The following is a 144179-nucleotide window of genomic DNA, read 5'->3' as shown; positions in this document are numbered from 1 at the left end:
CCCGAGGTAATTTTGTATCGAAATGTGGTCCGAGAGTCGCGATAACGTAATACCGAGCAACAATTACTCTGAATGTGGCTCTCTACCAACTCCCGCTTTCTCTGTTGCCAGTCGGTAGTAGTTGCGCGACTCCATAGCCTTGGACCTACGGCGAAACTACTTCTTAGGACGAAACTTTTTAGAAAAAAAAAAGCTCGTATGAATGCCTCAAATGAAGAAAATGCACAAACTTTCTAGTGAAATACAGATTAACAAAGTTGAAATCAATAAAGTTAAGTAGTTGGATTTGCTCGCCCCCCTTAGCCACCGGTGCAATAGTGGAGAGAGAGAGAACACACTTAAAAATGCACCATGTCCTAGTCGGCACCCTTGGAGCGCACTGCCGTGGGCCGGTTACGTCCCCTCGGTAATCAGCAAATAGCACGAATCGGCATGGTTAAACCGTTTTACCCCGCCTCGAAATATCATTGTCTGCTTATCATTATTACCACCTCTTGGCTTTCCGCGAGCTTCGGTTTACCTCTGGCCTCCTGAAATAGTAACCCTGTTTCCTAAATCTGCTACTTAAAATACTAATAAAAACATGTGGTACAAATTGCTATTTTTGGAGTGCTCCTAACGGCGCATCGGCAATGGCCTAGTTTGGTGATTGACGATTGTGATTGATAATGGAAGGCGAATGCCTTGGATTCCTTATCGAACGAGAAAAGTAACAGTCGCCATCTTTCTACTAGTATAAAACGTATCGAAATTGCCGCCTCTGTTAGGAGAAAAAATAAATTAATCGAACCGCATTTGGGTTTGTGTGAAATTTAAACCCGGCTTTCCAAAAGAGCTGGAGACAATTGCGTCATCATTGCGCTAACGCGGCACCCTGATGCGTGCCCCGTAACGAACGAACGTGATGGCAATTGAGCCCAACACTTGCAGGTGGAGAAAAGCTCGGACTCCAGAAAAGCTGCGGCGTAAGGTTCGGACATCCTGTCTGTCGTAGTGACTCGCAACAAAAGACAAAAACTAAAACGAAAAAGAATAAAGGAGGCTCAAACTAACGCGTAAGACGTGAAGGTAGAGAAGCTCCACGCAACCTTCATGCCCATCAGGACGATGTCAATCCACGATTGGAAACGATTGGCTTCTTCTTATTTGCTGCACAAACGACCAAGAATCAATCATTTTTGCTATAAACGTGGGATTCTTTAATTTTTGGAAGCGATAATCAGTGGACATCACTTTTGAGAGGCCTACGCTATGACGGATTTTTGTAGTTTCGAGCAAGTGTTACCACAATTACGCAGAACGGTGGAGTCTTGCGATCTGAGCAAGTGTGTCCACGATTGCAGCGAACGCTGGAGTTTTTTTTTAGGGGGGGGGGGGGGGGGGAGATCTTATCCAATCTGTTTAGGTTGGTATGCTTGGTTTATAAACGTGTGCCGGGGACTATGCGCGGTCACCACAATAAACGCACGCAAGACCGCTCGGCATTTTCTTGGTATACGTTGAACTGCGGACACAAAAAATTACCATTTGCACAAAATTTTCGCTATTGCAGGAGGCAAACACGATGAAGCGATAAAAATTGATAATCGGCAAACTTTTCCTTTCAAAGTAGGTAAGCAGAGTTAGGTCCCGGGAGGCTTTCAATATCATGATTATTGATCTGGTCACGACAATACGACGAAGATGGCAGCAGAGCGTACCGCTGCCTGCCCAACCATTGACGAAGACACTGTCGGAGGGCATAGCCAGCGCAGAATCTGTCATGGCTGCCTCGAGAGAGAGAGAGACAAAAACGATGACCTATACAGGCCTAGTCCGTGCTGTTGTGTCACAGTCGCTTCATTAGGAGACGGCCGGTCCGTAACACTTCATTATCATCCGCTGCATCACCAATTTCAATGGTTATTCACATATCAGCTCCTCCTTAATGCACCTGAACATTCATTGTGGCCTCGACCTTAGGCAGTGCGGCAATTCTCTCATAGCCACAATGAAAAGATTTGTAAACATATCGTCACACCTTTCATTCTTTGTGCTCTACAACCACTTCAGAATATTAACACGATGCTTTCTTTGACGCAGTATTATGGAGACTGTATGCAAAGAAAAAAACTGCAGAAAAGCCAAATTTACACAATGTGATGGCATATGATAAAGATGGGTTTCCGCAAAAAATCGCAAAGCGCCTCATACGAAAAGAAACATAAGTCCCTCGCGATATATAACCGACGCCTTGACGATTGCGTCATTCGGACATGGTCGAAGCGGATTCTAATCTAGACTTCCACTTTCATGTTGCATGGAAGGAAGCTCCGCGTCTCAACAATCTTTATCTTAACAAATGCGCGTTGATTTTTATTATTATTCCTACCCAGATATCGTCATTATACTGCAAAATTCTTCTCCCCTCCGTGCCAGGGCGCACCCAAAAATCCTCAGCTGTTATGTACTGAGGTTCACGGTCAAAAATTTAGAAATCTATAAATGCTGACTCAACTTGTTATCAAGCGTCAACTCACGGCCGCACGATGGAAGCAAAGTCTTGTTTGCATCGAGCGGCCGTGGTCATTTTATCAGTGTGGGACATCACGGAATCCTTCAAGTTGAGTGCTGAATCCGTAACCATTTTCAATGCTACCTTGGTTTCGTTGCATTTCATTTTTTTAAGCCTTAAATGGCCGGAGGAATTACATAAGGCGATATGTAAGGCGAGAACATAAATATGAGTTCTTAGCAGTTCGTTCCTGGTAAGTTAATGGCATGCACGAGGAGTTTTCGACTAGGGTTAATGTTATGTAAATAGTTAAATATATACGCTTGATTGTTGGATTTTACAAGGGCTCACTTTTGTAATGTGCCCCCCGCGGTCGCTCCGTGGGTATGGTTGTGTGCTGCTGAGCCCAAAGTCGCGGGATCACTCCCGGCCGCAGTTGCTGCTTTTCGGTTGTCGGCGAAAAGCGACAACACCCGTGTGTCAAACATTGGGCGCAAATCAAAGATCCCCAGGCGGTCAAAATTAATTCGCACCTCTCCTTTACGGCGAGTCGCGTAGTCAAGGTGTCGCTTCAGTGCGTTATACCGCATAATCATTTATGTATTGCGCCCATTTTCCTGGATAAGCCATATAAATTGCGCTTCTGAAAAAGCATATATAAGGTGTGAAGAGTTCGTTGATTATGAGGATTTATGTGCCGACACAGGCGATGAGGCGCGACGTAGTGGAGGGCTCCTGATTAATTTTGACCTCCTGGGGATATCTAACGGGCGTCGAACTCTCAAACGCAAGAGCGTTTTCGCTTTTCGCCTAGCTCAAAAACCGGGTGCCGCGGCCCGGAGTACAGAGAGAAGTATTTTGAGGACATATTTAGGTGGAAACACTTAACTGCCATATCTGCGAAAAAGCCCATTTTTGTTGTTTTCCAGTCGAAAAATCACCGCGGCTCTAAAAAGTAAATAAATCAAACAATCGTGTGATCAACTGGAATTTTCACACAGGTATCGACAGCAGCAGCCCAATACGTTAACAACTGTGCTATAGATTTCTTTATTCTGTGCTAGTAGAGCACATTACGAGCAGTTACAGGATAAATGTTGATTTCGTCGCTGCTTTTTCTCAGTAGCTCATGCCCGCTTGGGGTTTTCGCCCGCAACTGGGAGGTTCGAGGGCCTGATATGCCCAATTCCCAAAATTCACAAAACTGATTTTTTTTAGTTACATTCCAAAACTGCCGCTTGACATGCAACTACTCAAAGGAAACGCTACGTTTAGCTTCGCACGCGTATCCGACTATCCCTGCTGTTAGAGTAGCAGAGTGTTGTCACCCACACAGCAGTATTGCGCTCAGCTATTAAGCACGCATGCTGCCTTCATGCTATATTTCCTAGTTGGCGCCGCCAAACCATGACCTATTTATTGTTCCCTTGACATGCTCTCGTCTGAGTCACAGCACAGATGTTCATTAGCGTTTCGTACCAACGATTTCTCTTTCCACCTGCAAATCGTGTCTTCTCCTCCATGCGCACTAGCATCACTCGTTTCCATTCTTGGTGATGCACCGGTCTTCACGAGCACTACCCCGTAACACCGTAACAATGTTAACAGTCACAAAACCGCCATTAACACAGACGCAAAATATGTAAACATGATTATTTAAGCAGCCATCATGACTCACGCAAAGCGGTATATAGTTTGCTTGAAGCTGATGTCGTGGTATTGTCCACCGAATTGCTTACTTGTGCGCTCTGAAGCGCCGGCAAGTGCTATTTTTGGCAGGAATAGGACTGAAGGGGATCTATTCAGTAGTTTATTCTACCTATAACTATCCATGATATTTCTTTAAAAGGACAGTTCCCAGGCGTTTTAAATTATGGATTTACGAAAACGCAGAGCTAGCTAAATAAAACTTAGGCATTACGCCCCAAAGACAACAGAAGTGGTGCTCAGTTCCAAAACGAACATGGCTTCTGCAACCACATGGCGTGGTTCACGGAACACTGGAAGGCCCTTGCGAACAGCGCAGAGTTCCTGAGCACCGTGTTCACAAGAGCGTCAGCGTCGCGCTCTCCGCAGTGTCCAAGCGCCCAGAGTACGAAGAAGACCTGGGCGTTGCTGTAGTCGCTGTGTAGCCGGACTCCCCTGCCCAGTACTTCAAGCAGCCGCCTCTTGTAGAGCATCAGCAGTGGCTCCAGTGCGCCAAACTCGAGGGCAGTTTTAGTGGACAGGTCGCGCACGTCTGCACCATTAAATGCGCACAGCCAACACCTCAGAATGTTATCCATGCATTAGAGTGGTTTCAAGATGCCGGTTCCACTGTGCTGACGACATAGTGTGTGCCGTATGTCAAAATAAAATTAGTATTCGACTGTAGCCACATCACGAACTGTACACCGCTTGAGCATGTCTTAAGACGGGCGTGTCCACGAGCCAACCATTATTTCTAAAGCACTTAGGTGTGTTCTTAGCATGTGCACTGGTACCGTTGCTTCATGAGCTTGCACATGGTACAAGAACAGGGCCAGTTACAAATTCTCACACACGTACGTCACGCTCCTTTGGCCATTGATGATCCTGAATGGCAGTGACATTTACAGCTCTTAAGTGTTTCAACATAGGGAGTGAAGATCGGCAAACGCACATCGGACAATTCTCAAGTTGCTGCCGCTCAAGAACGTTCCCTGTTATGCCTGCTAGCTTAACTGGTACAGTTCATAACTAATACATACAGTATTATTTACACTGTCCATTAGGCAATTTTTGCAAAGCCTTGCAGATCGTAGCGCAGTATGCACCCCGTGTTACATTTTATTTTCACAAAGCGCCCACAAACTGACAAACTTGTGCACTGAGTTAGAACCCTAAACAAGAAAATCTTTCTGACAACGAATACATTTCCTTAAGTTTCGCGAAATTTTTTCGCAAACTTGTTGGTCAGCTTTCCAGACAAGCCCCCTTATTCACGACAATTTTCTGCCTAAGAAAAGTAGCAAAATGCAATGGTATCTCTTTCATTGAAGTGCGGGTTTGAGCCAACAGATAAAGGTGACTTGTTCTAATCAGCTCCTATGTTCCCTTTGCTGATAGTAGTAACGAGCTATGAAAGTTCATTTGTTCAACTTGTGTTGTTTCTACTGACTACTAATTATTCTAACTCTTTTTGTATGTTTGTTTCCCCAGCTAAATGTCATATAATTTTGCACTTAATTAATTCAACAAAGATTCCGACTATAACAGCCAATTTTACGACAAAAAATTTACATTGATGGGTTAGACGATATCCTCAAAAGATTTGATATAGCACTGTTATGAAGCTTTATGAATGCCAGTTTTCCAACGGCGCAAGTTCGTCTCTCTTTGCTTAAGTGAAGGGTTGGCCCGCCTACGGCTTCAGCATTTCGTCGGATAGTCTGGTGGAACGTGCAAATTTCCTCGAAAACTATATGCTCCCCTAATGAATAAGCCAGTGAACACACCAACAGTGTGCAGGACCGGGCTACTGTACCATATCGTTCTTCCCTTCGCCATTCATTGTCTTGTGTAATACACACCTCGTTCAGTACCAGCGACGTTGAGATCCGATACAAGGCAGTCCACGACCTTGTCGAAGCGGAGCTGGTGTCGCCCGCTCCAAGCGTAAAGACCGCGGCGTTTCGGCATCATCTCGCGGATGACGACCCTGCCTAGTATCGGCACCAATACGGGATCGAGGATGGATGACGAGACGTTGATCAGCAGCCCCAATAAACCCGGGGGCACGAACAGGGTCTTCCCATCCTCCATGTACCGCATCTGTATGCAACACACCGTCATTTGTATCTGTATTGCACGTCACTACGTCATCAAAAAATGAACGGCCGGTTTAATTTCTGGCTACGTTCTCGTTCTCCTGATGACTGCACTGGTGGGAAATGTAATTAACGGGAACTATACAAGCCGCTGTGTATACTCCCCTTTAAAGTTTTTACGCTGTTATTGCCAAAAACGATGTAAAATAGCTGCGAATACGGGGATGTTGGTAATATTACACCTTTTTTGTTAGGTTCCAACACCTTTACTGCAAAACCCTCGGTTTTCCGTGGGGTTCTTTAAGGCTCACAACATACTTTTTACGCCCTTATCACCCAACAGTTGTAGTATAGGTGTAATAAGGGTGTTGGGAAGTCGATACACCGTTTTGGTCAGGCTCGAGCACTGTAATTTGTAGTATTACACCATTTTGCGTGGCAAAAAAGGGGTTTGGCTGACTGCAACACCCTCTGTTTCTTCAGGGTGTGGAAAGGGTGTGAAATGAGTGTTTCTTATTTGATTAGACCGGAGAATATTGAGCCCGTATGCCTGTTTTAAACACTCCCACATCACCGACTGTGGAAGAAATTCAAGTTCACAACCACCGCTTTTCCCTTCGAGGCGGTACAGCCCCTTTCATATTTAAACAAAATTATTGTGACACATTTCTGTTTTCTTTGACTATTTTCTCTTATCTGTTGCATGTATGCGAGATTGGCACTGGCATTTGAGGCCCATTGATTTTTTTTTGTCATCTCCTAATATCATTTTTTCTTGTCAAAGTTCTCTCCCACTTTTTTAGTCTCGTTTTCGAAATCACCAATTGGGTACTTTGGGTATCGAAATCACCTCTGGGTACCAGACAACGATGTCTACGTTTACTTTAAATATGCTAACTTTCGTCAGTGTGTGTTCATTGTCACCTTAGTAGTAAAATTGTAACCGACCATGTTTCATGTCCTACTGCTAAATATTGTGTTCCCTCTTACGTAAATTGTGTATGTATGCGTAAATAAAGTTACCGTGCAAAATAAAGTGAGAATTGTGTGAGCTGAACTTGTCTATGTTGTGCTGCACGCTCTCCGATCCACATGGTCGCGGGTAACTGTGCAGCCCACACGCTTAATTTAGGGTGTGGGCTGTTTACACCTTTACACCGTTATTGCAGTGCGTTGACAAGCACACGCTTTATTCATCCTTACACCTTTTTTAGTAAAAACATTTGGTAATGATGTTTGCTTTGCGACGAGATTTTTACGCCCTTTTCTGCCAAAAAGAGGGTCACAAAGTTTAAAGTTCAGTGGGCTGTGGAATGGGCGTGTTTTGTTTGATTCCAGTCAGGATTATTCAAGCCATATACTACCTAGTTTTTAACACTCCCCCCTCACCGATTGTGGAAGGTGTTCAAGTCCACCGCTGCAGCTTCTCCTTTCAAATCAGTACGGCCACATCTATATTTGGGTAAAGAACTGTTATGGTATTAACAGTTATTCCGCAACAATTAAACAGCACACCAATCAGTGGTCGTCTCTGAAAATTTGTTTCTTGTTTGCACTTGTGAAACAAAAATTGTGTGTAAGAAACAGAAAGAAAACACAATCTTCGTATATTGTAGATGTGGTTTCTTACAATTAATACGAATGAGTTTCGTTTGAAAGGTAATAAAAGTAAAGCCACAATGCACGAACTAAACCCTGTGTAGGCTCCAATCCTCCTCAAAAGCTGGGGAAAGTGTTGAATGGTAGTTACATTTGTGGCGGCGCCCCAGCGGCTCGGGTCGTCTGCTGCCGCAGCTGGCGCTGCAAGAGCGATGGCGCTGGGGCTGAGGAGCAAGCAATTATTGCGGGCCACGCGCCGCCGTTGCGCAAGCAGCCACGAACGGTACGAGCATGGAATTAAACGGAGCCCCAGTTTTTGGGTGCGCGGCATAGCGCTCAGGCGTGGCTCGGCTCATCTCTTCGTCGCGTTCCCTACAGATTCTTTTTGTTTGCTTGATTTTGCTTGACTCCGCCTTAACTCTAACTGCAATCTATTCCAAAATATTAGCCGCTTTTCGAACGGCACCTCCCCTTATTTACCCTCACACCACCGTTTTTTTCTCGCATCATGCCCCTGCGAAGTTAGGTTGGTTACCTTCAGCTCTCCCATGGTGATGGAAAAGAAGTCGCCTCATGGATGGCACATCGAAACATCAATGTGTGTCTAGATAAATTCGTCTCTTCGAGGCAAAGGTAATAGTCCGAAGGCAATTTCTCCCCTCGTCACCATGACCACTGCTTGAGACAAAGAATAGGTTCGTTCATTTGTTCAACATTACGTGTCACCCCAGTTTCACGGGCCATCCTCCTTCATAGAGAAGAATGTATCACGATTGTTTTCACGAAAAAACACTGCCTGCTCGCAACAATTGTTCTTCTCTCCTAAGGATCAGTAAAACTCGCTAATGTTAGAACATCGAAACACGTACGGGATGATTTTATGAGCACAAGCGGCGTGGATAACCAAGTGCAATGTGGTTTTCAAATGAAACGTGCTTCGAGGAAAGAACACAGATTAGCAGAATCACGCAGGCAGGCCCCGCCCCGTTTGACGAAGGGAGACGGGCACAAACGGGCTCTATTCCGTTATGGGTGGCATAAGGTGCTCTGGATCAATGTGGTATGTAATATCCCGAGAAGCGGTTCCTACAGAGACATAAAAAATCACTATCGACTGGAACGGGCCCGTTTTCCCACGCTCACATGTCACTCAATAAGAGGCAACTCGTCTCATGGGGACTGCTTCGGACGACATCTCATTCAAACCCGGTTACGTACAGCTACTGCTATCCACGGAAATGTTGAGACAACTGCCAGAAATATGAGCAAAGGGCAGACCTAGCACATATGCAATGCGCTTGCATGCAGACGGCTAACGGCTACACCGGCACGCAGAATCACCCATGCGGAGCAATAGGAGACCGTGTCGCTCAGATCCGACCCAGTCGGGCAAGTCTTGGTCATCCAGCTCCGCGAGGATGCTGCAAGACCCCAAAGGCTCTTTTCTGACGCCTAGGACCACCAGGTTTTCCCAATAAAATTATTTCCCTCACTCTCTGTCTCGTGCGAAATGGTTTGCAAGTTGCGCCATAAAAACCGTATAATTCGCTCAACAAGATTTTTAACTTCGAGCTTTGCCACAAGAATGCCCCGTTGTTTCGTACGCCCCAAAAAGCAGACAACCAAACGAAGGCGTAGAGCCTGCGTCGGCTACGTATTTCTCTGGTTGTCGCCCTTTTCGGCCTATACTAATCTATGAATCACAGGCAGCTAGCCCTAACCAAACTCCACACTACACTTTGCGAAACTTGGGTGTTACAACTGATTCCAGCCATGTTCCAGAGTTTCGAATCCCTTAAGACCACCATTCCCAAAGACACTTGCAGTCTACATTTGTGGTCACATTTGTGGCATTTGTCACATTTGTCGCATTTGTCGCATTGGTCACATTTGTCACATTTGTGGCCATCTACATTTGTGGTCACGCGAGCAGTCCTAGAGACACACACTACACCGTATTCTGCCCTAGGGATCGTGAATTATAGCGCCAGCAAAAAGGCCTCCAGGGGATTTATTCGCTAGAGCGGCGGGCATCCTTTTGAAGCGCCGCGTTGTTGGCATGCAAATACATCGAGTCTTGGGTCGGGGCGGTGCTTGGGGAAGCGGGAAAGTAGAAAACGGACGCCGTGCCCCTCACGCAAATCGACGTGCAAACGCGCGCGTCGGTTTCCACGAGGAGCACGTCGTGTACCAGAGGGACGCGCCATGTTTTTTTACACTTTCCTGCGTCTTCAAGCGACGCTCACACAGGACTCCACACTAACACCACGTCGCTTTAAAACGACACCCGCTGCTTTCGAGAATTGCGCCCCTAGTCTTGCTCGGTTCGGTACACCTGGAAAACAACTAGGTACTTGCCTGCCACGAGTAGAGGCTAACGTGAGGATGAGTGATGTTTGATCCTGTCCCGATGACCGCATCGAGCGTGGCCAGCTGCTCGGATGCCAGCTCGCCTGCCGGCCAACTCGTCTTCTTCGGTGCATCGTCGCCGGTATCGTTGACGCCATCTGCTCGCTCCATCCAGACAGGCACCTTCAAACGCATAACCTGTGGAACAGCGCAGAGGTTGTAAGCGAAAAGATCTGCCCTGTGCAAATGTACAAAATTCGTCCTTCAAGCACACGTTAGATACCACGCGAAGAATCCGCCAGGTTTCCTCCACAGTCAAGAGCGAACAAAATTAAGCCAAAGCTTCGAAGTGATGCCCAAGGAGAACGTATACGAGCCCTTCCATGAAGGCACAATCTGCAGTATCGCCCCGAGGTGCGTTTCAGGCATATCGTGGTGAGGCGGTGTCAAAAAAGTAGGGGTTAACTTTTACTGCATTGCTATGAAAGGGCCGATTCATCATATTCATCATTGTTGGGGACATGATGATTAGCCCTCAATATGAGAAATACGGAGGGCGTCTAGTGATCTTAGTCAAAGATTCTTACAGCGATGATGTTTACATTTGGGCACTATATGCATTTTCCTCACGCGCTTGTATGGGGGAGGGGGTACCTTTGCCTGCAAATGTATGCAAAACAAAATCACTATAGGCAGAAAGGGCAACAGGCTCCAGCTGCCCCAGTGCGGGAGAGTATTGAGAGAGTTTCGCGTTCTAGGTGCGGAAAGGGGGAGAGGGCGCGACGCAGCATCGCGGAAATGAGAGTAGAGGGAGACAAATACAGGCGTAGAACGCTACGCAGCCACTCCCATCTTCCATCACATGTACATCACCAGCGGGCAGGCTCCGGCAGTTTGGGCACTGCTTTCTGCTGCTCTTCGCTTAAACTTGGTTTGTTTCGCCAATTTCAGTAGCCAAGGGAAACAAACAGATTTACTGTGTTATTCGCCACTATTTGTGCGGTTTGGTGCGTGTTGTTTCCACATTTTTTGTTAACGGTGGAGCTTTTGTAGCTCGAGCCTTTTCTAAACTCTACTGAATGTCGTACGTCACGCAGGGTTAGGAGCAGGTTCCACTCGGCAGCAGTGGCGTGTGCGGCTTTGGCGCATTGCACAAGCTCGCAAGTATTTCTTTGCCACAGGCCTGCCAACCGAAAGTTTTCATCGAGCCAGGACTGCCCACTGCTTGACAGCCTGATGACAAGTCGGTGCTATCATATAGTTTCGTACTAATATATACTAGAGGGAAATCTGTCGCTGCAGTCATGGCCACCGTGGGCGGCGCCATTGCCGCTAGCAACGTTCCTCGCCTACTTGGCTTAGATAGATCCTGGCTGGGTTGGCTTAGACAAATAGCTTAGATCCTGGCAAGTGAAGTACAACAATCCAAAGACTATTACTTTAAAACGTTAATGCCAAACTTTATTAAAAGTGACCCAACAAAGTTCTGGAGTTATCTATCCGATAACAAAAAGCCAGTGATGTCAATTTCTGTCAAAGGGCGCACGGTTACAAATCGCAGTGACATCGCAAATCACTTCAACATTTATTTTCAGAGCGTGTTTGCAAATTCAGCAATATGTGTGCCAGAAACGTTTTTGTTTGAACCGTGTGAAGCAAATTTCATTTCTTATTCTGGTTTGGTTTCAATGCTTTTAAACTTGAAAGCAAAAGAATGCTGCGGTCCTGATGACCTTCTGAATGAGTTTCTTCGGCGTTATGCCGAATGCATCGCCAAATTTCTTGTTCTAATATTCCAAGCGTCCTTGTTAACTGCAACACTACCACGTGACTGGAGGATAGCTAGAGTCATCCCTATCTTTAAGAAGGGGGATCGATTAATTCCGGATAACTACCGTCCTGTATCTTTAACTTCAACCCGCTGTAAATAATTGAACATATCATAGTCAACCGTATTCTTGAATTCCTTGAAAGACACTCGATTCTAACAAGCTTCCAACATGGTTTTAGGAAGGGCTATTCGACTGTGACTCAACTGGTCAGCGTCACACACGAGTTTACAAAGGCCCGTAATTGTAATATTCCGGTAGACACAATTTTTCTTGATCTTAGCAAAGCATTTGACAAAGTTCCTCATGACAAATTAATTCAAAAATTAAAAAATATAAATCTTCCTGAAATTTTAGTAGCGTGGGTGTCTAGGTATTTAATGAATAGAGAGCAGTATGTTTTGATTGATGGTCATGCCTCGAGCTATCTTGTCGTCACATCCGGAGTGCCTCAAGGTAGTATCCTGGGACCATTCCTTTTTCTTTTATACATCAATGATATAGTCACGGTAGTTACACCCACCACTCATATCCGGCTGTTTGCAGATGACTGTATTTTATACTGTGAAATCTCAAGCATGCACAATCAAATAGAACTTAACACAAACCTGGACAATATATACAGTTGGTGCAAGGAATGGGGCATGGTTGTCAACGCAGACGAAACTGTTTCCCTCCCCATAACGCGTTAAAAATCTCCATTCGAATTTCAGTACATACTAGGATCGTGCGTGATGAACCAAGTCAACAGCTTCAAATACTTAGGCGTAACGTTTACTAATAATCTTTTTTTCGAAAACTCTGCTTCTTGAGACACAAACTTCGTAATTCTCCTCCAAGTGTTAAACTTCTTTGCTACCATTCGTACGTTAGACCAAAACTTGAGTATGCTGCTGTAGTATAGGATCCTCATACCAAAAATAACATCGATAAATTGGAAAAGATTCAGAGGAAAGCTGTTAGGTTCATTTTTTCAAAATTTCGTCGCACGGATTCCCCCTCTGCATTAATGATTGCCAATAACATTCCCAAGCTTCAATTAAGCAGACAGGAATTTCGTCTCGATTTCCTCTGCTCACTTACTAACCATGAATTGGTTATCGACATCCGCCCTGACTACAAGACACACGCGGCACCATCACCCTAGATCACTAACACCATACAAAGCGCATACTGATACTTTCAAGTTTTCATTCTTCCCAGGTAGCGTGGCTGAATGGAATTCCATTACTGAGCCATACTCATTAGATACTGTATAGCCCCGTTTTTTGTTATTGTTGTTGTTGCTTGTGTCTTGGATTGACAATGCAATGTCCGCGGTTTCATTTTTTGTCTCTTTTGCTCTTTTTGTAATATTGTGCTACTCAAGTGCTCGTCCTGCCGGGGCCCCAACTGTGGTCTGCAGTATGTACTAAATAAATAAATAATAGCCATATGGCTTCTTCTTTTTCTCGAAGCCAAAATCAACAAAAAAGGGAAATATTTTTTTCTTGTTAATCGTGCAGGAAGCTTGTACTTAATCACTGACAAATTATTCTTTCTGGAGTTTCAGTTTTATGATACTAAAACAAATTTGATTAATTTTCTACAGTAATATTGTTGCTTTTTGCAGCCAGAGCCATCGTTTCAGCCTGTTCATGAGCCATGCCAAGGACAAGTGGAACGTGCCTGCCCGGTACATTACGGAACGCTCGCCGAAGCGCGGCTCCTGTAGACAGTGGCACCAGATTTCCCTCTAGTGTATATTAGTTTGAAACTCTATGGGAGCTGAACACGTGGAGCATCGCACTCCGATCCCGTGGAAGATAGCAGCCATCGGGGGGTCAGCTGGGTTTTCCTAACATCGTCATCGGAGCGGCTACATCAGCTGAGGCACCGACAAGGATCCCTCACTCGGCAGCAGTAGCGCGTGCGGATTTCGCTGGTACCACAAGCTCACAAGTACAGTAAAAGCTCGTTAATTCGGATCTCACGGGACAGGGAAAAATGTCCGAATAATCCGAATGCCGAATTAATGAATGAACAGGAAAAACAATATTAAAATCACGTTGGAAAAGCGTACCTCTATTTGCTGAAGTATTTTGTAAAAGTCGTCTGCTTTTTCGCGCAGATTCCGGCTGACGTTACAATTTTTCTTAACTCTTCCAATTGACCAACAGCACACAAACTGTCGGAATTGCTCAGGCAAACGTCCTCCAATATCAAAAGCGCCTCCGAGACTTCTCGTGAGGTGCGATGAGGTCCCGGCTGCACCTCCTCGCATGGCTCTTCGTCAGAATCGTGGTTGATGACGATGGCGATGCCCCTCAGGTTTCTGTTTCACTCCAGTGGTTCCAGTGCTGCTAATTTACCACACTTTTGTGCAGCGGCAGCCGTCAGCATTTGTCCGAATTAAGCGGTGCGGAGCCGAATTCTGACGAAATAACGAAGGTTTGGTCCCATAGACTAACATGCGCTTTGGCCGGGACCAATAGAGCCGTCCGAATTTTCCGAATTTCCGAATTAACGGGTGTCGAATTAACGAGATTTTACTGTATTTCTTTGCCACAGGTCAGTTTCTAGCATATTTGCCATCGACATAAATGTGCTCTCGCCTGCCACGCCACTTCTACCGTTACGTCTAGGGTTCCTTCCGCATCTTTTTTTCGTACCACCATGACCCAATTAAGCACGGAACGGTCCAGTGCACTTGACGAACTCAAAAGTGAAATTAAAGCTGATATGGAGGTCTGTCGACATCCGATAGACCGGGTCTTTCGAACACACAAACGGAAAATAAAAGGCAGCCTGAAATTCATTGGTGAGAAGTATGATGAAATGAGGGTCGACCTAAAATCAGTACTGGAGCAAAATAAGCAGTTGCGTGCAAAAAATGTCACCTTAAAGGAGCGCTGCGATAAACAAGAAAATTAATTAAAGGACATCGAGTCACGGCTTGTAGACTGTGACTCAAGAAATGCGAACGTTGAAATTAAGAAATATCAGTGCGCGACAAAGAAAAATTCCCCGCATTTCCCCGAGGGGAAGAATGTGAAAGTGCGAATGCACGAGTTGAATTTGCGCGGTTCGGTAATGTTCGCGAAAGAGAGATCACACACACACACACACACAACTACAAAGAAAGAAAGATGCATTTATTCACAGACACCTATTTGTGTTGTCGTTGTACTTGATTGCTAGAGCGGATCTCAGCTTTGAAATTTCGTGTCAGTACTCCTTTAAGCGGGTGCATTAGCCCTTCTCACGCCCGATTCCTGGCCAATCCCCCACGTGGGTATGTGCCATGTCAGCGGCCAGGCAGCGCGCGGCCATCTCCCCCCGTTGCCAAGGAAGACGAGGAGATTCCTGGCCAATCCCCCACGTGGGTATGTGCCATGTCAGCGGCCAGGCTGCGCGCGCCCATCTCCACGTGCGCGGACATCGCCGGTGGACGCAGGTTCAGGGTCGCTTAAGAAGTGCATTCGCACTTAAAAACCTGTTTGATATCCTAACTGATATGAGGGACTGCACTGAAGAGTCCATGTCACCCTGCGACGCCGATGTATTTAGGACCTGGATTTAGAAACTGGTTTTAGGACCAGTGGTAAAGCCCTTCCAAGACCATCGGCTCAGCCTAGTACAAGCCGACAAAAAAGGTGGGTTCGTCGTACTGCCATCTGCTTCATGTTCTCATATAGCCGCTCAGGCGATGCGAAAACATTTCATGTCTGTCAGTGTGAAACTGCAGACGGAAAAAGCACGAGCCCTCAAACTTTTAAACAAACAGAACCTATCCAACTTCGAGAAAGAAGTTGGGAAAAGCCAGGAAAACGTCTTTCAAGCGTTCTTTGCTGGCAAGACTCACAAACCGGGTTGCCCGTTCGCGGCAATTGTGATAGAAGAAGGGTTCTGGCAGAAGCTGATAGGGAAGTTACTGCAACTCTCACTTGGACTACTGGAGCCGGTGGACCCTTTTTCAGTGAAGAGCTCGTTGAGAGTGGTTGAATATTTAAATGATGAACTTGCTTCAGGGAACGCAGCATTCTCGGTCGATATCGAAGACCTGTTTTACTCAATTCCCCAGAACGAACATTTCGTGGCAGTGCGTGAACTTAGATACCTGTGGGTCGGTTGCTTTCAAAAATGGCTGCGGCTTATCAACAGACACATTTCTTGAGCTTTTAAACACATATCTCTCATCTACATTAGTTAAATACGGTGATTCCTTGTGTGTAATAGAGAAAGGCATCTTTATAGGTTCCTGCCTTGCTTTGGTTTTATATCACGTCTTTTTAGCCAAGTTTGACGGCATGCTCAAGGACGCCCTTGACGAAACACGTGTGATTAGACTTTTTGGATATGTTGACGATTTCTTGATCATTTTAAAATTGAGTACTAAGGACTTGCGTTTACCTGTGGCTGATAGCATCATGACCATTTTTAAATACTGGTCGAAGCACGTAAATCTCACGCAAGAGATATCCCCGGACAACACCATTAGGTTTCTGGATTTGAGACTAACTTTTTGCAAAGACGAACATCTGTGTTGCGTGTATGAACCCCGCTCAAAGCAAGGTATTTTACCATTTGCCTCCGCTCATTCGAAATTGGCAAAACGCAGCATTGAGAACATGTTCTTTTCCAACGCGTTGAGAAAGAGCGGTTTTCCCACCATAGAACTAAGCTTTCGCCAGAAAGTGGAACACCTTTTTAGCGTAGGGTTCCCTGAGACACTTTTGCATGGGGTGGCCGAAACCTTGTCTAGAAAGTATAACCAGCCCCCCGCAAATCCTGAATCACCGGAAAATGAACGCTGCAACTTGCAAGTAATGCCCTATTTCTACGAAATTTCTCACAAAATGAAAAGTGTAGCCAAAAAACATGGTTTAAAAACGGTATTTTCCCCGCGCAAGCTCTCTCGCTTGTGTGCTCGTATACACAACAAGCAGCCCAAGCAAAAGTCCGGCCAAACGCAGCATCGAACAAGATTCGTTGACTGCGCAGACCGTGTTATGTATTCAATTCCTTTGTCCTGCAAAAAAGTGTACATCGGCCATACGGGCCGATGTATTAATGAAAGAATTCGCGAACACCGCACGTGCCTCCACAATGGTAGGGGAGGCAACTTGGCAGAACATGCGCGCCAAAGCCGTTGGAGCCCGGATGTAAACATTGTGTTCACAGTGGGACGTGGTGCGACGAAGCAGGAGCGGGAGATTATCGAGGCCTTCTTCATATGTAAACACGGTGAAAATGTGTCAGTTAACCCTCTGTGGTAGTCACCACAAAAAAGTAGCTTTTCATAGCGAACCGCAACACGTGTAAGATTTCTGCCTTGATTTCTGCCTTGCTTGCATCCTTTTTGAGTAGGGTGTGGCTTTACTGCGCACGCGAAAGCGAAGGAAATTTGTATTTAGCCAGGGAAGTCTGTTTCTAATAAATGGGTTGCAAGTCCAGTGTCGTCCGTGTCTGTATTCGCCCTCGTGTAGCATCTTAACTAAGGTTCCCAGTACAAAAATCATGCGCAGACTAGTGGCAGGTTTCTAGCGGTCCGATCAAGTGTGTGCTCCGTCGTTTGTCTGTAAAATGACTCTGGATGCAGGCGTGACATAGAAGGATTTTCTTTTGCGAGGGTCCGTGCCGCAGACCTGCTGACTCCGTCCGATGTGGTATCGCAGTACTCGGTGAGGGCGCTTGTCGACACGTTGTTCTTGCTTACGCCGTTTTGATGTTCCCCCCGAAGCTCCGTAAACGCTCCCGACTCTCTAGTGTATACGTACTGGCAATCTGCACAAAGAATGGCGCCTATAATTTCCGGATACCTCTCTTTTTTGCAGTTTCTTGTTCACGTTCACAAGTTCATATGCGGGACGGCACATGCGCTGTTTGCCCGTTGTACGAGCGGAGTACAAAATTGCCGCGAATCCTTGACGTCCAATGACGAACAATGTCAACGAAGGCTGCAGGGTAAACGCACGATGAAAGATCGTGGCGCACTCGCCTATTGTCCACCACCGGCAGACCCGGCTGTACCGAAGCTGCACAAACCTGGTGTAACTTTGGATCCAGTGCTGGATTTCGCCCGTTCACCGTAACACAGGCTCTCCGGTACCCTGCATCCCGTTGTCACCCCACTGATTGGAAGAAGCCCAGCCAATGCCCACCACAAGGAGGATTTCATTGAAAAGGTTCGAAACCTGCAGCTCGACGTCTCCGGTCTGATTGTGTCATTTGACATAAAATACAATTTTCCTAGTCTTCGCAATCACTTGGCTGTGAATGTTTCGTGTACTTAGTACGGTCCCCCAGCTACCAAAGAGGAGCCAAGTCGAAGTACATCACTTCTGGGGGTTGCTGAATTTCTGTTTGTCGAACACATACCTCAGGTTCCACGAGAAATTCTTCATGCAAGTTCATGGAGCGGCGATGGGTGCACCTATTTCCATGACAGTCGCAAACTTGACGATGAAGGCACTCCATGGACATGGACGTGCCTCTTTTTGCACCGCAACCGAGGACACTCCTCCGCTGCATCGTTGACTGCTTCTGCGTGCTGCCGAAAGTGTCGCTTCAATCGTTCACAGCTCGCTTTAATGAACGGAACCGGTGATCCTCACCACGGTTGTGGAAGAGTCCCACGGACGCATGGTATTACCAGACATCCTGGTGAATCGTAGCGGTGCGAAGCTTTCCTTAACGGTGTTCAGGAAAAAGACTCCCACGGGAAACCTGCGCTTTCTTTAAGCGCACAATGGAGCAGAAGCGGTGTGTGGTGGCCTACCTTCACCGCTGAGCTGAGACGATCTGCGGTCAGCAGAAGACTGGGTGGTGGACAATAGATGAGTGCGCCACGAGCTTTCATTGTGCACTTAACCTGAGCCTTTCGTCGGCTCTGATAAACGGCAGCGCACTCGCCCTACGCATGTTGTCGACACCGAGCGTCTGGGAAACGCGGCAATTCCGCACGTGCACAACATAAGCGGGGCGCTGCTGCGCATACTCCGCTCGTGCAACCCCCAAACAGTGCATGTGGCGTTCCGCAAACTCAGGCATGAACTTGTGAATTTGAAGGAAAAACGGCAAAAACAGAGGTACCCGGGAATTGTCGACGCCATTCCTTGCGCAGATTGCCAGTTCATGTACATTGGAGAATCGGAAAACATTACGAAGTTGATTGTAGGGTTTAACGCGCCGACGCAACGCAGGCGATGAGGCGCGCCGTAGTGGAGGGCTCCGGATTAATTTTGACCACCTGGGGATCTTTAACGTGCGCCGAAATCTCGTACACACGGGCGTTTTTGCTTTTCGCCTCCATCAGAAAAGCGGCCGCCGCGGCCGGGAATCGAACCCGCGACCTCGTGCTCAGCAGCGCAACGCCTTAGCCACTGAGCCACCGCGGCGGGTAACATTACGAAGTGCCTGCAGCAGCATCCAAACGATGTAAACATTAACCGCGTCTCGACAATCTCCCTCGCCGATCACTGTGACACCACATCCCACACAATGAACTGCTCTACTGTACGTGCCCTCGCAAAAGAAAGAAATACTACCTCTTGCATCTATCTACAGTGACTCCCCATACAAAGGGCGGAGCACACACTTCATCGCAACGCCGGAAACCTGCCACCAGTCTATGCAAGGTACCTGAGTAGAGAAGTGAATCTCGCATTAGGCGAACATATCCGCTCACGCTTTTACTCCGACCAAGGCAACGGTGTATGATCCCAAGCGTAAATTGTTATAAAACCAACTAACTTTTAGATCGGTGCCGTCACGTCTTTCTGACACATCCTTCCACCACATCCTTGACTTCAACTAATATAGGTTGTACTAGCATCGTTCCACTCCTTTACGAAAGAAGCAAATCGGATCCAATACTTGTGGCCAGCACCCCACGTCTAATATCTTCTACACTCCGTGTCTTGTCTTAGCAAAGTGGCCAGCCCTTTAAGCAAATTTTTAGCCACTGCAATGTCTACCTGCCGTATAGGAATTCATCTAGGTGGTATTCATATACTGCTTTAAACGTAAATAACACCTAGCCTGTGACATCCTACTCGTCTATATCACTGTAGTATCATTTGACCACCCCTGAAGTCGCAAGCAGCGAATAGGCTGTCACAAGAGCCACTGAATAGCAGCTCCGCCCTTCTACTGACTGTTGCCACTGCATCAAAGCTTCATGTTTTATGTCTAGTGCAAAGACTATTCAACTTCTCTAATAGAGAAAGATTTTGCACCTTAAAACGAAGCTCTTGATTCTGGACATGTTTTCTGAAAGCTTACATTGCTGTTTTTTTTCGACGAAATGAAACTACATTCTCCAGTCGAGGTATCACTACCTTGTCTTTACGCTCGTTTAAGCCCGGCTTCTATGGTCGCCGCGGAGGTGTATCAATGATTTCCACAATCTCAATATATTTATGTTATTGGAGGTTCTCCAGGCAATCATGAAATTCGCAAAAAATGCAGAGTATTTAAATTTGCGACCGTTCTAGGACTGTTGCAGAGAACGTGCGGTGTTAAGTACAGAACTTGCCTCTCGTGCTTCCCATATGAAGTTAAGCACCCGGTCCTTCACGCTTGGAACAGCTTCCGCGAGCACCGCCCGGACCACCTCAACCGTTTCCCTCCTGAACATATCCTCGCCGATGCGCAGGCAGGCCTGAAGGCGAGCATCGGGTGGCTGCTTGTACGCCAGCACCATAAGCTCGCCAAACTGCATTGAAAACAAGATAACGCCAGTCTAAGAGACAGGCAGCGCTGATGTTCGGAAATAAAGGTACAGCAATAACACTTGCGCGGTGGTCAGGATGGACACCGTGGCCACAGGTGACAGTTACATTTCCCATCAGGCACTCATGACAGATGGGAAATGTAAATGCGTGCGAGTGCATTTTCCTGCTATCCTGCTAACTTCTTCGATCTATTCTTGGTAACCTCCATAGCCATCCCCATGGGCCCGAGTTCTTGTTAAGAAACTGTTCACAACACAGGGATAACTTCCAGAGCAGAGAGGGAAAATACAACTCTATCGAACTGAGAAAACTCCTGTGGTTGGAGGCGTCCGCCAGGAGCGCCAGTGGAGCACGCTTCCGTCGTAGCCCGTTAGATCAGTCGCACCTGTCTGCCGGGGCAAGAGCTGACCAGCTCCCTCTCCCACCGCTCTTGGGAATGGTTTGGCATAGGGTCGATGTCGGAGTAATATTGTCATCCCATAACATAGCGTCGACCCTTAAAGCTGATGTCCGCGTGTGTTCCAATAGAGTATGCCAGTTAGGTGTGGCGTTGCAGTGGTTCCAATGGTGCGAGTATCTGGGTGTGGAAATGCTGTATCTGAGTCATGGTCAGCGGATTTTCGAAAGACAGGGGTAATTATTTCAGATTGGTATAACTAAAATTGGTCCATTAACATGACAGTGTGTCTACAATGCCTTACGGTATTTTCTTTTGTACTGTATGTATCTAGTTTACTATATAGTGTACTTGAAGACAAAATAATCAATTTTAGTCTGTTTGGATAAACTGATAGCGAAAGCAAAGCGACATTGTTGTTTGTATGGCTTGTACCAATGGGGCTGCAGAAAATACCAGTTTCGATACCAAAACTCGCTGGGAATAACTGAAAGAAAAGTCAGTACAGCGTTTTCAACGAACTGAGGTCGTTTTCAGCGAACTGAGAAAGAAAAAGGGCAACTACGTGTCGTTCTTGCGAGATTTCCAACACTAGTAAATGAATTTAGCACCCTGACATCTCTAATGGAAGAATAAGGTAAACCACGCTGCTCAAGAACTCACCTCTTTTCCCAAAAGTGGCGCAAAGTAGAGCAACTTCCAAATGAGCAGGTAAAGGTCAAGCTCAGCTGAGTTCTTCAGCCGCCGATTCTGCTGGAAGTGGCAGCGCGCTGACTGCACCACGAGGCGGCAGGCGCTGGCCAGGGGACTTCCGGAGGACGCGTTGGGCACACCAGCGGCATCCAGGTGGGTAACTTGATTCAAGTGTACGTTGGGAACGATCCTGTGAAAGCATTGATATTGTACGCTTTAGCACTCTTTTTTTGCGCACTTTATGCTGTATTTTCGAAAGCTTGACTACCCCAGCCTCATTTATAAACGAGGCGAGTGAGAACACTTTATTGCTTACAAAGTGTATTTTCAGGTTACTGTACACAGAGTGCTGACAGAATAGTTGAGCGTTTCTTGTTGGTGGTGCACCGAAAACAATGATATTCAAGCACACAGGAGCACGTCTGGCAGAAAGATGTCAAAACTCGTATTGCGAATCGAAAGCGGAACCTGGTAAGCCTTATGGGTGTTAACGCATCGGGTGAAGTGGCGGCAGCCCTCGAGTTGGCCATTCTGAACCTTGTTTTGTATTGTCGCGTCATATCTGCATTATAAAATTCAGTGAAGCTTGTACTCACACGCAAGGCTTGAATGGCAAAGCTATTTTCGGCGATCATTGCCAGACACATTGTTCAGTTTCACCACCGTTGTCTATCTGCATAGTTGCGGTGATAGCAATCATCACCATATCCATCAGAGGTCGTCGTCTTCTTCAACTCGAGTGGTGGACGCAAACTCATCCTCAGCATTGTGGACTTCCGCAACCTCAACTAGCAGAGTTTGTACGAAGCCACGCAATGCTTCAACCATAGCGAAAATGCAGGATTTCTCTATACGTCAGCAATGATGGACAAATTCCCGAGCACATGTACAAGTGCTAAACTATTTATTACATGTTCGGTATTTTTGCCCTGTGCTAGTAGCACTCATCGTCATATGCAGCGATATGGTCTTGTTCCTCATGCCAAGCATTAATTATGGGGTAGCGCTTGATGACAATGCTGGAGTCCTTTCTTTTTTTGCTGAAGCCACTCCATGAGCCGGGACCTCTGGGGTCTCAGCGAGGCACCCGCTCACGAGTGCCCCGCATTTCGGCAGTATCTTTTCCTGCAGCATCGAACTTACGGCTTGTACAATAGATCCGCTGTTAATATCTAGGTGGAGAATTTCATTCGTTTGGGGTTTTCTGGAGCTGCTGCATGCCACCGCAGATTGATTTTGTGATTCTTAGAGTTATAGGTACAAAACCCTGTGGGTAGCTTCATGCTTAATTTACTAGACACTTCGTGTTCTCACCTTTCTATAAAGGAAGCATAGTCAGTAACGCTTGCATAAGGGTTCTCCCGGAAGTAGTCTTCGGTAATTCGCAGTGGGACATCTGGTAGCGACTTGGGGCAGGTGCCATCATCGGTGTCTATGCAAGCCCTGGAGAAGAGTTTTTTATGCATTGTTAACACCTTCCCAAAACATCGACTACTTGCAGCTTGCTCGAAAAAAAATCAAACCACAGTTATGTGTAACATTTGGCTAAGACAGAACGTAGGCAACAACCGCCGGTACCTTCGTCGTGAAAATACCTCCTACCCCCCGTCCTAGTGCTAGAGGTATGTCCACGGTGTATCTGACAAACAGTATGTCATAAATATTGTTCAAAGAAAGATGCATTCGCTGCTTGCCGCCATCAACGGAGAGTCTTCCGAAGGCCTCTACATGCATGCTGCGAACATATTCCCGTATTGAAGCGATCTACATTTATTTATTTCACACTGATTACCCCTTAGAGCCGGGTGGCCACCAGAAAGCGTACTCCCAGGCACACGAAGAACCCGAGCAACTCGCCTGCTAGCAGCCATCAAGAAGTACATATTGATTTCCACAATTTTAGGATGGGAGAGTGTCAGATGTTTTGCATTAGGGAATGCTCTATCAAGCCTCAGTGCGACACTATTGCTGGGTATGAAAATAAACGTCTGAATCGTGACGTACCCTACCAGTCGATGGCATTGCGTGTCCCATCGGCATATGCAAACCATGCCCCTAGCTTGACCAAGGTGGGCATTGCGACGCATACAAGACACTTCCCTATGTTCGGCGGTATTTTCAAACCGATTTGGGATGAAGGGACAGGACCGGTTTAAGCCACACCTAAACCCATCCTGTTAGAAGTTTTACATAACAAGCGGTGATACCATCCCCCCACTGTACATTTGACGATGTTTCAAAAGCAACTCAGTCTTATCCATAAAAGGCAAAGAGCTATGTTTAAGGCATAATAAACTATGTTTCATGTCAATATGGTCGTGGCAACTGCACCGTTTTGTAGCCCCAAACTGTGATTTTTGTCATTTTGTGCACATGGGGTCGCGCTATTTTTAGTGCCAGTTTTGGTGCCCACGACTCATGCTACGCCGCCCTCACCAATTGATCTTTCGGCAAATAAAACTAAAGCTCTTGAGCTTGTCCAGGGCTTTTCCTTTCAACGTTAACCCGAAATATTAGACATGCAGACAACGATTGTCCCATTGAATTTCAACTTTCCTGATCCTTTCAAATTGATTCAATTAGAACCGAACAGTTGTTGGAGCACGCTCGAAATATCGTCCTTGCGCTTACGTGGGTGCATCACTGATTAGAGGAAGATTGGCTTCCCTGACGGCCATAGGGGCCCTTGGAACGCAACGTTTAGAAGAACGAGAATCTCGACATCGCTGTTGACCACTCTGACTGAATCAGGCTTCCAAAGAAAGATTACGCAAGGATACAGACACAGTAAATCATCGTTATCAAGCCATCCGGGTGGTGGTGTACAGTTGTAGTAGCGAGTAATCGGCGAACAAGGCGGAGAAGCGCAGCAAACGCGACACCTTATTTCATCCTGAAACAATCTGTGTAATCCCATCCGCAGTCCCGCATGTTTTCTAGGCATCTTATAAGCAAAGAAACCGCTTAGGTTCAGCTCGACTAACAGTGGGTGAGTCGGGCTTTGATAGATCATTCAATAAAGGTGCGGGAAAAACCGGCGCAAAGAAGCGCATCACCCAGTGTATCTTCTATTCTGCGTGCTAGCCTTTTTCCGCGTGTTCTGTTTCATAAAACCTGTTACAGTGCGAAGAATATTGTGTGAGTTTGGCCTCTGGTGTGATTTGGACGACGATCCTCCGGGATACAACATGTGCAGTAAACCCTTAAACCACCTCAGATTCATTGATTCAGAGGACTAAAAGAGAACATATCCAAAGGGTTGTGGCCTTAGACTAGGAAACGAGTGTTAGAGACATGTGCTCAGTACCACACGAATATTTTGGACGTGGTGTTCAGGCAAACAGGAACTAATTCAGTGCAAAGCGCGTTCCGCAAAAAGCCCACATGAGGAAAACAAGGACGATTGGCCCCACTGTTAGTCCCGGCCACGAAAGGAAGAGAACGTGCCAGAGGATAATGATAATAATAAGAATGAGATGACAACAGTGTCCTACCTGACGCGTCCGCTGTATGCACTATTTCACTTCAGTGCATAAAATGAGCACGCTGAATATTTCTTCGAACTTGTTATAAAAATTGTATTGGTGCGGAGTATGTGGTCTGTATTTCTGAACATTCTCCATGAAGAGCAGCCGTGAAATATGCCTTGGATAACTGCGTAAATTGTTTTTAAACCCAACGATAACGTTGTATCCCGCAGTCTTTTTAGGGCGCTCGCAACTACAACATCACCTCGTTCACTTCCCTAGCTTCCCCGAACATGACAGAACTAACGCAACCAACACCGCCGACTGAGAAAAAAAGTTTTCTCATTTTTTATCGCCTGCGTGCCTGTGACTGCGTTTGTTGGTTGGTTCGTTCTTTGGAACTTACTCTCACGGACCTCGTTTGTGTTAACCAGTACAACCTTTTCCTCCTGGCACTCGCTACAGCGATACCAACCAAAAAAATATATACCACCACAGAAGTGAGCTGCTAAGAAACCCCGCGATCAAACCATACGATCAGTTATGTTGCATTCCCAAAGCACCCTCACCGTAATACATCGTCCATCATGACCACGGCTTCGCCCTTGAGGCAACGCTTCAGTACTCCCCCGTAGTTGAGCTTCGACTCCTGCTCCACGTTGCTTCCTCGCCCAGTCGATTCCTGTCCGCCTCTGGTCACGTGGCCATCTTCGGACTGACCTGCGACTTTGACTTTCACGGCATTCATAAGGCGGGTCACGCCGTCCCTGTAAACCGAGTGGCGCTGTTTTCCGCACACGTGCTCGTGGAAGTCGTCGCAAGGACCCGCTGCCCTCACACTGCGGTAGAGACCCTCGCCGTCGACCGATCCTAGGGGGCCCAGGTAGCCCTGGAGCCACACGCAACCCGAGGTGTTGCACAGAGTTTCCGGCTGGAGTCGGAACGTGGTGTTTAGTGGAGACGGAGAGACGTCCTCCTGCATGCGTTGTAGGAGTAAGGGATGAACACGTCGCCACGAGTTGACTATAATCTCAGATCCATTCTCAAAAACTCCGCCGTTCAGCCTGGGAATAGTCTGCGATAAAACCGCGAGAACTCTTGCTCACTACAACCGCATTCCACTGGTCTGTGTTGCCAAAGCGATATCTCTGATTGCAAACTATCAACTATTGTGGGTGAGACGGACGTGACGCAGGCTCGGAAGAAGCCTCAAGCGGGCAGGAGCATTCTAAACAAGCGTATGCGCGATGGAGTGAAAATAGAAACCCGGGGTTCGCGTTTGCAATTAAACAAATCTGGAACGACGACAGCCTAATGAGAGTGTCACTGTAAAATTATTCGCATGGGACGTGATACCGGGAGGTTTTGTCATACAATATTACGTATGCCTAGCTCGATGCAAGCATATTTTAAGTAATGTCTTGCGAGCATTTTATAGGCCGTCGCACAAATTTTATGCTTTCAAATATTTCAAGAAACTTTTGATGTTGAAGTCTGAACAAACTGTCTTTTGACTGTGAGAAACGAAGGTGCACTCGCCAGTTTTCCTTCTTAAATCAGTTCTGTTACAAGTTACAAGACAACGTGTTATTCAAATTCAAGTACCTTTCAGCCTAACAATTTTTAGCATGGGGCAAAATCCTTTTAAAATGTTTCAGGCGTCGCGACGCACGGCCGTCATAATTATTACCCTCTCCAGACTAACCTGAGTGTCGTCAATGAGTTAGAGGTGATTCTTTGTCTAAACAAATCTTGCCGGGCCATCCGCCTCCTCAAGCAAGCAAGGAAGAAAGGGACCTAAGGAAGCATAGTCCTCAGCAATCTAAAGGCACTTGTAGAACTCACCAGAAGAAAGTAGGCCTCGTCGTCGTCTGCCCGGTTCACGACTCCCACGGTGTGCCGCAGCCGCCGCCGCGCCGCGGCCATCGTGGCCTTCCCGTCGTTCTTGGACTTTGCCGTGAAGAACAAAACGAGCAGGATGATGTCGATGATTAGCAGGAGGACAATCAGCCCGAGGCCCACGTGGACGATCAAACGCTTGCGACCGCGATTCGCCCCACGGCCGTCCACCACCGACATCTGCTCCAGCCCCGACATTCCCTGCACAAAATCGTCGTAGCATTCGACCGCCTGGCAATCAACGTCCGTAGCAGGCAAGCGGCCGCTAAACCTTCCATGGCTGCGACGCGGATCTAGCAAAGCCGCACCGGCAAACGCAAAACCCCCGATTCTTGGTTTGTTGCAGGAACTGGCCGTGGTGGCTCAGTTGCAAATGCGTTGTGCTGCTGAGCCCGGGGACGCGGGTTTGCGCGCGGCATCGGTGGCTGCCTTTCAGCTGAAGGCGAAAATCTCTCCTTTGAGGAGATTTAGCCTCGCACAAAAAAACCCCAGGGGGTAGAAATTTTTCCAGAGCCCTACACTACGGAGCGCCAGAAACCTCAGGTGCAGCTCCGCCGCGTCGTAGCCCACAATCAACCAATCAATCTCTTTTAAATCTGTATGCTCAGGTTATGGTTCGACTGTACCACCACTGTTCTCCAATGAAATTAAAGCCTAAATCTGGCGCTCCACAATGCCACGCCAGTGTACTTCAGTTCCTTGACGGGTTCGGCCACGAATGGATGGACTTTTGGGTGAGCAGCATGTTTTGTGTGGACAAGCAACTTCAGGCGCAATGAGCACACTCCGCCTTGAGATAAGCACTCACACACTCACGTGGAAAGCAACAGGACTTCTTTGAAGAAGAAATATGCTATTTTTTGTGACGACCAACTTTCCGTGCGTACTACCTGCCAGGCGTTAATGAGCTTGCTTGCAGGTTTACGTCGTATGGTAGTGGTAGGCGAAAATATCAAAGAATTGTTTTTATGCAAAGCATTCGCTACCTATGTTGATCAAAATTTTGGTATCAATGGCCCGGAAAATGGCGGAAGCATGCAACAAATATTATGGCCGAATGCCTAAAGGCTCGACGTTGAATTCGTGTTCAAGGGCTCCGGAATCAAGCGACCTTTATGGAGGTGTGATCCGGTGCAGGTGTGCGTCCATGAACGCACATTAGAGGCGAAAGGAAGAACTTGCCGAGTGAGTTGTTCAGAAAGTAGATGGTGGTGCGCGGCCGAGGCGCTAAAAGACTATTCACCCTTCACAATATTTGCAGTGCAGACAGCAGGATCGCGACCAAGGTTTTCGTCTTTTTAGCTTCCTGATCGAGTCGAGTAAAGATTTCATAGTTCGAAGTAATAAAATAAGGTTCAGTACAATTGGAATCAGGCATGCTCACCGGAATATCAACATGTGTTGCTAGTACTGCAACTTTACCCACAGACATGAGAACGGCTGCGGAAGGGGGCCATGCAGACAATATGCAAGTTTGGTCCATTCGAAAGGTTGCTTCGTTACAATAGGACTAATACCAATTTTTGCGCAACATTCCCTCACGTCAGCTCTACAATTCGGAAATATAGAATGGCCCCCCACTTCAATAGATATTTTCCCGCACTAGACCCTATGACGTATAATGGCCAGCTGTGCGATTGCTTGAGGCAGGCAAAAGCAAACGTAAACTGGGCAGGGCTTATTAGCTTGCCGAAGAAGCTATTCCCGATTGCAGTAATGAATATGCTTTGTATAACAGTAACAGTGGCGTGGTAAACAATGAAAGTTACGAACGCACACGTAAACATACAGGTAACAGTGCGTATGGCGCGCACTATACCGGTTATAGCTGCAGGTCCGTCCGAAGCTTTGGAGTAGTATCACGCGACACTGGCCAATTGGCATAAGCGAGTAAAGCTTGTTGTTGGGCTACTTGGTTCTTTACACTTAGACGTAAAACTGCGCATCAGCACTGGATAACAAGAAGAGACAGGACGACCGCGATTGCTTGACGACTTTGTCTTACGCGATCTGTTTGTAGAGCGTATCCAATGTTTCAAAAAACAATTACTATCAACCGTAACAAAGATTGGACAGTTGCAAATTCGGTCCAAAACAAAGCTAGTGCGGACAGCGACGTTGACCGGCATTGTGGCACGATCTAGAGGAAGGATGGTACCTGAAGCAACGATGGACGTTTCGTAGCTCGCTGCAGCCCTGGTCAACAAACTTGACATTCGTATCAAATGCCTCCTATAGATACGTTATTGCTGACGTCCCGAAACACGTGTTTTAGTAGAAATAAAATTTTGGCTTAAAATGAGTAATTTCTCAGGGGATAATCCGTGGTCTGTTGCCAGACAAGCGCTAAGGGCAGAATAAAAACCTAATCTTTGGAATAAAGAAACACAGAGTTTGCTTTGTGGCCTCTTTAACTATAGGTAATTTCTATTATCCCGGCAGCCATGAGAATTACCGTCAGACATTTCTCACGGCAGTCGCCTCTCATTACCCAAGCACGCCACGGGGAGGTTCTATGGGATAAATTTTCCGTACAAAGTCGTGTTAGCAGCTGCCCGTGTAACGCTGGAGTATAGTACTTGGTTTTAAGAAAAAAGGCTCAGGTTCAAACCCTGTTTTTTTGTAAGCTTTCAGAATTTTTCAGTCATCGTGATTTTGTTATTATTTTTTTACTCTGGTTTGGATTATATCAAGAGATCTGCGCACAGGACTTCTAGAATGGGTTGAATTATATTTATTATAGGCTATGTTCTGTGTCGGTCGGCTGGGTTAGACTAGGTTTGTTGGAGTTGGGCTGGATTCTGTTAGGGTATAACGCGGTTAGTTAGGTTACGCCAGGTTCGATGAGGTTATATTTTGTTAGGTTACCTTGGGGCGTAATAAAGAGTTTTAGAATAACGTACGCAACCGTACGCAAACAGTTAGCGAACGCTATTTCTTTGCGTCGTTCTCACTGCGCATGCGCCGTATGTTAAGCCGCTTCTCCGTTTAGCGGACGTAAGCCGAACGCACGCTATTTCAGCGAATTAGCGTGCGCACGTGAGGCCGCTTGCGTTTCCAACATGGCCGCAAGTAGCCCGACAAGTATCCACGATTCCGCTTTTCTGTCGACAGTAATTTGCTTCTGACGAACGAATTTCTTTGCCCCTGTACGCCAAGTGCTTAGCACATCGCCCCTCACGCAGCTCCGTATCGTCGTGACATCGGTGACTGCCCGAACGAAGATTTGTAGCCAGGCCAGCGACCGAAGTAGTGTGTGTGTGTGTGTTGTGTTGTGGCGCGTTCGCGATGAAATGCGACGTTGTTTCTGCGGGTGGACAGTGCTTCCCATGCTCTGGATTATCTTTCTCGAGAGACGTACGACTCAACCTCGCATCGGGTATGTACAGCCCTCTCTGCTTGAGCGCCAGAGTTAAGTGACTTGCTCCACCCCGCAAACCTCGCGCGAGGTGGGTGCCGAATTTACGACGGGCAGAAGGAGGCAACCGATCGCCGGTCGATAGCAGTTCAGACTTGCAACGCATGTCGTGACGTTGCGTTTGTTCGCAACGCCTTTCTGGATTGTTTTGAAGTTGAATAAAATGTATGTCACTCCCGGGCATTCGGCTCAGGGCGTTCTGTGCTAAGCGGGACTTCAACGGTGTCTTTATGGAACGTACTCAGGTAAGAGAATATTCATGCCGTGCTGTGGACGTGTTGCCTCAATACTAACGGGAAAGCGTTTGTTTACAATTGTTTGGATAGTCGTAAAATCTCCAAAAACTCCGGCACTCCGCTCGCAGATCAGCCGGCGAGTCATTTCGCAAAACATTAGACAGATGGCGCCGTATGCATTAGCGTGCCGCTACGTAAAACTGATGAGACGCTCTACTAAAACTCCGCTCGCGGTGTTTACGTAGCGGGACGCAAAAATTTAGCGTTTAGCGTACGCAAACGCAACAAACGCTGTACTAAAACTCTCTAATATTTTTCAGCAAATTTTGGGCCAGCCAGCTTTAACTGAGACTGCCGTGAGAATTCCTTCGAGGTAATTCTCACTGCTGTCGTGAGATTGGACGCATCCTCATAATTACGTTACGAGGAAGCTGATCCTCTTGCGGAACTCTCGCATGAGCAAATACCACTCGCCGCCGAGATATTTAGCGCCCAACGTGTAAAGTGTATTATTCGAAGCATCAGAAATGCGGCGGTCGCTCCGGAACACAACTCGTGGGAAATGACAGCTGTAACTAGGGCTCTTTTTACGAGCGGCGTGCCACAGTATGGAGGCCCCACTTCTCTAAACCAATACACCCGAACAGCGCGGCTACCTCACCTTGCCGTTACACGGAAGGTGGCTGAAGAAAGCGATGATTGGCGGAGTTAGGACCATATAGGGACACTACGGTACCCCTGCTGTGCTGATGGGACCGCATCACGGTGCCTCGTAACATGATTTCTCTTCTTGCAAGGGGGAAATGAACGATAGCCCCTCGTTCTCTAGCATACTCTAGCACTTACCATTATCTCGCTCATTTCGCCAGTGATAGGTCGTCCAGTAATGCGATGCGCGTCGAAGATTCCCTGAACGTGATGCTTTTCTTCTTCACGATTACGATGACGATCGTTTTCTCTTAAATACCAAGATGATGTCCTCTTCTTAAAGTCCACAACACGAGAGTTTTTCAGTTGCCTAAATAGTTCCACGTTAAAAGATCTCGCTCATGATCTCACCTAACTATATGACGTGTAAGAACTATTCAGATGAATTTGCTATGGAATGAATATCCACGGTTGGTCAGCCTTTTGCCTTGTACACAAATTAGCGCCATCTTGCACCCATTTTGTGCGTTGGCATGAGGTAGACTAGTGCGTATCCATGAACAATATTGTTCTTACCCTTTAACAATTTTTTTTTCGAACATATCACAGCGAAGCTCTGTTCTTTTGATATTGGCTATCCTGAATCTGTGCTCATTATTTCGATAGTAATTCGTTTTTTTTTAAATAGAGGGAGACTATTATTGTTTACATTCTAATAGGCGAAAGTTTTACACTTGCTGATACCTGTCCTGTGTGCTTTGTCCCCCGTGTTGTCTTAGATGTGCACTCACGCCATCGGCGTTTAGGCTCACCCATGCCTATACTCGGTGACAACTTAAGAACGGCACCGAAAGTTGCCGCTGTGCCTTATCACGTAACCGGATGTTTCTCCGCGTGCCGCAAGTAGGGCGTTACTGAGAATATTTTGAACATGGCGTGAGCCGTTCCAGTGATTTTTTGAACTTAATATAAACGACTCCAGTGATGACAAACAAACTGCGTGAGACAAGGCAGACGATATCACGCATTCATAGCAAACCCCTTTCAAAACGCACGCGCACTGACGTCACGAGTCCGGCGCTTTGGCGGAGTGATACACTACATGAGGTGGTGCCGTTCTTGAGTTGTAACCGAGTATAGTCTTGATTCGTTGTTGTGCACGTGTGCACGTTGTTGTGCACCTGCGTGGTTTTCCTTTGCCCTCGTCCTAGTTGTGATGGTTGTGGGGTTAGGTGCAGCCAGCGCCTACTTCTAGGTTCGTTGTGCGGGATTGTTGTGTTTCGCTATTCTCTGCAAGCGTTCTTACATTGGTGGGGCCGTTTCCAATGTTCCGGTGAGGTAGAACTGTCCATCTTACACAAGTAGAAAGTGAGAGGAGGGAGGCAATGCTCTTTCGATTTGTCGTGGGTGTGTCCACGTCACAGCCAAACGGGAATTGCTTGAGCGAGCTGTCTCCCAGGGTGCCGTGTTAAGCCCGATACTGTTCAACAATCTGATGGCTGACCTTCCCAGTGTTCCTCGCGAGGTTCCGTGGCTAAGAACTTATATTTATGCCGATGACGTGAGAGTGTGGAGGACAAAGGTGTTATTATAACACAAAAACGAACCATCCACCAAGGTATTGACGTCACAGTGGAATTTATTCGCAATCATGGTCCTGAACTCTCACCAGAAAAAACAACTTACATGGTATGTACACGTATAACCCTTTCTTGCCCGACGAAAAGATTTTAGAAAAAATGGCCGCGAGCAATTATAATTTGTGCATTTGCCCCTTCCTAATGATGCTTCGACAAGTGAAAATAGAAAGCTCAGAGTATTTCACACAGAAAACAAACCCACAGATATGTGTGGGCTGGGCTGACTGGCGTGCAATAAGGATACCTTAAAAACGGCATCAACCGCAGAAAAACTGCATTTTTACGGATTATTTATGTTTCATATTGTTTTTAGGGGTACTTCTACTATAAATATGATTTTGTGAAAATACATAACAATAAAGTTGTAATTACTATAATTAATACTTATAATAATATTATTGTCACAACTAACTACTAACCTAGCTCAAGGTTAAGGCGCAAGAAAACATTAAGAACGAGCCAGCACAAAACCGCGAATAAATGAGACACCAAGAAATCAAAAAAAAAATATTTTTCGCTAGCGCTGCAGTGCACGAGCCCGCCACCCTGTAACGCCCAGCAAAGTTTTCGTGACGACGAAAGCCCAGCCCACAGATATGTGTGGGTGCGTTTTTTCAAGTGTGCAGACGGAACGCACACGAAGGGAAAGAGGTGTATTTTTTAGCCGATCGTGTTTTTCCAGGTGCTGCAAGTTGTATCTTACATTTGCTATTTAGAAAATACGAGAATACCAAAAAAAATATCTGTTTTGATCTTGAAGGCGGCTAGCGTTATCGCGTTGGCTGGGGCGCCGTTTTTAATGTTCGATTTGTCGCCCCGTGGTGGAACAACGAATTAAATACCGAAATTCATAAAGTCTCTGAAGCGTTCGCAGCGACTACCCAGGGCTGTGAAACCGAAACAGAAACAGGTGCCACTTCCTATACCAATCGGTTGACCCACATGTTTGTGTAGGCTTGGCCGTAAATGGATAAAGGAATCCCCCGGACATCCAACGCCACCTTCATGACCAAGCTGTGCACATAGTTTTTAAAGCCCACATACTGGGCATCATAGCCAACACAAGCCAACACAACCAAAGTCAAGTTGGCAAACTAAGAGATACCTGCCTACGACTTCTGGAAATACCCAAACGGTGCGCAGGTTATGAGTGGGGTTGTCCTACCAAGACGCTGCTTCGCCTACACCGAGGCCTCATTTCGTCTAGGATACTATACGTCCTACCGTACCTCTGCCCTACCAAGACCCGAGCTAATAAGCTAGAGGTTTTGAAAAGGCGGGGCATGAAAATAGCACTAGGCCTTTCACCAAAGACTCCCAGCTTGGCCCTCTACACAGAGGCTGGCTTAAACACTTTTGCCGACCTCACCTTGCCGAAAGGCATCTACCGCAGCATTATCCCCTAGCTGTGACATCTGCCAGACGTTGCGTCATAAAGCAAGTTATCAAACAACAACCGCAAGGACCGAGAAGCCAGTTTCCGCAAGCGCCGTGCTCCAGTCCCTGGACACCACACCGGCCTTTATGGCTGGTGCGCCGAACAACGAAAATTCGACCGAGAATACTTGGCACTTAAGCGGCTAGATGAGGATTACGACACTGCTTTCAGGACTTTCACCGACGGCTTGTTTGACCCCGTCACTGGGTGGGCGGGTGCTGCCTTCGTGTGTCCAGAATGTCGACAACACGACCGCTGAGATGGGCGAGAGAGAGAGAGAGAAAACTTTATTCCCTAAACAGCCATAGATCGGGTCATCGGGCCAGTCTGTTCATTAGAAGACCGATGGTCCGTCGAACGAGCTGATAGCCATTCAGCGAGTTGTTCAATGGCTACAAGCGCAAGAACATTTCAAAGAATCGGTGGATCTTGCAGACGCGATCAACGTCGTACGCCCTATAAAACAACCAGAAGAAACCTCCGAAGTCATTTTGGATACCTGGCAACCAGTCAGCACGCTCCGGACGCGCGGACGTCTTGTGACCTTTTTCCGGATACCGGCACACGCGGGAATCTCAGGCAGTGACAAGGCCAACGCACTTGCGCAACAAGCTGCAAACTGCTCCTTGAAATATTTTCACGCTCAGAGTGTCGTATGCAAGAAGCGACGACACAATTGAACGTTCCATTATGAGCGATATCTTTACCCGAAGCGGTGGCACGTGCTCCGCGCGCGCGCGAGAGAGAGAGAGAGACAAAACTTTATTAAACTGAGCTTGTCTTTAGCGTGAGAAGTTGGTGGTCGTTGTTACCAGCCCAACGACGACCGAGGCGGCCCTTGCGATCAGGGAGGTCTGTACCTCCCTGTCGTGGGATGCCAGTGCTTCTCTCCACTGCTCAGCTGTGGTGATTCGGGGATAGGGGTTTTGGGGGCAGGCCCACAGAATGTGGGGTAGGGTGGCTGGGGCTGTGCAGAGGGTGCAGTTCGGGGATGGGGCTTGTGTTGGGTGGATTAGGTGCAGGCGGGTTGGGTGTGGGTATGTGTTTGTTTGTATGAACCTCCAGTCTTGCTCTTGGGCTGTTGTGAGTTCCGGGTGCGGGGGTGCTAGCTTTCGGCGGCAGAGGCGGTAATGTTCCGTTATATCGGTATAGTTAAGGAGACTGTCTCTGGATGACCTTGCCCCGTGGGATGGGTCGGGAGCCACTCCAGCTCGGAGGGTAAGATCTCGAGCCTGAGAGTGTGCGGTTTCGTTCCCTTCCTGTCCCGCGTGGGCCAGTGTCCAGAGTATTGGGGTGAGGGGGGTTTGTTCTCAAGAATTTGAGTGCCAGGGATGAAATGTCGCCCTGGGCGAAATTTTGAATAGCGGTTTTGGAATCTTAGATAATTGTGGGGGGCGTGGGGCGTTGCGTCAATGCTACGGCTATTGCTGCCTCTTCCGCCTCTGCTGGGTTTTTCGGGCGGATGGTTATTGCATGCACTGGTGGTTCGTCTGGGCCTTTCGTTACGACAATGGCGAATGCTGTTTTATGTCGGTATTCGGCGGCATCCACAAAGAGGGTGTTTTGACCTGGAGGGTATCTTTTTTGTAGGTATTGTTCCCTAAGTTCTCGTCTGTATTGGTGATGTGTTGGGTGCATATGCTTCGGCAGTGGTTTTATGATTAGGTTGCAGAAGAAGGTGGGCTCGCGTCCGCTTGCTGCCCTTGGCTGTGGCCTGGTGAATTCTTCTGCCAAATCCTGCCGACTGCGCCAGTAACGATTGTTGATGTTCGTTTCCCCGAAGTCCGGTAGCGATCAGGAGCCCAACCGTCCGGGCTCCGGTTGATTTGGCAGGAGGCTCGCAGGGCGCTGGTGTTGGAGTTCTCAGAGGTGGTGGCCGAATCGATGAACTCGAGGCGTTTGTAGTTTATGAAGCGAAACGAAGATTCAAATAGAACTACTTACATTAGGATAACTGAGTACATAAGGAATGAAAAGGGAAAAAACTTCAAACTCCAGCTAGACGCTAGCTCTAAGTGCGTACAAGTCACTTCAGCTTCTCAACTCCCTCTAACTCTCCTATGCTCGGAGCATACACAAACCACTCGAGAAACGACGGCCGGAACTGTGTTCCCGCCGCAGGATCCGTCTTGTTGCCCGGTACACAGCTGTACCCTAAACTTTCGACGCGATCCTCCAGTCTATCTCTCGATTAGGGGCTCACAAATCCCAACCTAGCTTTTGCGGTCGAGACTCCTTGTCTCGCCGGGAACCTGCCTAGCTGAGAGCTCAGAAAAGAACGCTGTTTTGCGGCCAAGTTCGGCCTTATAACACTTCGGTATTACTCTCTCTCGGGCACGCCTTTAGCCTTCGTACGCGCGTTAGGGAGGGCCCAAATTCGCCTAGACAGATGTCACTCCACCATCTTCGGAATATTCAATAAGGCGCCACCACCTACGGGTCAAAAGCCGGTCCGCGGGCGAGAAAGCATGCGCCGGCGAGGGGTGGGGGATGAAAAGCTGCGGCTATACGCCGCGCCGACGTGGGTATGGTGGACGCGTAACATAACGTGGGGGCGTAACAATGGCGTCCCGCCGCGCTGTGCGGTCAGGCGACGATCACCCCCCTCCATTGTCCGATATGTCAACCATTCTGGGAACTTAGCGGGGCCATCTGCATTCCCAAAGGGGGACTATCCCCACGGCATTCCTCCGTCCAGACAAGCCGGCGCCCGAACGCGCCGCGTCGAATTCTCGTCGACCACGGCGCAGTGTCGGCAGTGCTCCGCCGCTAGACCGAGCGGCGGGGATCTTTCCTTTCACACGCGCTGACGGGGCGCCTGGCCGCTGACCTCATGAGGGGACCTACAGCACCTTAGCAGTATGAACCGGCGAATTGAATTGAATTATGCAAACATCAATTTTATTCCTCATCGGAGTAGCGAGAGGGGAGGGCGAACGGGTGAGGAGTGGGACGGGAGCAGAGAATAGGGTGTTACGTGGCTGGGTGGCAAATTACCGTCGCCGTTCGACGGTATTTGCAACTGAGTGAACATAGAGGCGCCCAATTTTTCTTCCAGTGCGGTTTGTTCGTGTCGAGGTCAGTTGCATCATAACGAGCTTTGCGGGAAAACCAAAGTTTTCCGGATTGCTTTACAGTTTTGATCTAACATCGATATCTAGAAAAAAAGTTGCCTGACGATTACGATAGTCACTAACGCGAGTTTTGGGCGCAGTGCGAACTGCAGTCTTTTCGGTGACGGCGCATAGCTGCTGTGTCTCAGGCAGTGATCGTGTCATCAGCGAACGAACGATGGCCCGCGCAACTCAGCTGTTATGTCACAGCGAGTCACCCCTCCACGCATAGGTCGGCAAACTCACTCATGAGTGCACTCACACACACCCCACTCACCACTCACTCGTGAGTGAGCCTCACCATCGTTTTGGCCTGGTGAGTGCGAGTGAGTGCGAGCGCCACTCACGGTGAGCCCCGTTGACCACTCGCGAGTGCAAGTTCCCCTCGCGGAGAGCCACGCTCAGCACTCGCGAGTGCGAAAGCCACTCGCGGTGAACCACACTCACCACTCGCGAGTGCGGCGGGTTACACTCGCGGTGAACCCCACTCATCGCGGTGAGCCCCACTCACCACTCGCGAGTGCGAGTTCCACTCGCGGCGAGCCCCGTTCACCACTCGCGAGTGCGAGTTCGTTCACCACTCGCGAGTGCGTTCACCACTCGCGAGTGAGAGCTTCACTCGCGGCGAGCCCCGCTCACCACTCATGAGTGGTGAGTGAACGCGCGCTTCTTGCGCGATGTGCGGGGCTTACCGCGTTGAGCATCACTCGCTGTTGGCATTCGTCGCAGGAGCCGCTTGCTGTGGTAATTGCTGCTGGCGATATCCACTCGTACGCACAGCCACTAGTTAATGGAACGACTGTCTTTGCTTCAAGAATATGTGGCTACTCCCCTTTATAATTAAGGCACCGTGGAACCAACTCTCTAGTCATCTGTTGATTTAGGAATGCGATTTGGATGAACGTCTGACGCCATAATGCGCTGATGCTCTCACTTGCATGACTCATTGAGGCCTAGGGGCTGTTGCGCGCACTCTCGCCGAATGATGTTTCTGGCTCGCAGCGTTTTGTGTTGGAATTAGTGTCGGTAACGTCGTCGAAATTAAGCGGTTGCACTCCCCTACCGCTGAGCGCTGCGATGGAGGCATTAGGAAGAACCGTGATCTAGTGCCGTAGCACTTGGTGTACATAACTGGCCGGCTTGCTCCAGCTGTCAAATGGCCGGCTGTTCTGAAGCGCAAATTGTGAGTGCCCGTAATTGTTTGAAAAGGTATCGCAGATTTTCACAGATCCGCGTATCAGGATGGCGAAATGGTTTGGATGGGCGAGTTGCGTGTTGTGGAAGCAGTAGCTCATTTTCGGGGCCTTGGCGTATTAAACGTATCAGTATTGGTCATTACTTGTTACGGCGGCGCTCTGTTATGATACTCGCTTTCACGCGGACTTGGCTTCACCCATCCTTCTACGGCAGTTACGGTGTGTGCCTTGAGGCATGTGATTTGCTCCGGGTGTTTGACACACCTGAAAATTTCACCGCTGCTGTTTTATTGCAAACTTCACTCAAATGTTTACGTTTCGTTATATTGCGTGAATGTTGCATTGACTCATATACACCGATGTGCGTACATTTCGCAAGCAAACGAAGTAAGCTCGCCTTAGCATCGCCTCACATAGTATTTGTCATGGTGACTCACCGACTGCACCCATTCGTTTAGTTCCCTGTCGCCCTCTGAAGTTTGTGTATCCGTTCCTGCAGATTCACAAGAATCGTACGTTATGTCTCACCCCTCATTCGCCTTACCGAATCGCGGAGTTCGAATCGTTACTGTTGCAGGCATTTTGTGAAATATGTATTTCACATCTTCAATCGCGAAAGGTAAGATACTCGCTGTTCGCGCTGCTCTGTTGTCGTCGACGGTCATTTACCATTACACTTGTGAATTTGCCTGCCCAAGTTGAAATTGGGACCTGGGCTCCGGCATTTTGCTTTTTTCATTCTGTCCGTTCACGGTCGCCAACCAGCTAGTTATGAAGGCGAAATTGCTTCTGCTGCTTTATTTTCGTATATAGCGTTGTGGTCAGCCCAAACACTGTAGTCCCCATCATGATTGCTGCCCTGATTCGCTGAAGAGGGCTTCGCAGTCTAGTGTTCCTCATATTTTGTGCCCCGTATGTAGATCGTCATCCGCGTGCCGATGGCATAGGGGCACTGTGACCCCTGAGTGGTGTGATGAATAGTAAGCGTTCTCGGCAGTCGGATAGCGTAATTTGTGAGTGGGTGAGTGAGTGAATGAGTGCGCGCGTGCGTGCGTGAGTGCGTGCGTGTGCGTGTTCACGTGAATGAGTCAGTGAATGAAACACTTTATTAAGGACGAGAGGCCATGAGGCCATGTGGGGAAGTGAGAATGGCGGAGGGGGAGGAGAAAAAGAGAGGTCACAATTCATCACAATTCACACAGTGTACACAGCTCTAGTTTTAAGGTCCTATTCACAAGATGCATATTTCACTCTGTCAGTGGCACCAAAATGCACAGTTTTCACTGTTGACATTGGTCGTGGATGGGTATGGCCAGTCCGGGAAAGTCTGTCAGACCGGGAAAGTCTGTCAGACCGCTACACCAGCTTGTACAGACCGTTTTCAAGCGCGTGCTGGGTAATTATTTCTAGAGTAGCGGGGTCTTCACGGACACGACTGACGTGCTCCAGTTCAGTCGTGGGTGCAGGACCCACAGTTAGCAGTTGACGGCAGTTACCGGTGAATATAGGACAGATCCAAATTAAGTGGAATAGATTTGGTATGGCATCACTATTGCATTGGGGGCATCGGTGCAATTGAGAGCATGCCGGGGCTGACCACTTATGTACAATGTGTGGTGTGCACGCTGCATTTGCATGCACTTTATTGGCGAATACCTCGCCCGAACGTGAAATGGGCTTGAGAGGTGCAAGGATGCCAACCGGAGTTTCAGCTTGCAAACGCTTACTGCTTTCTTTTTTGAGGAGACGTAGCAGAATCCCATATCTTTTTTGACTACGTTTTACCGGTCCCATCATTATCGGGGGAGACTTTAACGCTCGCCACACTCTTTGGGGCTACTCCTCACATTAGCTACTCCTGGGGCGGTGAAGAGCTGGAACACGTTAAACAGCACCTGGGGTAGTGACCATTACCCAATCATGCTCCAAATTAACAGCAAAAAGGTACGCACTACACGTGCCCATCGTCAGATAAACTTGACGTCATATCGCTCGCAGTTCGCAATCTCTTCTCAATCTACGCTCGACGAATTCATCGCCTCCATAACACAAGCACAGTCGCTCGCATCTGAAGAAGTCACCAGTACGGCAGATGTGGACTGTCCTGATTACCACATGTTCCAACTTCTTCGCAGAGCAGAACGGCTAACCAAACGATATCGTACACAAGGAAAACGACATCATCACCTGATGCAGCTGAAACGCTGTTATCGAATTATTCGCGAGTATCAGGTCACATTACAAAATGAGAATTAGCAGAGTTTCTGTAAGGATCTTGGACATGAACCTGGTCTCTCTTGTCTTTGGGGTGTCTTCCGCGGCATAAACAGCCGTGCGAAGGTGCGTCTCTCGATCCTGGAATATGTGCCTTCAAATGAGCTACACACAAGTGGAAGATACCATCATTCACGCGTTGTTCCCTCACGCCGCTACCGATCCCTCAACCCTCCCAGCTCTACCGATCATCCACATTGATCACCCCCTGTCTGAACTCGACTCCTCTTTCACCCTGGGCGAACTGCAAGTAGCCATTTCTCAAAGCAAGCCCAAGTCTGCTCCTGTTCATGACCAAGTTAGATTGCAAGATCTCCGGAACCTTCCCCCCCACGGCATCGATGCTCTACTACATCTGGCCAACCACTCCTGGGACTCAGGCGAGATACCTGACTCCCTGAAGGTAACGGTTATTTATCCAATACCCAAACACAGCAAAGATACTCGTCATCCTCAGAATATTCGCCCCATCGCTCTTACCCCTGTAATATGTAAGCTTTTCGAGCGTATGCTTAACAATCGGCTCGTACACCACTTGGAGGGTACAAATTGATTTCATCCCGCTCTTACGGGCTTCCGCCCCCACCATGCTACCCACGATTATTTGTGGATGCTGCGGAACGGAGGGTAATTAATCGGACCTCGCGCAAATCCTTGCCGGACTACGTACTCGCTTTAGACATGGACAAGGCCTTTGATAATGTAAGCCAATCAGGAATCCTTCAGGAACTTGCCCTCGCCTTCCCTAGCCAAAAAGCTCAGGCCTGGATACGCAGCTTTCTTCAACACCGACCTATCCGTCTTAACCCTCGAACCCACCAGCCCATGGCTTTCTACCTGGACAGAGGAGTTCCACAAGGGTCCATTTTGCTTCCTCTCCTCTTCAATCTGGCCATGAACCGCGTCGCTCGAACTCTTGAACAGGACACTGCCACCCGGTTCGCTTTTTATGCGGACGACATTGTCGTATGGACAGAAGCCACCGATTATGGCACAAAAGAAGCTATGCAAACAGAGTTGCAAGCAGCAGTCCTGAGCTTGGAACATACGCTGTCCCAATTTCAGCTACAGCTATCCCCGACAAAGTCAGCACTGCTCAGCGTCGATGGTAAACGTCGTACAAGTAAGGAACAGATTATCTCCCTTCAAGTGGGGGATACACTCCTTGAATCTTGCAACGTAACAATTCGACTGCTGGGTGTTCCAGTCAGCAGCTGTAATAGCCCAAAACAGTGGATAGCGTCACTTAAGAAAACCTGGCATTCCACCTTACACCTCGTTATACGGATATATAATAAATATGGAAGGGCGCACCAAGCAGCCTGTACCATGCTCGCGCGTGCCGTGGCACATGGACGTTTCACTTACGGCTTCCCGGTTTATGAGCTACGACAGTCACATGTTAATGCTCTTCACAAGAGGAATCAGCACCTTCTCCGTGTGATTAGCGGCCCCCCCCCCCTCATTCACCCGGGTAGATACTCTCCACGAAGCAGTTCCTCTTCCGCCTCTCACTAATCTCATTGAAGAGACCAAACTACGTTTCCAATATCATCTGGACCATTCGCCACAGGGAAAAAGACTTCAGAAATGGGACCGCCTAAATAGCGACTCTGACAGCACGGATTCGCCGCCAGCAATTCCTCCGTGGGAACGCCCCTCCATCGGTATTCCACGTCTTCACCCGATCCGGCGCCATAACCGAATAGTACGCGAACAATACGTTCGCACGCTCGCAGATGACAAGGCAGGTGACGAAATTGACATTTACACCGACGCGTATTTGAATGGGATGATGGCGGCCATTGCCTGGACATCTACAGACTTGCCATATTTGAATGGATCCCGCCAAATTTCCAACACATACGGCCTCGTAGTAGAAGTAGAACTTGTGGGCATTCTGGCAGCCACCCGGCAAATTTATGACCATTCCGCCCATCTTACCGCGAAGAAATTTCACATTATCACGGATTCTTATGTTGCTGTCCGAGAATTGAACCGTCCATTTTCCCCGAACACCACGCCGACAAATATCCTGACCACGATAGGAGACCTACAAATTTAAGGATTCAAAATTCGCATTGTTTGGACTCCGGGACATACTTCCGGCGCACAAGGCAACCGCATGGCTCACGACGCTGCCAGGGCGAGGCTACAATCACTTCCCACGGTGCCCACCACGCCCGTCCCCTCTCTCCAAGCAGATTGGCAACTCCAGGTACGTCTCCTTCACGTGAGTGCGTGTGCATGCGTGCGCGCGTGCGTGCGAGTTCGTATGTGTGTGCGTGCGCGCGCGTGTTCAAGTGCGTTGGTGTGTGTGTGCGTGCATGTGCGTTTGTGTGCGTGTGCACGTGTATGTGTTCGTGTGTGTTGCGTGCGTCTTCGTGCTTCTGTGCGTGCGCGCGTGTGCATGCGTGCGCTTGTGCGCGTGCGAGCGTGCGTACGTGTGCGTGTGTGTGTCCGATGACTTATTCTTTCCGTTCTTTCGTATAAACTTTCGACATGAACTTGTCTCAGTGGCCGGTTGGGGCGCATGGCGGTGTAGTTAAGGGTCAAGCTGCGGTTTTGCTCTGAGGCAGGCTGGGAGGGGGACAGGGAGGGAGGCGGGCGCCAGGCAACTCGTCGCCATGAGGACACCCGCGCTAAAGTCAGACGGCGCCGATTTGGCGCGGCCACACAGCGCCGCCTGTCTCCCTCGCCTTGCCTCTGCCAAGCGCTCAAGGCCAAGCGCTCCAATAGCCTTCCTCCACCTTGCATGCCGTTTTCAATCTTTTCATGGCGGTGTTTTGCTGGACACTCTCGCTATGCGCCTTTTTCACCTAGGATTACTCTTGAAAGGAGCCATGAAGAGAAAACAAAAGTTTGTTTTATTCGAAAGATTAGGTGTCTCATAGTACCCCAATCGCTTTCCCGGAAGCAAATGGTGCTTTATTCACTGAGAAATAAGGCAATTTAAGTCAAAATTTTAAATCTCCCGCTAAAATTGCACATTTCGTCACGTGAACAATGGCGTCATACGACCCGGTCCATGAAACAGATACTTAGTATGTCGACTCCTTATAGCACCCACACGCGGGAGTCGACCGAGACGGCGGCCATTTTAAAAATACTAGTAAAACCTAGTGCACCCGCAGCCCTAGTCATGGAATCGCCTGATCCGGAGAACAAAACTCTCGCCGAGGAGCTCGGGCTTGCATTTAACAACCTCACACCACTTGAACGCTCAATGCTTCTAAGTGCACGATAGGCAAGAGTTGTGTGATACGCGGTGGACGGGAAAGCGACCATTCCGCGATAGCCACAACAGACGAACGCCCAGCCGTCGCGACGCACGAATACAGACTGGTACGTATGTGCCGTATTTTCAATTTCAGTAGCAGTATCGCTTATGCCAGTTGGCCGGTGTCGTGTATGGAAAGCCGTTCGCTCGAGCTTTCTGCTCCGACCAGAAAGATTCGAGCGTCAATGCGCGGTGTGTACGGCAATTTTTTTCCCCAAGGTCAGAGCGCTTTGAAAGGCGATTTGACGAAGTCGGCGATGAGCGCCAGCATGTCCGGGTCCCTGCCGTAACCACTTCCTCGGAAATGAAGCGAGCACACTCGTACTTCCTTTAGCTCTTTTTCTCCTCCGTTTGCAAAGTTCACAAAACGTAGCCACTTGCTTCGCCGAGGTTCGTCGTTGGGCAGCACATGAAAGGAGATCTCACCGGCGGGGATGTCGCACTCCCTCGACGATTTGCCCGTACTACATGGGCATTTCAAGACACAGCAACGAAATTTCATTGTAAAGTACTCGAGCAAACTGAAGTTTTCAGTGGTTGTAAACTGTAAACGAGCTCGTAACGAAAGCAGCAAGCCAACACGACCTCCATACCGAAACCTGTGCGACGAGTGGCACTATCTCGTTGCTGCTCTGTGTTCCTTACTCCCCTTGTTTCTATTTTTACCTTTGCTGGTTGGCGATATGACGGCCAACCTCCTGTGAAGGGATTACGATACCAAGCAAGGTCGCGGCTGTGCGTGCTGGGACGGTTCGTTGGCCCCGAAGAGCCAAGCTTGAACCCGAAAATTCGTCTGCGCGACGGTGGCGACGGCGAAATGTCGAGTTCGGCTTGGCGGTAGTTTCGTACGCATTGACATGCACGCTTACGTGTTCGTTCGGAACTTCAACCGTTTACTCCACCGTTCTTTGTCATAAAAAGAATGTGCAGTATGTTTCACGGGCATTTAGCTCGCTATGCAAACTGTAAGCCCTGCCTAACATGCGTTTGCTTTTGCCGGCCTCCGCCAATCGCAGAGCATTCCCAAGTGACATCATAGGTTCTGTTGCGGAAAATGAGCTGCTGGGTCGCATGGTCATTTCCTTTTTTCCTAATTATGTAGCTTATTTGAGCGAAGTTTGCGTTATAAGTGGTGTCGTTATGGTTCTAACGAGGCAATCTTTCGAATGAGCCAAACTTGTGTTTTCTCTTCATGGCTCCTTGAAATGAACCGTTTGGAGGGTTATCCAGAGAACATTGACTGCGCAACTTTAGTATACAGCGCGGATAGCGCGCTTCGATATAGGAATATTTGCACGCGCTAGCCAGTATTTTTACAGATGGGAACAGCTTTTCTAAGCTTTTCTTCCGCACTGGACTATTTCTTTTGTTTGCCACCGCTGTCAAAATTTTGAGTGTTTCTTTTCTTTTGTAGAATCTGAGCGAAATAGCATATAGACGATGATACAAAGTTATAAATGGCTTCAGGCAAATTTGCGAGAATTTTTTAATTTCGTAAAAGAGTCCAGCGACGATTACCGCTTTGAAAGTAACATATCAAGACATGTGCTTATAAAAACCGAATACATACTTAGGAAAAAGGGAGACCCCATTCCTTGGAAAGGTAAATTTTAGCTCGAATCAGTAAGTACTTCATGCCCGAAAATATTTGTACGTGCGTGTGAGTGGAGGAAGCGAGTGAGTGTGAGTGGCCATTGCAAGTGGTGAGTGCGAGTGCGAGGGAGTGTAAGCGGCGAATGCGAGTGGTGAGCGTGAGCGTGGATGAGTGCGAGTGGTGAGCGTGAGCGCAAGCGAGTGTGAGTGGTGGGGGCGAGTGGTGAGCGTGAGTGAGTGCGAGTGGTGAGGACGAGTGGTGAGGGCGGAGTGGCGAGCGTGAGTGCGAGTGAGTGCGAATGGTGACGACGAGTGGTGAGCGTGAACGGGAGTGAGTGCGAGTAGTGAGGCCCGAGGGACGAGCGTGAGTGCGAGTGAGTGCGAGTGGTGAGGCGGAGGGGTGAGCGTGAGCGCGAGTGAGTGCGAGTGGTGCGGACGAGTGGAGAGCGTGAGCCGGAATGAGTGCGAGTGGTGAGGTTGGAGGGGTGGGCGTGAGTGCGAGTGAGTGCGCGTGGTGAGGGCGGAGTGGCGTGTGCGAGTGCGAGTGAGTGCGTTAGGATAAAATATTTTTTTTACTGAGTGTGAGTGAGTGGCATCCAGTTTTGTCGAGCTATGGAGTTTAAGCACTCTAGTATCGGTACAGAGAATGACCCAAAATTGTTATGGCTAGCAAAACGATGATTAAAGATAGAGATAAACTTTTTCTGGACACTTTCAATATGCATACATAGTGTTTTGCATGTGCTATTCTATACCAATGAAGCATACTCGAGCTGCGGATGACAAATAGTCGTGTACAGCTTCAGAAAAGAGCCCGGCTCCTTGAACTTCTTCGATAGGCGACAAATAACGCCAAGAGATCGGAGGGCCCGCCGAGTGACCTCCCGGATGTGCGGGGAGAAGCTCAATTTACTGTCGAAATTAGCACCAAGATCCTTAACCTCCCCAACACGTGGTAGGGCTTCTCCGTTAATGTTATAGGATAACAATATGCTGTCAATTTTTTAAGTGTAGGTCATTACCTTAGTTTTCGATGTATTAATAAGGAGTTTGTTGCGTGAGCACCAATCTGAAAAAGACGTGATCGCTCGCTGCAGAGCGGAACAGCTTGCGGTGTTTGAAACTGCCTTAAATATTTTGACATCATCAGCATATAAGAGAAAGTGGCAATCATGAATTACTGAGGAAACATCATTTCTAAAAATTGAAAAAAGAAGTGGCCCCAGAACAGATCCCTGAGGGACACCACTTGTGGCCTCGTAGGAGAGGGAAGACTTCCCGTTTGCATGCACGAAGCATGACCTATCCGATAAATAATTACATAAAAGGGATGTGATGGATGGTTGTAAATCGAGTTGACACAGCTTTCTAAATAATATATCGTGGCACATCAAAAGCCTTGCTCAGATTGAAGTACAGGACATCGAGTTGTCCTCTTCCCTGCACAGCTTCGGAAGCATGCAGCATAAAATTTACAAGATTAGTGGTGGTTGATCTCCCAGCGAGAAAGCCGTGTTGCTGAGGTAATAATATAGTTTTTACGCTGAAAATTAGTAGTGTATGTAGTGCAGTCTCAAAGAGTTTTGAAGCAGCGCAGAGAATAGAAATCGGGCGGTAGTTTGTGGGGTCCATCTTTGACCCTGACTTAAATATAGGAACAACCCGCGCAATCTTCAACGAGTGGGGAACTTACCGGTATTGAGTGACGTTCGAACTATACGCGCCAAGACCGGAACAAGAAGATCCCCAAACGCCTTCAGTACTGCCGAAGGAATGCCATCAGGGCCGCACGAAAATGTCGGCTTAACTCGCTTTAGAGCTCTTGATACAATACTTTCCGAAAGAAAACATTCTGAGCTTTTATCGTACCCCGGAAACACTTGAGGGGGGCAGGCTGCACGTTTCTTGCCGAATACTGAAAGGAATTGTTGAGCAAAGGCATTAGGAACGTCATGAATGCTGTCACCCCTCTTGTCAATTAGGTTAATATCTCCTGGGTTGTTTTTGGAAGTTTGTGCACGGACATGACCCCACAAAGCTTTAGCATTGCGCGGCGCATCAGCTTCAACCGCGGCAATGTAACTGGACCTGTCGCGCTTATGCAGATTTTTACAATGTGACTTGAGTTGACGAAAGTCGCTCTGCCACCCCTCTCGGCCAGTTTTCTCTGCTTGTTTGTGAGCTCGAGTCTCTCTACCAAGGGCCTTTCTTAGTTCAGATGAAAACCAGTACGGATAATTGCTACTTTTTTTAGTTTTTTTAGGTACAAATCGGCTTAAGCCATCGTGAAGAACTACGGTGAAAAAATCAGTCATTTCGTCAGCGTCATTCAGTGTATCCAATGGTGACCAATCCGTCTCAGCAAGGAAGTGAAACAAGCCAATATAGTCCCCACGAGCGAAGTTGTAACCACAGACACCTGGTGTGTTGACGGGATCAAACAAGGCGATCAAACGTTTCCGTGTCATCGGCCATGAAGTGAAAGAACAATTCAGCAGGACACATCAAGTTTGACGCCTAGCATATCTTATCAAGGTCGGCTTCGGTCTCGATACGAATGGCACGCTGACCGTCTGCCTTGCGGGCAAACAGCTTTCCCTCAACTTGCCACGCATACTGGTACTGCTTTTCTGCGCATCTTTCTCTCATCATCCAAACCAGCTTTTTGTTCAGCGCAGTCAAATTGTCCAAGAAATATACAACAGAATTAGTAGCCTTCAAGTGACTCCGTTGCTCCATCCATTTGTCCCGAGTGATGCGTGACGAAAAATGGAGGATCACAGCTGGAATCTTATTTGGCTTAGACGGCAGCCTGTGGAGGCCTTCAATGTCGCTTCAGTTAACGGAGCCAGTTTCAGTTCTGTGGGGAGATCATTTACTTTGCTCATCAAGTCTTCGTTGGCAGTTAGTGGCAGACCATGTATCTCAATGTTTTGTCTCCTGCTGTATTGCTCAAGGCTGTTAGCCTGCTGCTGTAATTTCAGCAGATCATTCCTTGTGTTGTCAGCGGCCATCCGTTCGACTTTAGTTTTCAAGGTGGTTATTTCAGTCGTTTGTTCATTCATTCCTTCTAACACGTCATCGTACTTGACGGATAACAACTGCATCCGATTTTTCCATATTTTCAACTGTGTTCTTCATTTTCATTAGAGAATCGACCTTGCTTCTAATCTGTGGTAGGTACGAAAGCTTTCTATTTATATCTAACAGAACTGCTTCCAGAGAGGACTTATTCTGGTGTTGTGGAACACCATCGGTAGTACGGTTTGCTGAAACAAGGCACGCATGGCATGTCCAGTTTTTGTTGCTCTTAGAAAGGTCAGAGAATACAAGATGATAGACACAGTCGCACTTGATGCAAATCACGTTAGAGCCCTTATCGGGAAGTGGCTCGTTACAGAGAAAACATGGAACGTTATTTGCCATTACGCCACGTACACTAAATAGCTAAACAAAAGCAATTTCGCTGACAGTGGCAGTGGAAGTGGTGACAATATTTAGAAAAGGTACAGAGGGGCAGTCTAATTTACACGAACCTGCAAAGTTAAGAGGCAGCGGTTACTTCGGCGTCGATACTACTGTTACCACCGCCACTGTGCAAATGCGTCGGGTCCGGCTGGGTGTAGTCGATTTATCCTGTTTGCGCTGGCGACGTCATTTTGCAGATGGGCGTACGGACGAACTATCGATTATTCCTGTGTGGCGGCGATATCACCCGGATCAACTTTACGGCTGGGCTTGCTTCGCTGGAAACTGCAAAGTTGAGAGGCAGCGGTTACTTCGGCGTCGATACTCCTGTCACCACCGCCACTCGGTGGTGACTCGCCTATTCCTCGGTGATTTGTGCGCCGTTGTAATGCTGGCTGAGGACATGCTGCTTTGCCGGGTGATAGCTGTTCTCCAGAAGTGCTCACAGCGGTTGTTCTATCTTCAGCATCAAGCCTGTCGTTCCGGGTTAGCTGTGGATTCGATGTGTCCAGGGCTAATGGCATCCGTAAAGAAGACGGCTGACCTGGGTACTCCATCCGCCTTACGCGTAAATGGTTCAGGTGTCTGTGAACCGGTCCAGTAGACGTCTGTACTAACCACGAGCGAAGGCCTTTCTTCTCGAGGAGCACGCCAGGAATCCACCGAGGCCCATTGCCGAAGTTCCTTGTGAAAACTTGCTGCTGTGGCTGCCAATCCTTTTTCAAAGTTTCGGAGTGTTCTGGATGGAGGTTGGGCCTAGTAGGCACTAGTAGCTGTAGATTTGTCCGAAACTCCCGACCAAGCATCAGTTGTGCTGGGCTTCTCCCTGTTGACGCACTAACACTGGAGTGTTCTTTAAAAAAATTACACCATCTTCCCGTGGGGAACCCTGATGAGGATGAAGCATCGTGGCGGTTCCGTGTGGTTCCATTGTGCTGCCGTTATGTTGAGTGATCTGGTTTTTACTAGCGCCAGAAGGAATTCCGCGTCCGGGTCCACACCGGTGGCAAAGGCACGCAAGTGCTGTTGTGTTACGGTGAGTAGGCGATGGTTCTCGAGGCACCGAAACTCGTCCATCATGTTCTTCTCGATGTTGTCTCTGGGGTAGAATCGGTAGTCTCCGTCAGCTTTGGTGAGGTAAAGGTTGTTGACATTGGTGCACCGGTGGGTGGTGGTGATGATTTATTAACAAAGGAGGGAAGAGAAAAGGCCTGGGGATATTGTTGAACTCAACGGGGAGTTCACCCTCATACGACCCAGTCCAGGGATGGGGATTGGGGCTTCAAAGGATAGGAAGAGAGAAGGGGGAAGAGAAGAGCGGTAGGAGAGTGGGAGATAGTCTATATCGCGTTCGTTTAGTCCATGACTCAATGTCTACAAACGCAGCGCTAGTCCTGTTGTAACCAGGAAGTTGACTACGCGCTGGAAGACCTCCCGTCGGATGGCGTCCGGTCCCGTGGGGAACAGGAAGTCTTCTAGCTTGTGGCTTGGGGCACCGAGTCGCTGGAGTTCGGCCCGGAGTTGTGCCCTTGCGGTGTCGTGCTGCGGGCAAGAGCACAGCAAGTGCTCTAGCGTCTCGGGTTCTGGGCAGTCGGCGCAGGTGGGGGATGCTCGGCGGCCTTGGTGGTGCAAGCGCGCTCCCACGTTGCAGCAATTGAGCCGCAGGCGAAGAAGGAGCGACCGGGCGTCTCTGCTAATGCGTCCGGGCAAGACCCGTGGGGCCTGGCCACTGACTACTCGGACATCTGGATGCATGGACTCCACCACTCGTGCCAGGATAGTCCTTGCAGCGTCAAATGACACCACATCCCGGGAGGCTGGAACCCCTTCCTGGCGAGCAGCACCTTTGGCCAAGGCGTCTGAAACCTCGTTGCCCGTGATGTTCACGTGCGATGGCAGCCAGTGAAGTCGCAGTGGACACCCCTGCGCTTCCACCACATGAAGCTTGGCCGCCAGCGACCGCTCAACGTAGCCGCTAGAGCTGGCTGGCTGGTCGGCGGCACGCAGACGGAGGAGGGCAGACCGTGAGTCAGTCAGGATGATGGCCCCCCGGGCCTGGGTGCCCTGCTTGAGAAGAAGATCTGCAGCCAAGTGGAGTCCAGCCAGCTCTGCGTGGGTGGATGAGGCAGGGAAGGGCAGGCTGCACACCTGGCTGGTGCCGAGTTCTAGGGCCGTGCAGGCGGCTCCGGCTCTGCCCATCGACTGTTGTACAGATCCATCCGTGTACACTTGCCGATGTCCGGCAGCGTCGCCCTGCAGCAGGGCAGCCACCTCTTGGTGGACGGCCTGGGGTGGAGTCGACCTCTTACTACGGACCCCCGGCAATGTGGTGACAATGCGTAGAGCCTGCCCCGTGCCTGCGGGTGGTGGCTCCAGGCGTGGCCACTGCGGCAACGCGATGTGGCTCTCGTACGTACTGAGCAGCATGCCCATCCGACAGTTGGGCCGGCTGCGGTAGCGCTCAAGGAGTGCCACGCCGTCAGGTGTGCCCTGCAGGCGGTGGATGTGGTGGAGACCCACCTGCAGGGCCCGCTTCTGGATGGGCCAGAAGCCTCCCTCCGTGTATGTCGCCGCCACCGGAGATGTGCTCGGAAGGCCCAAGCAGAGGCGGATAGCCCGGCGCTGATCCACCTCCAGCTCCTCCCACCGGCGCGGCTTGAGTTGCACTAAAGGCAGAGAATAGAGGACGGCGGACGATGCCATCCCGTGGAACACCTTCAGGGCCACGGTGCACCGGCTGAGAGCAATGTACACGCCCTCCTCTTCGCAGCTTTGTCTTCTCGTTCTTCTTCTTCGGCGGTTCCCCTACGGGAAGATGACGACGGTGGTTGAACGCGAACCTATCTCGTGATGGATTCTTTGGTTGGCCACTCCCTAGGGGCATCCTGCCACAATCAGCATCAGAGGCGCTGTGGACGGGGCTGGTTGAGCTGCAAGGCGCGTGGCGCTTCCCGCCACAGCTTTCCCACGGGAAATTCAGCATCCCCCTCTAAAGTTTTCAGTTCGTCGTTTCCGTTGACGTTCAGCTTCGCGTGCCTTCGTTGTATCGGTAGCTTCTTGACGTAGTTTGAATGAGTCAAGGACATAAGGCGCGTTCGTAGCACTTGCTCCTGTCCCGGATTTGTAGCGTAGTGGGAAGAGCACCGCGTACCTCCAGTTGCGGCCAGAGAGTCGTGGGGTCGAAACCGGGCGCCGCTAACTATTTCTTTTTTATAGTGTAGTATCGCGGAGCTGTGGGTGTAAGGAGGAGAGTTGCGCATGCGCAGTGAGCGTGTGGACGGCGCCGCCATCAACGACGCAGGACCAGGCGAGCGTAAGAAATGCTCCGCATTTAAAAGGAACCTGGCCAAGCGAAGGTGGATGTCCGTACTCTTCTCTCGCGCCAGCGCCAGTTTAAAGGGGGCCTGAGATGGATTTTAAAGTGTTTTTGTTTGTGTCAGAAATCTACTCTGTAGTTCTTGTAGAAACAAGTCCAAAAATAGTAAGCATATTCGCTCACGCTAACAAAAGTTATTACCCCGACGAGACAGAACTATTTGTTGGCTCGGCGGCTTGCGATGACGACATAGTCCGACCTCGTCCGAGGCGAAGCACTCATTTCATGGTTGGCCGCTGGAATGTCCGCGATTTTTGACGGCGGCGGTTTGGTTTAGAGCGTCGTCGTTACCATGGTTACTTCAGCGAGTGGGTCGCGCATGAGACGACGACGTCCTCTTTTTTTTTAAGCTACGTTTTCAGTCTTTACGGACTTTGAGCAGGAGATACTGGTGATCGCGGAAGTCGACCTTGCATGCGCGAGAGTTTCCGTGAACGGTAACTTATTTTTACCGTCGCTACATAGCGATACAGAGGCTAGAATTTCTACCGACTGTAGTAGCGAGCCCCCTTCGCCGGCGAAATGTACGCTCGCGTTTTGATTAGATTACCGGAAAGTTCCGAGTGAGCGCCCTCCCCCGAAACATCGCCCACCCCCTTTTATGGGTGAAATATTCAATTTACTGAAAGACGCGCGCCCACCCCGTAAAATCCATGGCTTTAGCGCCGATGAGTGAACATAACAAACCCGAATCATCTCTTCATGTGTAGATGCGGTCACTTATTCGTCCTTTCCGCGCTTGTACCGAAATTTCGCCCATCTCGTATTTTTCACTTGATATCACTGTACTTAAATTTGGGTGGGCGTTCTTCCGGAACTTTACGGCACAGCAAATGCGCTGTGCTCTGCGCTTCATGCAAGCAATCTTAGTTGATGTTGTTTACTACATTCTTGCTAAATGATGATCAGGAGCACGATAAATGACATTTTTTAGAATGAGCGAGCAAAATTTCCGTCCCTACTCCAGCTTCCCACGCTTCCAATGGTTCAGACAGTTCAGATGCCTTTATGAACTAGCATAGCTCTTTTATGCTTTCAAAATCGTCTTGAGCAAGGTAATATAGGTAACTGCGGAATCATTACAATATATCTTACTCATTTTATATCGAAATGTTTAGCGGTGGCCTGAATTCTGGTTAATGCCATGTTAATGCAATACTTGGTCCTAATTGTTCCCACTAGATGGCGGCGTCAACGTCATGTTTTCGATTTTTTAAGCTCTACAGTAGAAGTATACGGCTCTTTTAAAAAAAATTATTGTATTGTGAGAGTTCAATCTAAGACGTCTAAGATTCAAGCCATTTCAAGCGTAAGCGAACAGTTCTGGGCAACAAACGTTTGTCATTTGCTTTGCGACAAATTCGCCAGATGTCGCTACTCGGCAGAGCCGGTATATCTCTATGAGCCGGTAAGCCGGAATGCAGAAACCGCAGAGTACAATCCTTTCGTTTTCAGCGGCAAACGGCTACTCTTGCTTCATTTACCACGGTAAACGGTAAAGCGCGCTAAGGACACTAGGCAACAGGTTCATTCAGAAGGCCGGTGCAGCAAACCACACTTTCCTGCGATCATGACTTGATGGGAAGCAATGAAATGAAACTCTTTGGCAGTTGTCGTTACGGGATGAGCATGCTCTTGCCCTTCTCGCGACCGCCGCAGAGAATCAGCTGCGACAGCGTTTGGGCTTGAACTGATTTATTCAGCCCGCGTGAGCGCACTTGAGCGTGCGCCTCGTGATCACGAGCAGTGCCCGGCGTCGTCCAAGCGCTGCGTGCGGAGTTCCTCCTTCGTCGTCGGCGCGGCGCTCCCTTGGCGCGCCGTTCGTTACCACCTCTGAAAGAACGTCGAGGCTACGCTCGAAACACAGATGGTGCAAAGAATCATTTCGGGTACAGCGTCCAAGAAAGCAAATGCAAAGAAAACTGATGATACTCTAACACCAGACACGGAGCGCTGAGTGATCACGCTGGCTGCAAGCGTCGTTGCTCCTGCGCTCACTGTATCCTTCCGCCGAGAACGGAGGAGCGTCAAGCCCGGTTTGGCCCGGTGTGTAAGTGCTTTACACTCCGGTATAAAACAAATATGTGTGACTGTGTAAAAGCACCCACACACAAAATATGTTTTTTGTAGCTTTCTGATGTTTTTACGCTCGTAAAAAATTGATTAAATCAAGAGCGCACAAACACGTCACGATTAGTTCAAGAAATAGCCGTTGCGCTCCGATACCATCGACCCCCCAAAAACCCCCATCTCAGGGGCCCTTTAAGTTCGTGCAACATGCGTTCCACTTAGACGTTAGTTGCCGGATGGTAGGGAGCACCTGTGATTTTCCGATTTCCGTTCCTATGACAAAAGGTGGTCATCTCGGCTGAAACGAACGCAGTACCGTTGTCAGTGACAAGCTTCTCCGGAATTCAGAAAGTAGAAAACAGTCGACGAAGCTCCAGAATGACCATTGCCGAAGTAGCGTTTGGGACGCACCACACTTCCACCCATTGGGTGTACGCGTCTACGATGACCAACCAAGAACATTCGGCCTTCGGGCGGTCCAGCGAAGTCCAAATGTAGCGTCTGCCAAGGGCGCGATGGGTGTTCCCAAGTAGGCAAAGGATTTCTAGCGCCGTCTTTCCGGGACTGTTGGCACTGAATACATTCAGCCACCGTTCGCTCGATGTTTCGGTCTATAGCAGGCCACCACACGTAACTGCGTGCGACCGCCTTCATCGCCACCACACCTCTGTGACCGGCATAGGTAAGCTTCAAAACTTCAGGTCGAACCACCGTTGGTATCAGAACCCGTGAGCCCGAAAGCAGGCAACCACGCAGTGTCGACAACTCGGCGTCCTTTTTACAAAAAGTTTTGAAGGTGCCCGCAGTTAGGTCACGAATCCTGCCCTTTTGGACCGCATTGTAGACTTGACGAAGCGTCGGGTCTTCCTGCGTCAATGAGGCTATCTTTTAGTGGAGAATTCGGAAGTGCTTCCGTCATGAGCACGTCAGTGGGAGGCCATGGTTCATCATCGGTGGATGACAGACGAACCCGACCAAGGACATCAGCATTTTGATGGGACTTGCCGGGCCGGTACGCCAGCTCATAGTCGTACGCAGCTAGCTTGATGCACCAGCGCTTCATGTGCGGAGACACACCCGCCGGTACCGGTTTCCCGGGCTTCAGAAGCCCAAGTAGAGGCTGAGTGTCCGTGTAGATAGTCACGTGCCGGCCTGCCAGGTACTGGTGGAAGTGAATGGCCCCAAAAACGACAGCAAGACCTTGTCTGTCCAGTGGCGAATAGTTCCTGTCGGCTGGCCCTGGAGTTCTGCACGCAAAAGCAATGGGGGCTTCCCGGCCTTGACTGTCTTTCTGGGCAAGGACTGCGCCAATGCCATACGGAGAAGCGTCGCAGGAGAGGATCGACGGTTTCGACGAATCGTAATGAGCCAGCGCAGTTTTCTGCAGCACAAGCTGTTTGAGCCGCTTGTGCTAAGCTGTTTGTGCGTTATTGCTACGGTGCTAAATGCTACCGTAGCAATAATGTCAACCTTTTGCTGCTGCCTTGCCTCCAGAGCCTAAAGTGTGCTTGCGACGCGTTTTTGTCGGTTTTTGTTGATTTACTGGGTCTGTGCGGTGACATAGAAGAAAATACAGGGCCCGATAAAACTGTTTCCAAGGAAGTGCAGCCCGATGGAGCAGTTGGAGCAGTATCAGTAGCTGACTTGAGTGACCGTGACCTTATTCTTACGGCATTGTCCCGCCAAGAAGAAATGCTGAAATGCATGAATGATTTTGGCGCTGTGCAGAAAAATATAACTGGCACACTTTCTGAATTCAAGACTAGGCTTGACTCGTCAGAATCCTCTTTTGAGCACCTTAGCAGTTCGCATGATAAAGTTTGCGCCATAGAAGATCAAATGTACACAATCGAAAAACACATGGCATTCTTAGCCGATAAGGTAGAAGACTTAGAAAATCGCAGCCGCCGCAACAACATTATCATACACGGCTTTGAAGAACCTTCAGATGAAACACCGATTACGCTAAGCGAAAGTATATCCGAAATTTTTTTTCAAGAGCAAACTAAATCTGAGTGTAACTGGAATAGAAAGGTGCCACAGGCTAGGCAGTAAACGCCCTAACAAAATCAGGCCGGTAATGATTAAATTGATCTATTTCCGAGAGAAGCTACAGATACTAACAAACTGCACCAAACTTAAAGGTTCTACTTTATATGTTACCGAAGACTACTCTTTGAAGGTCCGCCAAACAAGGAAGAAGTTATGGGACAGCACAGCTAGCCACAGGGAACAAAAGAAGAGTGTCAAACTTGTGTTTGATAAGATTTTGGTGGGAAAAAAGCTTTACGCTAGGAATGATCAAACTAATGATAGAGTGCGTATTCCGAAGCATGCGCACACGTGACCTCAAGGGTACGGCGATTCCCTGAAGCTGCTAAATGTTAACTGCCGGAAAGTCGTAAAAAAAGGACTGGATATCGAACACTTGATAGCAATTCATGACCCCGACGTTATAGCACTCACAGAAACTTGGCTCCATGATAGTGTTTTTGACAATGAATTTGTGCCGCCAGCGTACTGTGACACTTGCGACGAGGGAAGAAGCCCCAGAACGGCCGAGGCCACCAAGAGCGCCGCCACCGAGAACGCCGAGACACCGCCCCCTCAAGCCAGCCGCCATTATGCCATGTCGCTGTACGGAAGGCTCGAGCCGTTCGAGGGTGAAGGCTCCGCCTGGCCGGTCTACGAGGAACAAGTCGGCGTGTTTTACCGGGCGAACGACACACCCGAGGCAAAACAGCGCGACATCTTCCTGGCCGGGACCCGCGTCTTCGCTCTCTTGCTCGACCTGCTCAAGCAGGCCACGCCGCACGACAAGTCGCTGCTCGCCACGCTGCGCTCACACTTCAGCCCGGCTCCGTCGACGTTAATGGAGCGTTTTCGCTTCAACAACCAGAGCCGCCGAGACGTAGAGACGCTCGAGCAGTTCGTCGCAGCGCTGCGAGGGTTGGCGAGCGGCTGCGCCTTCGGGGAGCAGCTCGACTCGCTGCTCCGGGACCGTTTCGTCTGCGGCATCAACGACCCCGCCATGCAGACGTGACTCCTGGAGCTTCTTGACCCCTCGCTGGACGACGCCGTGAAGGCAGCGCTGGCGGTGGAGGCTGCGGCCAAGGACGCGGGCGAGATAGCGCGTGCGGCCAGCTCACCGTCGGCAGAGTGGGCCGCTCCCATCGTGCCAGTCCTGAAGCAAGACGGCAGTGTAAGGATCTGCGGGGACTTCACGGTCACCATCAACCCCGTCGCTATGGTTCACCAAGCTAGACCTCAGAGATGCGTACCAGCAGCTCGTGCTCCAGGAGTCGTCCCGGAAGTATGTCACCATATCGACAACGCTGGGACTCTTCCAGTACACGCGCCTACCGTTCGGCGTGGCCTCAGCACCTGCCATTTTCCAGAGGGAGATGGACAACCTGTTCAGGGGCATGAGGCACGTGGCGGTGTACTTGGACGACATCCTGGTGACCGGTACAGACGACGAGGACCACCTGCATAACCTACACAACGTCCTGATACCATTGCAGGATGCGGGGCTGAAGCTCAAGCTGGAGAAGTGCATTTTCTTGGCTCCCAGCGTTGAGTACCTGGGCCACGTCATTTCCAAGGCAGGCCTGCCCCCGGCACCCCGCAAGGTTGAGGCTGTGCTCAAGGCGCCCAAGCCCCAGAACAAGAAAGAGCTGCACAGCTACCTCGGCCTCATCAATTTCTACAGGAGCTTCCTGCCGAACCTGTCGTCGCATCTGCAGCCGCTGCATCTTCTGCTTCGAGATGGACAGCGGTGGGCCTGGAAGAAGGAGCAGGACTTGGCCTTCCAGCGCAGCAAGGAGCTGATCACCAAGGCTCCGGTGCTGGTGCACTTCGATCCGGCCAAGCCTGTGGTCCTGACCATAGATGCGTCGCCGTACGGCGTGGGAGCCGTCCTGGCCCACCGGGAGAAGAATGGCCAGGAACACCCTGTATCGTTTGCATCCCGTCGGCTTCATGCGGCAGAGCAGCGGTACAGCCATCTGGACAAGGAAGGCCTGGCCCTCATGTTCGGGGTTGAGGGCTTCCAGCAGTACTTGTGAAGCCGAAAGTTCGAGATGGTCATGGACCACAAGCCGCTGCTGGGACTACCGGGGCCTGACAAAGCGGTCCCAGTGCAGGCATCGCCTCGAGTGGTGCGCTGGGCCTTGAGGCTCGCGGCCTACAGCTACCGGCTGGTCTACCATACGGGAAAGGACCTGGCACCTACTGATGCCCTGAGCCGACTGCCCCTGCCGGAGGTACCTGCTGCTGTTCCTGAACCTGCCGAAGTGTTCATGCTGGAGCATGCTCACCCGGAGGTGCTGTCCAGATCGGCAGTGTCGCAGGCGACCAGCCGGGACCAAGTCCTGTCGCAGGTGGTCAAGGCGGTGTCCCGAGGGGAGGAGTTGGCTGAGCGGACGTACAGCCACAAGGCCGCCGAGCTGAGCCTGAAACAAGGCTGTTTGCTGTGGGGTTCCAGGGTGGCGATTCCACAGATCCTGTGGTCCAGGGTCCTGCAGTAGCTGCACGCGGGTCATCCAGACGTGGAAAAGACCAAGATGGTGGCCCGGTCCCACGTTTGATGGCCTGGCCTGGACCAGGACATTGCTCGCATGGTGCAGAGCTGCCAAGTCGGCCAGGAGAACCAGCGAGCCTCGCACGATGTGGAGATCACCCCTGGCCGTTCCCGGAGAGACCCTGGTCCCGCCTGCACGTGGATTTCGGGGTGCCCTTCAAGGGCCACTACTTCCTGTTGGTGGTGGACGCCTTCTCCAACTGGGTGGAGGTACTGCCGGTCACCACTCTCTCGGCAGGAGCAACCATTGCGGCGCTGCGGCAAGTCTTCACGGCCCAGGGGTTGGCGGACGTCATCGTGTCCGACAACGGTCACGCATTCGCCAGTGAGGAGTACCTGGCCTGGCTGACGGAGAACGGAATCCGTCGAATGATGGTTCCGCCGTACCACCCTGCGTCGAATGGTGCTGCTGAGCGGGTGGTGCAAACTGTCAATGACAAGCTCAAGAAGAGCAAGGCTGGGGGTTTCCGGACACAGGTTGCCCGAGTCCTGTTCCAATACCGGACCACACCCCACGACGTCACAGGCCGTGCCCCCTGCGAGCTCCTGTTGGGCAAGATGGTGAAGACAGCGTTGGACGTGTTGCACCCAGACCTCCGGTACACGGCGCTCCTGAAGCAGCTCAAGCAGAAGCTGGCGGCTGACCGAGGTTGCCGTCCTGGGCCCTTGCCAGAGTCTGGGGCTCCGGTCTTCGCCAGGAACTTCCGGCCTGATCCACCCTGGTCTGCCGGGCACGTGGTCACTCCTGCCAGTGCGTCGTCACTGCTCGTCCGCATGTCGGTCGGGACCACATGGCACCGGCACGCCGACCATGTGAGGCCTCGCCTGGCGACCTTAGCCGCTCCTTCAGGAAGCCAGCAGGCAGGGGAGCAAGCTACACCGACCGCTGCCAGCACAGCTCCAGGGGTTGGTGCTACTCGTGCCTCTGCGGTGCCACCTGCAAGTCCGGTGCCACCTGCAAGGCTGAAGGACGGTGCGAGAGTGGCACAGGCATCACCCCATGCTGCCACACCGACATCGGCACCTGTGCTCAGGCGGAGTGAAAGACAGCGTAGACCGCCGAACCGTTACTCGCCGGGGTGACAGGTGTTTTGTGGTTGTGCTGTACAAACAAACTTGGGGGTGAGGGGTGTGACAAGTGTGTGGCGCCCCCCAACCCTGATATTCGTTGGCCGCTAGGTCCAGTGGCCCCACCAGGCTCGGTGGGCAACATTGTGTGTGGCTGGCGAATAAACACCGCCGAGCACAGCAGCTCGTGGTCAGTCACCGTCACCACCAGCACGCTGCATGTCGTCTCTCGGCTGGAGGGTAACCCTACCCTCCCAGGTTCACGAACGCGGGGCTAATTCGTGACAACTGTTGTAAGGTAAGACTCAATCCGACGTAAAAGAGCTATAGAAATATTAAGTGCAAACAGTTCTGCCTGTAATACATTGTGTACTAGGTTACTTGAAAATTGGTATCATTTTTATGTGGAGAAGACAGTCTTTTTAATGAAACATTTTTTAGGTGGAGGCGCCTGACTTCGCCATTTCATGATTAAAATACCCAGGCGTTTGGTGACCATCTGAGCCCTGCATGCGGCGTGCCTTATAGCTCAGGCAACGCTTATCTGAGAGCCAACTGAGAAGCTCGCTAAAGCCTCACAATGTGATCTTGTATGTTTCATTTCTCATTTCACGGGTTCGCTGTTCAGCCGAGAAAAAATCGACATGGCGCTGGAGATTATTTTCGAAAGTAGGCAGGGGAGTGTACCTTGGGTGAGCTGGAAATGTTGGTCCTTCCTGTATACGCACCACACGGTGCTTACGGACTGAAGTAGGTTGCCGGGAGGATTAGCATTAGCGCCTAACAAATTGAGCGCGTCATAGGGACACCGCTGGATGAGCCGACGGAGTCAACGAAAAAAGAGCGCAAATGGCGTGGTGTCGACCGTGCACATAAATCTGTGAAGCGTGCAAGTCGGGCAGTAATAAGTAGCGGGAGTCCCGCTACATATTGCCGCGAAGGAATCTTTCTCACAAGGCGCCTCCATCGGCTTTGGGAGCACGCTCTCATGGCGCCGTTTCACGAAGACCAAGCCGTCGGCAGAGACAAGCTCTGCATATGTGGCTTGCCTCGGCACAATGGGAACATAGGGGTCGGTGATCCGGCGTGCGCCACTCGTCGCTCTCGCAAGGCCGCCATCAACAGGCAGCATGGCGCGGGGTCTGAGGCCCATGTCGCTTGCGGTGTAGAGGCGGTAATTTTTGGGGCTATATGCGACTATATGCGATTGCCTTAAAGCAGCCGCATATGAGGCAACCTAGGTCTTGTTGCGGAACTCCGCACGGCTCCTGCGGCACACCACACTGCCCCTGTGGTGCTTCATACGGCCCGGGCGCTCTAGCAGCTTGCCTCACTTCGCGTCGTATAGCCTCCGCGAGGGGCACGAAGGTTTGAAACACTTGGAGTCGCCGCTTGGTGATCGTACATAGAGAGGCCCAGCGAAGTCCACTCCTACTACTTCAAAGGCGTTTGCAGACGATAGGCGGTCGTTCTAGAAGGGGGCAGCTGGAGCATCTCCGAGCCTGACTTGGAACCGCTTGCACAGATGGCAGCCGTTGGCCACCCACTTCACCAAGGATCTTGCTCGGCAAATCCAGTATTTCTCTCTGAGTTGTGTCATCGTGTCTCTCACGCCGCCGTCTAGGACTTGAGTGTGGGCTGTAGCTGCCAGCAGAGACGAAAATGGGTGATTTGCAGACAATATGAGTGGGTGTTTCTGCATGTCCGAAGCTTTCAAATGTGGTAAGCGCCTACCGACCCGAAGGATACGGTCCGCATCCAAGAAAGGGTTGAGACCGGTTAGACTTGAAGCATCAAGAGCCCCAGCACGGGTCACATGGTTGATTTCTGTCGCGAAACTTTCGAATTGTACGTGCTTTATCCACTACTTCTCAGCATTCCAGAGTTCTTCTGCCTTTATAGAACCGGTGCGACTTCCATCATGTCGGCAGTTGTTGATGAACCTTATCACCCATGTCGTCACTCTGAGGAGCTTCTGCAGATTACTGTAGCGCTGTATACACTCATTACCAGACTCGTGGTTTCTGCTGTCGCCGTGACAGGTACCACGATCATTTTGGTCTTCAGGTCTTCCTGAGCTTCTAATAAGTCCTGGCTTGTTGGCCACAATTGCCTCCGCTGACGGATACAGTCAGGTTCATTCCACAATAATGAGTGATCTGCAATAATCTGTTCAATGGATGCGCCACGAGTTAGAACATCTGCTCGATTGTTCGAGCCGGCGCTGTCATGGGCGTCCGGAAGGGGGGACAAGGGGGGGGCAACTACCCCCCCCCCCCTTGGAAATTCGGATATTTTTATGCACTACAAAAAAGCTGCACAGCTTGGCCGGCCCATAATTAAAATAAATTTGCCCTGAAGGACGGAAGAGAGGAGAGAACGACACCGACGTTCTCTCCTTTGTCCCGTCGTTTAGCGAAAAGTTTTTTTAATTATGTACGTGAACCAACTAGCGCAACAATCCATGCTACTAAAATGATTAGCACACTCAGGTCCTGTGTATCCGTATGGAACGCCCTTCAGGACTGCGGTAAACATTGCACTTTAGACACTGACTAACATTGCCGGTCATGTGACGGCAGTGAAACAGACTGCCTGTGTTGGCTATTAAAGACAGCGAACAATTCTGACAGGTTGGACTTTTTTTGTGTGTTTTTTTTTCTAAACTCTAGATTGATGCTGTCTTGCCGCAAGAACTTCAGTTTTCGGACACAGTTTCAACTATATCAGAGTCCTTCAATGCTAAAACATTGAAGGACTCTGGCTATATCTAGCAAAAAATCTTCACCGCTACACCTAGTAGGGAGAGTGTAACATTCTCCCATGCCGTCCGATCACCTTGTACACCCTTTCCTTCGAAATTGCGAAATGTCGGCACCACCCAAGCCCCGAAACAAAACCTATAAATCAGCCCCTCAAAACGCTTTTACGCCTGTACTGCATTGAAAGACAGCGAGGCGAGTAGTATCTTTATTGCGTGAGCCATTTCAACAGACTTCATCACACATGTCATCTTGCAATTTGCCCACAAAAACCCGAGCCGTCTGCAGCTGCTATTCAAGGAAGACTGACGGAGTGCAGTTCTATCTATGTGAATGTATTGTACTGTGTGCTGGTGATCAGTTGGCGTGAGTCGAGAACTCTCACGCAGCGAGACTGGCTACTCTTTACAAAGTGACAGTAACTCTTCGCATTTTCTTTATTAACTTTATTTCTTTGTTCGGTAATAAAATCTAATGTATATAGTCTGGTTCTAATTCGCTGTTTGTACTTTTTGTAACCACAAATAGCGCCTTTTTGATGCTATCCAACCGTACACCCCCCCCCCCCCCCTACCGCTAATGGATGCCCCCCCCCCCCCTTGCAAAAAGTTCTGCGGACGCCTGAGCGCTGTACCGCCAGCATGACGGCTCTGTCCTTTCTGTAATTTCGATGACCCGATTTGACACAAATTGCTTCCACTTGGACACATCACCTTGTATCCATGACAAAGTGGCTCTCGCGTCTGTCCACATCGTGTACTCTACTTGCACGTTCGTGAAGCTGGTAGTCACATAGCTCATAAGTGTTGCGCCAATTAAAGCTCCTAGAAGCTCCAACCGCGGAAAGGTGATTTTCTTGAGTGGGGCCACACTTCCTGTTATTCTCCCTAAGTACGTAAAGCGCTGCTCCACAGGCTTGCGGGCTTGCATCGCAAAAGACGTGCACTTCCAGCATGTAGGGAAATTTATCTTCTAGGGTTATCCATCGTTGAACCGCGATTTCATGCAGGTTGGGCAGCTGGAGTACACACTGGTCCGCTTGTTTCTGTAGATCTTGAGGAAGCTGCTCGTCCCAGCCTATTCCTCGAGACCAAAGCTTTTGGAACAGCAGCCTTGCTGACATGGTGTACGGTCCAATAAAACCTACAGTGGATCAAATATCCTTGAGGTCGCTCGGAAAACGAATCTCTTTGTGTGACTTTTTGCTTTTAGGAAGGGTAGAAGATTAGGCATCTGGAACCGAACATGTCTCTTTCAGGGTCCCAAGCAATGCCTAGCACTTTCACCGTGGATTCGTGAAGTACGACCACTTATTTGCAGACTCCATGATCTTCATGTTCCAGATGATGTCTTAACGTCTGAGTTTGAGGTCCATTTTCTCAGGGACATACCTGCGTCCTTCATGATTCCGCGTAATTCGTCGCACAACCTTGTAGCTTCTTCTACGCAGTCGGCACCCGCGACAAGGTCGTCGACATAGAACGACTCGCTCAGAAGTTCAGCCGTGTGAGCTTTTTCTTCAGCCACCGATTTCTAGTGATGAAGTATCGTCGCGGTTAGTAGAAAGGGGCTACAAGTAGCTCCGAAGGGCGCGTGTCATTCTCCATTCCTGTAGTTGGCTTACAGAGAACTCCAGAGGGTTTCCTTCTTTGAACCAAAGAAAACGAATAGCCTCTCTGTCTTCTTCCGGGAGATTTGGAGGAACGCTTTCTCGATGTCTGCCAACATGGCAATACGATGCGTCCTAAAATGAAGCTTCTTTCCTAGGTCCTGGTACAAATTGTCGCCCTTTTCCAGACATTCGTTGAGACTTTCGCGTGTGAAGAAGCGTCAACGACAATCCTCACTTTTGTTGTCAGGGCTTGTTCTCGTATGCCTTCTTTGTGAGGCATATGGTATTGTTTCCTTGGATTGGACAGTGGTTCTTCTATTATTTCGGCATGCCCTGCTCGCAGATATTCTTGGATTGTGGTGTCATAGGTGCGCAGCAGTTCTTTCTTTGCCAGTGGACGAAGTTTCTGAAGCCTTGTAATGGCTACGTCCTTGTTGCCTGAAACCTCAACATTAGCTTTCCATGGTAGCGCCACTTTGTATCGTCCATGTTGGAAGGAGATGTTCTCGAAGATCACATCCTGTACCGTCAATACCACAGCGATTGATACTGCCGAAGAAGCCGCGATAGCCCAAGCCATCATCACTGCCCAATACCCAATCACCATACTTACCGACTCTCAGGCAGCGTGCAGAAATTACTTACAAGGTCGAATTTCTGAAACGGCACTTCGTCTTCTTTTAACAAGACAGAGCATTCCCGAAGTTTATATAGTTTGGGTGCCAGGACACGAATCCCTTGAGGGGAATGAGGCGGCTCACGCCGCTGCCCGCGATTACATACACCGGGCCATTTCTCTCACGGGGCAGTCACCACCTCATCCACTTAATCCGCAACCTCTCTTGCGCTACACAGATATATTGGCGGACTACCGACTCAAACGGCAAATTTTCCCCATTCCACACCACCAACTCACAAGGGATGAAGCAACAACGTTCAGACGACTTCAAACTAACACGTATCCACACCGTACCCTTCTTCATGCCATTTATCCGACAGATTATCCAGCCACCTGCCACTACTGCCCAGCGCCCGGTACCCTATACCATCAGGTGTGGGAGTGCCAAAAGACACCGGACCTGCACCCAATCCCCAACCCCTCTATACAACAGTGGACGGCGCGGTTGACCAGCAAGGACCCTACGTTCCAGCTTGACCTGGTGCAAAGGGCCCGCGCAGCCAGCCGCAGCCAGGGGATCCCGGACTAGGGATCCCCTCCACCGGGCGGGTGCCCTAACAACTGCACCTGTTGTTTTAATAAAGATTTGTTTCATTCATTCATTCTCGAAGTGCTCTAACGCTGCGCTCTTTGAGGTGCCATTTCTCGCCGGATCCAAAATGCCTATGCTTTCAACTTTCGAAGGATATCGTCGCATTGGGTTACGTTGGCACTCAGAACGCGGACCATCGTGCGCAAAGTATTTGCTGTCCCTGTCACCTCGGTGCTGCTACATTGAAACGTCCATCCAAGTTTCGTGTTTACAGCAATCAGACACTGCTTTTCGTGGGACCTCGCCAATTCTTTAGACATTATATATGGTCCACATCTGTCTGATCCAATGAGAATGCTTATGCCACCGCAAGTGATGACGTCAGGGTGAAGCAGCTCATCAGCAATGTCCTTTCCCCATGTTTTGCAAGCTACAACGAAGGATGAATCCATCGTCGCGCCGTCAATGTCCTGGCAGATGTGCGGTGTTTCGACACCGAAGGACGGTGTTTCGACTTCGGTGTCGGGAAATTGGCTTTTCAGTCGAAGCTCTATGATCCGACGTCTCGCGGCCGGTTGACTTTTGGCGTTGGCGAACGTGTTCAGAGCAATATCGGTGAATCCGATGCATTCCAACTTGAGGTGCTTGAAAAGTTCTTCGGTCACGAATGTCCTCTAGTTGCCACCGTCAATTATGCCTCGGGGACGTAGCGGCAGGCGTTGTGACTCACTGCTCAGGCTCGAAAAGTTTGGAAGAGGACGCAGCCACTCCTATTCTCAACTCGTGACTTTTTGCCGACTGATGAGCAGACCGTTGTGCGTGGGTTCTGACTTCCTTCAGTACGAAAATCCCGTGCATTGCTTTTTCTGGGGCTGCACAGGCTTGATGCATGTCTACCAGCTCACGTATTGCAAGTAATCTTCCGGCGACAGTCACGTGCTCGGCGTCCTTTCAGTGCGCCGCGAAAGCATCGCATCCCTTTCGGCAAAATTTGCTTTTTCTTCTCCAAGGGTATATCCAGTGGCGTTGCTGGGTAAACTTGCACCCGGGGCCCAGAAAATTAGTCACCCCTTTCCATATACAAAACAATTATTAAGAATAAAACTAGTGTTGTTGTTATTATTAATAATATTAATGTATTCCATTGTTACCAGGCTGGTTCACACTTGCGACTGGAGCTAGTACCAAAAGCGATTTCTGTCGCTCTTGTCGTTTGACATCGCTCTCGTCGCGCGATAAGAGAGATTGGTCTCGACAAATTTTCCACCTTTCATTTGGATACCAACGTAAAAAAAAAAACTTTTCACACATACTGAATGCGTGGGCTTCGAAATGTCAATGCAAGCATGCACAATATGCAACATGCGATGCGAAACGAAGCCACAGGATAATTGATGTGTAGATATTTATAAATAACGGGCAATATATCAGAAAAGTGAGCAGAAAGATAAGAATCCGTGTGTTATTTATGCAAACTAAACCATAATAACTGCACGAGCTTGGTTTAGAGAACCACAGACGCTGACTCGGGTGCAGATCTCAAATACACACCACCGACCTTTTCAGTGAATTAGGCATCGATAAAAATCCTAACGATAAGGAGCATCGTGGTGTGTCGCTCGTGAGCACGAAAACATCGTTAGCAGCCGATAAAGAAGTGGCCAAGAGATACTTGCGGCATCAAAGGGTGTAAATGACACAGAAAATGACACAAAGGCGTTCGGAAAGCTTTGCAGCCCGCTGAGCCGACTAAATCGTGCAGATGTCACGCGGGCCTGGAGGAGGGTGGCCAGCAATGATAGGGCTGTTAAAAGCAACACATGCAAGACAAATAGTCGCTTCATTCACATCGACTTTCGTTTGTCTAGGAACACACTTTAAACAAATGACGCTTGAAGGACCACACGCGGAGCCTGGTGAAGGAAGGTTGGGGGAGAAATAGAAGTTGTCCCAGCAAATAAACAAAAGTCGGACGGGCTTTAAAAAAATTCATTTCCAAGTATTGTGCAGGAGAAGTAGTATAAAATGTGAAAGAAAATGACCGCCCCAGAAATTCGGAAAAACCGCCTGCGCCTACCGGGTTGTCACAAAGGCAGCCTCTGTGGCAGCAACTGCATGCTGGAAATTTTTCTAGGTGAGCATTTCAGTACGTTTCAAATAGATACATTGTCGGGTCTCTTTATTTCAATGGTTATCTGGTTACTGAGAATGAAATCAGACAGAAAGGGGGCATTTAGCGGGTAAAGAGACGACTGGCCGTACACGAGCCGTCTATGAAGCCAGTGCACGGCTGGTCGTGTGAATGTTAGTCGGCGACGATGTCGTCGTTTCCTTTCGTACGTTGTAAAAAATATTCCATATCACATTTGCAAATAAGTTATTTGACATTGGCGTCTTGAGAAAATGAACACAGTATAAAATGTAAGGTTCGGGCTTGCCATCCACCAGCCAATGGAAGAAATCCGAATCGAAGGAGGTTACGAAGCGATAAAGAAGGAACTCTTGAGTAAAATATCAGATTCGTACGGGACTGAGTGCATCGGCGCCACACGCTGGATCACTACCATTCGGTCGCACCCATCCCGATATGTTGGTGACAACGGTTTCATTGACGTCGTTCTGCAGTCGACTAGCTGAAGACGACTCCTAGATGAATCAACTTTTTCCCTGTAGCTGTGGAACTAATATCGCCCTCTCCAACCAAAAGTAATAACCAAGAACAAGACGTTTGGGAACCAGCTCGATTCCCTCTTCAGGGGTGACTGGGGTCACGTTGTAGCGCCAGTCACTCACAAAGCGCCTCGCTGTGGAGCGCGGTGCCCGCGTGTACGGATTTATGTTATGGTAAGGATTTATGTTCTTTGCATCTTTTGCTCCAGTTGGTCACGCTTCCGGAACGTTTCACCGAAGTCTGTTTTGAGGTCGGATCTTTCACAGTACTCGGCGACGGTTTTGCAGCCGGACGTCGTTTTTGTGCTGCCTGACTCGTTCCAGTAGATTTTTCCTCTCCCCAGTGCATAGGGAGGGGCACTACTTCAAAAATCTTGTAAACGACACCGGGTGTCCTGTCCTTTGTCGCACAGCCTTTGACATTTTTTTTTTTGTAGTAATGTTCACAAAGCACTCCCCATAACGCTTTCACTAGCACTGAGACTGCCCCTCTCACCAACCTCAATTATCGTGTGGTCCCCCGACCATCTTCCCAGATGGGAGCACTCAGCGGATCGAATGCCTAATGATAGAAAGTGGGTGACGTACCAGGGGTTTATCTTTTTGTTATGCAGTTAATTTTGTTGCCCTGTCCTTTTTTTACTATTTTACTCGACCTCCACCTTGAAAGATGAACCTACCAAAGCAAAATATTTAGGTCATCAGCTTCAAATATTTCTTTACTTAGAACTCCGTGGTACGACCACACGAGAACCATGATAAAATAGAAAGAAAGTGAACAGAAGGCTATCTGCTTTATTTATGTGGGCAACGCAAATACTCATTTATATTGCTTTTAACTTACAGCAGAATGAAATACAAAAGCGTAGATCTACTCGATCAACAGTTAGGTAAATAAAATAAATGCCTACATAATTGTTCTATTTCTCCCATAATTTGTTCGACAAGCTACTCGTCCGTTGTTCTTTCAGTTTAATTACACGGGGCCGCATGGGATACGCCCCTTCCATATCTCGCCATCTTTGTGCAATCGCCATGTGCTGGCTGCGTTGCAGGGCATAATGAACGAAAGTCAACGACTTAAAAAATAGAGTTTTAGCAAACCGTTTTCAACGGTCCGCTCCGGTATCAGCGGCCCGCTCAGCGCAACCGGAGCCAATGCCGTTCGCGGACAAGCGCACCGCGCATGCGCAATGCGCTCCCGCTTGCTATCGGAGCGGAGCGGGCCGTGAAAAACGGTCAGCTAAAACTCGCTAGTGTTTTAGCAAACCGTTTTCGACGGTCCGGTCCGGTATCGCCGGCACGGTCAGCGCGACCGGAGCCAATGTCGTTCGCTGCCAAACGCGCCACGCATGCGCCCCGTGAAAAAAGGTCAGCTAAAAATATGAGCTATCAACACCCGATTTCAGACCCTTCGCGATTGCTTGGATCGCGAATTGGTTGGTTATAAGTGCAGGCACTGAAGGAATCTGGTGCAACCAAGGGAAATCGCGACGACCCAGTTGTCTAGTCCCTTGTTGGATACCTGAGCTCCCCCCCCCCCCCCCCCCCCCCACTTCCACTTGCGCCCCTCCTCCCAACACAGGCTTAATGTACAGTTAGCTCCTCCGCACCAACCTTCATTGCATGTTTCACACTTACTTTCATTTCGTTTTAATTCTCAGTCCCCGCTTCGTCGAGATTCAATCTTCCCTACATATTTTTTTTTTCCAAGTCATTTTCACCCTGGTTTCCTTCTGAAAATATGACAAGCGGACCGGGCTACCCGGTCTCCGAAGCGTCACCGCGAAGGCTCCAGAAAATGCTAAACATTCACCATGAGCCCGTACACAACATCTCATGTGCGTAGAAAAAGCCACGTGGAAAGCCGCCGAGGACACATGACCAAAGTCTCGTTGGCCCTGATGCCTCCCCCCTTCAATACCCCCCCCCCCCCCTACTCGCCGCCCATCCTGGACGTGATGAAGGGGCTCTGTGAGCCCATTGTCGTCGCATTGAAAAACAAGCTCGCTCGCTACACCCCTCCGAGCGTAGCAGTCATACAGACGGCACCCCCTCTCCAGGAATGGTTCCTTGTTTGCCTCCGCTCAAGTTCAACTTGCAGCCACTTAATTCAAGCCGCGCCCATCCCCGACTACCGCCATATTTCTAGATGCCAAGATTTTACTCGCTTTCTTGTACCAGGAAACAAATTTGAGTAGACTGGTGGGGACGTAAATTGAACAGGTCAAAGCTGTGGTCTCGTTACAGTTGTCTTCCAGTTTTCGACGTCCGCATTACACTTTGTGGGGGCACAAGTGACACCCCCCCCCCCCCCCTTTACCGAGGGGTTGGCACCCAGGGCCCCCCCTTTGCGACGCCACTGGGTATATCCGCAGGACAAGAATCCGTAATGTGACCTACGGACTTGCAGAATGCGCATCCGTCACCGGGCTTGGCCGAATTGCCGTGAAGAACACACGACGTGGACTTGGAGTCTCTGAGGCTGAAGTTCTTGTCTGGCTCACATTCAGGCCTGGTGTCTCGTCCTCTCTGGCTCTTGAAGTCGCTCTTTGGACACTTCAAATTGTCGCGGGAATGCTACCTCCAAGAGCCTTTCAAACAAATTTCAGCGAGAACACGTAAAGCATGTTGGTGGAACATGTTGAACACGTAAAGCATGTTGCATAGTTACAGTAAAAACTGCGCAAATGGACGGGACGGATGAAGGACAAGACAGGTGCAGACTCACAACTAATTTATAGAAAAAAAAAAGCCTATATATGCAGTCACATGCGTTTAATCACAAGACAGACTCGTTTAGAAATTCATATTCACTGCAATACAAAGGTAGGGACGCTTCGCTAGGGAAACGTACTACATCACATTTAGACTACTATATATAGGCAACCGCAATCGGGCACACTAATACCCAAAAGTTATTTTTGTTTCTTCGTGAAATTTTTTACTGGAATAAGTTACCCGAACAGTGAACTCGGTGTCGTTGGAAGTGTTTAAATATATCTTTTGGTTGAAGTGTACATTGCGCTTCAAAATTGGAATACATTATGCGTGCATTTTCTTGTCCGCACCCGCTTGTGTCTACTGCATATTTATGCCTTCCACTTATGAGTGTTGTGCGGTTTAAAAATGCGCCAAGAAATACTGAGGTATTGTCGACTTGTATATGTTGAATCTCAGTTGATGTGTATTTCGTTCTTTTCACTCCTGCATGGTCCCGAGAAGGGCCTGCAGTATCTGTAATTAAATAAAAAAATAAAAAGAAACCCCACAGTGACACCCGAATGTACATTTCCCTCCAACGCCTTCCTGATACGGCACTAAATATCCGGCGATATAGAAACTTTCTTCCTTCCCATGCATCTCCGATCCCAACAACCTTTTCAACCATATACTACAGTGAACTACTATACCCATACCTTCTCGAAAACCGAACTACATTCGATGAATTCGCATAAAAAAAATGCACTATACGCGGGTGAATCATGGTTCGCCGCAGGTCTGCAGTGAGCCCCGATCAAGGCCGATAATTTTAGCCCTCAACAATGTCAACTTGACCCACCTCCCCCTTTCCCGCATGGCCCACAGCCTCCCTGTTTGCGAAGAAGTCTTGACAACATATCCCCGTTTTCTTTTTTTGATTGATGCCGTACCGACGGTCCCGTCTGTGTTACTTCTATGTTAACCCGTATCTACCCCCACGTGAGCGCGAAAACATGTTGAATAAATAAATAAATAAGCTGAGGGGAGGTGTCCACAAGGTGCTCAAAGCATATCGAGGTAAATTTGGCTACGCGAACGGCAACCTCTAACGAGGTTGAGAAATATGTTTTGAGGAGAGGTCGTTTGCCCAACTCCGCTCGCCACAGAACAATCGGTTCCTGCACAGTCGCTTCTTCCCCTTGCCTTACCAACCACTAGAACAAGGAAATCCCCTCCTCCTCTTCCCTGCCGCGTACGCCTGCTGTCGAGCTGCGAAGTCTGCGGGCCCTAGACCCGCACCCGAGTCGCAGCGACTGCCGCTTTCCTTGATTTCGCCGGTGTCGGGGCGGAGCGCTTTCGCCATCGCCCGAAACTCCAACAGTGGCGCACGTGGACGCACGCAGCGGCGAGGGAAACGAAGGGACAAAAAAAAACCAAAACAAAAAAAAAAAAAGAGCGGCCGCCGCGCAGCTGCTGTGCGGACCACAACAAGAGGAAGAAGGAGAGGAGGCCGCCGGGAGTGCAAAGCCGCGCTGGCCGCGCCAGGTTTTCGCGCAGCAGGCATGAGTCACCCCGGTGGCGTAAGCAACGCGGCGGCACGGGGGAGTCTTCCATGGCGGTTCGGCCCGAGAGGCTGGCGTGAGCAGTCGCAATTCTTCGCCCGCGTCGCCGTCGCCGACCATGTTGTCGTCGCCTGCTGCAGTGTGCCTTCCCAGTGGTGGTGTGAGTGAACGCGGGCAGTGAAGCCGGTCGGATGTGCGTCGCTTCTTCGGCTTCTGGCCCAGCCGCGTTCAACTGCATGGCCGCTCGCGGCCCGAGGTGAGTAGTACCTTGGGTGCCGTGTCAATCATGTGCGATGAGTCAGGAGCTGCTGCTGCCGCCGCCGCCGGCGGATCTGAGTCATGAGGAGGGCGTCCGTTGAACCGCCGTTGCGCGCCCTTGCAAGAGGAAGAAGAGCGCACGGAAGCAGCGGAGTCGCGAGCTCGTCTCGTTGCCCCCTCGGCAGGAGTGGGCACCAAATGCGAGCTGGCCGCACGTGTTTTGGTTTCGGCCCTGGACGGGGGCCGGATCGTCGCATCGCTGGTCGCTCGCGATGCGGCCGCGCTCTTGGCAGCGTGCCACGTCCGTTTGACGCCGTCTGTTTGTGGCGCGGGTGCCTCCCCCTTCGTGCGAGGAGCTCGTTTGAAATCGTGACGACGCGGCAACATTGAACGGGGCCTCTTGTTACGCATTTCCCGGTTGAGTAGCTCCGCCGATGACGGTGGGGCCCGGAACAGCGGGAAGGGGCCGAGCGTTTCCACTCGTGACGCCGCCGCGCGAACGTCTTTCCAGGTGTCCAGAACTGGTCGTACGTTGCGTGACCAGCAAGCTTGTACTATCTCCCGCTTACCGGCTCAGATTGGTTCGCCTTGCAGATGGCAACGCAAGTCGCACCGAAGAAGCGGGCCTCAAACGTCTCGATGCGTCATCGATCCTGAGCTGCAGTGTAAACTCTCATTCTCGGCGTGCTTGCCAGCACTGCACAAATTCGCATTGAGGGCGAGGAGGTTTTTCTCCATCCCCCAAAAGCGGTCCGCTCACAAACGCCATGAAGTCTGGTGTTGTGCTGCATCACCCGAGCAACAACAAGCGCAGACCAACCTGTGGCCCCCGATGGTGTCCCTCAACCGCGAGCGCTTTGCGCGCACCCATTTGTCAAAGTAGCGCCCCAACCTGGTGTTTTGCACAGGCTGGGCGTTTATTCCTTCTCTCGTGTTGGAGCCATTCATAACCTGTGAGAGAGCTTCAAGAACAGGCCTTGTGTCCCTAAACTGGAAGGGGGCCCCCCCTTCCATTTTGCACAGTGGGTGTAGGTTCAAGGCCCTCGTGACATTCGCCATATTATTGGGGTAGCATCAGATGTGAACTTTTTACGCTCGAGCGTAATGTCCCTGCTTTGAAGCTTCGCAATGTAAGGTTGTGTGAGACTAGGGAAACGGAGAATATCTTTGGAATCGGTTCCGTTTCATGCCACATGTTCTCCAAAGAATGGCTTGGGGGAGGGATTGTTCGAGGCAAGATATTGCTGGTGTGCAAGCACTGCAAGTGCCAACCACGGGAGATCTGAAGCCTCTAAAGCATCCTACAAAAGATATGGGAGAGGGAATTTATGCTGAGTATGATTCGTACATACTAACCGCACTGGACAAAATTTATTGGGGCCCTTTTGAGGATGCGTGTGCTCCTAAAGTGAATCTGCACCACAGCTGCCTCCAGTTTTCACACGAGCTCACCTTGAAGCTTTGCGTTGTGGGTGTGTGCAGCTCAGCAGCGTCAAGAGCCAAGGAAGAGCGTTGTACAACGTCATTCTGTCATGGTGGGAAGCCTGAGAAACTATCGTAGTGGTAATGAGTGCCGCATTGCAGCGGCTCGAATGATCTGTCCTTAGCTTGGGCACTCACAGAGCAGCTCCCAAATTGTCCCCAATATTAGGGGCGGATTGGGTACATTACGGGACAAGAAGAGAACGGAGTGGGTCAGGGAACAAACACGTCTTAAGGACATATTAGTAGAGATTAAGAAGAAGAAATGGACGTGGGCAGGGCATGTAATGCGAAGGCAAGATTACCGCTGGTCATTAAGGGTAACAGAGTGGATCCCTAGAGAAGGCAAGCGTTGCAGGGGGCGGCAGAAAGTTAGATGGGCAGATGAGATCAACAAGTTTGCGGGGATAAATTGGTCACAGTTGGCACAGGACCGAGGTAATTGGAGAATAATGGGAGAGGCCTTTGCCCTGCAGTGGGCGCAGATAGGCTGATGATGATGGGTACGTGCGCTCCCAAGGATCAGAATGCTATCATTGTTCACAGATTAAGTGCTCATATAATCAGTGTATCTTGGGATCGTTCACACAGCCTTGGAAAGCTTCCTGCGTAGTTTGGTAGTTTTGTTTTCTCTTGCATACAGGGAACGAGGCTTGCCCTGGTATTCTGAGTCGTTCATCCACTGGAGCCTTCAGTGCAGGAGGTCCTTGAAATCGATTTCCCCATGCATAAGAATTGTGGAATCCTAGTGGAGGAAAAAAAAAATGGAGTGTAGGAGGGACTTGGAATACGGCCCTAAGTATCTCATAACAATTTTTGAGGAGACCTGGTCTCTCTGTAGAAAATACCTGCCGCTGTGTTTTCCACGGGTTCTGGATGGTCAGGTAATATTGTCCCACTGGCAAACACAAATTTTAAGTTGCGCACACAGACAGCTGATGAAGCAGGGGGCTGACAAATGCGCACATTTCAACATGTTTTGCCATTCCATTTTCATTTACGTCAAATGTGGGATACTCTGCAATTTTGGCTGTTGTACGTAAATGTCCGTGACCTCTGGTGAGAAGTATTCTGGTCCACGGCAGAAGTTGGTACCAAGCACGAACTTCGTCGCCTGAACCAAATTGCAAAACGGCCATGAAGTGAACAAGCACTGGAAGCGATGGCACCACGTAGCCAGCCACTAGAACAGAAGCGAAAAGGAGCAACCATTGTAAAGGTCGATTTTGTGGGCTGTCATTGCGTAGCACAACGTCTTCCTGGTGTGTTATTAGAGAAACGGGCCACTGGTTGGCTGTGTGAAAGAAAATGCGCGAATGCTCTCGCGGCGTAATGTGCAGAAAATCAGTCGATAACTGCGCTGAGGTCTTCTAAGACAGGTTTGCTGGAAAATAAATTGGGGAAAAAGTTGGCAAAGCAATTGAGGGCTGCATTGCAGTGACAAGCCCATTTCTGCCTTCAGTGGTGACATGCTCGCATCATGCTTGGGATGTTGGCTTTGTTTTGAATCGATTTGAGTGCAGCAATGTGGTGTGGGCTCCTTGTTAACAATGCATATTCGAGTTTAGTTCCGACTAGAAACACTGACAACTCAGCGTGACCAACTGTGTGGGGTAGGTGTATCAAAAAACGTCGTAGAGTATAGTAGCTGCGGTAATGTTGTGCATATTCTGCGTCCACATTACACAAGGATATGACTGGACTAGTTAGCGGTTGCAAGTTTGCATTGGTTTAGAACGTTGGACTAAGGTCCACTTGCCAGCATTCATACCTCTTGGCTAAGGACACCTTGGAGCCTGATTTCATTGGAAGCATTGGTAAAGTGCATGTGCGGCGAGTTGCGGGCATGGTGAAGTCATTAGAAATAAAAGGGGTAAAAAGACTTGAGGGTGACTAGAATAGTATAGCTAGAAAAGCAACCATTGACAAAGGCAATGTCGAGCACTCGAGCGTAGCGAAAATGACCTGAATGCAGGGGACCCTCTGGTTTTATTTCTCCTCGTGCCTCCACATGGCTACTCAGTTATCAAATGCTTTGGGGGAAATCCCGAGTGCCGTGGGACAAAGCGCTCGATGAACTGTTCCGTGAAAGTCCTAGGGCAATACCTAACTTGAAAGCTACCTGTTACCAGTTTTGCTAACTATAGTGTTGGGTTGTTAACCTGTTACACATGACTGTAAAAGCAATAAACAACTATGCAGAATTGACATTTCTGCTACTTTCGAGGAAGTTTCAGCAACGTCACTTAGGTACACTGTCTGATGGTAAGTGATTTGCAAAAAATGTTGACAAGTGCCGCGAAGAGCGTGATATTTCAAGCCAGTGAGTGCATGAAGTGAAGGGTCACCTTCGCTGAGGAAGACCAGTTTAACTGCGTCGTTGCAAGGGGTCGGTGATTCCAGGATTAACCTTTGGATCAATCCTGGAATTTTGAAAAATACCTTTGTTTGCGGAGCAGCAAGAACTTGCTATCAAGACGTGCAATTTTTACTACTGACCGTGTGGATAGTGTGACAGAGAAAACCCCTCTCAAACGTGTTCGATTACTTAGTATCAATTTTGTCTCTATAAAACAGTGCAGCCGATCTATCAATAAATTAGTCAAATAAAGCCTGTCATTTGTTTGGGTTAAAATTTTAACCGAGCCGTAGTCGTCATAGATGCTGTGAAGGGCGTGATATTCGAGTTCAGCACATGGAGTGAAAGGCCAGTTTCCCTGCGGAAAAATGATCGAAACGATTCAATTAATATATTGGCACTGTGGACGTGCCTCACTGGTTTGCATGCAGCAGGTGTGGCGGACTGCGTCTGTTGAGCTTTTATGATCGCATTTGACACTGCTGGGCAAAATGGACTCTAAGGGTGCATTGTGGGCTGCTTCTAACTAGAGATGTTTCTTCTTTGGTGAATACAGCAAAGTTTGTGTGGAGATTAAATTTAGGTTTTCATAAGGGCTGCTACGAGTTCGCAACTCTGTAATTTGTTACTCTCCATTTTTTTTTCCTGAGCTGATCTACAGTGGAAGTATGTTTGAAAAATAAAAATGGAGAGCAAGAGTTCATCACTTATTGCTGCACAATTTTCCCTGCCGTAGAGATGAACCGTTTTCTTACTTTTTTGATGAGAAATGCGCTTGAATGTCATGTGCTGGCTGAATTATTGGATGGTTGCCAACTTCTGGTAGGTATGAAGCCGTCAGAAGTCTTTTGGAGGGATTCGTTAGTATTACTAAGTCAGTAACGGGAGGCGGACGTCATCTCTCTCTGCCTTCGTCGTGTTGTCCCTTGTTGTTTCACTTCTCAATGCAACTATTCTTTGTCGGAGCACACCAACTGGCCCCTCTTCAAGATTGAGGCAAACCTAGAGGAAGTCTTGGGATCCAGGCAAGTTGAGGGAACGGCCAAGCTGGATTAGAAATGTGAAGTAGACAACCTTGTGTGTTGTGGCGTGTGTGCAGTGGGAGACGATGGCTTCCCAGTTGCAAAGTTGACGGGGGTGCTTGCGAGCCTCTTGAACTGGTGGGATAGAAGACCCCATCGATGCTGTTTCCGTGAGCTTGGAAGTGGGAGCATCAAAGATTGCCGCGGGCACGAACCGTAGCTGGCGGGAAAGCCTCCATGTTTTCCCCTGAAGTAGGCAACGGGGCCCATTCCCATCTCAAAGCGAGCCCACCCACTTGGCCACAGTGCAAAGGGCTTATTTCTCGCACACGGAGCCCTTGCGCCATCAACTTGGCACCACTGGATCGAAAGAAGGGTGAATTCATCATCTCCTTGAAGCACTTGCTTCAGCTTACCATCGGTCTATAGTAGGAGGCTGCACATGCTGGAGTTTCCTATTCCCGGTTAACAGCGACCACCACAAACTGCTCTTAGATGTGATTCCACGTTGACCGCCACGTCAGTGCCAGTGCCAGCGCGTAACCTTTCTTCAGACCTGTTCTTCCTATGCTGGTGCTGCATTTGCTGACCGCCACACAAGAGCACAGCGTCTGTAGAGAGTTGCTGGGACCTTTCTGCACGCTTTCCCAGGGGAAAGTGCAGGTGTACGTTCCCACCACAAGTAGCACGCGACAGGTATTCGAGAGTGTTACGGATGAGAAACTTGAGAATCGGAAAGAAGTGTTGCTGAGCATGTTCGAAACATTTTGCTCGCGATGACTACCACCTTTCAGTAGGCGGGGATCTGCTTGATAATAGACAAGGAAAGGAAACTCTTCCCTGCAATCGTTATGCAGTGCAGTCGCGGGATAGGTGTGGGCTGGGTTGCACTCAGCAAGCACTGCCAGATAATGGCCTCTGTCACTGAACACCGAGAAGAATTGTATTGTCACGTGGACACTCGCGCCGAAAGATAAAAGCCTGCAGAGCAGACGCCGCGGCATTCGAATCGTCGACGCTCGCCTTTGCACGTCACTTTGTTGACTGCTGCTTCACCACCTGTATTCTTTGAGTTGTTTGGGGAGCACAAGTTCGCTTCAATAAACTTGTTTTCCTTGAAGACAACTGTGTCGTCTTTGGCCACGTGACATCTGGTGGTGGTGCTGGGTAGGGCAACGGTGAATGGTTGAAGCGGGCTGGTCCTCGGTTGGTGTTGGAGAGGTATTCTTCGATCTCAGTAGGGCGCTGTCCGGGTCGGGGGTGTGGTGCGTCGATGGAGAAGCCTCGCAAACCGAGCCTCTTGTAGGGGCAGCGTCGGTAGATGTGGTCAGCCTCTCCGCAGTGGTAGCACAGAGGACGATTATCTGGAGTTCGCCATACGTCCGTCTTCCTCGGCGTCTGGTTTCGGACTACCGGGGGTCGGGCGGGCAACAGTGGGCGGCGGTACGGCGGGTCCTCTTGATGACGTGTTGGAGCAAGGCAGGGTCAACGAACAGCCGCGGAGTACATCATAGCTTGTGGCTCGCGGGGTACTTCGGACGGCGTAGAAGTTCCCAACGCTTGTTGCACTTCCCTAATAACGTCGGCAAGGGAAGCGACTTGTGGTGGCGTGGGGAGAAGTTTCCGCAGCTCCTCTCTCACTACTGCACGGATGGTCTCGCGTAGGCTGTCGGCCGGAATCAGCATGTTGTCAATGTAGTTCGCATTGGCCGCGCCAACAAAGTTGCGGTCATACTGCTTAGCACGCATTTCGAGGGCCTTCTCGATTGTGTTGGCTTCGGTCACGAATTCGGCGATGGTTTTGGGCTGGTTGCGGGCAAGTCCAGCAAACAGTTCCTCCTTCACACCGCGCATCAAGAAGTGTAACTTCTTTTCTTTCGTCATTTCGGGGTCCGCGCGGCGAAATAGTTGCTTCATCTCCTCAACGAAGATCACGACCCCTTCGTTGGGGTGTTGCGTGCGCGTTTCCAACAAAAGGGCGGCTCTTTCTTTCCACACGACGGTGGCGAATGTTTTGAGGAAATCAGGAGCCGTGAAGACAAAATACAAGTTGGGTTTATTAGAAAGACTGCTTAGTCCCGACAACAGTGATACTAATATCATCACAATCTTCGAACAAATAACGAAGATATTGAAGAAAACAAGTGAAGCAGTCGTGACCTTCTAGCCAATTTCCCGCAACTTTTCTATGACATCACGGAACCTTGTTTGTGCGATTGGCGGCCGCTTAACTGACCTGTCGCGACGAGACATCATGTCTGGACGTCTGTAATGGGGCCTCTGGTTCCATTTGACCGCATCACTTGAATGCTAACGTGCAGTTAACGCAGTGAAAATTGTTTTATTGTTGACCCGTATGACGTCATTCTTTCTCATAACACGTCACTGTGGCACAAAATTTGAAAGTTTTTAAATACTTTTTGCTTTTTTTTTTCGTTAAAAAAACATCTTTTGTGGCTGCAATGGAGCTGAGTGAGATACTCAATTCTAGTTCTTTCAAATTAAACGAAGTTGTATTTTCTCTTCATGGCTCCTTTAAAGAGTCCAGTTAGTTAGGCAGATTTCATGGTTTTCAAACCACGTTTGGGCCGTATCTTCTGAATAGAAGAAAACATGGTGGAAAGTTTTTTTGTCATCCCACCTGTTAAAGATGCGGACGCACTCCACTTTCTCCAAGCAGTCCTCAGGGTCTTCTCCAGGGGATCCGCGGAACGATGGTGGTTCCCGGGGCAGTTGAAGAACGAGGGCGGGATTGGTAGTGCTGGTCTTTGTGCCTGCGTTGATCATGGTGGTGGTCACGACGTCTTCTTTCTTCACTTTATCCGAAAGTAGTCCAAACTCCGGCTGAAGACTTTGCTGTCGCCGGCTGGCACGAGTGGGGTTTGCTTGTCGGCTTGACGAGGGCTTAGGGTGCATTTACCCCGCACCTACCAGATGTCACGTAGACAAAGACAACGTAGCTGTCTTGAAGAAAAAACAAGTTTATTGGAGCGAACTTGTGCTCCTCTAACAACTTAAAGAATACACAGGCGGCGAAGCAGCAGTCAACAAAGTGACGTGCTGAAGCGAGTGTCCGCGATTCGAATGCCGCGGCGTCTGCTCTGCAGGCTTTTTATCTTTCGGCGCGAGTGTTTCTGGAACCGTCATTTACATCCAGAACATTGTAGATCAGAGAATATTATTCTGGGCTAGTGATGTTAGGGCGAAACAGTCTGCTTATCTGAATGAGATAGCCCGTGCGGCATAAAAATAAAGAACAGAAGAAGCGCTTCGCTTGGGACACAGATAACAGAGCCGGGCAGGGCCGGGCAGTAAAAACAAACAATAAATAAACAAACCCATACATGGTTCGCAGCAGTAGGCAACCAATGTGTGCTGCCAGTGATGGCATATGGGGAAGAAGTTTGGCGTCCCACTGGAAAGAAAACTTGGGTCTGCTCAACGGTCATGGAACCAAGGTTGATAGGAGCCACGCTCAGAGGTAAGGAACGAGTTTCGTGGATCAGGGAACAAACTTGAGTAGAAGATATCATAGTCCAAATTGAGAATAAGAAATGGACCTTGGGCAGGGTGCATACCAAGACATGGGCCTAGGAGAGGGGAAGGCCAACAACACGAACGAGGGAAGGAATGCGGAACTTCTGGGGTAAACAGTGGACTCTGGCAGCGCAGGATAGGAGTGGTTGGAGGTCAGTGGGAGAGGACTTTGCCCTGCAGTGGACTTAAAAGGGCCATGCAGACAAAATACAAGTTTGGTTCATTTGAAATATTGCCTCGTTAGAACCATGCTGACACCACTTTTAACATAAATGTCACTCAAATAAGCTTCATAATTAGGAAAAACGGCACTGGTCATGTGACTCACTAGCTCATTTCCCATGTTGGGACGCGCTGCTTGGCAGAGCAGTGCAAATGAATAACGCGTGTCCCAAACAACAACTGATTGTTTATTATCAGCCTTCCTCCCGAAGATAACTTCCTCTTGCGTGCGCATGCGCTCTTTGCACCACACACGGAAGCGCTGCTTTGCGTCACCACAGTACTCCCCCTAGAGAGTGGCACTTCACAAGTTCATGCGCACCGGGGGTCTCGTACACCGTCCACTCCGCATGAACCGTTAGAGGACGTGTTGGGGCTTCGCTACGTGGTCTGCCGCCGGGGGCCCCTGCGAAGATGGAGCTCGAGGTGGTGCAGATACTTCGCTGTCTGAGTCCGCGTGTGCTCGTTTTACGCGCTCTGGAGAAACCGCATCGTGACGACCACCTCTGTCGATCGTAATGTGCTTGTCTCCCCGTTGCAGCACCTTGAAAGGCCCGTCGTACGGGGGCTGGAGTGGACACTGTACGGCGTCGTGCCTCACGAACACGTGAGAGCAGGAGGATAGTTCAAGGTGCACGTGGACTGGCCGGGCTGCGGGCGGACGCGGAGGAACAGCGCGTATACTCATGATGTCTCGCAGTTGCACGGCGTAGTCCGTGTTCGCGTACACGTTCTCGTCCTTACTGGGAGTGAAAAACTCCCCTGGGAGGCGAAGCGTTGTTCCGTACACCAGTTCAGCAGAGCAGCATCCAATATCTGCTTTCAGCGCAGCCCTAACTCCCAATGGAACAAAAGGCAGTGCCTCCACCCAATTGTGACTCGCAGTAGCCGTCAGGCTCGTCTTCAGCTGCCGATGGAACCTTTCCACCATACCGCTGCTTATCGGATGGTAGGCAGTTGTTCTGATGCGGGAAGTACCCAAGAGCGAATAGGGCGGACTCAAACTGCGTTCCGCGATCCGTAGTCACAGTTGCCGGCACTCCAAAGCAGGCCACCTAGTGGTAGATAAATGCGCGGGCGACGGTCTCAGCAGTCATGTCTGGATGGGCACGGCCTCCGGCCGTCGCGTGAAGCGATCGATGCAAGTTAGCAAGTAGCTTTACCCCTGGCACAAGAGCAGTGGTCCGACAATGTCCACATGGGCAAATCGAGAGTCTGGCAGAGGGAAGGATCCCAAGTTGGTCATGGTACGTCGCTGAACTTTGGATCGCTGGCATGCGAGGAACTCTCGTGTCCAGTGTCGGACATCCCGGTTTATTCCTGGCCACACAAACCTCGCTGTGCATAGCCGTTCCATGGCTCGAATCCCGGGATGCGCCAGGCTGTGCAGCCAGTCAAAAATGCTGCGACGGAGGTTCAAGGGGAAAAAACGGTCGGGCCCTGCCTGTAGACACGTCGCAGAATACGGACCCTGTGGGTTCTGCCAACCATTGCAGCTTCAAGGCATTGGTTGAAGACGTCAGTAGACGCTTCAATTCACCGTCACTGCGTTGAGCCGCCGTTAGTGTGGTGAAGTCCACGCCGCTCGGCAGATTGATGGCATTCACTGGACTGCGCAAAAGAGCGTCGGCAGCGGCATTATCCATCCCGCTGACATGGCGTACATCTGTCGTGAATTCTGCGATGTACGACATTTGGCGGAGCTCCCGTCCCACGTCTGCACCAGGATCGGAGTTCGCGTGCAATGTGTAGGTGAGTGGCTTGTGATCCGTGAAAACAAAAATTACGTAGACGTAATGGCGGAAATGTCGTATAGCAGCGTATATGGCCAGGAGTTCCCTACCAAAGGTGCTGTATCTCCGTTCGGATGGGATCAATTTTCTGGAGAACAAAATTGGTCGCCACACTCCGTTCACCTTCTGCTGCAACACGGCTCCAATCGCTGCATCGGAGGCGTCCATCATTACGCATTGAGGAACACCTGGCTGCGGGTGCGTGAGCATTGTAGCATTTGCAAGAGCTTCCTTAATCATCTGGAATGCTTGTATGGATTGATCGTTCCACTGAATGGCAGTTGCCTTAGATCCTGGTGTGGCAAGTAGGCTGTGGAGAGGGTGTTGGCGCATTTCGGGATAAACCTACGGTAGAAGGTCACGAGTCCCAGGAACTGTCGAAGCTGGCGGATGTTTTTCGGCTGTGGAAACTGCCCTACTGCTTCCACCTTCTCCTTCTGGGGCTGCACTCCTGCACTTGAAGTGCTGTGGCCCAAAAATGATAGTGTCGGTACCCCAAGCATGCCTTTTGCCACATTGATAACGATGCCGTTCTCTGTCAGTCGATGAAGTACGCATCGCAGATGCCACTCGTGCTCTTCAGGAGTGCTGCTAGCAATCAGAAGATCATCGAAGTATACCTTGCCAAAGTCGAGGCCACGGACAATGCCATCCATGAACTGCTGAAAAGTTTGGCTGGCGTTGCGTAAGCCGAAGGGTGTACGTAGGAACTCGAACATTCCGAACGGCGTTGTTACTGCGGTCTTGGGAGTATCTTCCGGTGCTACGGGTATATGATGATATGCTCGTACTAGATCGATTTTAGAGAAAATGGTAGCACCATGCAGGAAGGAGGTCATGTCATGAATGTGTGGCACTGGTCTGGTACAGTTACCCGGTTCAGCACTCGATGGTCCCCGCAAGGGCGCCATTCACAGTTTGTTGATTTGGGGACCATGTGAAGAGGTGAGGCATATGGGCTGGATGAAGGACGTACTATCCGGAGTTCCATCGTGTGGGCAAACACCTGTCGGGCGAGTCGTAGCTTCTCGAGTGACAGGCGCCGTGGTCGCGCATAGACCGGTGGGCCTGTGGTTTCGATGTGATGCTGGACGCCGTACTTTACTTCAGGAAATTCCTGTGGCTGTCGCGTAAGCTCTGGAAACTCTTGTAGTATGGCGGTGAAGTACGCTTCTCCAGACAGACTAAGCAAGGTTGGACTGATAGGGGGGTGCCAGCATGGCGTGCCTTGTACCGCTCCCCGAGAAACAGGATCTTGAAGCCGTTTGTTGCGGACGTTGACCAACAGACCAAAGAACTGGAAAAAGTCTCCGCCTAGTATGGCGAATTTAACATCGGCAGCTATGAACACCCAGCTAAACGTTCTGGCGAAACCGAAGTTCAGTGAAAGTGAACGATGGCCATATGTTCTTATCACCGTGTTGTTGACAGCTTGCAGGGGTGATGCACTAGGTTTCTTTCTTTCTGCGTGTGACGCCGGTATAACGCTCACCTCGGCGCCTGTGTCGACTAAGAAACGTACTCCGTTGTTGTGGTCGGTAACAAAGAATACCGAGGGAAGACTTGGAAGCAATGGAGTAGCACTGGTCGCCCTCAGTGCTTGCCGCGGCTGTTTCCAGAGTATGTGCATGGTGGAACACATTTACGGGCACTATTTCTGAACCTCCGATGATGCCAGCATGTATGTTGGTGCTGCATTTGAGATAGCGGTGTGTTAGGCTCGGTTATCGTTTGCGCCCTTCTGCTTGCGTGCAAAGCTGATACCGTTTCGAAATCGCCTCACGCATCTCTTGAAGTTCGTCTTGAGACTGCTGTGCTTGCACGGCAGCCATGGGTGTGGGCGGGGTTATCGCTACTAGTTGGTCAGCAAGCTCTGCGGCCGCGGTTAAATCTTAGTGCTCTGAGGCAGCGACGGCCATGCGGACGCCTGAAGGCAACTTTTGCAAAAAAAGTTCTCGGAGCAACGCTCCGTCTAGCGTGGTTGATGTCTCGCCGAGCAACTGTTGCATGTGCCGCAAAAGCTGGCTAGGAGCACAGTCGCAGAGTTCCGTGCCGCGAAGCAGTTGCTGCAGTCGTTGCGGTTTGGAGGGCGTGACTCGGCGGACAAGGGTTTCTTTTAGCGTTGAATATGCATTTTCGACAGGTGGTGCGAGTAAAAGGCCCCTTACTTCACTGGCTATGGCGGGCGGCAGACTGCTGACTACGTAGTGGTATTTCGTAAGGTCTGTGGTGATGCGTCGTGCTGCGAACTGCGATTCCACTTGTACGAACCAAAGTGCGGGGTCCGCAGTCCAAAAGGGGGGCAGCTTACCGTCGACTGAGGAGACTGTCGGAAGGGCGTCTGTCGTGGACGTTGAAGCCATATTGCTGCTGGTTCGACACTCCGGTGGCTGCGTCTGAATTCCGGGTCACCAATGTTGGGACGTGCTGCTCGGCAGAGCAGCACAAGTGAATAACACGCGTCCCAAACAACTGAACTTTTATGGTCAGCCTTCCTCCCGAAGATAACTCTCTTGCGTGCGCATGCGCTCTTTCCACCACACACAGAAGCGCCGCTTTGCGTCGCCACACCCACACTAGAACCTATGGGCAGGTGTGCGATTGGCTGAGGTGAGAAAAATGCGATGCATATTCATTTTATAGCAGAAGAATAGGCGGGGTGAACCATAGAAGTTGCGAAAGTACATGTAAACATGGAAGCACCAGTGGGTACTACTGTTGGTACTGCGTGCTTGTTTCACTTTTATAGCTTCACTATGCTTGTTATAGCTGCACACCAGTCCTGCGCTTTGGGGTGGTCTTACGCTGGCCGATCGGTGTAAGCGACACTCTTGCGTGACCCTGTTTGTTGAGCACAGCCAGTATTTCAGTAAACAATTACTACAGTAAAACCTCATTGCAAGAGACACTCGGTTATTAGACATTTGAAAATGGTTTGGTTGGTCTCCCTATGTTCGCCATGTTAGCAACATCGCATACAAGAGACATGGTTACAAGGGACACTCGGTTACTGAAGACAACATTTTCAGCTCCCTTTTATAAGAGACACAACCCGAAAACACTCGCGTAAGGGGGCCGACGTCGTAGTACAAACCACACGCGTTGCAATTTTCATTCCCTAGGCTCTATTCTGTTCCGTTTCGCAGCCAGATGTCATGCCTCGCATGGTTGCGACTATTTTCAAACTACAGCGATTCTGCAACCATGCGCGATTGAGTAGTATTTCTGTCTCAGCGTCCACCGCGCTCGTCGAAGTCGGGCACTTGAGCCGTCGCCATGTTTCCATGAGACAGCGTTGTACGAATCGTCGGCAGCCCAACGGCTGCGGAAAGGAGGGCGACCGTCCCGGCTATCTTGAAGCGAATCTCTTTGCCACGATGGGACTCCGCACCTCACTCATCGCCGGCTTTCTAATTCGCGTCGCTCTCGCTTCGCCCCATCTCTGTTGGCAGTTAGCATCCCCTGCCCCCCCACCCCTTTTCACGAAGTTTTCCGGACGGTCGAATTCTCAAGCAGTCTCGCCTGATTGGTGGTGTGCACAGCTATCTGTGACATTTTTTGCGCTCGCAGCCAATTTCGTAGGACGGCGTGAGAACGCAACCCTGCCGAAATGAACCTAGCGTAGCGTGGGACCCGCGGGACGGAACGGCAACGGTAGAAGGGAAGCCATCTTGACCTGCGTGCAGGCGCTACGCCGCCTTGACTTTTTTGCGGCGCTGTTTCGCAAGCCAGCAGTGCATCACTGGTGAAGGGCGCGACATGTCAACAGCAAAGCGAAAGCAGATCTCTCCGCTGGATGAGCTTGAAATCATGAGCGATGTGGACTCTGGACAAAAGCAGACGATGGTTGCGGAGAAGTTTGGACTTTCCCGGAAGACTGTCAACACCATAATGAAAAACCGCGAGGCAATCTCAAAGCAACCAGAGGACGGTGGACTGTCGGTGAAGCGAATCAGACTTTGGGGGGCCAGCTATCCAAAGGGGGAGGAAGCCTTACTGTTGTGGCTGTGAAACGCGCTTGTCAAGAACATTCCCGTGAACGGTGTGTTGCTCAGGAAATGCGCCGAGCAACTAGCGTTCCTTCTTGATTGTACCGACTTTAAGTGCAGTGAAGGGTGGCTCGATCGCTTCAAAGCTCGCAATGGCATCTCGTTCAAGTGCATCTCGGGAGGAAGTGATTCAGTTGACTTAAACTGTGTGTCCTCGTGGAGAGATGGTAAGCTTCTTTAGCTACTTCGTGGCTACAGCCCCGATGACTTGTTCAACGCGGACGAGAGCGGCTTATTTTACAAAATGAGGCCAGGAAAGACTGTCATTCAAGTCCAATGCGTTCCACGGCGGGAAACGGTCCAAAGAGTGGGTGAGCGTTCTATTTTGTTGCAACATGTCGAGAACGGAGAAGGAGCGTCTCCTCACGATTGGGAAGTCGAAACGACCCCGTTGTTTCAGTCACTGGCGTCACATTCCCGCCACATACGAATCCAACCAGACTGCATGGATGACGAACAGCATTTTCAATTCCCGGCTGTTAAAATTCGACTAGAAGATGGACGCTCAGAATCGCCATGTGCTCCTCTTTGTGGACAATGCGTCTTGCCACACCAAAGTCCCTGCACTGAAAGCCACAAAGGTTGTTTGTTTCCCCTCCCAACGCCACATCCCACCTTGAACCTATTGACCGAGGAATTGTGCACTCGCTCAAGTCACAGTACAGGACACAGTTGGCGGAACGCCTGCTGTTGGACATGCAGCAAGACTGGGCAACTGTCATCGACGTGAGGTTTGCCGTTGAGGTAATTTCAGCTGCCTGGAAATAACTGTTTCACAAAAGCTGTCTTCAAATGGGGTGACGTGGTGGAAGAGGGGCTTCACATGGAAGACTTTAATGACAACGGCCTATAAAATGAAGCTTGGGGCCTCATCCAAGAGTCTGCGCATGTTCCAGAGTAGTTTGAAGACTTTGTCTCTACGGATCTGGACCTCGTGTGCTCTGAAGAGCTTACGGATGAGGCGATCGTGGCACAAGTGAATGGTGCATGTGCCCTCGACGATGAACTGGAAGGAGAGGATGAGGAGGACATTGTGAAGCCAAAAGTGTCAGCAGTGGAAGCTGACGAGCACCTCAGGGCTCTACAAAGATACTGGCAGCAACAGGAAGGCTTACAGGATGAAGTCTTCTACCTCCAGAAGTTGGGAAGAAAGCTCCTTCGGTCTGCATTCTCCAACAAACAAACTACCCTGGAGGACTTCTTTCAGCCATCCTGAGTAATTTTCTGTTGACGGGATCAAGCACACCTTGATGGTGATCCAGTTCAACTCCTCAGTGTTTTTAGAATTTTTGGATACAAGAGACCTTGGTTACAAGAGACAGATTTTCTGGCTCCCTTGACTGTAACGAGGTTTTACTGCACCTACTATAACAAAAACAAGTACGGCCAGAAACAAAGCAAACGCAGACAGCAGCCCTGTGCAGTATGGTGGCGCCATCTAGGAGGGCTGATGGTAGAAAAAAGTGTTCCGCACTCCGCTGCCGAGTAAACAGCCCACCAAGGTTCGCTTGAAGACCTGTCCTTGTTACGTCATCACAGACGTCACAAAACACGATTTGGTGGGAGAGTCAAAATTTTAACCGAAGTTAATTAATTTCTCAGTGAATATAAAGCACCGTCTGCTGCTGGACAAGCACTGGGTGCGGCACTGTAAAGCACCAAATCTTTTGAATAAAACAAACTTGTATTTTGTCTGAATGGTCCCCTCTGGTGATGGTGAGGAGGAATCATGTACAGCTGGCATTATCGGTTCGCTTTGCCTTTGTGCACCTGGTGTGTCATTCCAATTCAATTCAAGCTTTATTTCCAACAAGAAGTTGGGGGTCCCCCAGGCAAAACCTGACTTTAAGGACCACTTGAAGGTGCCTGAGGGCCCACACTCGCACCATAGACAGTAGCAGAGATCCGATTTTTCTTTTTCTTATACAGAGTTGTTTGACTCGAAGAGTAGGCGAGAAACAATATAACACTGTCATGCGCAGAATAACAAGGAATAACATTTCTTTCCGGTTTCCCTGAAATGCCGATTTCTCTGTGATGGCAGCTGAGATTTTCTTGCTTGCACCAGGGCACAGGTGAAATGAGGTGATGTGATTGTGATAGAGATTCTGGCCAGGAGATGGTGAGCGCAAGATGAGGCTGCGTCACATGTTCCGTACTGCTCATGCGAAGAAAGGGTCGCCTGCATTTCTCCCTTTATGTATGTGCGTTTAGCTGACTTAGTCATTCTTCATTACACGTATGCAATAACTGCTAGCTATTCTATAGTTAATTACACCAAGTACAGCTGCCAGAAATTAAAATGCGCAATTCTCCTAAGCGCACAACTTGGGCAATGGAACACATTGTGTTACAGGTTTGTTTAATGTGCACCGGAATCCTGCACAGCCAGACATTTATTAGGTTTACCGTTTAGGGGGAAAAATGCTGTGAATCAGACCAGTGATTGTGTGCTCAGTGGTACAGTCACTGCAGTGGTGCGGGCACGATAACTGGAGCAGTTCTAATGTAACCTTTTAGCTTTGTGGTCTTTCTTCAGACAGGAAAAAAAAAAGCTCTTACAAATGAGCTTTCATGTGGGACTTCTACGGCTCATAGTCCTTGCAGGTATGCCGCTATGGAGAAACTGATGCGCTGGCTAGAACGCAGCATGAGAAAGTTAAAAAAAGCAATGCAAGAAACAAAAAAACAGCTTCCTTTTCTTTTGTTCACCTTCAGAACAGTTAATTTCATGCAGTCTGTGTATGTTCCCACTGAGTCGTCATTGATTTGCCGGTAATGAAGCGCCTTTGGAGCCCATTTTTATTTGCAGTGCACTGCAAAAACTGCCGGTGAACGTTCATGAATTGGCTTGGGGAGGCTGCGCTGACGCAATTGCCCCTCTCAGAAGTGCCACTCTTCTGTAACCTCAGGCTCACTGGAAGAGGCTTTCATCTTGATCGAAATAGCGCACTATCTCCCAGCTGTCTGGACATCCGCTCTCACTGAACACACGCTTTCATTGGTGCAGTCCTTGACTGCTGGCGATTTGGTCTTTCATCAGCGCAGAGTGCCATATCACTGGTGGTTATGCAGTCTACGTTGATTGCACGCTGAAACGAGAAAGTCTGTCCCGTGAGCCTGCGTTGGCGAGCCGGCTTGGTTCTTGTTGGCAGACTACGCCACAAACTTGGAGGGGCAAATTATGGCGGAAGTGGAGCGTGCCCGTGACGACACCCATCTGGCCAGCACTCCTGCTTCAACTAGGTTATTTGTTTGCGATAAAATTGGTGCCATTGCTATTGGCATTGGCATTTTCTCTTCATGACCCCTTTAAAGGGACCATGCAGACAAAACACGTTTGATACATTCGAAAGATTGCCTCACGAGAATCGTACTGACAGAACCTTTTGCATAAACTTCGCTCAGATAAGCTGCATAATTAGGGAAAAAGGGAATGGCCATGCGACCCACTAGCTCATTTCCCGCAACAGAACCTACGATGTCATACCTGACAGCTCTGCGGTTGGCTGAGGCCGCCAAAAGCAAACGCAAATTAGGCAGAACTTATAAGCTTTCCGAACGAGGTCTTTGCGCCTAAATTAAGGGCACATTCTTTTTATAGCTGTAAGAATGGTGGACAAACGGTGGAAGTTACGAAAGCACTCGTAAGCATAGAAGTATCGATGCGTACTGCTGTTGGTACTGCGCACACTGTGCATGTTTTAGCTGCACATCACTGTGGCGCTTTGGGGTTGCCTCAGACAACTCTGTCCGATTGGCGCCAGCGACGGTGTTTTTTGAGTGACCGTACTTGTCAAGTGAACACCATGTTTCAGGAAACGATTATTTTTTACCTCAACAAAAACAAGCCAGGTACAAATACGGTAAAAAATGAAGCAAAGGCAGAAAATGGCCCTTCACGGAATGGTGGTGCCATCTAGGTCGACTACCTGTAAACGAGGCTCCGCAATCGGCTGCAGAGTGGTTCTTGTGATGTCGTTGCAGATTTTGCGAAAACACACTATTTGGCGGGAGAATCAAAATTTCAACTTGAATTAATTAGGTAATTTCGGAGTGAATAAAGCATTATTTGCTTCTGGACAAACGCTGCGGGCACTACAAAACACGAAATCTTTCAAATAAAACGAATTTTGTCAGCGTGGCCTTTTTAAGGGTAAGGGGGAGCTTAGGGAAGTGATGAGGGCACCTTGCTTTCGGAGTCTGTACCGCATCTCTAATGGGCACGACACCTCCGGTACACGTAGTGCGAAGACTGTGCCGGCATGTACCAGGAGGCCATCGCAGCCGGCTGCAGGGCCACACCATGAACTCGACATCAGTGGTCCTTCTCATGCTGCGTGAATCGTTCGTTGGATGCAAGTTAATGCACTCACATGTGGGTTGCAAGAGAGTCACCAGGGGAGGGTTTTCTGAGGACATGGTGGCACCAGGGGGGAAACAGCAGCGCCATTGAGCGCCAAACTTGTTCACCTGGGCCATCCTGCTCCCAGTCGCCCTTTCTGCACTAAACTCGTTTGTCAGCGCTGTCCTGCGCCGAAGAGCCCAAATTGGGCTGTGAGATACGACCGCCACGATGCCCCGAGCCTGAAAACTGGAACATCGTGTTCCAATGCGATTATGGTTTCGGTGTGATCAAGGTTATGAGTGGGGCCGCAGGCACTGCGCGCCTTAGCCGCCTTCACTCTGGGTTTATTTGTGCCGCATTTGGATGGTTTTGTTTGCCGGTGCCAGCTGAAAATGACCAAAAATTAATGAAATGCTTCCGTATCACACAGCAAACAGATCGAAAAGAGATCACACAACTGTAGTTCACTGGAGGTGAACTTCAGTTTAGACTACCATTTTTGACGAGCATGTATTGAACAAACGGGGTCTTCAACGCTTTGCCGTCGCTTGTTAATTCAGTTCGCCTTTCTTCAGAGGTAATTACTCATATTCACTAGTGAATTTCAGGATTATCTTTGCTTATGTAGAGGGGGGTCCAGCAATATTTATTGCCTTCTAAGGCGCTCTCCTTATGTAGTCGAGGGTGTACGTTTTTCAACTCTTGCAACCCCATGACGGGCGAAGACAAAGCTATGTTCTGCATCGCACGCACCGAAACCACTGCCGGATACAAAAATGCAAGCAAACTCCTTATTTTACGGAATACTGCCATGAGTTCACTTAGCACTGCCGTCTACCGGAGACGAAGCGAGGCCTGTTATGCGATCCTCTTAGACTCTGCGCATGGTGATAGCAGGGTGCACTCGCTGTGGCCAAAGGAAGATGATTCGGCATATTTCCAGATATAGTACAAGAACTGTGTTCCTGGTGCGGAATAGGTTCTAGTGCATGGTAGAACGCCTGATATAGCAGATAAGCAGATTGAACTTAACTGGCAGGGTTTCCGGCGCAGAATCCGGTGCCAGCCCCCTGCCAAACAAGGGTTTCTGGTTGCTCCAAACGTGCTCCTTGAGGCCTTTCTGGCTGCCTCCCAAGACTGCTCCCAAACCCATGTACCCCTGCATGGTGGGACTCAGCACTAGGCGGCTGTCACGCATGGTGGCCCTCCGCAGGTAGCCAGGGCCCTCGTCCTTAGCTCAGCTGAAGGGAGAGAGTGCTTGGACGCTGTCCATCACCGGTGGTGCAGTCCTCTTCTGCGCCTGTGTGGATGGCCTTCTGTGGTGGAAGCTCGGGGCCTCCTCTGTGGCCCTGGCTGGGCTTGAGCACCCTCGTTGTGCAGCATCTTGGGTGGCGTCCCTTTGGTGCTCCCAACTTTCCTCGGCATTGCTCCTGGTGTGGTGTTCTTGCCTGAGACCACACCGCATGTCGCCACGGCCTTTCAGCAGAGACTTTCCTGGCGGACCTCTTTGGGGCCCCTTTGCAAGTGGTTGGTTCGAAAGTGCCTCGAGCCAGCGGTCGCACACCTGACTGAGGCATCTCGGTGCAGCTGTTCAGGCTGGACTCGTGGTGTGGCACTTCTTGGAGACTTTCCTTTTCCCCAGTGCCCACTGGTGTGGTGTGTGTGATATCCTCGGCTGGGGATCCCGCACAAGAGGGCTGGTCGACAAAACAGTCAAGCGTCATGATGGCATGTGCAAATAGTTGCATTGACATGTACAGCGTGTAAATTTTTTTTGAGTAAACCGATTCTTTATTCGTGCGGAAACCTTACACAGTGGTCACTTTCTGTGGCTTGTTTTGTTTGACAGCAAAGAAAAGAAGAGCACTTATGTGCGAGGTTAGAGAATAAATGAAAACAATTTTGGCCTATGGGGTTGTGGCGGGCGTATTGGCCATTTTGGACAAACCTGACACAGCATCTGGAGTATCAAGCAGGAAACGCGGGACCCAGACGTACGGTTCTTGGGAACATGGAACACTCAAGCTCGAGCACGCGAGCGCGGCCGATCTTTTATCGATCGTGCCAACGCCCCCTGCATTCGCTCGTGTAACCCGCCCATTCCACATTTATTTTCCACACACTCCCCTGCCTGCCAAGAAGCCTACGGTTTGGCTTCAAGAAAGTAGAGCCGTTGAATGCGACGCCCCATTTTTTGCCCAGGTCACAGGTACGGACGGTTGTGTTGCCTCCCGGTAGCAACTTGGCTACACGGCCGAATCTCCAAAACGTTGGTGTGTATCCCTTGTCGTGCGTTACAACCATGTCTCCGATTGCGAGTCGGTGTGGCGGACGTGAGGGCGCTTTGTGACCAGACCGCAGAAACAGCCGGTATTCGTTCCGCCATCTTTGCCACAGGCGCTTTGTGACCGTCTGTCGGTACCTCCAGCGGCGTTTCAACTCTGAGCTTGTTGACGATGGCTCGAATGGCCCATTGTTCTGGGGCAGGCACGGGTTCGGCTTGACGAGACAGAAAGCCGGTGTTATCTGTTGTAGTGAGGGTCACTTTCCTTTCGTCTTTGCTGTTACTAGAGGTGCACTCGGTTTTTCGAGTTGTGACACAGTGGGACTAGTTGGGACCTGAGATGAGGTAACACCGTCTGGACTATTAGATTGCCTCTTCACTCGCTGCTCTTGCTGGCCTTTGCTTTTCTTGGCATTGTCTCTCGCGACTGCTGTGCATAGTGGGTCATAAGTGCAAAACGCAGCTGTCTTCGTGTCGGGGGCATCCAGGGAGCTCGTTACGGCTCAGACACCCCCAACCGACACAAGGGTAACCTTCTGCACATCCGCGCTGGCATGCAGTCCTGGTTTCTTTTCCGGGAGCGGAGCCTCGCATTGCATGCTCTTCTTCCTGACGTCGGGCCGTGGGGATGAGAGCTTATCTGTTGTGATGTCGTCGGGCGGGGATTCCCCGTGGGCCAGGGTCAGAGCGCTCAATTCCACCAAAGGATGGTCTCTGCGATTGGTGTGCGAACCCTGAAGAGTCCAGCCTAGAAGTGATTCTACGGCAGTGAGGTGCCAATAGTGGTCGGTACCAATTAGAATACTGATGTGGTCGTCCATGTAAGCTGAGGCGAGAAGAGCGTCAGTGGCGAAAAGGCCACGGCCGTGCATAAATCTGTGCATTTCATCTGCGATCGGGCTACTCGTAACTGCACAGATGCTTGGCACCTCCAGGGCGTCGATGGTGACTTGCTGCCCTCTGTTCTGGCTGGTCACCGTAACCGACACGCGAGGATGCTTGTGAGCTGCTGTAGGGTGGCTCTTGTGGAAGGTTACCAGCTTGAGGTCCACAGCGCCTTCAGCGGAGCAGCCCAGAGCACGCGATACGTCCTGTCAAACAAATGTCCGCTGACCGTGTCTAACAGAACCCTCACGAGAAGATAGACTGGAGTGGGCCGTGTGATGCTGGTTGAGGCGGTGATCACCGAGGACGCTGAGTGGGAAGGTCTGGGCATGGCAGGCCTTGAGTGGGCAGGCCTGGTGGTGTACACCGTCGCGCAGTGAAGTTAGATGCCGGCGCGAACAGTGGCTGCGCAACAAGGTTCTAGCAGTCTGGCAGGCGCATGCAACATTATTTTGCTTGCCACACCAAAAGCAAAGCCTGCCTGTTTGCAGTCGCCGTCGCTTCTCGTCTGGTGGCACATTCGCGGTGCATCGCGCGATCCCATGGCCTCGCCCGCCACAAACAGTCCCCATGAGGAGGAGGCGGTGACTGCGCATCTAGTGTTGCGGCCGACGGTGGAACAAAATTCTCATTGGGTGTCGGCCGGGGTGGTGGAGGGCGTCGAACCTGAGGGCCGGTGCTGTCCGTGTGCCCTTCCTCCCGAATTTCCACCTCAATTCAGAGAAACTTGCAAGGTCTTCTACACTTGCTGGGCATTACCAGTCACCTCATTTGCTGCTGATTCTTTCATGCGTTGCCGGTAAAGAGCAATGCCGTGTAGCAACACCTTTAGCAGGACCCAATGGCCGGTCTGGCGCCACGCCTAGCCCCTCCAGTGAGTTTAGGCGAATCTCATCATGCAAGCTCCGCAACCTCCCGACGTCCGCACAAGTCTTCACCGGAGTTGTGGTGAGGAGGGCATCGACATGACCCACCATCAATTGGTCTCTGTGGTCAAAGCGGTCTTTGAGGATCTTGACCGCAGCTTCATAGCCATCCTCCACTGCCCAGTCCTGGGCCCGGTCATGTACAAGTGGAGGTACTTGAATTTGTCCATTTTCGTCACGTGTTGGTTTGTATGCATGGTGGCATCAAATTGTTCCCAGAATCCCTCTGCCACTTGCTACGGTCCCCAAAGAAGGGTGCAATCTCCAGCTTGGGAAGGGCGACGCGGGGAACTGGCACGGCGGGACGAGCCGTGGATTTGCTCACCATTGGACCTTGTGTAGGCTAACCAGCAGCGGAGCTCGAGGGACCGGCGACAGCAGAAGGCGATGATTGGGTGGTGTCCACGCGGGCCCGAATTTTGCAAATGCTGTGCTGTAGTCGGCTTGAAAGGCCTCGTCCGCGAGTTGAGCCTGGATCTTGGCATCCAGGGCACTCATCTCTGGGTGACGTAGCCTGGAATTTGGTGCAGTGGGATCCTTGAGTAGAGCTTCAAGCGCGGTGATCGCCTTCGTGATAGCGTCGTGCAGGCACCCCCAAAGTAGGCGTTCATGCTCCACGGTGGAAGGAACCGGGAGCCTGGGCCGGTTTTCAGCACGAGCGTATGGCGGATCAAGCAGGGAACGCAGGACCCAGACGTCCGGTTCTCGTGGTGGTCATGGAACACTTGAGCACGCGAGCGCGGCCAACCTTCTTTTATCGATTGTGCCAACACCTCTGCCTTCGCTCGTGTCACCCGTCCATTCTACATTTATTTTCCACGTGCAGAAGAAAAAGTGCCATGCCGCAACGTTTTTTGCCGCTAGCATAGGATGATCATGCGTTGAACTTCGTTAAGCGTTCAGATCATCTGTTGCCAGCTTTGCAAAATCAGGCTTGCAATTCTTTCTTCACACTTGCACGTTTGTCCTTGCTTTTTGCTTTTTCTTAATGTGTGCACCTGTATGTGTGCTCATGGCATGTTGTTGTGAAATCCTTCACTGCAGACAAAAAGGCTGCCTGTTGTGTCTGAACTCAAAGCAGGCCAACTCGCTGTACTCACTACCCTGGCGGTGCGACGGCACTTGCACAGAAATGTGTCCCATGGCATGCTCGCTGCCTTTCTCTGCAACAGTTTTCAGTGGGTAGATACCGAATTGCCTCTTATGCATTCACCCTGGTTATCGTTTATCCAACTCTCAATTAGAGTCCTTAATGGAACTGCTTCTGGAACCACTCACATTAGTGGGAGACCCTACCGTGAAAACAGCATACAGCTTTGTTTTATTCAGAACGTTTGGTGTTTAGTAGTTGTCTAAGAGCTGGTTCGGCAGCGAACGATGCTTTATTCACTGAGACATTAGCAGTGTTACCTGAAAATTCAATAATCCTGCCGCATCATGGGTTTGATAATGTTGGCAATAAAGTATTTGTGATAAATACCCAAAACAGACTCAGTATGTTGCCTCCTTCATATGATGCAATTCATTGGGAACTAGAGAGCGGCTGGTGGCCGCACTGCAGTCTGTTCTATTACTGTGGCTTTCCTAGATGACGGGGGGGAAAAAGGTTGAAGTCACAAGTGCTCCCTGGACTGTCAGCCTGCTGCATTGTGCAAGGCATAACGCAGAGTCTGCGTGATAAAACCAGCCACGCAGGGTCAGTGGCTTTGTGTTTGCGCTGCTGAGAACGAGGTAGCGGGTTTGATTCCCGGCCGCGGCGGCCACTTTTCTGGTGGATGCGAAAAGCAAAAATGCCCGTGTGTACGAGATTTCGGCGCACGTTAAAGATCCCCAGGTGGTCCAAACTAATCCGGAGGCCCTTCACTACGGCGCGCCTCATCGCCTGCGTTGCGTCGATGCGGTAAACCCTACAATCAATCGACTGCGTGGTAAATCAGTCGTGGATCTCTTTCACACTTGTGTGTTTCTTCATGGGATGTGTTTTCGAGGTTGCCTTTTCAGACACCCATATAGCTTTGCACTGTTGTGGCCGCACTGTTGCTAACGTGCAAAGTTTATTTATTTATTTATTTTATTTAATACATACTGCCAGCCACCTCCTGGTGGCCAAGGCAGGAGTGATACAAACTTGCATCCTTGCAGCCGCGCAACACAGTACAGTTCACGGTACAGAAATAAGATCGCCACATAACAGGCTTGCGTGGGACACGTATACTCGGGTTACAGGGGCAACACAAGACCGGTATCGAAATACAATCCAACTTTTGTTCACAACGCGAAGTGGAGAAGCATAAGAGGTATTGAAACCTGCACATTGAGTTCTTGAGCATTACCCATGCTAGAGCTCCCAAGTGGCAGTTACACGAGTGCACTGGAACTGGGTGCACTGGCACTTCACTAGAGTGGGCCAGTGTGGTTTCTCCCAACCCACATTGTGGTTGGCGGCTGTTAATTTCCACGTTGCCGTAGGTGGCGGCGTAGCGCGAGTCCCAGGCCTAATGGCGCACATTTTGGCTAGGGAGTGCCTGAAACTACAGCACTGCAGTGGCAGCAGGTTACAGTGCAACGCAAGGTCCTATGATGCTGCATCTCTTTCTGTTTCACACTGAGGGGTGGCCTACCATCTGTGGCCGAACATGTCGCGTGCTGTTGTAGACTTAGAAAGTTGCAGGCTTTCGGTTGTGTAACTCGTTCAGGCATTACGTGTTAACAAATGAGAGGGTCGAGTGCCAGCCATGCAGGTGTTGTTGGCCACTGCTGGCGCCATTGGTTGTTTGTCCAACTCGGGCCGCTTGAATTTGAACTCAGTGTTGTCAGGGCTGCTGCTGGGGTGTGCACTAGGGCTTTCTCTGCAGCTGTGTGGGCCTGTGAAGCATGCACGACAATGCTTTCTGTTATTATTTCATTCATTGCACGCACACGATACGCAGTGTTCTCAATGACACAACCAGGCTTGTGAAGCGCTTTGATGGCTGATACTTGTGGCCCAGCTTTAACGCTGCTCTCGATATTCGGCACATTCTTCATGCTTGTAAAAATGAGGAGTGGCTTGAAACACAGCCCCCCGGAGGGGCTGCTTCGGTCGGTGGTTTTGCCAGAGCACAGGGGTGTTGCATGCTGTGTGTACAGATCTGGAGTGCAAGCTTCAGGTAGCAGTGAGTTTTAACTAGAAGAGGAGGAACTTGTCGAAGTAGGTGTCGCATTGCCGTGTCTTAGCAGCTTTGCGTTTGCAATAAAGAGCACACGGGGTTATTCGCTGCAGTGCTTGTGTGTGAGCAAGCTAGATTCAAGGGGGGCGGGGCAGTACTAGGCTTGGTCATTAAGGGTTACGTAGTGTATCCCTGCAGAAGGCAAGAGCGGCAAGGATCAAGGAAAGATCAGGGAGTTTGCGGGGATAAATTGGTCACGCATAGCGCAGGACGGGGATAGTTGGTTGCCCTGCAGTGGGCGTAGATGGGATGATGATGGTGGCTTCCCCGTGCAGGCAGGCAGGATGGGCAGCGAGCTGGCGGCAGGCTGGCCTGGCAGCCTGAGCGCAGCAAGAGGGCATGGCTGATGACCCCGTCGTCTCCCTGATGGGGGTCGCCCAGCTAGCCAGCCGACTGCGCACCGACCCCGAGCAGGTGAGTGTGCGTGTGCGCGTGCGTGTACCTGGGGGGTGTCCTCCGAGTGGGCTCCACTGCAGTGCACACATTGCTGCTCTCACTGCCCCCTGCACCCGTTTGCGAGGCACGCAGGCCTTTAGCCTGGATGCGTGTGCCGCCTCTGTGGCCCTGTGGCGGTGTTCTCTGTGAGCAGAACTGAAGTTGGTGTCCGGACAGTTGGTGGAATGTTATTTGAGAGGCTGGGGCTAGGAACAGTTCACAGAATCAGACAGAAAACATGTACAGAGGGCAACACCCTTGTCTATAACACAGGTTTCGTACTTATAGCATTATCTCGCCTCGGCCGAAAAACATTTGAAGAAAACTATTGTCATTCTGAAGTCTTAACTATATATTTTCACCTCAACGCTTTTTGTGACAAGTTTGAGTCCGTAGTTTTGAGAGTTAACCAGTTCAAGTTGAACTCAGTGTTATAGACAAGGGTGTTGCGCACTGTACTATGCCGTATTTTCCAATATATAAGTCGTAGTTTTTTCTGTTTTGTTTTTTTTCTTAAATTTTCGTTGGTGCGTCTTATCCACTGGTGCAACTTATGTATGGAATAAATCCGGTACATGGCAGCCGCGTGTGGTTCGCACTCATAAAGGTGCCTGTGTGCTGCGTGATGTCAGCGCATGTTAAGAAACACAGCTCTGTGGTCTAAATAAATGAATTATTTGTTAGCGGGTTGAAGGAAGAAGTCTTCGCTGGTTTTGCCTAAATGCCATCTGTAAGTACGTGCCATCTGTGTGTGTCAACAAACCATTTTTGAGAAGTTGGTGCTTTCTAGACTTTGGAACGGTATATGCACGTGTCTAGCACTGCTTACCGGGGGATGTGTTCAGGTGCGGAGGCCGCCGCTACCGTGTACTTTCGCCGGACTTTTTAACGAATCGATCCTCTATGAGTTTACCTGATTAACAAGTGCGTTTTGTACACTGGTGGGTTTTATACACCAGTGCAACTTAGATACATTTTTTTTTTCTGGAAAGACTGCCGTTTTGAGGGGGGTGCGACTTATAGAGCGGAAAATACGCTACTTTGTCGCGAAGACATTGCATTGATATTTGATTTCCTGTATGTCTCTTGTGTCTCTGTGTGAAGAAGTGTTCCTAGCACAACATTTGAAATGAGTGGACCTCTGAGCTAGGCAATGGGATGGTGTAACCAGTACATCGATGGTGGGACTTCAGGTAGTCGTGGCTTGAGAACGGGTGCCCAAGCTAGCCCCTTACCAGAAGGGCACAAGTGGAACAGTGGAACAGTCCTGGCCAAGTTTCCGGTCGTGTTGGCAGCCTTGAGCGTGCTGGGTGGTAGCTGGGTGACGACAAGGGCTGAGGCGAGAAACAAACTGTTCATAGAGCGGCCTTGATCTTTGGAGATGTGGGAACGGAGGAGAAAGTGGTGTTGAGCAAAAGTGTCGGTTGATGGCCAAAGGCGAGGTAGACCAGTAACTCCGCTGTTGTAGTTGCAAAAGCAGCAAAGGGGACAGTTGTGTCCCAAGGCACATGTTCTGGCCAAGTGTACGTACGAGTCATGTTGGCTAGTCTTGTGGAAGTGCAGAGTGCGTTCACCAGTGGATGTGCTGTTGCGCACTGTGTCCAGAGTGTGAAGGACTTCTGCGGGAGTGTTGGAACAAGAGCGTCCTGCCATGATCGCCGCTCAAGACTTTGAATCAAGGACACGGAAAAGCTGCGTGCAAAAAGAGTCGCCCAACTCAGTAGCACAGCTGGAACAAATGGGCACTGTGTCCAGTCTTCATTAAATGGCCAATGGCTGTTACAACCCAGCCATTGACCAGCGGCCGTATTGGCCCGTACAGTTCAATTCTGAGTTTCGTATGGCTGTCGTAGTCTGGCAAACGTGGATGCCGAGTGCTTGCTGTGTTGGCACAAGGCGCACACTGCACTGTGGCTGGCAGCGCAGAGAGAGCAAAGCCAGGCCTCAAGAAGCGGCTGCAGACGTAATCATGGGGCGTGGGAAAGCCCAAGCGGCCAGCTGTGGGATCGTGGTAAAAGTCACTTGATTTTTGTGAATGAAGGGAGCACCGCTCAACTGGAATTCATTGGCGGCTGGAATGGGGAAGTACGACATCTGGAATGGCAGCAACTGTTTGGAGGTTGTTTGTTTGTAGCCGGTACGGTGTTCAGCTGTTCAGAGTTAATGGGCTTGTCGGGTGCCTTTTGGCTGGCAGGGGTGCTGGTAAGCGCCAGGGGATGTGGCACCGTAATAGCGGCTTGAGATGACGCTGACGTTGCGACGAGAAACAGTGTAGGCAGAGACAGCGCTTGCGTGTGTGAATTGCTTTCCTCATCTTCGCTTGCGCACAGTTCCTCGTCACAGTGCAACAGAACCCAAGTTCAAACCTTAGTTGCTAAGTCCAGAGGTCATGGCAAAAGTACATGCGTGTCGGGGTGCTTCTTTCTGGACCTGTGAGTGACAGGAAAGTTGTATTCTTGGTGAAATGCAGTATGTTAATTGAACATGTGAGCATGCGATGTCCCACCTCTAAACTGGCCTAGAAGATAACAACCACCCTTACTTATGAAAAGCCAAGAGAACATTTTGCACTGAAGGAAAAGTTCCCGGGTCTTGCAAAAATTTGTGCACTGCTGGTGCTCGAACTCCGGGCTGTTTGCGGCTGTACAGTGGGGATCTCATGGCAGGTGTGTGCAATAGGAGTGTTGAGAGTGAACGAGTAGGTGGGGCTGGGTGCGTGCAGGAGCTTGTGTCCTAAGGGGAACAGAGTCTCGCAGGTGACAGCAAGGCACTCCTGCTTGGTGATCATGTAGTTCATTTTGCCGTGCGACTGGGAGAAGGCGGACATAGGAGAACACCCTCTCTGTGTTGATGAGCGAACTACAAGAGGAACAGCATACAGGGTGTCCCAGCTATCGTGCACCAAGATTTAAAAAAAGTGCAAATAGTGTTACTCAAAGAAAACCTAGTGCATAATGTTTCCAGTATAGTGGAGTAGCGGGCAGTATTTTTTTGTTAATGAGGCTTGATTAATTAACTGTAATTATCTAACTCGAGAAGTATTGCCCTAATCATTAGTCTCAGTGAGGCACTTGTAGGTAGGTAGCCATGAGAGGAATCTAATTGCGGCATTTTCAGCAACGAACTAATTTCCTGCACATTTATTGCGACTGATAAAGAAATCTCACGAAATATGAGCACATGTCAGCGCGCCTACCAGCTTCGTAAGCTGCTTTACAGCAACTGCTTTGCCTGTCACACGCCCAAAGCGAAAACTCAGCTGCAACTGCAAGTTTCACGGGTGCATGGGGCACAAACTGGCTCACAATTTCTGCTTTTCTTATTTTCTTTATTTCGTCCTGCCTGTTCGAAGGCACTGCCTTATGATGCGGGCAGGAGCCCCATCCCGTGGTGTTTTTTATATTTTGTGGCCTTTCTTGATCACTCGGAATAAATGAGCACGCAATTAGTTCATCGTTGAAAATACTGCAGTTAGATGCCCCTCGTGGGTACCCACAAGTGCATCTTAATGATTAGAACACTACTTGTCGAGTTAGACAATTATTAAAAATTAAGTCTAACTACAAAAAAACAAATACTGGCCGCTTCTCCACTGTACTGGAAACATTATGCCCAAGGTTTTTTTGTTCGAGTAACGCCTTTGCTCTTCTTTAAAATCTTGGTGCGTGACATCCTGGGCACCCTGTATTTGTGCCATGGTGATAAATAGCGCGTCTCGGCTTGTCAGAATGATCAAAATGGCAGGGTACTGGCCTAGGTGGTTTCTTCAACTCTGCACATTTTTCTCACCTGACATTTTGCACACAAGTGGCGAGAGTGTAAAGCGAGACCCATAAAACTGTGCCAGTCTATTTGCCGGAGTGGCCCTGGGAAGTCTTCTCACGTTTGGGGCGAATTTTGTTGTTATTTGTGAAGTGGTTTTAAGCTGTTTGGGTAGCGTAATGGCACTTCTTAATAATGGCATCTATCTGCTTTGCCCTTAAAATGGAGATCTCTGCTCCATTTTAAGGACACAATTTTAAGAATGGAATTTTAAGGGGGGACACTGGTCTTAAAACAACTTCTTTTAATTTTCATGTGAACTCTGTGAAACTTGTCAGTCTTGCTGCTTTTTTTCCACTGATTTCAAATATGCCAGTATTTTTTCAGTTGGTCAATTAGTTCCCAAGATAATTAGAGATAATTAGCCATTTTTGCCCCACAATTAGCAAAACAGTGTTGGTCACAAAACTGTAATCTTTTGCTGAATGCAATAATGGAAACAGTTTTTTGATGCATCGCTTGGAACTAATTTTACAGCTCATTAAACTTCGGTGTTTGAAATGGGCACTCAAAATGGCTCCTTGCCACTGGTGCCACCGAAGTTTAATGAGCCGTAAAATTAGTTCCAAGCGATGCATCAAAAAACTGTTTCCATTATTGCATTCAGCAAAAGATTACAGTTTTGTGACCAACACTGTTTTGCTAATTGTGGGGCAAAAATGGCTAATTATCTCTAATTATCTTGGGAACTAATTGACCAACTGAAAAAATACTGGCATATTTGAAATCAGTGGAAAAAAAGCAGCAAGACTGACAAGTTTCACAGAGTTCACATGAAAATTAAAAGAAGTTGTTTTAAGACCAGTGTCCCCCCTTTTAAGGATGGAGAGGGCACAATTGGACCACGTTTGTGGGGAAGGGCAGGAACATGTCAACCAACATGAGGGTGATGTTCGTCGACGTGGATTGCTGGCATAACTGAATGAATGTCGTTGGAGGTGGGTTCTGCCTGATTCTTGTGTGTCCGTAATACCGTGAAACATGGCCAAGTAGCGCGGTAAGACGGGGCGATAAGAAGAGACCACACAAAACTAGTGCTAGTCCTGCGTGGTCTCTTCTTATTGTCCCGTCTTACCGCGCTACTTAGCCGTGTTTCACGGTTCGAACCAACTAGCCCGCATTTATGCGTTCTGTAATGCCCCGTACCTCGTCGCTTTGGATCGAGCAGACCAGATCGCCACGAAGAAAGGGCCCCGTTTTGCTTTCATTTGCTCCCTGTGGCGCGTGTGAGCGCAATTTTGTGCTCCAGAGAGTGCCCTGTTGATGCCCCCCTTCTTCCTCCAGGTCCTGCTGGTGGACAGCCGCCCCTTCCTGGACTTCAACACGTGCCACATCCGGGGCGCCGTCAACGTCTGCTGCTCCAAGATTGTCAAGCGCCGACTGCAGCACGACAAGGCAAGCCACACAATCTCCTTGTCTGGCCAATGGTCGCCCCATGTTTTTTCACTCTCGTGGCAACCGGTGGCGCGGACGTCTTGCAGAGGCATGGGCAGCTGGAGTGCGTGCAGGCTACTTTAGGGCGGAATGTCTGTGTGGTGCACGTGTCAAGCATGCAAGGTTCTTGATCCTGTCGAACCTCATCGAGGATGTGAAGCTGTTGGCCAATCGTTTAGTGGTCAGGTTGGCACTATCCTTTGTGCTGAAGCAGCAGGCACGCTTCAGAACATGAGCAGTGCTGGTCTCTGTTTTGTGCCGTGTTGCTGCGTGCTTCCTCATACACACCAGCTCAGCCTGCATGTTGTTGGGGAGCATGTCCTGCTTGAGGCTCACTATTTAACAGTAATAATAATAATGATGATGATAATACTTCATTTTCAACACTTTGATATGTTATTTTTATCTTAGCAGAGTTTGGGTTTGGGCTAGTTGGTAGCGGTAATCTGCTTGTGCCCATCGCCTCCTTCTGTCCTTGTCCGTTTTTTTTGCGCTACACGAAGTCGTGCATAGCCTGTTTGAATCGGCTGCAGGACAAAGGCTTCAAATGGTGGATCCTGGCCACTGTGCAGGGGAGATTGGTTTGCCGTTCATACCTTTCCAAGATTTAAAACCAGCTGTGTAAACAAAGAACGGGACACAGGGGTAGAACCTCGTAGTGTCAAGAATTTCAAGGTTTTGCCCGGCTGTTACATGATTTTCACAGGTTTTGAACTTGCCGTGTCAAACTTGGCGGCACGTTGTAATATACGATGCATCAAACTCTCCACTGCTGAAGCAGGCAGCGAGCTTTTCCCGCAATGCGCAGAGGTGGCATGGAAGGTGTTCTCGATGCCCACGGTTGCATGCCCGCCCTGTAGCACAAACTGCTTGTAACACCAGTGACCTCGCCCTGGGGGTTCAACAGAGGCAAGTGGGAAGACGTGCAAGCCGCTGATGCTTGCAAAAGGACCTTGAAGTGTGCATCGCGTGGGACATTTGCCATGCAGCACAGGTGTTTCTGGGAATGAAAAGTGACCTCTTCAATGTGCATTTGAGGATGTGAAAAAGGCAGCACAGCACCAGTGGTTCGGGAATGCAAGAGGTGGTTAACCAACAAGAGCGCAAACACCAGCTAACCTCACTTTCATCCTTCAAAGCTCTTGACGTGGAGGATTTTGTGGCAAGGGGCTCCTTGCCACAAATCAGGCTACACAGCTGCCGTTCTTTCCACGTTAGGGAATAAAGTGTTTGTGCTTATGGCTCAGGTGTGTATCAGTTGCCCACGAGCACTTTATTAATAATTTGCGCAGGTTTTTTGGGCGTTACTTATTTATTTGCCCATGAGCACTGTACTGTTTACGCTGCTTTTTGAGGAATTCGCAATGCAATTTTGTGTCTGTAATTTGGCTACATCGAACTGTTTGTTATAGCAAGGTTTGACCTCGCAACCAGTGATGCAGTGGCCAAAGGGGAGTAAAAGCAGGGTGCTTAAAGTGGCAGACTTAACTTTCAGTTAGTGACCAAACTGCGTCTTTTGGTCACGCGTGTTTTGGTCGAGTGCATGGCTGCGGAATCCTTTGGGGGTTTATTTTATTAAAGCTGGAGAATTGCTCCAAGGCGTATTTCTCGAATATATTTTTAAAAAAGTAGCACCATACTACCGTCATGACACCAGCTTAGTCATGGATGTTTTGCTTCATCTCCATACGCAACAGGCACATAATTTCGTGCAGTTCTAGCGAAGCGTTCTTCTTTTTGTGGTACTTTTGTTGGCACTCTTCTTGGCTTTAGATGCCCCCTTTAGCAGTAAACTGTACTGACCAACTGTGCTGGGATGTATTTGGTGCGGCTGAAAGCACGCTCCCACGTGATGCACAATTCACCGTGTCTGACGCGTGTAAGGAACCACGTGTCGCTGACGTCACATGGGTTCTACTTCAACTTCTGTGGAAGTAAAAGATGCCCCCTGTGTCTTGCCGATTGTACGCTGATAGAGGCGACGCCGCTACGACCACAACCACTTATACCCCTGTCACACGGCAGATCGAATGACATTTACAGCAAATGTCATTCGCTCTAATGTCATGAGTTCGGTGCTACACGAGAATACCGAATGACATTTGAGGTGAATGACGTTTAGCGGCTAACTAAGGTCCCGGACCTCAGTTAGTGGCCAAATGAGTAGCCTTGACAGCAGTAGCGCGTCCCTAGACAGGAAAATTCAGTAACAAACCAAAGAATACTGTTTCTAAAAACTGTCAGTAAACTTATATTTTCTTCTTTGTATTGTTGTTCAAATAAAAAAAGACAATTCAAGTACTAACGAGAAAGAAAATCTCGTCCCCAATGTGCGCGCTACCCTAATCCGGATTTTTTGCAGACTTGTCTTAGCTTGTGATGTCTACTGATGTCACCTAAATCGGTGGTTTTCTTGTTTTTATTTTAAAAAATATTTCTTTGTTGCGTTTTTTAAAAAAATAGTACGCGTGAAAACATTCTTGATGCGCTTGAAATGTAATTTTGCGGTTTTGCGAGCTCGCTAATCGTCACTGCTATCACAATCAAATGACATTTGTTCCGCCGTGTGGACCCGCACGGCCGAGCCGAATGTCATTTACAGCTAATGTCATTCAGTTTGAACGACATTAAATTTGCCGAGTGACAGGGGTATTAATCGTTCAGAGCACGGGCATGGTTTGAGCACGGACAAATGTTGCGAAGAGCTGTTGATGAAACTGAGGAAGAAAAAACTCCGCAGAAATTCAAAGAATTCGCTACTAATGTGTAGCATTCTTATGCCACTTGTCTGGAGTGAAAGTTCTTTGCAGCCAAATGTGGCTATCAGTAGCGAATGTCGTTGGATTATTTCGTTCTTTCTAAGTTTTCTTTTCTTTCTTCTCGCCGCTAATGCAAATTGATACCACTGTAGCGATGAGGTGCTATATTTTTTAACCAACGTTTTTTTTTTTTTTTTTGAAGGCACACTGCAGAGTTGGTCTGCTTACACTATTTTTTTTATCCACATTTACAACGTTCCTTTGTAGACTTCTTTCATTTATTCTTTATTTTTGGGGGGGGGGGGGGGGGGGAGATGTGCAAGTTGCATATTTTTATTTTATCGGCTCTTTTTTGTGAAAAATTTACTTTTTCTATTTTTATTATTTCTTGGTTTTTCAAAATTGTGTCCAAGCAATTAGAATCATTTAAGCTATCGTAATGATTAAAGGTGGAACTCCCGCCAACTCTGCATTCTTGGGAAAATGCAGGGTGTTACGCGGTCCTGGCTGTGGGGGTATACGCCTCGAGCGTGGCCTGTAGGGGCGCCACTGAAATCCCCCTAGCGGTCCGTTTCGAAAGCAGCCGCGGGAGTCCGCGTCCCGCTCCCCACTGTCGCCGCTGCTTTTGCGGCCCGTTGACGCCCGAGATTTACCGTTTGCGGGCGTTTGATATCCACGTTTACGTGGAGCAGTCACTCTGTTTGCAAATGGGGTGTGTTTACGAGAGTGCAAATGTTTCTGACGCGATCTTAGTGTGGTATATTCGGTCTGTATAGGCGCCAGGAGTGTGCCACAGGCCAGCGTCGCGTAACCAGCGTATGATGGAGCCAATTGTAGTTACACAGCCCTGAAATTTACTAACACTGTCTTCCTAACCACAGGTTCATCATATGTTCATGCTACGGCTATACACTACGATGTAAATCAGTTTTGTGCGCTTACATAATCAGCGGAGCACTCATACCTGACAGCACACCATTTACGTTGCCAATATTATACCTCAGATATTGATCACCACCATTTACAAGCCTGTCTGTGTTAATTTCGGGAATATTCAACAAAAGTACGATGGACAATGCATAATTATACTCGGGGATCAGCTCACGACAGAGTCGTCTTGCCGTGTAGTGAGCGCCCACAAACATTCATCTGCTACATATATCCTCTGCGAGCAAGCGCGGAGGCGGGCTTAGAATATAAACCGCGTCCGCGACTAAATGCTTATTCGAAATATCGTCATATGGCTCAGGGAGCCTGCAGAATAAAGCAGAAACTGAAATCAAAGGGCCTTATCACATGCCACACTCTTCCAACGACACCTTTCATCGCTTGTTGAACTGCCTACCCTGTATACTTCCAAAAATGCGCCCGCCGTACGATCAGCTATTCGTCGAAGTCGAAAAATAAAAGGAAAGTGAACGCAAGATTTGTGTGTGTGATTAGTGATTACTAAAACGTTCATTGCTTGATCCCGCTCCGCATTTGTACACAGCGTCCCCCCCCCCCCCCCCCTCCCCACCTTCCCCCCTCACCGATGTCTGGCGAAATAGCAGAGCAATTCGCGTATAGTTGGTCTGATGAACCCTACCTGGCTTCAGTTTCGACGAACGTCTTTAGCAGGTCAGAAGCTGCACTGTTTTTTTTTCTTTCATTTCCGTTAGAGCTATTATGTTTCTTCCGCACCTGCACAGCATTTATTTTTCCGTGGTTTCATTAGCTTGCCTTGGTTCTTGCTATAAGGCGTGTGTGGGCAAATATTTAACGACGTACAGGCTTGGAATATACTTAACATTTTCGCGTGGGTTATATTCTTATAAAAGGCATAAGTAATCACATTACTCGGGATTGGTAATCCGGGATAAGGTAATCACATCCCCGAAACGTATTTTACTGCGACGTATATATTCGAAACGAAGCCGCATTCGTTGTCCACGCTGCACTCTCTCACTGTGCCAGTATCAGGTCTAAATGAGGCGACAGTAGAATTCATTTGTGCTTGGCGTATTTAGAGGTGACAGCGGTGATATGCTGCAACCGTCGCCGACGCCCGGAGGAGCGGCGACGAAGCGCGCAGAACCGCGTCCCCGAGTAGCTCTTGCAGGCGATCGCGTACTCTACGAAGGCGCAGCTGCTTTTTAAGTGACCTAAACGTACTGTTTGCTTATAGACGTCACCATAACAAGTTTTTTTTAGGGCGCGGAAAGGCGAAAAGAAGCAGAACAGAACAAAAACACTGCACGAACCCCTATCAGCCACGCAGCGCAAATCCCGTCAACGCCGCGGAGAAGCGGCGGCAGGCGGCGCAGCGATCGCGAAGCTCGAGGCGTATTCCACCAAGAATGCTACGCCTCAAAAAGAAAAGGAAAGAGGTTTGGCTGAGTGGCCGCATTACAGAACGTCGTCATGTGTTCTCTCTGGGCTGTCGCAGTGCAGGGCAGTGCGTGAACAGCTACAACAGTGTTTTATTCCGTGACATTTCATTTTGTTTTATGCAACACCTCCGGGAAAGAGGCCAGGAGGCATAGCGTGCTTGTGAGAAAAGTTTTGTGTGTGATGGGTTTAAACAATAGAGGGGACGCTTGAGTGGGGCCTTTAAGCGTAGCATGTGATGCTGCTATTGAGGCCTGCTTGCATCGTGTTGTCTCTTACTATGGCACATCAAACCCTAGCATTGATCCCATCGTACCTTCTGCTTGCGCACTGTGAGTTGGGGCAGCACCTTGCGGTCCACAAGGTACCCGCCGTGGTGACTCCGTGGCTAGAGTCCAAGGATGTGGGTTTGATTCCCTGCTGCAATGGCTGCCTTTCATTGAGGACGTGTTCGGCTCGTTAATTCACGTCAACAATGTACAGTGCAGACACAATTCACAGTGTGTCTGTACTGTAAAGTCTGTGCAGTGTGCTGTAAGTGCTGTAAATAAACACTGGCTGTGATGAGATTTAGGCAATCTTAAAGATCACCTGCAGGTGGTTGAAATTAATTTGGAGGCCTCCATAGCGCAGGTGTAGCTTTTGCGCCATAGTCAATCGGTTGGTGATCTGCAGGGGGCGATTTTTGGCTCACGCGCTTTGTTGGCGTGTGCAGGTGAACGTGCGCGAGCTGCTCCCCTCCTCGTGCCCCCCTCCCCCTGGCCTGGTGGTGGTGTACGACCAGGGCTCGTGGACGGCCCCCTCGGGCGAGGACTCCTTCCTGGCTGTGCTGCTGGCCAAGCTCGCCCGGGCCTTCCCCGGCCAAGTGGCCCTGCTCGCCGGTGAGCGGCCGCCGCTGCTTCCCCGCTAGGTCGCCGCTGCTCTGGTTCAGTCGGGGAGTGGCAGCAGTTCCCCTTAAGGGGGCAGTTGGGTCTTTGGGGCCGAGAAACGGTCAATAAAAGCGTTTTCTGAAAAACAGCATTTTTGGCCTCCACGGCCATTTTTCTATAAGTCTGTAAATTTCCTCATCAAAAGGCACCATATTTGGTTGTTGTCATATTATAATAGCATTTTAAAGTGCACTCTACAGCTCAGTTAGCGCAGAATTCGATGGTAAAACGGCACTTTTCTTGCAATGCCAAGCTAGAATTTCGTCCTCGCATATCTCGGCACCCAAAGCAGGTATACAACTGTAATTCTTTTTGCTTGTGATACCGAAATGTGTGGAGAATACAATGTTGGAAACAAATTTTTCAAATGGAGGCTTTGGAAAATTATTATTGTGTTCAATTAACACCACCTGCGAGCCATTTCTGGCAGGGCGCGGGAGCAGTCAAGTTCAGTGTTGTAAAACGACCAGAAATAGCTGAATCAAAAAGTTCTTCTTTCATTGTATTCGTTAGTCATTTGTCTGCCTAGCCACGAGGTTATTGCCATTCTGTATGGAGTGGTTATTTTGTAACTGTGACCCAAAATAATGGCAATTAATCATTAACTCAAAATATAATCAACTTACCAAAAATCTAATGGCATATTTGAAATCAGCACAAAAAACTCTAACGCAGTGCAGTTTCATTAAAATTGGTTGGTAAATAAAAAAAATAGCTCTAAGACCAGTCTGCCCCCTTAACTCTGATTGGAGCTAATCTGTGCTTGGGTGCAAGTTGCTGTCGTCAAGGTGCGCGTTTTGAAAAAAGATTGCACCTAATGGGTGACGTCGTCTGCTTTTTCCCCAACGTAGCTTGTGTGTCGTTGTTGCAGTGGTTTGCAAGCAGATTTAGTCCAAAAAAATGAGGGAAACGACTCGTGTCACTCGCAGTAATGCTCTCTGTGCACCGCGTGGAAGAACACGCAGCCACGGTGGTGGGGCAACTTCCATTGTCATTCTCAATCCAGTTGTGCTCGGGTATAGCAGTGGAAACTCCGTTCTGAGGCCCCGACTGGAGCTGTATTTCTGATTGAGCCTAGTAAAAGGAACAGGTGCCCTTCTCAGGAATGGGAGTGCTAAGTGTTGAAGCACCTTAGGGACATGACGGAAGCACGACGGGACAAGAGCTCCAGAAGAGGACTTGTCTTATCCTGCTTCTTCTGGGTTGTTGTCTTTGTTGTGCTGCAATTTTTATAACGAGTATCACTCAACTTTCCCAACAAGCTGTTCCACGTGTGAAATCAAGGTGTCAGTGGATGCCCGTGTGGTTAGGAATGGTCATTGGAGAGAGGACCGTCTGGACGGCGTCTTCATTCTATACATGTGTGTGTAAATGTAGCCTACATATACGCCTCGACCGCTGCCTGTGGGGCACTGGTGATGTCCCCCTAGCGGAAGATTTCAGAAGCAGCGACTGGAGGCTCCGCCCACTCCCCACTGTGGCCGCTGCTTTTGTGACACGTAGTACACAACTGAGATTTGCCATTTGTAGGCGTTGGAAATCCACGTTTAAGTGGAGCAGTCACTCTGTTCGCAAATGCGGTGTATTTACGAGAGCGCAAGTGTTTCTGACACGATCTTAATGTGGTACATTCGGTCTGTATAAATAGGGGGCGTGTGCCACAGCCCAGCGTTGCGAAGCCGGCGTACGCATGGAGCTGATTGTAATTCCACTGCCCCGAAATTTACACACAGTGTCTTTTTGTAAGCAGTGATTCTTCAGATGGTCATCCTGTGGTGATACACGATGATGTAAATCGGTTTTGGGCAGTCGCATAATCTAGTGGAGCACTCATACCTGACAGCACGCCAGTTACGCCTGCCAGTATCATGCGTCAGATATTGATCACTACCCTCAACAAGCCAAGGAGGCATTCATTTCACGAACATTCTGCAAAAGGAGTACGGTGGGTAGTACAAAATTATATTTGGGGACAAAAATTTAATGCTGGGTCGTTTTGTCCTGAGGTGAGTGTGCGCACACTTATTACGCTGCTCCAAAAACTGCTTCCGAATCTGTTTATGCTGTCTCACTCCTGATAGCCCCTCTTGCGCATAAATAGCACGTATAAACTTCCTATATCAGTCGCGTGTGCAATCATTGCACTTTTTGCAATAACCTCTTCCGGGAGACGGAATGAAAGGTTGAGGTGGCTTGGTGCCCACTTGGTGCACGTACCCTCCCTTGGCGGCTGCCCTGACCCTCCCCCGGTTGACCGTGCAGGCGGCCTGGGCGAGTTCTCTGGGTCCCACCGGCCGCTGTGCGAGGAGGGGGGCTCCCGGGGCCCGCTGACGTCGCTGTCGCAGCCGTGCCTGTCGTCGCTGTCGTCGGCGGGCGGCCCGACGCGCATCCTGCCCTTCCTGTTCCTGGGCTCCCAGCGGGACGCCCAGGACCCGCAGCTGCTGGCCGCCCACAACATCGGCTACGAGCTCAACGTCTCCACCTCCTGCCCCAAGCCGGACTTCATCCCCGACGCCCACTTCCTGCGCATCCCAGTCAACGACAGCCACGCCGACAAGCTGCGGCCGCACTTCGCCCGCGCCTGCCGCTTCCTCGGTGCGTGCGCCTGCATTTGGCTGCATGGCTTTTGCCCGCACTCGTGAACAAAGGTCGTTCCTTGATGGACTCGAAAGCAGCGGTAATAGACTTCATAACGAGAGCAGACCGGTATTCCCTCCTGAGTGGGTGGTGTACCTAGTGCAGGACGCCGTGGGCCATGGCTGCCCACTTGGACCAGCCAGGGCTGGTCCTCAGGGCCGGCCAGTGGTGGAGGCCACTCTGAACAGGGCATAGCATGTAATCAGGTGCCATGCAGGAATGCTCACACTCGCCCATACAGGACTTCTTCTCTTCTGCTGAGCTTGGGTTGCTCAGTCATTGGGTGCTCTGTAATGTCTTTATAATTTCTGGAGGTTGTGATCAGGGCGCGCTCATTCGGTGGGGTTGCAGGCTTCTGGTGGGTTCCCCGTCTTCCATGAAACGTTCAGGCCCATTACCGAGAGGGGGCTCTTGTGATGGTTCCCGCAGGCCGCCTGGTGGAGAGTCGGCAACTGTCACGACATGCTCCGAGCGTAACGCCCATACCACCTTTTCTGCCGAGTCCACGTCGTCCACCTCTGTTGTCACCACGTGTGCCCTTCTTGCTGGGTGCTTGGCCGCAATCCTTGCCTTTTCCCGTGCTTGGCAGCGGACAGTGTGCGTGTCAGTGTGCGTGCCAGCCCGGCTGAGCTCTCCCCTCCCCATGCCTCTTGCAGACAAGGTGCGGGAGTCGAGCGGGTGCGTGCTGGTGCACTGCCTGGCCGGGGTGTCGCGCTCCCCGACGGTGGCCATCGCCTACGTCATGCGCCACCTGGGGCTCTCCTCGGACGACGCCTACCGGTGAGCCCCGCTGGGGGGGGAGGACCCTCGCTCGGGCCAGTGTGCACCACTCGCGAAACTGGTCCGCAGTTGGCCCCTGCTCGGGGGGCAGACGGGGGGACAAGCGTGGGGCAAGTTGACAGAGAATTGAAGAGGGGTGCACTCCCACCAGTCGTAAAGGAGAAACTGCAGTACCTAATTTACTGGTTCCCAATTTCAAAGACAGGTGCTTTTTGATAAGGTTGTGGTGTTAGGCTCAGTTGCAGTGAGGCAGCCCCAATTCTGAAGTGGAATTAATTTTGCGAGAGGTGCATATTGAAGAACCCTGATAGTGGCAGCCCCCATGGGTGCATTTCTTAGTTTGTTCCTTGCAAGAGTGGCCCTTTAACCCTTCGAGGGTTTTTGCCGTCTATGTACGGCGGCAGTTTTTTCCGTCCAGCAAGGTCTTTGCCGCACGTGTACGGTTTAGATCCTTTGTTTGACGATGCACGCTCACTTGTTAGTGCTGCCACCTCCTAGGACTTACAAAAAGTGTTGGAAATTTGATTGTGCTACCTTCTTACGGAAATGAACGGAACTCTCTAGCTTCAGCGCGTCACGAGGCTTGTGTCAGCGCCCTTTTGTGGTTTGTTTCACCGTGGGATCGGGTTTCACCGTGGGATCGGAATTTAGGCGCACAATGGTTTCAGTTTTGCCGCATGATTCCAACGGTGGTGCTTGAATTTTTATCTTCATCAGCACTCCCTTGCAGGGGCAGCGGAAGTTGATTTCTATCTATATTGGCGCTGCTCTTAGCTTGTTTCTTACCAACGCTGACGAGGTATTCTCACTCTCCTTAGCATCTTGCTGCACGGCGGTAGTCAGTAAAATAAACACATTCCGGAGGTAAAAAGGAAAAGTCACGAACCTACTTTATTGCAGTTCAAAACTCGTATTTCAAACAGACTTGGCTACGAAGAAGTCCGTAATTGGATGTTGATGCACCTTCCTGATGCGAGCGATGGCTCCCTCAGCTGCGGCCGCTACGTTCACGCCATCTTCGCCGCCCTCGTGCGCGCCGAAGCGTGGCAGCACATTCACCGCATCTGGTGCCTCCGACGCCGTCCTTAGCGCTTCTTTTCAAGCCACGTGCAACAGCACTGACAATGGACTCTCGGTTGGTCACACGATGGTGGACAGCGTACTCGTCCACACGTCAAAGTCTCTTGCCACCTTACCACGGAGTGCACCTTACCTTACTTCGCGCCCGATGCGACGGCTTTTATCATAGCTGTCTTCGGTTCAAGCGTGATAGTCTTTCGCTTTCGCTTCCATGCACACACAAACACAACTACGCAGCGACGTCGGCGATACAAACAGGGGAGAAGGGGGGGGGGGGGGAGGAAGGTGACGCAACCGCGCGCGCCGTGTGCATTGGGGTTTTTCTCGGACTCACTGCGGATAGTCCGCGGATTTCCCGAAGCCATAGGGATACATGGGAAAATCGAACGTCGGACTGCTTCTCGGGGAGCCCGCGGTGAGTCCGAGACTGTAAATCGAAGGGCCCCATCACAGAACAAGGCCCCATTGTCTGCAGGCCGTGCGCAGCGAGAGGAGGGGTGGGGGCTTCGCGGGCGCAGCGTCCGCATGGCGCGCCATCCAGCTTCGCGCGTGTGGCGGGAGTTTTGAACTGCTAATACAGTTGCCGCGTCGCGCACTGTCTCAAATCCGCGTTGCGCACTGTTGTAAAATTAGCTCAAAATTTGATTTCTCTACGAAATTTGTTCGTTATATCCCGTAACGCAGTTTTAAGTACATTGGTTTCTATGCGGACTTTCATGGGGAATTACGATTTGCTCGTTATATCCATTATTTCGTTATAGCCTGTCTCGTTATAACGAGGTTTAACTGTAGTTCCAAGTGGTACATCAAAAAACCGGTTCTCTTAATGCATTCGCCAGCGTTCATAGTAGTGCAAAATATAAAGATTACAGTTTTATGACTAACACTGTTCTGTCTATTGTTCCTCCAAAAAGGACCAATCATCTGTAGTTTTGGGAACTAATTGATACTGACTCAAAAAATAACGGCATATCTAAAACCAGTGGGAAAAAAAGCAGCAAGACTAGCAAGTTTCACAGAGAAGAAATTGTTTCAAGAGCCGTGTGGGCCCATTTCGGTCATCATGTCTTCGCAAAGCAACTGCAGCACCGAAGCCAATGCCCCGCTCTGCTTGCGCTGCATCATATCCACGTCCTTCTCTCCCAAGCCTATCAGGGCTTGCTCAAAATGGACACGGGCATACTTTCGCCTTATGCTTTGGCCTCAACCTGTGCTCTTTCTTGTTGTTCTAGCTTGAGCTTCAGTCGGCCTACTCATCTGCAAGTTTCTTTTGGGGATTGTTTTTGCTTGTTAAATGCAACGTTGTTAACAATACGCACCTATCGGCTGCAAGTTAAGTGGGTCGACCTGTATTCCAGCTCGACGTATATTCCGCATTATACGGCAGTATCTGGGATCAACCGTGTCGATCATGCAACAAGGAACGCTACAAAATTGTATCTACATAAAGTTCAGGGGGGGGGAAACTGTCCTCCGCAATAAAACAGGAGAGAACGCGAACCTCAAAATAGCGGTAAACAAAGTGGTGTGCATGTTCAAGGGTTGGTATTTGTTCCGTGTGCATTTATCTGCTTACAGGTGCACGCTTTATTTTCACAAAGCCGCATGTGGAAGCTGCGGAGGGCCTTTTGCTCCTGGCAGCCATTTTGCAGTGAAGCTGTATATGTCTGTGCTTCCCCATGTACAGTCTAATCCCGCTACAACGAAGTCCGCTTCAGCGAAATTTTCGCTTCATCGAAATATTTCCAATTCCCCGTCAGCTAGCCATAGAAGCCAATGCAACAAAGTCCTCGCCACAAGGAACCACTTGTCTGGCTTGCCTCACGCTTCAACGAAATTTTCGATGAATTGAGCTGGGTTTGCACAATTATTTTGCAATAAAATAAGCATAGCGCCAGCTATCTGCAACTTTTTAAAGATTCAGGACGCTTAGTTTCACTGAAAACATGCGCGGTGCGCCCACACTGCCACCCAAAACAACACAAACTCATAGGTGGACGCCATTGTTTGATGGTGATGATGTGGCGGGCCGTCTTTACATGAGGCGCAAGCCAGGTTCGTCGAGCCAGAGCTATGTATAGCCAATCCGTATCCAGTTGAAACACCGTGGTTGAAATCGTGCGAATGTGCTCTGCTGCTGGTGCAGCACCATCATGTATGCATTGTGAGCAACTGTCCTTGCAGTTTTCCTTCTACAATTCTTCAGTCAAAAGCAAAAATAATAGCGAGTTTTAGCTGACCGTCTTTCACGGTCCGCTCTTCTCCGATGCAAGCGGAAGCGCCATTCCGCATGCGTGGCGCGCTTGGCCATGAACGGCATTAGCTCCGGTTGCACTGAGCGGGCCGCCGATGCCGGAGCGGAGCGTAGAAAACGGTCAACTAAAACTCTCTAATGTTTTCGTGTTTTGTCCTGAACTCACGTCATCCTATCTTAGTAGCGAGGGTGCGGTCGCTTTAAATGCAAGCGCGCTCGGCTTGCTTGCCAAGGTCAGTTGCTGCAGTGCCTAGTCAGAGGATAAGTTAACGGGGGTTGTTCCTGCCACAAGAGAGACGGGGCTTCCAACCACATAGCAGCTATCTGCAAGTAATCAGCTCGGGGAAACGCCTTGTGGAACAGCAATACGCCTTTTTTTTTAGCCTGCATTTCTTCATTTCTTCACCTCTCCCCTCCTCCGCAGTATTGCACTCTTTGCATGCTGATAAAAAAAAAACAGATAATCATTGGTATGTTTGTTGTCTGATTAAACGCGACGTTACTGTGCGTCACTCCTTTTTCTAAACATTGTACTATGCTGCCAATGATGCGGAAATATCCGGGGCCATTTTTCTTGCCCTTCCGTGCTTTGTTGGGGCAGATTTCGCCTCAACGAAATTTTTCTCGCGTCCCGTCGATTTCGTTGTAGCGGGATTCGACTGTAATGCGTGTTCAAATTGCTGTGAAGCAAATTTTCGCGGGAAGACTGTGGCTACAGAGAACGGCTGTAACTTGCGTTTAATCGAAATTATGCCGAAAAGCTTCTAAGACGACTCTAACATTACGTGAAGTTTTGTTTACGTTTCGCAATCATGTAGTTTGCAGTTGAGTTGTAAATATTGTGGAACTCCCATCTTCTGTCAGTACATGGGCTTGTTTCGGTAAAGCTTGAGTTGTTTGAAGTTGTATTGCACTAATTGGGTAGGAAATGTGTCCACTCTTTTGAACTCCGTGCAACTTCGCTGGTCATCCTTCTTCACATAATGGAAGGGGGCTGAATTTTGCATCTTTTGGGCTCGCGCTACTGAGAGGCGGCGTTGCGATGAGAGTGCCCCCGGTGATGGCCACAACAGAGGAGGACGATCAGCGGTGTGATGTTGTGCTGCAGCTACGTCAAGTCCAAGCGTCCGAGCATCTCGCCCAACTTCAACTTCCTCGGGCAGCTGCTGGAGTATGAGCGGGAGCTGCGTGGAGAGGCCCACCTACCGACCGCCGGCACCAGCCACCCGGCCTCGGTGCCTGAGGAGGAGGGGCCTGCATTGGAGGAAGAGGAGGAGGAGGAGGGACGCCGGGCGGGAGGGGAGATGGCCCCCCCGCTGGTGCGGCCCGCCTCAGACCCCCGGTGAGTGGTGGGTGTTGGCTGGGGGGGACGGAAACACCAGGATGAGCATCGATGGCCCTGCTGCCAGCGCCACCTCTACGGTGCGGCTGAAAGGTGACACCGTGGCCACTACTGTCTGCATTCAATGTGACCGCACCCTGCGTGTGTGCAGTGTTGGCGGTCTTCTCCGCGGAAACCGTCGCAGATTGTGCCGAGAAAGTAATTATGTCAGCGGTGGGGTCCGAATGTTTGTGATGAGAATGGATGCACGCTTGAGGGTGCTGCACCTCCAGAAAGGCACCACTGAGCCTTTCAGATGTCTCGCGCTACCCATGTGGGTACTGTGGGATTGGGTGGAGCTTTCCGTTTCCCAGCTGCCTCTTTTATTGTTGTTCACGAGGAAAGAAATGCAGTGGAACGACGCATTCCAGAGTGAGGGAACGGCCTCGGGACACTTGCAGCGAAGGATTGGAGGCAGTGCATTGGGGCAGAAGCAGAGCAGCTGACAGCGGTGGGCTGGGAGAGAGAAAGCAGGGGGCGGGGTTGAGGGTGGCCAGGCACTGCACAGCGGATCTGGAAGAAGCTAGGGTCGGTCAGGTTGCAGAGCCAAGGCAGGGGATGTGCCTAGCAGTGGGTGGAGCGGGAGCAGAGTTCCTCGGTGTACACAGCAGTTGAGGAACTCTGCTTTGGAATCGGGGTCATGTGAGCACCCCTGCTTTGTCAAAGCTTAGGGGGTACTGGCCTAGCGGGCAAGGACTGAACTTTGCTGGCCACTTACTCTTAATAGCAAAACTCGGTGAAACAAAGCTTGTTTTTCAAATTGGTAACCATTTTACACCCCTGTCAAACGTGCCTATTTAAGTGCACTTTCGCCGAGTGCGCTCGGACTCCCCGAATGACACTAGGGCTGCTCTCTGCTAGACGACGAAAGCAAGTGCCCTTGACCGTGATGTCGGTGACGATAGATAGTGTAAATATTCCGCAAAATTACTCGAAATTCCCCCTCTTGGTTATGTGAAAAACAGTGTAAACAGTTCGTTGTGTTTGCATTGTTTAAAATTGCAATCGCCGCCCCGCACATGTCCACAAAAACTGAGTTAAAAGACGGCGACTGAACACCGGCGCTGATATCGTCACTGCGCAGCGAATAGCTGTACCTGTATCGTTTGGGGGAAATTATCTGGAAGCGTGGAATTTAACAGAGAAGGCTGGAGCAGGAACACAATCACAGGGCCACAAGAAACCTCCTATGAGAACGCCGCAGAGAACGGCCGCAATGGAGCAAAACCCCACCAGGCGGCGCTGGAACGTTGTTGAGAGAGAGGTTATTTTGTTGTTTTTTGTCGCTGCTTATCTTTTTGTAAAATTGAATCAACTGTATGTCTATAATTAACTTTTAACATTACTTATTACCCTCTAAACGCTCGCGAATTTATGTTGTTTTTCCCGATTTTCGAACTTCTGCTCACGAGATTACTCACTCGGCGAGCTGGCCCCGGTAAAGTGTGTTTGGGGAACACACTTAAAGCGCATTCCTTGTAAATTGTCATTCGCGTTTGCCGTTTAGCCGCTCGCGAATGACATTTTAGCCGAGTGCACTTTGTGGAGGTACACTTCAGTTTGACGGGGGTGTAACTATGTGCTGTTGACCTACGCTTCCACGGTTTTTCTATTGCGACTTTTGGCAGCAGTTGCAAGCTGTTGCGCGTGTGACTGCAGCTTTGTCCGCAGAAGGCGGGCTGGTCAACCCGCCCACCCTGGGGTGCCTTTTGAGCGGTGCAGTACAGTGGGGCGTGTGTGCAGGTGGTCGCTGTGTCGCCTGAGCCTGGACCTGCGCGGCTCCCCACTGCGGGTGCCGCTGCCCACCAGGGGGGAGGTGGCGCCCCCGCCTCGGGAGGCGGAGGAGCAGCCGCCGGTGGTGCTGAGGCGCAAGGGGGGCCTGCCTCCGCGCAAGGACACCCACAGCCACGACAGCGCCTACAGGTGGGTGCGAGCGGGCAGGCAGGGACCCGGATGTGCCGAAATATTGTGTACATCAAACAGTCTAAACATCACCGTGGAAATCCCATGTGAAAGTATATGGTGCTTCTGTGTGGGTGTATTAAACTACCATCCACTGGTTCATCGTAAGTAGCGCTAGATACGGGACACAGAAGAGAAGACACACGACGGCGCTAACTCGCAACCGACTTTATTAGGCGTAAACACAAATATATGCTCAGAAAGAAAGAACACGTGCCCAGGTCAACCCCGAAAATGCAGATTTGATACACACAAAGGTCGCAGGATTACGATTCGAAAAAACACACAAGATTACACTGCACATAGTCAACAACCAACCAGCAAAACATCTAACGCGTCGCCCGCTTTCCAATGGGAGAATGCATTAACTTAGATGTTTTGCTGGTTGGTTGTTGACTATGTGCAGTGTAATCTTGTGTGTTTTTTCGAATCGTAATCCTGTGGCCTTTGTGTTTATCAAATCTGCATTTTCGGGGTTGACCTGGGCACGTGTTCTTTCTTTCTGAGCATATATTTGTGTTTACGCCTAATAAAGTCGGTTGCGAGTTAGTGCCGTCGTGTGTGTCTTCTCTTCTGTGTCCGTTTCAAGCGCTACTTACGATGAATCAAAACCAACTAGCCCAACTGTCAATTCTATTGTACCATCCACTGGCACATTCCGTATATCAAACACCACGCCGCTAGTGCCGCGGCAAGTGCATTTCTCCTGGGGGGGGGGGGGGGGGGGGGTGGTTCAGGCAGTGACAGTGACAACTTCTTAGGTGTCGCGTCGCTTGGCTGGCCTTCGACACCTGCCCAACCTGCTCACTACAGTGCATTTCAGAAGCTACGGGCAGCGCTGTGGAGGCTGCATTGTTGTCGCAGTCCGCCCACTGAGCACGCCTAACCAACGCCGCCTGTATAATCCTTGCCTAACGCGTGATCAAAAAAGGGCCCAACAGCCACTCTCCTGTTGCTCTCTCCTTCCCTTTCCCGCTCCGTAGCCTTCCTACGTGTTTTCATGTCCGCCAGCCAGCGCCGCTTCTGGGAAACTATGCAAAATAGTTGACAGTTTGTCTTGCGTTCCTCAGGAGGCGCTCCGACAACTGCAAGGCAAGCTGACACAGACACACGCTGTAGAAGTGGGTGCAGTGTTCGCGACTCGCCAGCTGTGAAGTAAGGCGGGACGTCCGCCGGCGCGCGCCACATAGCGGATGTGTGCCTGAACTAAGTGTCCCTACCGGTCCCATTGGAAAGCGGGCGACGCGTCAGGCAATGTTTATACAGGCGGCGTTGGCCTAACTCACCGTGAAGGGGGCCTCGAAAGGACATTTCCGTATCCCCTCTGGGCAGGTGGAACTGCAAGGCCCCAGCACCTGTTGTCGCTTGGCGCCCTCAGTACCTCTGCAGAGCTGCACACAGCTTCTGAAATGCGCCAATGAGAACGCAGCGAGTGATTGGGTGCGAAAGGCAAAGGGGGAGGGGAAACAGACCGGAGGCATGACCCAGTGGCTGCTCTGCTGGTACTGGGAGACCGGTGGGGCACGGTGCGGGTTTGTTGTGTTCGTGGCACCGTGTCTTCAGAGCCGTGGTCACAAAAAAGCGGAAGAATGGGGCTTTAGCGACCAAGGTGGGCATCATTTGATGGGTGGCGGCGAATGAATGAAAAGAAGACGTCTGCTGCAGAAACGTGGGAAATTTCTCGCAGTTTGACCACGGTACTGTGCAGCAAGGCTGGCGTAAGGGGAAAGCAGTGCAGCCCAGCCACTCTGGAGCGCATCGTGTGCATGACCTGCAGAGCAGCTTTGTTGCGGCTCCAGCCAAGAGGTGTTTGGACAGAGAGGACAACGGGGTGCAGTGCCTCGCGAGGGGGGAAACCTTGGCTGCTGTGATAGCAAGGGGGAGGGCAGTGGCACCAGATGGACAAAAGGATAGTTACCACAGTTCATACCATTCACATTTACCACAGTTACCACCATACCATGCTCTTCTCCTTCAGGCAAATCAATCATCGCAAAATAGACAACAGAATTGCAAACATTGCAAAAATTGCAAACCCAATCAAAACATCGAAGTGTAAAACGCTGCAGCCTTATGTCGTCTTCCCAAATTAATTTAACACTGAAAATATAATTTTGTAATCCCAGACTTCGTTGTACGAACTAGTTTAGAGCCACGGCAAAAGTTTCTCAAAGTTGGGTGGCGGTTCATTGCACGCCCCCCTTTACAATCCCCTACGCGCACGTTCACCACGATCGTAATTTAGGTAACCTTGCTGTGTTTAGCCACTTCGCTTTTCCTACTAACTTTCACTTCGCGTACGCGTACATTAATTATTATTACTCGCGTGCAATAGCAACAGAGCCCGCTATCGGCCACTGCCCGAACACGTCGCACCAATGCAGCGCGCACTGCAACTTCTGGCGAGTCGGTCATTCCATTCCCGAAACTCGCGAGCTCAGCGTGAAACACAGCAATTACTCAGCGTTTCATAACATTGAAATGCTTGCAATGCATCCAAAAGTTCGCTTCACGAACCGCAATCGCAGCCGCACGCACCGCGCTTCACACTCGAGGACGGACCACGGCGACGTTGCGGGCACGTTTTCAATGCGCCTTTTGAGCTGCGCACTTCCGTATCTGGCGCACGATCTCAAGCATTGTAGCCGCGATAACAGGAATGTCACAGTTCAGTACCACAACAGATAAAATGAGTAAACTGGAACCTAGTCGACCGTGAAACCTTGAGAGCATCGGCGGAGCGCAGTGCGCGTAGAATGCGCAGCAGCCCGGCGGCCATGTTTTTGCTGTCATGGCGACGCCCAGTCAGGAGAGCCGTTTCTGGGAACATGGCCGGACAGCCAATCGCATGTTGCAATCTATCGGTTGCTTCGTTTCACTATATTTTTCTTTCTGCCGTTTGTGAGCGAGCGATGAGAGAAGGAGCGACCGGAAAACGAAAGTCAAGGGTGGATGCGGCTTTCGGATCGCGGAAATCGCGGGAAATATCGATTTTTGGAAAATGGTTGTTTTGGAATCTAGAACCTCTGGTCTGTATTATGTCAAAATATCTCGCCTGAAAACGAACTCCAAGTGCACGAAAAAAATTATTTCGTCCGCGCGGGTGGTGGAAAACGCTTCCGAAATCGTTAAAAATCGCTGTTATTCATGATGGCGGCGCGCGCGTTTGGTTGCAGAGAGCGCTGCCATTTTAGTCTCCATCGAAAGCTCAACTCTTCGTCCTTTCATTTCCGTCGCTATCTTTCACTCAATCGGGAGAGTGAGAAGACAAAAAAAAGAAAATTAAAGTCCTGTAAACTAACTAACTAAGTGGTTCGAGTGAAAAGGAAAGGAGATGCACTGGGGATATTATTGAGCCCAGCTGGGGGCCCACCTGCATACAACCCAGTGCGGGGGGGAGGGGGAGGAGGGGTATATGAAGATTAGAGGAGAACGGGAGTGATAAAAGGATAGGTAGGCGAGCAACAAGAGCGAGGAGCCTCGACGTGAATCTCCGTGAAGCAGCAGCAATGGCGCGTGACACGCGCCGGCGATAGCTCCCGGCGGCGCGACCTTGAACGCGCCTTCTGATTGGTTGCCACGACGTCCCGCGCTCCCGCGCGCGAGGGAGCGTCTGCAAACTTGCGCCTTCTCCTGCTGCGGAAAAACGAAAGTTTAGACTTTGCGCTTATCTCTGACGTTTTACGCTAGCGAAGCTTTTGTCATGGGTGGTAATACCACAAGAAGAAAGTACCGGACTAAATTCGCGTTCGGTAAAAGGAAGCGCAAGCCCGTTCAACCGGCAAAGCGGCGCCGACTCTCCGCGCCTCATGTCCACGAGTCGCGTGACTCTTCTCCTGCGGAGGAGCAAGCGGCCATCAGCCCCCGTGACCTTCCTCAAACTGCGCTAGCGAGCGATGATGAACGAGTGAACCTCGGGCAGTCAACAAGCCATGGTGCAGCGGGCGACTTTCAACATGATTCAGCGGTGGAACGACTCATCTCGCCAGAGGCCACCGTACATCAGAGGAGCACCGCACGTTCACCTCGACGATATCGAAGGCAACAAGGCTCGCGTTCTCCACGCCGACATCGACCGGAATAAGGTGCGCGATCGCAAAAATCGGCCGAGGCGCGATTTCCTGAAACCACATACAGTGTTCCGCTACCTAACAGCGACCTGAGCGACTCCGAGGTGCGTGACGCCGCGCTGAGTTTGCCGTCGACGAGCTCTGGCATTGCGGCTCCGCAGAAACCCCAGTTCCGATCTGGATCGGCGGTAAGCGAGTTTTCAACGCCTAGCACATCGCGGACAATTAAGGCGCACATTGAACCGGCATATGTGTCCGCGGAGGCGGCAGAAGCGCAAGCCTTTAGCGTTCGTGCGTTGCTTCGCGAGGTGTCTGCCACTGAGCGAAAGCTTTCCTTCACAAAAAGCCAGGAAGAACGTCCAGAAAGTTCTGATGATCATTCTTTGCTGGTTCAGGCCTCGGCCCTGAACTCCATGGTTGAGCATGCACTATGCCCTGTCTGCATGGCGAAAGGTTTATTTGTGCAACATGGAGCCGAGTTTGGGCTAGCAACGAAAATGGAACTTTCTTGCCGTTCCTGCGGGACCAAACTCCACTCCCAGTGGTCTTCGGGAAGAATAGAAGGAGCGAAGACTTTCGAGGTGAACATAAGGTCCATGCAGGCAATGAAGGGGATTGGCAAAGGAGCTACTGCCCTGAACGATTTCTGGTCGACCATGAACGCTTCAAAACGTGGCCTGCACCACAAAACATACCAAAAACACCTCAAGAACATCTTCAAGCCAGCAGCAGAAGCCGCTGCACGTAGTATTTTTGACTGTGCTGTCGAGGCGGTCAAAAAAGTGTATGCTGAGAGGGAAGTTACATTGTCAAAGAACATCACCGTCGTATATGACGGCACGTGGCTCACACGAGGCCATGCCTCTCACATTGGTGTGGGGTGCGTGATTGAATTCTACACCGAACTTGTTCTAGACTGTGCCGTGCTCTCAAACTTTTGTCTCGGCTGTAGCCTCGGGCCAAAAGAGACTGACCCAGAGTACGAGTGGAAACGGACGCACCAGTGCCAAAAAACACAGATGTTGCAGCTGGGCGCATGGAAGTTGAGGCAGCACTTCTGCTCTTTGACCGCTCGCTGGAAAAAATGGCCTCCGCTACACCACCATCGTTTGTGATGGCGACAGTCGTACGTACCTGGCGCTGTGCCATGAAGAAGTGTATGCGGTGCGGTAAGAGGCGGCAACATGGCGTCGGCACTGGCCGTGAAGTGGTGCAGGCAGCTCGAGCGACCGCTTCTAACCGCTCGCCGAAATGGCGCACGGGGTGCAAGCAAAGATGCTCATGCAAGAGATATGGGTGTAAAGTGAAATGTGAAATGCCATCCGCGTTGCTAGTGAAAGCGCCCATCAAAAAATACCGGGGGGCTAAGCCTAAACATCTCTGCGCGGCCAGCCAGCTGCTCGGAGCGCTTCGAATCTCCCGCCATTAAATGTGCGTCTCTCCCCATTGGTGCAACTCGTCAGGCTCCTCCCACTGCCTCGCGAAGAAGCTGCTGCGAGCACGAAATTGTCGACACGAAATGCTCGCGCAACGCCAACGAGAACGAATCGTGTGCTAAAACGGGCCAGGCAGTTCACAACTTGCCGCGTGCAGACGGGAGGGGGGCCGCTATCTTCCGAGGTGTGTCAAGCAAGGGCAGTTGTGGTTATCACGTACGCGCGAGCTAAAGAAGGGCACCTATTTTTTTCTTGTGTGTTGAAGTTAGAGGAGAGCAAGGGGTGTGTCAATGTGCACTGCGTCAGATGGCCGATTTCATCCTTTTATTTTTGCTGCCCTGAAACGATGGCCAGCTCCTCCAGAAAACTGCATTGTAAACGGTATTGTGCTTCGGTTAACCGCATTATAAGCGGTACGCTTGTGCTTTGAGTTCTGTGGGAGGCCTACCGGTGGCCAGGAAAACCCGTGTTACATCCGGTCCCGCACTATAACTGGTGATGTTATAAATGGTCTACACTGTACCCTCGCATAATCAACATTGAAGTCATGGGAATACCCTGGGGTTGGTAGCATTTGAAAGGGGATGCCATTGCTGCAGCGTTTTCTGGTGCGCCAAATTACTTTGCAGCCAACACGCCCGTTGAAAAGAAAGGAATTTACGTGAGCAGCATCTGCAGGCTGCTGAAAAAGAACAGCTGCACACAGTCGGCAGGAAAGACGCACAGCCACAGGGCCCTAGTGAAAAGAATATTTCCACGGTAGCCACTTTTCAGAGGCCAAGCGCAAATCGAAAGCGCCTTTCCGCGCACGTTAGAGATCCCCAGGTGGTTGTGATATTAACCCAGAGCCCTCCACTACAACACGCCTCATAGTTAGAGCCCCTTACTTTTTGCGGTGGAACATTTCAAATTCTGCGATTCTAGACAGGGGAATCTGCGAAATTCCGTGACAACATTGAAACGGCATAAGGTACATGTAACAGTTCATTTATTAGACACTTCAGACTCCTAACATGCTAGATTTTATTTACAACTGAAGGAAGCTGTTGTGGCTAAGCATCTGGTGATGCTTTGTGCTTTCTTCACCAAGAGAATGGCGTTGTGAGGCATGATGTCACCATAGCGACTGAATGACTTTTCTGCGTCAACAGAGTTGATTGGCAACGACAGGTATTTAAGGGCAATGGAAGAAAGTGTTGAAGTCAGGTGTTCCATCCCAGCCCAGAAAGCCAGGACATCAAAATCTTCACCTGGCTTTTCTTGTTTAGAAAGAATCTGTGCCAAGTCCCTGTCACTAGACTTGAGGTCTTGGGCAGACTTCAGGTACACTTGCCATTCAGCAGCTAGGGCTATAAATCCAGGAATGGCCCCAAACTCTGATCTGTTCTGAGAGACACCCAACTTTGTTGGGACACGCTTTGTTTGTTTGCAATCTGACGGGCCTTGTCGTGTGCAATGTTCTCTTTCTGTGGTTATGGCTAAGCCCTTTGATTCGGGTGGATGCTGCACCACCTAGCCACTTTTATTACTTGATAAGGTAGGAATGCGCAGATGCAAAATAAAATTTTCAACAGTAAAAACATTGCAGACAATTAATAGAAACCGTTTTGCTATTACTAATACAAAATACCACTTTTCTGCCACGCAGACAATTAATAGAAACCATCTTGCTATTACCAGAGTCCTTCAATGCTTTTCTGGTCACGAAACTTCTCCGTAACGCTATGGGAGAGCTTCATATGGGGACCAACGCTCCCGCGCGGTGGCGCTACGAGTCTGGTGAAGGCGGCTTGGACAGCGGCGGCCGTATTTGCAGCGCGTTGGAGCGCGAGCTTGCTGGTGTTTGTTGTGTGATATAGCTTTATAAGCTCATCACGAAGGGCAAATTATGTGAACTACCATGCCTCTGACGTGCTGTGTACCTGGTTGCCGCTCTGGCTATCGGAATACAACGGAAAAGGTTTCGTTCTGCCTCCCAAGCGACCGCGAACAACGCGACAGGTCGAGCCATTCCACGACGGGAGACGGACGCTTTCAGCTTTGAGTCGAAGGCCGTTCGTGTGTTCGGAAAATATTTCGACCCCACGGACATTATTCGAGCCGATGAGTTCAAAATAAGTGGACAACCTGTGCTTCTGCAGCGCGAGAAGCTCAAGCTCCGCGTCGGATATTTGAAAACCTGCCCGCGTATCTTACGAAGCCCAAGCCACGATCGCGCTCACAACGAGAAAATCCGTCTGCTAAACGTCGTCGCGTTTCGTCGCCGCACAAAGATCGGACTGCAGCTACTGTGACTTTGGTTATCCAACCAGATATTTTGAATTCGGAAAGCGTAGCATGACTATCTTTGCCTGCATACATTTTTTTTTACTTGCCCGCCGCGCTTGCCCAGGGGCTAAGGCATTGTGCTTATCTGATAAGCCCAAAGACGCGGGTTCCCAGCCGCTTTTCTGATGGAGGGGAAAAGAGAAAACGCTTGTGTGTTCGAGATTTCGGCGCAAGTTAAAGATACCTGAGTGGTTAAAATTAATCCGGAGCGCTAAACTACGGCGCGTGCCCTATTGCCTGTGTAGCGTCGGCACGTTAAACATCATAATCAATCAATCAATGTTTTTTAACTTGCCGTTTGGGTGGGAGGGGTGTGACAGGCACTGAGCGGGCGAGTTTTTATCTGTTGACACCCTATGCCGATGAGAACAGCCGAGAAAGTAGCTCAAAACTGTAGCATTTACTCCTACCCTGGCCCCTCCGCGCGCCCATTATTCTGCTTCCATTTCGTGAGCGTTTTTTTCCCTGCTGTCCACGCTAACTTTCCGAATTTCGTTTATTATTTTACATTATTAGCGCCCTATAAAATAGCGCAAACACAGCGCTAACCCAACGTGCTGTACATTTGCACACCTATTTGCTCAGCGCCGCATGTCGCGCCCTGGGCTGAATACAGATTTAATTCTGGCGCTAGTTCACTCAAATCATGCAGGCGGCTGCAAAGGCTAGCCAAAATTGAAAACGCCAGATGTCCGCCTTTTCGAAGCGAGAACGTAGCGGTGCTTGCCGGAACGAACGAACACTGCAACATATGCGCCTCAGTAACACCCGTGGTCTTGCCCCAGTTTCACAGCTGAGCTACGGGACAACTGGCTCAAAAACAACGACTGACTGACTCAAAAACTTCGCTCGCATTTTTACTGGTGGAAATGAAGAGCAGATGAAAGTAGGCGCGTTCCCGACGGAGAAACAGCCGGCCCGCAAGCGTCGTCGCCCGCCGGCGAAACCTTCACGTTAACAGGGGCGACCCTAGCGGCAGCTTTTGTCCCTGAATGAAACTTCGGCCGGAGTTTCGTGACCAGAAAAGCATTGAAGGACTCTGCTATTACTAATACAAAATACCACTTTTCTGCCACATTTCACCGAATATATCGTTTTGGGGATGCAGCGCCACACTTTTAATGGTTTTTTTTTTGGAATTCCGCGAAAACACTTTAATTCTGCGATTTTTTGCGGAATTGCGGAAAGCTAGGGGCTCTACTCATAGTGCAGGTGTAGCAGCTGTGGCGTGTTACATCTCCAGAATTTGAATTTAGTGTAAATACTTTGCAGTTGCATCGCACGATTCAAAATGCAAGGTTACGGGGTGCGTTTATGCCAGGGGGAAATGTGACGTCTGGTGAACTCTGGAAGCTAAAAGTGGATAGGTGATAAGCCTGTATCATGCACTTGGGAAACTAACTGAATCAAGTGATCGAATGAACTGGAGGCGGAAGGAAAAACATTGTGTTTTTGGTTGATCTTGGCTTCAAGAGTGCAAAGAGAGCCATGTGGCTAGCTAGGCCAAGTAGGAGAGCAATGACGTTGCGCCACCCCTGACTCCATGCGATTGCAGTGACAGATTTCCCTCTGCTGTGTATTGGTGTGAAACTCTGCCGGCTGGCTCCGAGCTGGTGTTCGTTTGTGTTTTGGGAGCGACCATGGTGTCGCCTTGTCTGCACTGTCTTTGAAACGATTGAGGGGGCCTCTGTGTGCAGGTCGCTGACCCTGGAGGACATGGCTGCACTGGGTGGGGGGCCTCTTGCACTGAGCCCCTCGGAGGATGGCCACCTGCTCCACCTGGACAGCTCGGCCGGTGAGTGCGGGCGGGGTGTCAAACCACTGCCTGCACCAAAGTGGGGCGTGCTAAAGGTTTCACTGTGGCGAATTCTGCCCCGACACGCCAGAGAAGCACGAGAAAATGGTGCAGCATGTTACCTGCACCCACTGACGGTCGCGTAATGCAACCTCCCAACCTTCGTGAAAAGGAGTACCGCGCGATTGCGTCGGGTTTATTCCCACTCAAACATACTGTTGTTACTGCCCTTTTTTTTTATCCACATGGAAAGAGCACACTAGTGGGAGGAGAAGAAATGCAGCAAAAAGAAAAAAAAACATTGATGTAAAACAGGACACCGAAATGATCACTTGTGGACAGCTATCGGAAGCACCCCTCTCGCTTGTGCCAGGAGCAGTTATCGTCTCCGATGACATGCATCTGACATTGGAAAGGCCCTTTCAGTGAACACGCAGGATGACGTGGGTTCAAGACCACCTTATTTTAGCCTTTGGCAGTAGGTTACCGTATTTATTCGAATATAAGGCGAGGTTTTTTTCCAAAATGTGCGGTCTCAAAGTCGTACCCTGCTTTATATTCAAAGCTCAGAATCCCAATATGCCGATTCTGGTGTGACAGTTTTGGTTTCCACCTTCCAACCATTTCCAAGCTTCCAAAAGAGCCCGACGACACTGTTGGAAATGTAACAAAGAGATTTCAGAATAAAACGCATAAAATTTTACACGAACACAGGTTGCAGATAGTAATTAGAGTTTTGGCAACTGGAAGCGTATTGAATAGTTCGCAATACAGCAGAGGCCATGGCAGCAAACACCTTCGACCATGTAAACGAGCTGAGCCAGCAGTAGCCGTTCCAAGCCAGTAGTAGCCGCAAAGCTTGTAAACAAGTTGGGACGCCATTTTGCATTTTTGGTTAGAGCTCGCGGAGTCCCTGCCGCAAGATTTTCTTTCTCTGTGCTTGTTTCACGCGACCAGCGCAATGGCGAGTCATCGTTGCCACTACGATGCAGCCTTCAAGAGGAAAGTCATAGCAGCGGCGGAAGTCACTGGAAACCGCGCGGCGGGTCAAAAGTTTGACGTTCCCGAGACCAACGTGCGTCGTTGGCGCAAACAGAAGACGTCGCTCTTAGCATGCGCCACAACGAGAAAGGCTTTCCGTGGCCCACGAAAGGGGGCGTTCCCCGAAGTGGAAAAGTACTGACGGACTTTGTCAAAAAGAGAAGAGGCCGCGGCTTGGCAATTACTACCGACATCGTGCAGATGATGGCCTGTGAAATCACGAGAGAGCATGGCATTCCCGCTCTCAAGTTCAAAGCCCGCCGGGGCTGGGTGCAGAAGAGGGCCGGGCTTTCGTTGCGAAGGCGGACCTCCGTGATGCAGAAGTTGCCAGGAGGCTATGAAGAAAAACAAATTTCCTTTGAAAGATATGTTATCGGCCTGCGACACGACTACGACTTCCTGCTTGGGCAGATTGGCAATGCCGACGAAACTCCGATTTCTTTTGACATGCCGTCGGCCCAGACTATTCACCAAAAAGGTGATCGCCAAGTGAGCCAAGTGCCCTATGGGAGTAGTGTACACAGGTGACACACGTTCCAACCCAAAAGGTACGCCGTCAGCTGGTCGGGGTGAAGGACCGCTTGCCGAAGGAGGTGTCTACAAAATAACTTGCGCAGGCTGCAACGGCGTTTACATCGGGGAATCCAGAAATTTCAAGAAACGACTGCTGCAGGAGCCAGCTCGTGATGTGAAGAATGAGAGCGTTCGCAACTGCACTTTATAGCAACACGTTTGGGACAATGCAAGAATCATTGCAGCACAAAAAATGACAGCATCACGGCTACTACTACTCTATTTGCTAATCATCCAGGCCACATTCAACATGGTTCATTGCAATTGCAGAAATCTAAACTCCGTCTATAGGCGGTATTCATTGAAAAGTTTAGCGGTCAATTTCTTCGCTTGGCAACACTGGAAACGGCCACAGACATGGCCGATGCGCCACGGCGCGGCTTGGGCCACTGTGCCCGCACGCCGAAGAAAAAGACACCGGCGTGCGTCATCTGCTCCATTCGAATCCGATTCTAAACGGCGGCGTCAACAGAGATGTTCTAAACGGTGGCGCCACGTCAACAAAAATGTTATTAATCACGCTCACATTGAACTTGAGGCAATACTTTGCGTTCACTGGGGTAGAGTTTGTAACATGAAACACAGTCACATGTTTCACAGTCGTGCTTAGCATGGACAAGTACCGCCATCCCGCGGAGCCCGACGTAACGAGTGACGGCGCGCTGGAGGAAAAGAGGGGTGCCTGATCTGCGGGCCGTGCGCACAATGCCGCCTAGCAACAGATGCTTGGCCACAGATATGGTGGCGCACACTTGGTTGCCTGCATGCATTCCACGCCATTGAGTACCGGCTATACGCACTCTTTGCAGCCCACTTGAATTTACAACTTGTGGGGATGCATTCATTGTGAACGAGGCTTCTGTGCTGGGAGACAGAAAGTCAAGAACATATTTTGCGAACTGGTCGGGGTCTTTTGTTTTTTGTTTGTAATGCATACTTCCGGCTGGACGAGATTCTGTCACATGCTAGACTTCGATTTCAAGCTCAGCTGCAAGTTATTCATTCCTAGCCGCAAATAAAGAAAGACGGCTTCAAGGAAGTTGAATGTTCGTGTCAAGGAAGGGTGGTAAGCTGGGCAAATGACACCTTGGCAGCAGCGTAAAAGAAGGCGAGGACACAGCAAGCGAACAAGGCAAGCGCTGTACTGTTTGAACAACACCAGAGCTTGTTTAGTTTGCCTCGTTTGCCCTCATCTTTTTTCTAGCTGTTGCCATGTTTGTGGAAGAAGCACTCAAAATTGCAGATGAAGAAAGATGCAGACAGCGCGGTGCTGACCTGTAGTGCCATTTTGTCTGCCCCTTTCTTCATGTTTTTATTGCAGTGATCCCACTCCTGCGCCATCCCAATAAAAAAAACCACGATTTCGCAAGCGAGTGCGCAAAAAGCTGTGTCGTGCAAATCGCGTGCGGCCTGCTACGAGTACAACTTCACAGGGGTCTCTAGACGTGTATAACCACTTCGCCTTGGTAATTCAAACTCCCTAGCACCCGTCATCGTGTTTGCCGCGGCCCACGGGTGCAGTTTGTGTGACAGAGAAGCGAGTTTGGTTGGCGCCGTCGCTGTACCGCTGATGCGGTGCTTTGGTCTAGCAAGCATTTCAGCGCTGGCGCACCGCGGTTAAAAACGTTCTTGCTTGCCATAGTTTCCAGTGGTTCCTGCTATAAACTATAGGTAGTTTTAGATAGATAGTTTTTAGGTGGCGTTTACTGCCAGCCGAGAGCCAGTTGGAGCGCCGTTTTGCTGCATGCATGACGCTCTCGGCTGCAAGCTCCCACTTCGCTTGCCGGGCTTGCTGAGTGGAGGACCGTCGCAAGTGGAGCAGGCCGTGAAAGACATTTAGTCTAGTAAGAAATCTGGGTGGGAAATGCGCGCGAGGACTGAAAGCGAGCGGCTGCATCTAATAAAATGAAAAAGTAAAACACCAGGGCCTGCATCAACAATTCATGAACTGGAAAAGAGGCTCGAGAGACGCGTTCTTTTTATGCTACGCAGGTTTGTCAAAGCCTTTCAATAGTCATTATTGTGTTGCATGTTGCCTTTTATCCACACAAAAAAGAAACTAAATACCATATTTATTCAAATATAAGGCGCAGTTTTTTTCCAAAATGTGCGGTCTCAAAGTCATACCCCGCCTTATATTCGAAGCTCAGTATCCCAATATGCCGATTCTGGTGTGACAGCTTTGGTTTCCACCTTCCAACCATTTCCAAGCTTCCAAAAGAGCCCGACGACACTGTTGGAAATGTAACAAAGAGATTTCAGGATAAAGCGCATAAAATTTTACACAAACGCAGGTTGCAGATAGTAATTACCGAGTTTCGGCAACTGCAAGGGTATTGAATAGTTCGCGATACAGCAGAGGCCATGGCAGCAGACACCTTTGATCATGTCAACAAGCCGAGCCAGCAGTAGCCGTTCCAAGCCAGTAGTAGCCGCAAAGCTTGTAAACAAGTCGGGACGCCATTTTGCACTTTTTGTTGAGCTCTCGGAGTCCCTGCTGCAAGATTTTCTTTCTCTGTGCTTGTTTCACGCGACCAGCGCAATGGCGAGTCGTCGTTGCCATTACGATGCAGCCTTCAAGAGGAAAGTCATAGCAGAGGCGGAAGTCACTGGAAACTGCACAGCAGGTCGAAAGTTTGATGCTCCCGAGAACAACGTGCGTCGTTGGCGCAAACAGAAGACGTCGCTCCCAGCATGCGCCGCGACGAGGAACGAAAGGGAGCGTTTCCCGAAGTGGAAAAAGTGCTGACGGACTTCGTCAAAGAGAGAAGAGGCCGCCCGCGGCGGCCGCTTTTCTGATGGAGGCGAAAAGCAAAAACGCCCGTGTGTTCGAGATTTCGGCGCACGTTAAAGATCCCCAGGTGGTCAAAATTAATCCGGAGCCCTCCACTACGGCGCGCCTCATCGCCTGCGTTGCGTCGGCGCGTTAAACCCTACAATCAATCAATCAATCAGAGAAGAGGCTGCGGTTTGGCCGTTACTACCGACATCGTGCAGATGAAGGCGCGCGAAATCGCGAGAGAACATGGCATTCCCGCTCTCAAGTTCAAAGCCAGCCGGGGCTGGGTGCAGAAGTACATGAAGAGGGCCGGACTTTCGTTGCCAAGGCGGACCTCCGTGATGCAGAAGTTGTTAGGAAACTATGAAGAAAAACTAATTTCCTTTCAAAAATATGTTACCGGCCTGCGACACGACCATGACTTCCTACGTGGGCAGATTGACGATGCCGAGGAAACTCCGATTTTTGTTTTACATGCCGTCGGCCCAGACCATTCACCAAAAAAGTGATCGCCAAGTGAGCCAGTGCACTACAGGCAACAAGAAGGTTCGGATAACCGCGATGCTAGCCTGCACCGCCGATGGGTGGAAGTTGCTCCCCTTCATCATCCTGAACAGAAAGACTATGCCAAAGAACGAGGTGCTCGCGCAGAACGTCCATATTCGTTGCCAGGAGAAAGGGTGGATGACGGAAGAGCCTTTTCTTGACTGGATAAAGTCGGTGTGGTGCCGAAGACCAGGGGCACTTCTCGCCCGGACGTCAATGCTAATGCTCGACGCCTTCCGCGGGCACCTCACGGAAGGTGTAAAGAAGCAGCTCATGGACAACCAAACGGAGCTGGTCGTCATTCCGGGGGGCTTGACGAGTCAACTACAGCCGCTTGACGTTTGCCTTAACAAGCCCTTTAAGGCACACGTCAGACGGCTGTACAACGAATGCATGGCATCTGACACTGTGGCCCTGACGCCGCCGGGACGTCTGAAGCGGGCGTCCCCGTCTATGCTCGGCCAGTGGGTGGTCGACGCTTGGGCAGCGATCCCTGAAGCCATGGTTGCAGCATCGTTCCGCAAGTGCTGCATTTCAAATGCTCTTGACGGCGCCGAGGACGATGACCTCTTTGAGTGCACAAGTGACAAGGAAGATTCGGATACCACCACCTCTGAAGAAACTGATAGTTTCTAAGTTGCACTTTCGTCTCGCTTCGACTAAATCCCGTTGTGTGCAGATAGTTCATGAATACTTGGTGTCTTCTTTGCTGAAAGGTAAGGAATTTAGTTGCCTTTTTTCTTTCGTTATTTCGCCTTATATTAGTGTGCAAACTTTTTTCTATTTCTTGGGTCCTTCAACTCTCCCCTCGCCTTATAATCGTGATCACCTTATATTGGAATAAATATGGTACCTTGCAAATTGTTTTCGTGCAATTTTGCTGTTGGGTGGAGTATGCTCAGGGGATTTATTTGCATCAAACTTCTGGCTAGTGGTTGGGCTATAAATAGCCATATTGCTCTTGCTCTTGTGGGTGGCGGGAAAATTTTTTGGTTGGCTATTTGGCAGTTTTTGGTCTATTGGGAGAGCCGATTGTGAAGCTATGTTTGAGCGTGCCAACTGGGAAGCGTCTTCAGTGACTCCTTGGAAAAGGACAAGAAGACCAAAAGTGACTCCTTGGAAAAGGAGTCACTTTTGGTCTGCCGTTCATTTGTGCTCGCATGTGTGAAAAGCACCTTGAAGCGCCTTCCATCTGATCTGACACTGTTAGACCTCCACGTCAATTAGTGGACAATATGGGTCAATTTTTAGTGTTGTGAGGTGCTTTGGACACATCTAGCTGTTGATGTTAGTTGCTCTAAGGTGCTCCAAAACTGGCACTTAGGTGCTCCAAAAATTTGCTCCAAAATAAATAATTTGATGATACAAAAATTGCTCCAAATCACCCTTCATCAGTGGCACCACTGTTAATGCTTTTTCCAGTAATATGAATTGATACCAACGATGCCAAGTTTTTGCCATGATTTGAAGCGCGACAAAAAAACACGCACGATGAATACAGAGTAGACAAGACAAGCGCTAGACAAGACAGACTGACAAGATAGCGCCTGTCTTGCCCCCTCTGTATTTACCGTCCGTGGTTTTTTGTCGCGCTTCAAATCATGGCAACTATTCACCTACTATCCCAGCGAGTTCTTCTTCTCAATGCCAACTTTCCAGTCTGCTGTGAGCATTGAGCTAGTCCTGACTGAGGGGGCCTGGGCTGCTGCTTTGCAGGAGGCGGTTCGGCCGAGCTGGAGGGCTCCCACGACTCGGGCGTGGCCAGCGTGTCGTCGTCCCTGTGGGGGGGCGGGGCCCCTTTGCGGCTGGCCTCTTCCTCCTCCTCCTCCTCATCCTCCTCCTCCTCGTCCCTTGCGAGCGGGTACAGCACGCCCCCCGTGTCGCCCCCCCAAAGCCTCCTCCCCCGTGCCCAGTCGTGCCCCGTCATGCTAGCCTGGCTGGCTTCCAGCCTGGACGAGCCTCCGGCGCTGACGCGGCCCCGGCACCGCTACAGCTGCGGCAGTCTCGAAGCAGTGGTGGCCGAGGGGGCGAGCGCCCGCGAGGTCGCCGTGCGCCGCCAGACGCCCTACGCCCGCCGCTCGGCCAGCCTCATCCCCGTGTCGTGACGCCGGCCCGGTCTGCCGCGCACGACGCACGCGGCAGTGGTGGTGGGCGAGGCCGCCGGACTGGTGCTCGCGGCGGCCACGGCCGCCCTCCTGGCTTGGGCAGGGCTCGCATCTCTCGTCTAAGGCACCCCCCCGCGGCTGGGGTGTCTCGAGCACATATCCGGGGCATTGCAGCTCCCTTTTGTCACACCTATGCAGTGAGCTACGCAGCCTGTCGTCGTGACTGCTTTCGAGCCACTCGTTTGGGTAGTATGCCACATGCCTCTCTGGGTGATGGGCGGTGTCGTACAGCTGCTGTGGGAAGCGAGCCTTTGTGCCGGCTTTGAAACACACCTTGGCTGTCGCGTAGCTGTAGACCGAGCAGCCTCCGAGGCGGAGCAGGGCATTCCCCAGGGGAGCGAACTGGGTCCTCTCTTGGCGGTGTGTAGCTGCACTGGATCCGGCTATGATGCTTCCCCAGTGCAGAAACTGCTTCCAAGTGCCTAGACTGTGCAGGCAAAGCAGGAATTATGCACTCACGTCAGTGTTGGGCGCTGCGTTAAGTGGGCAGGTGGATTTCATGCACCAGACATTGCTGATCCATTGGTGGCTCTCCTTGTGGCGCCCACGCTAGCTTGTAGCTCAGGCTCGGAGGTGTGATGTTCCAAAGTGCTGTGCACGGTAGCGCGCAAAAGATTGAGAGGTAGCAACCGTAGTCGGTAGGAAAATGCGGCAGACTCCTCCCATAGCAAGCAGGAGACCAAGGAATCTGCATCAGCCGTGGTTTCAGAGGCTGCTGTTGCTAGGTCAGGGTACGAGGCTTCCTCGGGGCCCACCCCCGGTGGCTCAGCTGCCCAGAGCGCTGAAAGGTGTCCTCCCAGTGTACAAAGGGTTCTCAGTGCCACCCTGAGGACGTGTGCTTCCCCCCGTTCCCCCCCACCAGTGGTATTTATTGCGATGCTAGTCTCGTGCTGCAAGTTCCCCGCGCCTCTTCTTCCTACGGCTCTGGCTGGGGCGGGTGGGTGGGCAGGAGAGGAGACTCACCATTAGTGCAAATTGGTGGTGGCACAGGTGTATTTAACATCCCAGCAGGCAGAGTAGTTTGGGTAGGTAGTTTCACCCAGTCCGGCTGGGGCCCCGTTACGAGTTGACACACTGTTGGAAGCACCAAACACAAACCAAAGGTTATTAACTTTTGCCCCGTTGGCTACTATCTCCCCCGTGTGTTGTGTTGGCTGTGTTGTTTGTTTCGCCCGTGAACCTGAATCTTGTGTTTCTTGCCCGTGCTGTGTTTTTTCTTCTTCCCTGGCCAGGCACTTGTTTCTACTCGGTTAGGCCTCTGCTGTGGATCTGGTCTTTTGTGTAGACCACGTTTTGTCCCTGTCTATGCATGTCGTCCGCTGTTTGGCGGGAGCTGGCCCGAAGCAGTGACGTCCTGGGCGCCTCTTACGAGCGAGGTGGCGTGGATTTGCTGCAACACCACGATGAGCAGAATTAGTGGGGCAAAGTGAACTCCCGAGTAGCTGTGATTGAACGCGGTGAGATTAATACCCCCGGGGAGAGTTCACCTGTTGAGTAAACTTGTTGGAGCACCAGAAGAGCGCTTTCTTCAAAGCCCCGATTTTTGGAAACTGGGACGCCGTGTGTCCACCGGCTTCTCCACTACACTGGTAGCAGAAGTGCTCCTTTTGTGTGTGCCAGTCACTCGGTCGAGAGCTGACTAAGGAGACGGGAACCAGTGTGGTGCAAACATTGCAGTTGACAGTGCGACCTTCCCGCACAGCTCAGGGGTGTTTCCTTTGAGCAGAAGCACCTCTGCTCGGTTCAGCACGAAAGCATCATTTGGATGTCTGCAATCCTGTGCGTGTGAGGAAACGGAGGGGCTTGCGGGCGGTGGTTGCCCACTCGCCTGGCGCGGGCAGTTCCTCTCGCGTGCAATGACCGTCTGTGTGCCCGCTTGTTGAGACAGGGGCGTGTGCAATGTGTGCGCTACTCGAGTGCTGTGTGCAGTTCTGTTTGGTGTTTATGCCTGCTCCCCACGCAGGAAATAAAGCCTTCTTCTTCCCCCGTGTTCTTCTGCTGTTCTCTGTGGGACATATCTGCCGCGGGTTCCTGCAGGCCTGGCAGATGAGGCCCCGTGGTGCTTCAAAACTAGCACCAGCTGCCCTGGCTGGCATCGTGTGCCCCCTAGCTACCGAGCTTGCAGCCGTGATAGTCAGAGTTATTCAATGTAGGTAGAAACCGCTTGCAGAACTCTCCATACCCAGCTGAGAAAAAAACCACTGGAAGTCGAAATGGCCCTGTCCAAAACACCGTTGAACCAATTGGAACCAAGTGCACCTCCAGTTGGTTCAATGGTGTTTTCTACAGGTCTGATTGGACTTCCGATGGTTTCTTTTTAGCCTGGGTAGGCACACCCCATCTATCAAAAGCCAGTCCACAATTGGCCCCCCTGCATTGTGGGCCTGCAGAGTCCTGCAGGGGGCAAGTGGACTGGCCTGCCGCCTGTTGAGAGAAACTGGAATTTCTGAAATGCTTGCAGCTGCTCCAAGTCGTGAAGGAAAAAAACCGTAGAAACAAGTGAACAGTAACCGGTAGGGGTGTGCGAATATTGGAAACTTCGAATATTCGATTCGAATTTTTTGGTATTCGATTCGATTCGAACGACACTTTTATGGTTCGAAATATTCGAACCACCCAAAACAAAAAAAAAAATTCAGAGCGAGTCTCAGCAGCAAAGTCGCGAAGCATATACACGGCGAACGGTACGTGCTCTCGCAGACTGTATCGGTGTTTATTCGTAGTTACAGTGGACTCTCGATGATACGATTCTGGGGGTGCGAATTTCGGGAAGGTACGAATTTCCGAAAAGTCCCGGCGAAATTGCATTGTTTGCAATGGGAAAATTTCGGCTGTTACAAACAGACCTGGGCGGCCCGGTGGAAGATACGAACGAGCCGGCGAGGCACCCGACTGCCGAACGAGCAAGTGACGGCTCTCGCTCCCCTGTTTGTCACTCTTTCTCCAGAAATGGCCGGGCTGTTGTTTTCTGCTCGCAAGTAAGAGAAGAAATAAACAAAAACTTTTTTCAGCGCTCAATTTTTTTGGTCTGTGTTGGTTCATACGAATTTCGGATATTTTTCGCGGTCCCGCGAGATTAGTATCATTGAGATTTTACTGTATCCGCGCGGCAATGTGCACGGGCTCGGGCATGCCAGCCACTAGTGTCTCAAGTGAGCGGCTGCTTTCGGTATCTGGTGGAGTCGGGATGAGCAGGAGGTTGTCACTGCTCCCCAAACATGTCGAGCAGTTAACCTTTCTTCATGTTCACATTTAAGTGAGTGTGCAGACCTTAACCTGTTGAGTGCAAAGGTATTGTGTAATTTTTAATTTTACTTTGTATGATTTGTTGTGCAATAAAGTTGCAGTTTTTGTGTCTCTAGATGGTGAAAACTTTCATTTTACAAAAAACAATAAGTATTCGTATTCGAAAAATATTCGATTCGATTTGAACTTTGTTTTTAGTATTCGAATTCGCTTCGAAATTAAAAAAATTATATTCGCACACCCCTAGTAACCGGTTTAACAGTTCCTAATTTAAACTGCAAGCCTTGCAAAGTTCAGTTTCTGATGCAACCTAGGTGTCGCGCTTGTCCCTCCCTAACTTCAACGAAGCAGGGCTGCTCACAGCTGGCGTACTGTGTGCCTGCATTGAGGAACTGCACTTGTGCTAGTGGCACGGAACTTGTCGGCTGACCTGTGCAAACTGCCAGAATCATCGCTCTGATGGGCAACGGGAAGCCAAGCAACTGCTGGAAACGGGCTACACTTGTGTTGATAGGCTTACTGGCACAGAGGAGGAGCGCATGCTAATCGGAGGATAACAAAATGTGCTGTAAGGGCACCCCAATGGAAACGGTAAAAAGCGCCCTTGTGGTACCACTTACACTAAACGCAGTGTTTTACCTGCACCTGCAGGGTCGTTCGTTTTCCAGTCTTGTAGCTTTGTGCGTTTGGGGGCTCAACCCCCAGGCTATTTTAATGGCTGAAGAAGGGGAAAATTAAGTTGCAGCTTTTTTTAGGAATTTACATTTTATTTTTGTTGATCATATCGTGGTACTACTTGGTAGTAGCTCCAATATTGCCTTTTGAGGGGGGTTAAAGGAGCCATACAGACAAAATACAAGTTTGTTATACAAGTTTGTTTTATTTGAAAGGTTTCATGTTTTACAGTGCCCCCGGTGCTTGTTTGGATGCAAACGATCCTTTAAACACTGGGAAATTAATCAATTTAGGTTAAAATTATGATTTTCCTGCTAAATCGTGTGTTTTCATGCCTTGTTTATGGTTAGTGAACCTAGATGGCGCCACCATACCTTGGCAAGCCGTTTTCTGCCTTTGGTTTGTTTTTGACTATACATTTGAACCTGGGTTGTTTTGTTCAGGGAGAAAATAATCGTTTCGTGAAACAGAGTGCTAGCTCGACAAATACAGTATCGTAAGATGCCGTGTCAATCGGCCAGTGTCCTCCGAGACAACCCCAAAGCCCCGCAGTGCTGTGCAGCTAAACCAAGCATAGTGTGTGCAGTACCAACAGCAGTACGCATCGGTACTTCTATGCTTTCGAGTGCTTTCGTAACCTCCACTGTTTGTCCCACCATTCTTACTGCTTTAAAAGAGAATGTGCCCTAAATTTAAGCGCAAATAGCTCGTTCAAAGATTCAAAAATTTAGGCACAAAGATCTCGTTGGAAAGCTTATAAGTTCTGCCTAATGTGCACTTGCTTTTTCTGGCCTCCGCCAATCGCAGAGCTGGCTGGTATGACATCATAGGTTGTGTTGCGGGAAATGAGCTAGTGGGCCACGTGGCCATTCCCGTTTTCCCTAATTTTATAGCTTATTTGAGCAATCTTTACGCTAAAAGTGGTGTCAGTAAGATTCTAACCTGGCAATCCTTTGAATGAACTGAACTTGTCTTCATGGCCTTTTTAAGCAACTTCCAACACGGGGTTGTTAGGAGTCGTAACACAACCACGACTTGCTCTCTGTCATGTCGCAATGGAGGCGTCCTTTAAACTTCTAACTCAATGCAGTAGCTCTGGAGCGCCCACTATATACCGGTATACCTACTAGTTTTCATTGAGGCATCTGACGAGTATCTGCTTGCAAAACCTACTTGCGACATATTTTAGCCTGTGAATAAAAAAATATTGCATGATGTTTGCGCTCCAATATTCGAAGGGTTTTCCTTCAAGACATTTGTATTTTTTTTACCCGAAAATTTTCCGGTTAGTTGGTAATTCATGAGCTACAGAGCGCGAAAAAAGACGAGGGACGTTGCCTTTTTTATAGGCCCTCTTCTTTTCGTTTTCGGTCTTTCTTCTCAATGTGTAGCTCATGAAGGGCTCTGTTCATGTGTTCATGGTAAAGTTTTGGGGAGAAATTGTGTGAAATTTCGTGCTGTACTAATGTACTGGTTCGAGTAAACATTGCCCCTTAACTCTTTCGTTACCACGCCTATTCAAATCGATCACCGGTGATCGATTATTTATATTGCCTATTTCGACATGTTGTAGTCGTTTCTCGTACACCTAATGCAGCCAGTGATTAGTCTAGGCATTGCCCTTTTAGAATCAGTTTAAATTTTCCCGCTCCGGCGACATTGAGATTTTTGGCGGCGTTTTTTGCGAGCTGAGGTGCGCGTGTTTTTGACGAAGGGGGCGTGGCTGCTGCACTTGAGAAAAAAGGATGCAGGTCGTGGTTAGGCTGCATTACCATAATATTTTTATTGTCAAAAGGCTCCTGGCAAGTCAAATACCAAATAATGGGGTCAGCTTTGTAATCCGTCAGCGTTGAGAGGTGATAATTACTTGAAAATGGCCCCAGCTATTCACTAATGATCTTTGGTTCGTACAAAGGGCAGCTTTATTTTCCCAAAGCTTATTTCTGATGGTCCCCCGCATGTCTAGCAAGTGTGCCTGACATTTTCAACCAGTTTCCAGCAGTTTCGGTTTCGTTTTCGCATTGCGAAATTCATATTTGGCACTACTACGCAGTTACCCAACTACAAGCTCATTTGCAATGGCGCCTCCGTTGCCCGCTACTGCTCCTCAAAACAAGCATGCCGCTCGCGCTTCCACTTTATCTACGCCTTGCTTC

General features: G+C 49.9%; 1 protein-coding gene across 1 annotated transcript; it reads left to right on the top strand.

Moving 5' to 3' along the window:
- The first annotated feature begins 73155 nt into the window (after nucleotides 1-73155).
- Nucleotides 73156-140092, top strand: LOC144164734 (dual specificity protein phosphatase 16-like). The gene is made up of 10 exons (XM_077695026.1): nucleotides 73156-73408; nucleotides 99802-99940; nucleotides 105068-105178; nucleotides 111062-111227; nucleotides 113538-113870; nucleotides 114569-114692; nucleotides 119135-119368; nucleotides 121151-121330; nucleotides 130901-130998; nucleotides 137654-140092. The coding sequence occupies exons 2-10, from the start codon at nucleotides 99866-99868 to the stop codon at nucleotides 138040-138042; spliced, it is 1710 nt and encodes a 569-aa protein (XP_077551152.1). The 5' UTR covers nucleotides 73156-73408; nucleotides 99802-99865; the 3' UTR covers nucleotides 138043-140092.
- The last annotated feature ends 4087 nt before the right edge of the window (nucleotides 140093-144179 follow it).

This window comes from Haemaphysalis longicornis, unplaced genomic scaffold, assembly GCF_048455015.1.
Source record: "Haemaphysalis longicornis isolate Haplotype H1 unplaced genomic scaffold, Haemaphysalis longicornis Haplotype H1 scaffold_136, whole genome shotgun sequence".
NCBI lineage: Eukaryota > Metazoa > Arthropoda > Arachnida > Ixodida > Ixodidae > Haemaphysalis > Haemaphysalis longicornis.
Note: the sequence above shows the minus strand (reverse complement) of the source record. Positions and strands in the feature narration are given on the sequence as shown.

Excerpts from the sequence above, each read along its gene's own strand:
- LOC144164734 (XM_077695026.1), top strand. The coding sequence starts at position 99,866 with ATGGCTGATGACCCCGTCGTCTCCCTGATGGGGGTCGCCCAGCTAGCC. Across the intron at positions 99,941-105,067 it reads TGCGCACCGACCCCGAGCAG|GTCCTGCTGGTGGACAGCCG; the intron begins GTGAGTGTGCGT and ends TTCTTCCTCCAG. Across the intron at positions 113,871-114,568 it reads CCGCGCCTGCCGCTTCCTCG|ACAAGGTGCGGGAGTCGAGC; the intron begins GTGCGTGCGCCT and ends TGCCTCTTGCAG.